Source organism: Aphidius gifuensis, linkage group LG5, assembly GCF_014905175.1.
Source record: "Aphidius gifuensis isolate YNYX2018 linkage group LG5, ASM1490517v1, whole genome shotgun sequence".
NCBI lineage: Eukaryota > Metazoa > Arthropoda > Insecta > Hymenoptera > Braconidae > Aphidius > Aphidius gifuensis.
Window position 1 is genome coordinate 9,471,541 of NC_057792.1, and position 144,179 is coordinate 9,615,719.

The 144,179-nt window shown below is 29.8% G+C and overlaps 7 protein-coding genes and 2 long non-coding RNA genes across 17 annotated transcripts; 3 read left to right on the plus strand and 6 right to left on the minus strand.

Annotated features, from left to right (window-relative positions):
• Window positions 1-12,176: 12,176 nt before the first annotated feature.
• Window positions 12,177-58,454, minus strand: LOC122857539 (poly(A)-specific ribonuclease PARN-like). Of its 2 annotated transcripts, none has more exons than XM_044159781.1 (10): window positions 58,283-58,454; window positions 57,969-58,182; window positions 57,622-57,897; window positions 57,250-57,532; window positions 56,789-57,161; window positions 56,652-56,718; window positions 56,522-56,577; window positions 56,128-56,425; window positions 38,190-38,263; window positions 12,177-12,580 (listed from the first exon to the last, which is right to left on the minus strand). In XM_044159781.1, exons 1-10 carry the CDS (start codon window positions 58,299-58,301, stop codon window positions 12,471-12,473), a joined length of 1,770 nt encoding a protein of 589 aa, XP_044015716.1. In that variant the 5' UTR covers window positions 58,302-58,454; the 3' UTR covers window positions 12,177-12,470. The 2 variants fall into 2 exon arrangements, with proteins under 2 accessions (XP_044015716.1, XP_044015718.1); XM_044159783.1 differs by lacking the exon at window positions 12,177-12,580 and adding an exon at window positions 21,813-21,927.
• Window positions 58,455-67,304: 8,850 nt separating this feature from the next.
• LOC122857534 (serine/threonine-protein kinase Tao) lies at window positions 67,305-72,864 on the plus strand. Of its 6 annotated transcripts, none has more exons than XM_044159748.1 (11): window positions 67,306-67,507; window positions 67,870-68,235; window positions 68,346-68,793; window positions 68,865-69,213; window positions 69,332-69,507; window positions 69,581-69,743; window positions 69,809-70,626; window positions 70,706-70,945; window positions 71,013-71,270; window positions 71,339-71,595; window positions 72,156-72,864. In XM_044159748.1, the coding sequence occupies exons 3-11, from the start codon at window positions 68,488-68,490 to the stop codon at window positions 72,274-72,276; spliced, it is 2,688 nt and encodes an 895-aa protein (XP_044015683.1). In that variant the 5' UTR covers window positions 67,306-67,507; window positions 67,870-68,235; window positions 68,346-68,487; the 3' UTR covers window positions 72,277-72,864. The 6 variants fall into 6 exon arrangements, with proteins under 6 accessions (XP_044015685.1, XP_044015683.1, XP_044015684.1 ...); XM_044159752.1 differs by having other exon boundaries at window positions 67,308-67,507; window positions 68,869-69,213; XM_044159750.1 differs by lacking the exon at window positions 67,870-68,235 and having other exon boundaries at window positions 67,305-67,507; window positions 72,142-72,234.
• LOC122857553 (protein NipSnap) lies at window positions 72,722-75,475 on the minus strand. The gene is made up of 5 exons (XM_044159803.1): window positions 75,205-75,475; window positions 74,857-75,039; window positions 74,600-74,768; window positions 74,258-74,525; window positions 72,722-74,183 (listed from the first exon to the last, which is right to left on the minus strand). The coding sequence occupies exons 1-5, from the start codon at window positions 75,285-75,287 to the stop codon at window positions 74,035-74,037; spliced, it is 852 nt and encodes a 283-aa protein (XP_044015738.1). The 5' UTR covers window positions 75,288-75,475; the 3' UTR covers window positions 72,722-74,034.
• Window positions 75,476-90,899: 15,424 nt separating this feature from the next.
• LOC122857537 (F-box/WD repeat-containing protein 7) lies at window positions 90,900-94,775 on the plus strand. Of its 2 annotated transcripts, XM_044159757.1 has the most exons (7): window positions 90,900-91,233; window positions 91,341-91,682; window positions 91,939-92,253; window positions 92,329-92,847; window positions 93,163-93,570; window positions 93,709-94,024; window positions 94,180-94,775. In XM_044159757.1, the coding sequence occupies exons 2-7, from the start codon at window positions 91,431-91,433 to the stop codon at window positions 94,341-94,343; spliced, it is 1,974 nt and encodes a 657-aa protein (XP_044015692.1). In that variant the 5' UTR covers window positions 90,900-91,233; window positions 91,341-91,430; the 3' UTR covers window positions 94,344-94,775. The 2 variants fall into 2 exon arrangements, with proteins under 2 accessions (XP_044015692.1, XP_044015693.1); XM_044159758.1 differs by having other exon boundaries at window positions 90,900-91,682.
• Window positions 94,776-95,763: 988 nt separating this feature from the next.
• Window positions 95,764-97,031, minus strand: LOC122857566. Its single transcript, XR_006374220.1, has 2 exons — window positions 96,883-97,031; window positions 95,764-96,742 (listed from the first exon to the last, which is right to left on the minus strand). It is a non-coding gene; the product is annotated as an uncharacterized LOC122857566 (long non-coding RNA).
• Window positions 97,032-99,430: 2,399 nt separating this feature from the next.
• Window positions 99,431-101,222, plus strand: LOC122857557 (trafficking protein particle complex subunit 6b). The gene is made up of 2 exons (XM_044159808.1): window positions 99,431-99,707; window positions 99,785-101,222. The coding sequence occupies exons 1-2, from the start codon at window positions 99,582-99,584 to the stop codon at window positions 100,178-100,180; spliced, it is 522 nt and encodes a 173-aa protein (XP_044015743.1). The 5' UTR covers window positions 99,431-99,581; the 3' UTR covers window positions 100,181-101,222.
• LOC122857541 (cystathionine beta-synthase) lies at window positions 100,223-102,835 on the minus strand. The gene is made up of 3 exons (XM_044159785.1): window positions 102,545-102,835; window positions 102,290-102,399; window positions 100,223-101,586 (listed from the first exon to the last, which is right to left on the minus strand). Exons 1-3 carry the CDS (start codon window positions 102,625-102,627, stop codon window positions 100,274-100,276), a joined length of 1,506 nt encoding a protein of 501 aa, XP_044015720.1. The 5' UTR covers window positions 102,628-102,835; the 3' UTR covers window positions 100,223-100,273.
• Window positions 102,836-107,376: 4,541 nt separating this feature from the next.
• LOC122857563 lies at window positions 107,377-108,093 on the minus strand. The gene is made up of 3 exons (XR_006374215.1): window positions 107,795-108,093; window positions 107,564-107,713; window positions 107,377-107,482 (listed from the first exon to the last, which is right to left on the minus strand). It is a non-coding gene; the product is annotated as an uncharacterized LOC122857563 (long non-coding RNA).
• A 20,560-nt stretch (window positions 108,094-128,653) lies between these two features.
• On the minus strand, window positions 128,654-130,845 carry LOC122857560 (14 kDa phosphohistidine phosphatase-like). 2 transcript variants are annotated; one of them, XM_044159813.1, is made up of 3 exons: window positions 130,640-130,845; window positions 129,262-129,392; window positions 128,654-129,185 (listed from the first exon to the last, which is right to left on the minus strand). In XM_044159813.1, exons 1-3 carry the CDS (start codon window positions 130,779-130,781, stop codon window positions 129,093-129,095), a joined length of 366 nt encoding a protein of 121 aa, XP_044015748.1. In that variant the 5' UTR covers window positions 130,782-130,845; the 3' UTR covers window positions 128,654-129,092. The 2 variants fall into 2 exon arrangements, with proteins under 2 accessions (XP_044015748.1, XP_044015749.1); XM_044159814.1 differs by lacking the exon at window positions 130,640-130,845 and adding an exon at window positions 130,327-130,589.
• Between the last annotated feature and the right edge of the window lie 13,334 nt (window positions 130,846-144,179).

The following is a 144,179-nucleotide window of genomic DNA, read 5'->3' on the forward strand; positions in this document are numbered from 1 at the left end:
GTCATCAGATGACGTCGTTTTCTGTCTTTTTTTATTTGACCCAGTTTTGTTAGTTAGAACAAACAGCTGTTTGATACAGTTTATTGCTTGACGCTCTACAGTGCTCTCCGCATCAAGTTTCGCTTGTGGAATGTTTCTTGACAAGGCATCCGCATTTGCGTTCATACGACCTTGTTTATATACAATGTCATATTCATAGTCTTGCATATTGAAACGCCACCGCACGCACCTTGAATGGGTAGACTTCATAGAATTTAACCATACCAACGGCCTATGATCTGTTACTAACGTAAACTTTTTGCCATACCCGAGGAACGAAATTTATATATAACTTTATATAATTATATAAAATTTTATAAAGTTGTATAAAGTTATATATGGTTTTATATTGCCACTTTATTTATAAAGCTATATATAACAGGTTGTATAAAACTTTATATAACTATATAAAACCTCATACAATTGTATAAAGTTTTATATAAGGATCAATAACTATTACGTTTATAAAATTTTATACAAGTGTATAAAGGTATATAAAATTGTATAAATGTATATGTAACTGTATTTTAAAATGGTCAAACGCAAAATTTAGACATAAAAAACTGTCCACGCTCAGGACTTGAACCCATACCTTTCGGTTACCAACCCTACGCAGTACCCGATGCGCCACGATAACGCATGTGAATACAAAAATTTATTTGCTTTACATCAACAAGCAAAAGTCACGCCTGCGCAGTCGACTAAAAAGTGGGGGCAGTTGACATTTCTGAGTCCGTCATCAATTTGCTATGCCCCATTGTAATTTTAAATATGTTATTAAGTTATTAAAATTACTATGCTACATTGTAAATTTTCAGAGGATCATTTTAATTTTGTCCACAACAGCAGAGTAAATTTTATAAATATACAAAGCAAAAAAAAAAAAAATATTTTTTGCTATGCTGCAATGTAATTTTTAGGCTGGATTATTTTAAATTTGGTTTCTGTAAAAATTTCTTTATGCGTTGTAATTTTTTCATCGGGAAATAGCAAAAAAAAACGTAAGAAAATTGCTATGGTACATTTTAATTTTTCAAGACTACAATTGTTTTTTTTCGTTAAAATGATAGTAAATTTTTTAATAGTCAAAAGATAGTTCTTTGGTAATGTGGCAGCATAGTAAAATTTGATGAAATTTTTTTTCCGTGTAAACTCTATTTACCTTATTATACCTTCTTTGCTTACATACTTATTATACTTATTGACCTTTTTTTCGATAGTAGCCTATCATTTTTCGTTCATGATGCTGTTGGAATCCGAATAGAACACATTATTCCAATTAAAGAAGCCAGCGAATATATGAACTCGCTCTATATTATTATTTGTAACTTTGGTTCACTAATTTATAAATATTATGTTCTATAAAGGTTAATATAATTATATAAAACTGTACATGTATAAAACTTATTTATACTGCTATATATAGCTATATATAACCTTATAAAGGTATATAAAGTTATATATAGTCATATACAATTGTATATATCTTCATACAATTGTATATAACTATATATAACTTTATATACCTTTATAACGATCGTTCCTTGGGTAAAAATATCTTCGTATATTCATATACAAGTTTATATACTTTTATAAAACTATATGAAACTTTATACAGCTACATATAGAAATATATAGCTTTATATAATTATATATACTTATACACAAATCGTTCACAACTTTGTACACATTTATATATAACTTTATAAACCTATATATAGCTGTATGTAACCTTATAAAGTTGTATATAATTATATATAGAGAGTTTAAAAATTCTTCAAATTTTTATATAATTATATAAAATTATATAAAATTTTATAAAATTTTATAAAGTTATATGTGAATATATAAAGGTATATAAAGATATATATAAATTTCGTTCCTCGGGTATAAATAAGGTCTAAACTGATTAACGGAATAAACAATAGCTAGCATTTCTTTTTCGATAGTACTATAATTTTTTTCGGCACTCTGCAAGACGCGGGATACATAAGCTATGGGCAAATCTTGACCAATTGGTCCTTGAGATAAGATTCCAGCAATCCCGACATCGCTTGCGTCGGTCGTTACTACACTGAGAAAAAAAAACCACAAAAATTGTTGTGAGAGCACAACAAACTAGAGGCGAAATCCTATCCTGTCGCTTTTTGTTGTGCTGCAACAAAAATTGTTCTATCGTTATACAAAATTTGTTGTGCTACAACAAATTTTATTGTATCGTTGAACAAATTTTATTTAGCTGCACAACAATTTTTACCATCCAATAATATTTGTTGTGTTGCTTAATAATATTTGTTCGGCTGCTCAATAAATATTGTCCAGTTTCAAGGCAAATATTACCGTGCTGCACAACAATTTGATTTTCGGGTGTTATCGGTAAGACTCGGTCTTGTTCGTGTGCCTCGGTATATCTACATGGCATTGTGTGGAATTTTCTAAGTCAGTCTAAGTTGAGATCAGCTTTGGTGTGACTGACGTTTTAAAAATAAATTAATTAATCCCAAGATGTCAAGTTTTAATAACATTTTAATCATTGAATTATAAACTAAAATATTTGTGAGCAACTAGATAAATAACCAAACTTGATATTTAACAAATCACATCAACAATAAAGTATGAAATTATATGAAAATGACAAACATAACCTACATCTGTCATTTTAATGCAGAGATTTTTTATTTTAATCTTTAATAATTATGAATATAAAAAATAAATCAAAGCATTAATTTGAATTAATTTGTTCCTTAATTGTTTTCCTTCTTCTTTTTAATTATCATAATGAAAATTTATTTCGTAATTTTGAAAAAAAAAAAATTTAATATGGTTTTAGAATTTTTGTTATGTGGAATAATAAAAATTATTAAACTAAATACAAAAATTGTTGTATGTTCAACAGTTTTTGTTTGGAGCATAACAAATTTTGTTGTATGTCTATTAATTTTTGTTTGGAGAATGACAAATTTTGTTAAACAGCACTGTAATTATTACTCTGCCAGATGAACAAAAACTGTACTACCGGCAGAACTAATATTATAGAGTTTCAACTTTGCCTCTACTTTGTTGTGCGGCACGACAATTTTTGTCCTGTTTTCTCAACAATATTTGTCGTTTTTTTTTCTCCGTGTATAAATTCACGAGTAAAATCTGGATACTGAAGTAACGGTGATTTTATTAAACATGATTTTAAATTAGTAAAAGCCTCTGTACACTCAGGTGTCCACTCAAATTTAGTATTTATCTCTAATAATTTTGTAAGAGGTTTTGATATTTTAGCATAGTCAAAAATGAATTTACAGTAATATCGGTTAAACCTAAAAATTGTCTAACCCCTTTAACGTTAGTGGGCCGCGGAAATTCTTTTACCGCGATCAATTTTTTTTTCGGATCAATTATTTCATCCCCAAGATATAAATTTGAAATTAATCCCTCTTTACCAGAATTTTTATTAGTATTTATCAATAAAGCAATTGAACTTTTAGCTGGTACTTCTTGAGGTTGGCCAAAGAAAAATTCTAAATGTTTATTATTTCCAAAACTTAAGATGTTATTATTGAAATTTAAATTTCTATTAAAAAAAGTGAAAAATGTTGACCCCAGAATTCCCATATAAAAAATTGGAAAGTTATTATCAACTACACTGAGAGAAATTTTAACTAAGAATTACAAAAGTAAAAGAAAAAATTACAAAATAAATAGTAAAAACTGCGTTCCCCCGTCATTTATAAGAATTATTCGTATATTGATAGATAATTTTTACAATAAAATTATGTAAAAAATCCGGCCATTGACTATATACAATACTAAGCCATAAAATTTACACAATTTTATTGTAATTTCTGTTTAAAAAAATGACTAAATTCACGACACTCACAAGTAAATTCTAGCAGACTGAGAATTTACCCACTACCGGTTTTAGAATTTACTAAATTTTATTATAAATTTTATTTAAAAGTTGGACATTTTTTGTGTTAAGTTTGGCAGTTTGTGCTAGATTCACGGAGAATAGAAATCAATTCCCGGCAACATTTTTTCTTTTCTGTTTACACGCTCAAAACTCAAAAACTAATTGTTAAATAGAAAAAAGTTATTCTTGATAAATTGTTTAGAAATAAATAACTAATAATAAACCTCGCTTAACCCCATACCTAGCTTCAACAGGTAAGGCTGTAGAAATGCTTGAAATTACATGACAATTCAATCATTTGTTCAATCAGTCCGCCATCTTTGTATTATTTCGCCCCACAACCAGAATTTTTACAAAGCAATATAGTAAAAAATATTTAAGTCTATGCTAACTTTTATATGTGTACACTGTACATGATAAATTTTATTATATATATTAGAATATTTATTAAATTGTTCAGTATTTTTTATTCGAACTTATAATATTTTTTATCGTTTTCACAAATCATGTATGTGCTTTATTTTAATTAACTCATAAGTCATTATTTAAGAGATTAATCAAAAAAAGTAATTCTTTATAAATTGTTTAGAATTGAATTTTCAATAATAAACTTCACTCAACCCCATGTCCATCTGCAATAGATAACGATGTATAGAGGCTTGAAGTAACCCTAGCGAAAATGCCGATAGTCGGATTGTGCACTGATCTCATACAAAAACGACACAAAACCGACACACGACTATAAGAATTTCTAAGTCACAAAAATAAATAGTAAAAAGCATTTAAAAAATAAAATCTTATGTCTAAAAATTTCTAAATAATATTCATATAATTTAAGACACATTAGAATTTTTTTTAAATAATTTTATTGAAAAAACTTAATTCTGTTTATGTATTAAAAATGAGGTTAGCTGCAGTTAGCTGTCAGAATCATCTGTACACGACTGTGAGATTTTGCAATTCTCACCAATTCTCACACAATTCCGACACACGACTGTGAGAATTGTAAATCCGACACAATTCCGACAGTATATTTTTATTTTGTATTTAATATAAAAAAAGAACATTTTATTAATAAAAATTTTTGTTCAATATTAAAGTTATAATATTTTAAGAATTTTAGGCATATTAGATTTTTTTTTTTTTAATAAATTTTGATAAAAAAAATAATTGGAATCGTCTGTGAGGATTTGCGATTTGCAAAAATTTTTGTTCAATAATAAAATTATAATCTTTTAAGGTTGCTTCCAAGTCCCATCGCCGTACCAATATTTATGCCACGAAGGGCCCGTATATTAATAACGCTATTTTTTATTCCCGTGTCCTGAAATTTTTGTGGCGCCGCTGATGAAAAAACCAAGTTCTTTAGTAGTATGTGTGTGTGCGGCAACACACTAGCAAACAAAGTTTACGTCGTACACCAAAACCATGCTTGTGTTCATGTCTGTGTGCCGCGCATCTAACAAAATTTAGAAGTTTAAAAGTTAAATATTTATTAAAAGAAAAAGAAGAAAAAATTGAAGTAATTATTAAAATTTTGTCTTGTCCAGGGCTACAATCTGATAGTAAATGTACAGTTTTGAATCAACACAAAAAAAAGTTATTTGTAAAAACATGAGGTAACGCGTATACCTTGTGTGTTAAAGTTGTCAACTTTAACAGTAAATATCTCGAAAAAAGGAAACAAGAAAAAATTCAAAAAAATTCACAATATAGATAATTATTTCATTTAGAAAATAAGCCAAAAAAATCGAAAGTCTATCAATAATTCAGATATTCGGAATCAACCTTAATAATTATAGGCATATTAGATTTTCTTAAAATTATTTTATTAGAAAATTATCATTTTTTGGTTTTTTTATGAGGTTAAGAAAGGTTTTTTTTTAAATACTTTTTTTTAAAACTAATACATTTAATCAGTTTCCCACGTATTGGGTATTTTTGAAACTCGAATGTAATTTGTAATGAAACCATGTATTTGGTTTCCCATGTTTCCAATTATTTTTTTTGTCAAAATTTATTCAAAGAAAAAAAAACTATGCCTAAAATATGCCTAATATTATTAAAATATTATAACTTTAATATTAAACAAAAATTTTTATTAATAAAATGCTTTTTTTCATATTAAATACAAAATATAAAAATATACTGTCGTACGTCGGTCGGAATTGTGTCGGAATTGTGTCGGATTTACAATTCTCACAGTCGTGTGTCGGAATCGTGTCGGAATTGTGTGAGAATTGCAAATTCTCACAGACGATTCCAATTATTTTTTTTATCAAAATTTATTCAAAAAAAAAAAATCTAATATGCCTAAAATTATTAAAATATTATAACTTTAATATTGAACAAAAATTTTTATTAATAAAATGCTCTTTTTTTATATTAAATACAAAATAAAAATATATTTTATATAGATTTACAATTCTCACAGTCGTCTGTCGGATTTGTGTCGGAATTGTGTCGGATTTACAATTCTCACAGTCGTGTGTCGGAATTGTGTCGGAATTGTGTGAGAATTGTAAAATCTCACAGTCGTGTACAGATGATTCTGACTGCTAACCTCACTTTTAATACATAAACAGAATTGAGATTTTTCAATAAAAAAATTTTTTTAAAAAAATTCTAATGTGTCTTAAATTATAAGAATATTGTTTAGAAATTTTTAGACATAATATTTTATTTTTTAAATGCTTTTTAATATTTATTTTTGTGACTTAGAAATTCTTATAGTCGTGTGTCGGTTTTGTGTCGTTTTTGTATGAGATCAGTGCACAAACCGACTGTCGGATTGGTGTCGGATCGGTGTCGCCATTTTCGCTAGGGAACCCAACAATTTTTTGACATTTCACACATTTTACATAATTTTATTGTAGGATTCCATCTGTCGCGGCCAGTCCCAGAAATAAAACAAAAATTACAAAGCAGTATAGTAATTTCTATTCAACCGTGATTTTAATTTTTAGTTAATATTTCTCTCAGTGTACGTGAAATTCAGTTAAACAACCCTCTATGGATAATGAAATTGTACCCAAACTGTGAATTATTCCGTCAGTTATTCCTTGCAATGCAATATTTTTATTTGAGTTTATTTGACCTATATTTTTAAGTGCTGATATTTTAATTATGTTAACTTCAGCTCCGGTGTCAAGCATTAAATTACAAATGCCTTTTAAATTTTTACTGAATAAAGATATAGATGGAATAATAGTTGAATTGGTTTAATTTATATTAGCAATTAATTTTAATTCTGTAATTGATTGTTCGATTGAGGTTGAGTTAGATTGGGTGTTGGCCGTGGCTGTGAAATCCCACCCTGATTCACTGGCTTCCCACCGTTTTTTGCTAAATCAGCTTCAACTCTAGCTCTAGTTTCTTTATAAAAGTCACATCTTACAATATCATGACCCCATCTTTTACAAATTTCACATTGGATAGTATAATTTCTATTAAACTGAGAATTGTTATTGTTATAATTACGATTGTTATTCATTGGTGGACGGTCATTTGAATTTCTTTGAAAATAACCAGGTGTTTGATTTTGATAATTATTACGCTGGTATTGATTATTATCGCGTTGGTTATTGTATAAATTTCGATTAGGATAATGTCTTTGTACCACTTCCCTGGTGAAAAAAATCTGGCAGATTCTGGTAGATTCTGCAAGATTCGACAAAAAATAAAAAAAATCTGGCAGATTCTGCCAGCCAAATATTCGGCTTTCAACAGTCTGCCAGATTCTGTCAGGTTTGCCAGTCAAATATTCGACTTTCAACAGTCTGCCAGATTCTGTCAGCCAAATACTCGATCTTAACAGTCTGGTAGATTCTGCCAGATTCTGTCAGCCACATATTCGACTTCCAACAGCATGCCAGATTCTGCCAGATTCTGTCATCCACATATTTGATTTCCAACAGTCTGCCAGATTCTGCCAGATTCTGCCAGTTCAATTGATAAATATTGTTTTTTTTTCAATAAATTGATTTTTTTGAATTAATACAACTGATTAGGAGACATCAAGTCGTCATCGAACTATTAGTATGTTATAATTTATTCTTTTATAGGTCATTTATCATTATTTTACGTTAGTTGTTATTCAACGATTCTCACATGTGCTCAGGTCAGAGTTAATTCACATATATACCCAGATAACCAATTACCAGTAATCTACTGGTAGCTACCGGTAATTTTCGTTGGAAGTCTACTAGTAAGACCTACCAGTAGTCTACTGGTAGATAACTGGTAGGAACTACCGGTAATTCCTACGAGTAACCTACCAGTAATCTACTGGTAGGTCTTACTAGTAGATTACTGGTAAGTCTTTCCGGTATGTTCTACCAGTAATCGACCAGTAGATTACTAGAAGGACATACCGGAAAGACTTACCAATAATCTACCGGTAGTTTACTGGTAGTTTTTGCCAGTCAATTAATTCACAGTTTGAAAAATAATAAGTTGCTATTAAATGTATCAATATATGTTATATTACTTTTATATTACCAGAACTAAATCCATTGAATTTTTTTTTAATTTCAAATTTCATACAAACGAAATTAATGCAATTTATTTTAAGAAAGAAAATCTGAAAAAAAAGCTGAGGAAAAAAAAGTAGCAACAGATCTGGCCAGAAAAATTATGTTTCAGGCAACATTAATTCCTTAGCCACATTCTTTCGTTAGCTACTACTTTTCCTCAGACATATTTATCTTTTGCAAATTGAATAACATGTATTTTATTTATTAAATAAATAAATATATATAGAACAAGCAGTAGCTGAGAAAAATGTAGCAAAGGAATTAAAGTTGCTTACAAAATAAGTTTTCTGGCCACATCAATTTCTTAGCTACATCTTTTCCTTAGCTACTGCTTTTCCTTGGGATTTTTATTTATTTTAATCATAAAATGTAAATAAATTTTAATGTAAATTTATTTTTTTAAAATACAAATGTCCAAAGAAAAACAGTAGCTAGGGACAAGATATAGCTAAGGAATTGAGATTGCCAAAAAATTATCTTCAAAGAAAGTAATGTTGCTTAGAATGTAATTCTTTGGCGACCTCAATTCCTTAGCTACATTTTTCCCTTAGCGACTGCTTTTCCTTCGACATTTATATTTTAAAAAAATAAATTTACATGTATTTTATTCATGAAATGGATAAAATGTCCAAGGAAAAGCAGTAGCTAAGGAATTGAGGTTGCCAAAAAATTATCTTTGAAGAAAGTAATGTTGCTTAATACGAATTCTTGGGCAACCTCAATTCCTTAGCTACACTATTCCCTTAGCGACTGCTTTTCCTTCGACATTTATATTTTAAAAAAATGAATTTACATGTAATTTATTCATAAATTAAATAAAAATGTCCAAGGAAAAGCACTAGCTAGGGAAAAGATGTAGCTAAGGAATTGAGGTTGCCAAAAAATTATCTTTGAAGAAAGTAATGTTGCTTAGAATGTAATCCTTGGGCAACCTCAAATCCTTAGCTACACAATTCCCTTAGCGACTGCTTTTCCTTGGACATTTATATTTAAAAAAAATAAATTTACCTGTATTTTATTCGTAAAATAAATAAAAATGTCCAAGGAAAAGCAGTAGTAGAAATGTACAACGATGGTTTTTGATTTGGTTTATCGCTCCCGTGTATTCTGCTTGTACGAGCAATGTACAAGCCATGTATACAATACTTGTACAAGACTCACACAAGACTTGTTGAAAGTTACAAGCATTGTACAACTCTCGCACAACGGTTGTAAGCAATGCTTGTACAATACTCGTACAATACCGGAATAAAAGCGGCTTCCAACGGTTCTCAACTTACTTACAATATTGCGTTTACTTATAAAAGACGGTTTTAAAAGCTTTTTACGATATTTACTATCATTTAAGCGTTAATATTTTTATATCAATAAATAAAAAAAAAATTGCTTTGATTGGGTATTTTATTTTTTTAATAAATAAAATACATGTAAATTTTTTTTTTAAAATACATGTAAATTTATTTTTTAAAAATACAAATGTCCAAGGAAAAGCAGTATCTAAGGAAAAGATGTACACGGAGAGAATTTTCCTTTTGATTTTCGATTAAAATACTTATATAATTCAGGGAGTATCACGAGTCCCCAGGACGTAAGACCATTCCTTTTATTTTTACGTGTAGAAACCAAAAGTTTACGGGAGTATCATGAAAAGTTATGAATGTCATCATAATAATTTATTTTTACGGGAGTTTCACGAAAAAATATTTGGAGCATTATATAAAATAGTGACAAATGCTCACCAAAAAATAATTTTAAGTTTTTTTCTAACAAATTGAAAAACCTTTAATTTTTACGGGAGTTTCACGTAAATTTCTAAGGGCTTAAGCTGAAAAATAAATAGATGTTAACGTGAAAATAAAAAATTTTTTTTTACAAAATTGAAAAACCTGCAATTTTTACAGGAGTTTCACGTAAATTTTCAAAGGCTGTAGCTAAAAAATAAAAAGACGTTCGCGTAAATATAAATTTTTTTTTTTCACAAAATTGAAATACCTGTAATTTTTACGGAAGTTTCACGTAAATTTCCAAAGACTTAAGCTGAAAAATAAATACATATTCACGTAAAAATAAAAAAATTTTTTTTTACAAAATCGAAAAACCTGCAATATTTACAGGAGTTCCACGTGAAATTTTGAGGACTTGCACTGAAAAAATAAATACATATTCACGTAAAAAAAATAATTTCCTTTAAAATTTAAAACTTTATTTAATAATTAATTATTAATTTTATTGATCAAAGAATTTTTAAATACATATAAAACATAAAGTAAATTTTTATGGCACGCTAACATATTTTTTTTTTTTTTTTAAATTTATTAACTATCACTTATTTAATTAACAGTTAAGTTACTAATAAATAGCTGTTCACATCAAAAATTAAATTTCAAAACTAATTTTTATAATAAATATTAGTTACGAAAGTTTTCTACAAAAAATACAATTAAATTATTGATCATGATATTTGAATTCATAGGTCAGTAACTCTTCAGTCTTAACAAACTCAAAATTCACTCTATTATTAATATTGATTATATATAAAATTAACAAACTTTTAAACTCATGTCCAAGTTTTCACAATATATGACGTACCAGTAAAACTACGAGAAATCTTAGTAATTACGCACCCTGACGTCAATTGTTTTTCTGAATTGAGTGGTGACAGGGAGTAATTTTAAAATAGGGGTTTGTTTTTGACGAACATAGTTTTGGCGCTGCCATAAAGTATAATGCTCGGGCCGAATAAACGTTTCTTGCTTACCAAATTGTTTGAAGCAAAGCCATTCAGATTGAATAGTTGAAAATTTAGCACGATATTTATCAAGAACATTGCTTATTTTTCCGGAACACACTTGGTTGCTGTTACTTAATGCAATCTCTTCCTGAATATCTTTTTCTATGTCATCAATAGTAGTTTTAAATCTTATCAACATCATGAATAATTTCTCCCACGCGAACTCGAGATACATCAGGAAAGCTATGTAATTGAGATGCAAATAGAATATGTTGATCGACTTTTTTACTAATCAAATTTTGAGGACAGCTATCTATCACTGGTGTTTGTAAACAATCTGAATTATCGATTTCTGAATTTTTAAGTTCATTATGCTCGGAAAATTCAACAGTTTTACATTCTAATTGGTTTTGACTGATTTGAGAATTTATATTTTGAATTGAATTTGAAGCGGACACATCAGCTGATAATTGACTACTTTGTGAATTTACATTTTGAATTAAATTTGAAGCAGAGACATCAGTTGATAAAATTACAGAACTTTCGCTAATAACAGGCATCGAAACATTTTCATTTGAAACATTTGTTAATTTACATCCATGCTGTTTATTTACGTGTCGGCGAAAAGTATCATAACAGGCATATGTTTTAGCACAAATCAAGTTCGTATCAAGAGATTTATAACCACATGAGAATGAATTTATATGTTTATGAAATGTAAGAGTATGCTTGATAAACTCTTTATTATTGTTACTAGTAAACTCACATTTAGAACATTGAAACATTTTTTATATTGGATAAAAACAATATTACATATAAAATATTTAAATTAAATAGTATTTAAAAGAGATTTTGAAAATGCCGTCAAATTTTTATGAAAAAAAAATTAATTTAAATATTTTAAATTACATATAAAATATTTAAATTAAATAGTATTTAAAAGAGATTTTGAAAATGCCGTCAAATTTTTATGAAAAAAAAAAATTAAAAAAAAAATATTAAAATTCATAGTGGTGGGTTGGCAATATTATTAGCAGCATTTATTTTTTCATTGATGTTGTGATTCAATGTAACGACTGCTTGAGTTAAACGATCTTTCGTGGTTATTTGGTATCCAGCAGTTTGTAAAAACGACCAAATTATGTTTGCACGTAATGGATACTTACAATCTAATACCCAGAAAATTTGAAAGCACAGATTAAGTGCTTCTAGTGGAGAACTTACAGGATATATGATTTCATTGACAAAAACATAAGACGATTCAACAGCATCCAAAGGGCCGACAAACGCGATTGTTGGTTGAAAGCTCAATCCTGAAGATTTTAATAATCTTTGATGTTCTTGAACGCATGAATTGAAATTTGTAGGGTCCTGAAAAAGATAAAAGCCACGATTCTTTGATTGATAACTCGAACTCTGTTACTCTTTTACTTGAGTATCGTAGCAATAGCTAAGGAAAAAATGTAGCTAAGGAATTAATGTAGCCGAAGAAATTATGTTTTAAACAACATTAATTCCTTAGCTACATCTTTTCCTTAGCTACTGCTTTTTCTTGGACATTTGTATTTTTAAAAAATAAATTTACATGTATTTTAAAAAAAAAATTTACATGTATTTTATTTATTAAAAAAATAAAATACCCAATCAAAGCAATTTTTTTTTTATTTATTAATATGAAAATATTAACGCTTAAATGATAGTAAATATCGTAAAAAGCTTTTAAAACCGTCTTTTATAAGTAAACGCAATATTGTAAGTAAGTTGAGAACCGTTGGAAGCCGCCTTTATTCCGGTATTGTACGAGTATTGTACAAGCATTGCTTACAACCGTTGTGCGAGAGTTGTACAATGCTTGTAACTTTCAACAAGTCTTGTGTGAGTCTTGTACAAGTATTGTATACATGGCTTGTACATTGCTCGTACAAGCAGAATACACGGGAGCGATAAACCAAATCAAAAACCATCGTTGTACATGGGGCATTCTGAGTCACTTCAGCTGGTCATCTGCCTGACCCTCACGGATTGAGTTGAAAGTTTTTTTATATGTTGTTTTTGGCTTTTTATGCAGCCTGAATTTTTTCGGAAATTTTATGACGTATTTTAGCCGGTAAAGTCGAGTGTTTTAATGTTAATTCTCTTCTTTCATAAAAAAAGCCCCAATTTAAATACATGAAATTTTTTCCATAAAATAAGATACTCAATCCACGTATATTTAATTAAAAATTAGAGTGGGCCGAGACGTTTATATGCTTTTTTTTTTTTAAAAAAAAATTTTTTTTTTCAAAATATTTTGAAAAAAAAAAAAAAAATTAAATTTTTAAATACAAAAAAATAAAACAAAATTAAAACATATCTTGGTAAAATTTCATTTTCGGCATATTTTGAAACTTAAAAGTGGAAAATTTCACGAACATTTCGTTAAAAATTGAAATTTTCCACTTTTAAGTTTTAAAATATGCCGAAAATGAAATTTTACCAAGATATGTTTTAATTTTGTTTTATTTTTTGCCCCACATACATTGTACAAGCCTTGTAACCACGCTCGTACAAGGCTTGAACGAGTATTGTAATCGATCTCAGTGATTCAGTCTGTTAACACAGCCTTGTACAAGACTTGTTCAAACCTTGTATACAAGTATCGTTCAAGCCACGTCTACAAGGCTTGAATAAGCCATGTATTTTTGGACAAAACAAGCCTTGAACAAGTCTGTTTCACATGGGACAATTCCGTCAGGGAATGGCGGAGTAATGGCGGAGAAATTTTCTACCAGGGTGGCTACTGCTTTTCTTTGGACATTTTTATTTTTTAAAAATTAAATCACATGTATTTTATTCAATAAATTAAAAAAAATTCTAAAGAAAAGCAGTAGCTAAGGAATTAATGTTTTAAGCAACATCAATTCCTTAGCCACATTCTTTTCCGAGCTACTACATTTCGTTAGACATTTTCATTTTTTAAAAATTCAATTACTTGTATTTTATTTATTAAATAAATGAATATATATATAGGACAAGCAGTAGCTAAGGAGAAAATGTAGCTCAAGAATCAATGTGGCTCAGCTTAGCTACATCTTTTTCTAGGACATTTTTGTTTTAAAAAATATAAATTTTCTCAGCTGCATATATACTTTAGCTGTATGCCGTAAAATATTAATTTATTCAATAATATAATTACAAGCAAGCGTGTTATTTATTACAGCAAATACTCTAATGCTGAGGCTTTCGGGTTTATCAAAATAATTTACCAGTAATCTACCAGTAGACTACTGGTAGTTCTTACCAGTAATTTTCTACTGGAATTCTACTGGTAGATTACTGGTAGTTCCTACGAGTAATTTGTAACTGAAATTTTACTAGTAGATTACTGGTAGTTCCTACCGGTAGTATTTACCAGTAGAATTCCAGTAATATACTGGTTTGAAATTATTGGTAGGAGCTACCAGTTACCTACCAGTAGTAGTTGCCGGTAAGCTACCAGTAGATTACCGGTAGCAAATCGTCCTACCAGTTGTGGTTATCTGGGTAGAAACTGAGATTATGATACTTATAAAAATTTATTAAAACATATTCAAGTTTAAAAAAAAAAATGCAACGCTTCGAGATTGAAGTTTCTTGATACCTTACCGTGATGTTTGTAATAACCACAATCTTTCGTCCAGAATTTTTTTTTTTTTTTTGGAATTTTTTCGTAAAAATAGTCTGGCAGATTCTTACAGATTCTTACAGATTATGGCAGATTATGACAGATTATGGCAGATTATGACAGACTCTGGCAGATTCTTACAGATTATGGCAGATTCTGGCAGATTTTTACAGATTTAGACCGGTTTTTGGAACAACTGCCAGATTCTGTCAGATTCTTGCAGATTCTGCCAGATTCTTACAGATTTAGAGCGGTTTTTGGAACAACTGCCAGATTCTGTCAGATTCTTACAGATTCTGCCAGATTCTGCCAGATTCTTACAGATTTAGACCGGTTTTTGGAACAACTGCCAGATTCTGCCAGATTCTGCCAGATTCTGCCAGTTTTTTTTCACCAGGGATTGAATTTTATTTTGTTCTTCATTAGAGGTATTTGGCTTATCATCCGATTGATTTGAATCATTATTATTATTGACAAATGGCTTATTTTGAATATTATTATTATATGGTTTATTTATTACTTAAAGCGTCTCTGATGTTTAAATTAGTATGACTCGAAATTTCGATTTCTGGTGATGGACTTCTATGTTCGCGGAACTGTGTGACTGTCTCATTTTATGGAGAAGAAAAAGGGTTTCTTACTAAATTGGTGTGTACATGATTTGAATTTTGAAAAATAGGTTTAGTGTCTACTTGTTGTGTAACACGATCGTTTAATTTGTCAGTAAGTGTTTCAATGCTTTTTGACATGTTTGAATAGTAGTTTGTTGTTCATTAATTTTGTCGAGTAAAGTCCTTTCTCTGTTAATTCTCTCTAAATTTTGATTGACTTCATAGACTGATTTTTCTCTAGTTATTTGTTCTTGTTAATTTTGAAAATTTTCATGCAACTTATCTATTTTTTCGAATAAATTGGTACCCTGTATTTCAAGCAAATTTCTAGCCTTTTCTTCTTCTTCAAACTTTTGTTCTAATTCCGCCTTTTCATTTTTTAACTGTTCAATGACTTTATCAATAGTTTTAGCACAAGTTTTTAAATTTTTTATATCGTCAGAGAATATTTCATATAAAGGTTTTGAATTACTTTCTCCTTTGTTCGCGTATTCTACTAAAGGAGTTTGATTTTCAAGTTTTATAGAATAGCCAATGGACTATTAATGAAGTTTGCTTCTAAAATTGTAATCTGTAATTGTAAATTTGCGTCATCAAATTGTCTTGTCATTGTTTGTGACGTTTGAAATGTCATTTCTTCGTAAACATGCGGACTTCCGGAGACCTCTTCGACGTCAATTAAAGACATTTTAAATAATTTTAATAAAATTTATTTGACTCACGAATAAAAGAAATAATGTAAATTCAGCAAAAAGAAAAAAAAATATTTTATTATAAAAACAAATTTAACTCACTCTTTGTATTTTCTTCACCGTGTATTAACTATAATATATTCTACACATTTTACTATATATCCCACTTCTGACACCAGTTTTGTTACGTGACAGGTTTATTTGAGTTTATTAAAATAATTTAATCGAACTTAAAAAAAAATTAACATTAAATTATTTAAAAACACGAATAAACAAGTCACTAAACAATTATTAATTTTACCTAATTTTGTTATTCCCTACAGGGTAACAGGATTTAGGAAAGGAAAATGTGTAAGAATTTTGTAAATACCTTGATGTTGTAAATGTGTACTTCCAGTATAAATGTTGAGAGTGTCATAATGGATGGTCGCCCAGATGTCGAATGAACTGTATAGCACACACTAGTATTTGATTTTACAACGATGTTTGAACTGATTTATGAGTGAATGAAATAATTAAATAAAAATGATTGAACTTTTAATTAAATGGTTTATTGAATAAAAATATAAGTTACAAGTTTGAAAGTGAAACGATGAGTGAGTCTGGACCTCAATGAGGGCGTGGGTTCGAATCCCACTTCTGACACCAGTTTTGTTACGTGACAGGTTTAATTTTATTTTTTTATAATAAAATAAACAAATCAGTAAACAATATTTTAAAGTCCTCTATTTAGTTATTCCCAACCGGGTAACAGGATTAGAGGTAAATGTGCGTAGTTTATTTTTAAAAATGTTAGAGGTGAATATCAAAAAGGTTTTTAAGGCGTTGTCAATCTGGATGTTCGACCTTGTAGATGGAAAATGTCTTGATGATAATCACTTGATAATAAAAATGGCGTAAATGTTAATTGATTTAACAACACAAATTAAAGTAAAACTATTTATTTATTGTATAAATTACATGATTCAAAATATATGCCGAAAGAAAGGTAGATGTTACCTTTATAATTAGTTATTCACGAGAGCAATTGTTTCCGAAAATACGTGAGCTTTTATAGACCTCAAAACAATAATATTTTATGGTAGGAATATCTTTTGACCAATAATTATAAACGGTTCTCATAATAATCAGCAATTAATTATTGCTGACTTTATTTAGCTTCGGTTCAACGGACTAAAAATATTGTATGTTTCAGCGAAATGAAAAGAAAAGAATTTATTAATTTACAATTTGACAAAATGCTGATAAATATTAATTTAAATTTAAAATATATCGAATCACATTGTGAAAATCGTAATTGCAAAAGCGAGTACGTCACATAATGTTGCTTAAAATATAATCCTTTGGCAACCTCAATTCCTTAGCTACATCTTTTCCTTAGTTACTGCTTTTCCTTGGACATTATTTTTCCTCACATAAATATATTACATGTAATTTACTTTAAAAAATAAAGTTGTCTAAAAAAAAAGCAGTAGCTGGAAAAAAGATGTAGCGGAAAAATAAATGTTGCTTACCGCATAATTTTTCTGGCTACATTAATTTTTTAGCTACATCTTTTCCTCAGCTACTGCTTTTCCTTGGACAATATTTTTTTTTAGTACTAATCTTAATACTTGACGTAAGCCATACGTATTGTTACTGTTAAAATATCATATTTTTAACTGTTACCTTATGCGCCATCACCCGTTTAAATATACCATATATTAACAGTTAACATAATATTATAACTGTTAACATATCCTTCTCTGAGTGCAGTGGGTATAGCAGCTGGATCGATTCTGAATACCTGGGGGATACTGAGATTCTGCCGAATTTTCGGGAGAGACAATCTGTCCTGAAGGTAACAGCCGGATGAATTCAGGGTATCTACTAGACGAATTTTGAATACTCAGTCTTCTTTTGGATACAAGCATATCCTGCGGATGAGTCTTCATCCAGAAGACCCATCAGGGGATGCTCCTTAAAGGCCAATACAAGCTGTCCTGTTTTACCGATAAAGTCTGTATGCTTTTCTTTACGAAAAAAATACTATTATTATTTCAATTTTTTTCTATATAAAACATATAGGTTTTACTGCAGTCCAATTCACAGGGCAAATTTTTTACAATTTAGGGCCTTTTTTTGCCGCTGATGGCGCTTGTAACATTTTTTTTATATAGATTTTATATGGATTTCACATACAAAAGCTCCTCAAGCGCCGCCACTGGAGGAAAAAAGCCCTAAATTGTAATGCCTTGTGAATTGGACTGCTGGTAAAACAGGACAACTTGTGTTGGCCCGTAGAAAAGAAAACAGTTGTCTTGTTTTACTGGTAAAGTCTGTATGCTTTTATAGGGTTCTGACCATATATGTAATACTACTATATTGCTAACATCCTATCTTCCCAATAAGTGGAGCTTCTCTGGAGGCAAGAGCGTCGACGATATGTCCTTCTCTTTTCAGAGCAGTAAAAAATGCGAAAGAGTAGGGAGCGTAGGGAGGGTTCGGATTAACTCGACAACTCACCAACTGACCAACACTATTTTTACTTTCTCACGTATATTAAATAAATAAAATAAAATATTTTAAAATAATTGAAATAACTAAATGAAAAAAAAAAAATGAATGAAAAAAATTATTTTACTTTATTCAATATTTATTATTAAAATAATATAATTATTCGTACATTTAAATATATATGTATATGTATACAATATACATATACATATGTATACATTGTGTTGGTGAGTAGTCGAGTTAATCCGAACCCTCCCTACGCTCCCTACTCTTTCTCATTTTTTACTGCTCTGAAAAAAGAAGGAAATATCATCGACGCTCTTGCCTTCAGAGACAAAAGCGGCCATATTAGCAATATAGTAGTATTACATATATGGGTTCTGACCTATTCACCATGGCATCTGGTGGCCCAATAGTAAACTATTTCCAAATGGTCGGAATCATAATAATAATATAATACATACAGGACATACCAACACATACAAATAGTGGAGTGGTGTGAGTCGTAGCCAAGTGTCAAAATACGTATACAGATTTAATATTATAATAATGATTATAAATAACAATAAATAAATTGATAATTAAAAAATGAATGTCGAGGCTGGTATTTTTCCAGAGCGTATAAAAGAAACTAAATATATATGTTTAGTAGAGAATTCTATCAATCTTACTGGAAAAAATTTTAATTTAATATTTCATATATTTTGTCTGTTATTGTAGAAAAATTTATCAAAAATGATCGATAATAATATGATAAAAATATAACACTCAAATAATACTGTCTTTATTATTCCAATAGAGCGCCAAAAACCATTTGGAATGCGCCATGTTGGCACACGGACACGGTGAGTGTGTGTAGGTGCTACTAAACCCCGCCCATAGGTCAGATCCCTATATACAAAAAAAATACTATTATTATTATTTTATTTTTTCCCTATATAAAACTATGGGCTTTACCGGTAAAACAGGACAACTTGTGTTCTTTCTTAATTTATTTCAATAAAATATATAGATAACAATTGTTTATTTGTTGTGTCTAATGAATATTGATAAATTTGTGTGGTTATATATTATGTTGACATATTAATTTTAGCAGCCTTAAGTCGCCAATTACGCAATGGCGATTGGTAATGTGGCGTCAGTTATAATTCGAAAAGTGTATGTAGAAGCACTTTGGGTGCGATCCGTGGCTACCCATTCCGTACGAATTTCAAAACGGCGACGAAAAAAATAAAAAATATAATAATATTAAAAGTTACTAAGATATTACACTATAGCTAAAGAGAAGGCCAGAGATTTATAAAAATTTAAAATATTAAGTATTACTTTTTTTTTCAGGTGTAAGTCGACAAAGGTTCTATTTAGTTATTTCCAATCGATCAAATAAATTGGCTATTAGCAAATTTCATCAGAATGTTTGTGAACAAAAAAAATTAGATCTACGACAACAAATGATCAAAAGATTTCCAAACTCCACCATTTTAAAGTTCGTACGGACTGGGTAGCCACGGAACGCACTCCATACCTACCCAACATTGCTAGTCGGTTTACCATCTGAAGTCCGTGGGCCGAGGCCAAAAAACTTGCACAAAACCGCATCGGCTAAATACCTGTTATATGGTAGCCCTATACACCTATAACACGTTGCATTTTCTTCCTACCGTTCTAATGGTCACCTGTCCACAGGTGAGCCAGGTAAAAAATCCGAATTATAAACAACGTTGAAAATAGTAGGCGAGCTAGATTATTTTTTTAAATGTATTTTAAATATGAGAAAAAAAATCCCTACCATTTTAAAAACTGTTAAAAGGGTTTAAAAAATTATTAATAATCAAATTGAATTGTAGAGTAAAGCACCACTCTGTAATCCCCACCCATACCGCATTACTCTACAATTCAATTTAATTTTTAATAATTTTTTTAACCCCTTTAACAATTTTTAAAATGGTAGGGATTTTTTTTCTCATATTTAAAATACATTTAAAAAAAAAATCTAGCTCGCCTACTATTTTTAACGTTGTTTTTTATTCGTGTTTTTTACCTGGATTACCTGTGGACAGGTGACCATTACAACGGTAGGGAGTAGGTGCAACGTGTATTAGGTGTATAAGGCTACCATATAACAAGTATTTAGCCGATGCGGTTCTGAGCAAGTTCTTTGGCCTCGGCCTACCGTCTACTGGGAGTCTGCAGTCCAATTCACAGAGCATTACAATTTAGGGCTTTTTTCCTCCACCGGCGGCGCTTGTAAAGCTTTTGTATGTAAAATTTATATAAAAAAAAATTTACAAGCGCCATCAGCGGCAAAAAAAAGCCCTAAATTGTAAAAAATTTGCCCTGTGAATCGGACTGCTGGGACATGTCAGCAAACACATACCAAATCGTTCACTTTCCTTAGGTGTGTTCGTTCACTTATCACACCGAGCGTATCCACGGAGCGTATGCAAGGAAGCGCTAGAGTCTTGCGGTCATTTAATGAAACTTTAATAACTAAAATTTACCAACGCAATCGTTATTTTCAGTCATTGTGTTTATTTTGTTAATTTATCAATTTTTTCTAAGACGCAAGAACAAAATCCCAATTTTTGATGATTAAAGACAGCGAAAAAGATAGAAAAAACAAATAACAATAAATAAATAGTAACTTTTAGTTACTTAAGTTTCTTAAAATGACCGCACGACTTTAGCGCTTCTTTGCGTACGCACCGTGCGTACGCTCGGTGTGAATAGTGAACGAACACCTCTTATCTGCATTCAGTAAGGCAAACAATGGCAAACCAAAAATTTTCCACTGTTGGTAAGTTTTTTATAGATTTTCAGCAACATTAAAACGATTTTCAAGAAAGACAGGTATATGTTCATTATTTAATTATAATCAAAAATACATAAAAAATTACTCAAAAAATATTTATCATGTACTTGAAAAATGTAATTAATCCTTCGATAATGTTTTTTTTTCTTTGAATTTGGTCATCCTGAATCTACCAAATTTGAATGGATGGGGCTAATATATAGACCATGCCTCTACGAAAAAAAACCGTGGAATAACCTTAAGTACACGTATACACTAATATGCAAAAAAATGTGTTTTTCTTTTGTTTTCAATTTTATAAACTATATTTCTTTTTTGTTCTTTCATGATTTACAAATATAATTCTCAATCGTTTGCCTGTTTTTTTTGCTTTTTAGTGTTGTTTTGCTAATATTGGAGTTTTTTTTTTCTTCCTCTTCAACTTTTCATTGTCTAATGGCACTTGCGTTTTCGTCTCCGGTTACCTAAAAGCAAACAAATGATGAACTATTAACGCACTTGTTTTCTATTGGGGGTAAAAACAGTATCAGAATTAATTAAAAAACAACGATAGTTATAAAGGGCGGACTGCACAAGTCATAGATTGTTTTACGTAAACATTAAATTCACTCAAATGCTTTTTTTAAAACTTGTAAAATGATTAAAAAAATGAATTAAAAAATGGTACTAATATATGAAACTTGAAATTATATATTTATAATATTAAAATAAATTAGGAACAATGTCTTGTAATGTCCTGCGGTAAGTGCTGAACTTTTTTAATTTTAAATATATTATACTTTATAAAATTATATATTCGGCTTGCGGCCCGGAGCGCTAGTTTCGGTTACACCGTTCAGGGTGAACATCCGAAAAATAAAGTCTCTTTAAGCTCATTTAGTCCGTAATAGGGATATTGAATGTTGGTAAATATACAGTTGGCACTATGTCCGACTTGAAAACTTTACATAAATCGACTTTTCCTAGTTACATATTAAACTATTTTGCTTTTATCCGATATAATGTTATGCCACAAGATGAATGATAAATAAGATATATTTATTATGTTTAAGAGTTATAATTTTCGATGATATATTATTTTTTATTTTCTCATATTTTGTAATAATAAATTTATGACACTATGTATTTCTATTAATTAGCATATTTTAATTTTTTAATTTTTTAAATTCATGTTATTACGATATTTATCATAATATATGAGTCACCTTTTAACGAAAAATAATGTTCAATAATTATACCGAATACGATAAAAATCACTAGTAAATTTTTACGAGTTTGTGTCTATGAGTTTGTGTCTATTCATTGTCTGAAAAATAATCCGTCTTATATTTATATGTAGAAATAGATTACAGACAACAAATAATCAACGGTAAAATCTATCGTAAAAAAATTGGTTCATCTATATACATAGAGTACTCTTATTATCAAATTCCGCTAGTACGAATGAGCCAAAAACGATTTTAATCAAATGTATATATAGCTAATTCTATTTTTCTATATTAAAATTATTGTCCGTTTAATTGATATAGCCGAATAATAATCTATGTATATTATTTTACAACCTCTTTCTGTTTTCAGATTCAATCAGCTAAGCCGATCAATAGCTGTCTGAAGTTGTATTTTTATTGTCTAATCATATATTCATTTGTTCTATATTTTTCGCAATGTATTTTCTCCGTTCGAATATATTAACCATTATAGAGTTTCTGAAATTTAATAAAACCCTAGTGATGATTCCATCATAATTATGTAACACTAGATTTTTACAATGCTCAGATTTGCATTTGTTATTAAAACGAAATACTAGAAATCCTGATTCATCCGCAAAATTAATCGATAAATAGGGCCCTGTTTTACTAACTCTTTTGGCACAAGATGGCGACACCATTCAAATTTATTTAAAATTTATAGACATAACCTCAAAATATGTTGTCAAAATACATACATCAATGTTGTTATTGTTGTTGTTGTTGTTTTTTTTTTTCATAGTTACATCATTTATAACATCAAAAATTTTTTATTTACAATTTAAGGCTATGTATAATAATAATAACAACAACAACAATAATAATAATAATAATAATCGTAGAAAAACTGTACGCCTAAAATTTCTGCCTTATCGACGGTATTTTTTGGGTGATAAATTATACGGCGGATGAATCAGGATTTTCACATTTTGGATTTTGTAGAGAACCGTTATTTACATAGTTGTATTAACGTTGCATGCACACAAGCGGTCAATAATCTGATTATATTATTTTCACTTTTGACTATTGTTTATTCTTAAGATTGAAAACTTTAACGACTCAGGGTGACAGATGATTTTCACTGTCGTATGACTATGAAATTGGTGTAACAATACAATAGGCCTAAGGTACAATTATACGATGCTTAAAAAGTTCCATAGCATTTTTATAGAATTGTTTATTCGGATTAACTTTTTTTGATTGTGCACAAAAATAACAGCTTCCTATTTTCGAAAATTGGTGTAGAAATAGAATATTAATTTTATTGAAACAATATTTGCGGACACATAACTATTTGGTTGTTAAGTGCAAATTCAGAATTCTATTTTATTATCGTTTATAAAGTGGCATTTAATTCTTTATCAATATTTATTAAAATGATAAAAAGTTGTAGAATAAAATTCGCTTTTATCACCAACTCGTATTAAGAGAATCAAAAGTTTAGTGTGATAATATCATATATTTTCCAAATATATGAACAAAAAAAAATTATACTTTTATCTAATAATATTTTTAGTAAATATTATCAACTCACATGAAACATAATTTTTTTTTAGTAGAATTCAGTAAACGGCAAAAAAATGTTTATCATTTTCAATATAATGCAAACAACAATATTCGAAATCTCTAAATTCGTCCTAATCTAATTTATGAATGATAATTATAAACGTTAATTAATAATTTCTATTTTTAAGAGTTCGGCCCAACTTAAGAAAAGTTCATTTACGAAGCATACACTTCAGAATTTGGAAAGATCCGCTAGTCGGCTAAAACATTACGGCGGCAACTTGTTCTAGCTCACAATAGATGGAATCGCAATACTATGTCAGAAAGACTTTCATTTACGGTGTTTTCTGATTCCCGAGGATTGAGACATGGCGCTGCAGGCCGCAAGCCATATATTCAGGGTCCAATTGGATACCCCTAGCTTCATCTTCTGCACTGAGAGAAATTTTAACTAAAAATTACAAACGTATAAGAAAAAATTACAAAGCGAATAGTAAAAACTGCGTTCCTCCGATTATTTGTAAGGATTATTCGTATATTGATAAATAATTTTTACAATAAAGTTATGTAAAAAATTTGGCCATTGACTATATACAACACTAAGCCATAAAAATTACATAATTTTATTGTAATTTCTCTTTAAAAAAAATGACTAAATTCACGATACTCACAAGTAAATTCTAGCAGACTGAGAATTTACCCACTACCGGTTTTAGAATTTACTATATTTTATTATAAATTTTATTTAAAAGTTGGACATTTTTTGTGCTAAGTTCGGCAGTTTGTGCTAGATTCACGGAGAACGGCAATCAATTCCCGGCAACATTTTTTCTTTTCTCTTTACACGGTCAAAACTCGAAAACTAATTGATAAATAGAAAAAATTCATTCTTGATAAATTGTTCAGAAATAAATTACCAACAATAAACCTCGCTTAACCCCATACCTAGCTTCAACAGATCAGGCTGTAGAAATGCTTGAAATTACATGACAATTCAATCATTTGTTCAATCAGTCGGCCATCTTTGTATTATTTCGCCTCACAACCAGAATTTTTACAAAGCGATATAGTAAAAAATATTTAAGTCTATGCTAACTTTTATATGTGTACATGATAAATTTTATTATATGTATTAGAATATTTATTAAATTGTTCAGTATTTTTTATTTGAACTTATAATATTTTTTATCGTTTCCTCAAAACATGTATGTGCTTTATTTTAATTAACTCATAACTCATTATCTAAGACATTAATCAAAAAAAGTAATTCTTTATAAATTGTTTAGAATTAAATTCTCAATAATTAACTCCACTCAACCCCATGTCTATCTGCAATATATAACGATGTACAGAGACTTGAAGTAACATAACAATTTTTTGACAGTGTGTGACATTTTACATAATTTTATTGTAGAATATCATCTCTCGCGGCCAATCCCAGAAATAAAACAAAAATTACAAAGCAGTATAGTAATTTCTATTCAACATGGGTTTTAATTTTTAGTTAAAATTTCTCTCAGTGTGCATTATAAGGGTAACAGTTAAGGGAGCAAACGCATTCCCGAGCACCCTCGAATATTCCCGACCTACCCTACGGTCAGCTTGTGCCACTGACCCAATATATCGATCAGTTCACTTGGATCTCTGATCCAGTAACTACTAGCTCTTCCAGCTTTAACTGCTTTAATATTTGTTTTAAAAAGTATTCAAAGCAAATTTCAAGAACCGCCTAATACTTTTCGAGACATCGAAGAAACAAGATATCAAATTTTTGTTTGTTTTGTTATTTTTGTTATAAAGAAATGGATAAGAAAAAATTGATTTATTAATTGATTTTTATAGTGATTTTTACGAGGAATATTATGGATTAAACAGCAATACCATATCTAGAATAATTTTTGAGATATTAAGCTTTGAAGGTAAATTATATCGAAATTTTTTGTTAATTTTTAATTATTTTGGGATTTTTCAATAATAATAAATTCAACAAAAAGAATATTGATATCAATTCCAGTAGTATTTGTTTTGTAGAAAACAATGGGCATAGTAAAAATCCGATATCTTCAATAGTTTTCTAGATATTAATAGTTGAAAATTAATGAAATCTGTTTTTTTCAAATTACAATCTGTAATCTTGTAAATATTTCGATATTTTTAATTTTCAACCCGTTATAAAGACACTTAACTACACACTCAATTCACATGACATTGATATTCACGTAGAAAGATATCTACTAGACATAACACTTTTTTTCTGTATAAACCTGTCAAAATTTTAATCGTTGTTACCGTGGCACACAAGATTAGAAATACAAAAAGACAAAATGTATTGGTATCACCGATCGAATAAAAGAAGAAAAAGATAAAAATAGAAGATAAATATAAGGCAAAACATGAATATTTGCAATATGTCTGATTTTTTCAAGTATATGAATCACCATTATAATTTTTTTTAATTTAGGTTGCAAACAAGATATATTTTTTTTATTTTGGATACTCATGCTTATGGTGCTCAAAAACCAGTGTTGTCGCAGACAAATTTGTGAATGTACCTCAAAACTGGAAAAACGTACCTCCTGACGAAAAAAATGTACTTTTTTTAAAAATAGCCGACAAGAGCTGGTTTATATGAAATTTTATCAAAGCAAAAACAATAAAAACAGCATTCAATTTTTTTTTAACATTATTGAAGAAATTTCTAATATTTTTTAAAATCAAGCAGCACGGTAGTGCCTCATGTCAAGCATGAGAAAAAAAATAGTAATACCAAAAAGGAACCAACGATATGGCACTGCGGTAACGGTTCGGGCTTTGTGACAAGGAGTTCACGGGTTCGATCCCGACCACCGACGCCATGTATCGAGTGGTAGGCGCAAGCCGGCTGTACTGCCCAGATTTGTCATGGTTTTCCTGGGCTATAATAGGAATCAGGTACAGTTTGAACGCATTACAAAGTCGACATCCATGTCTGTTGCAAAAATGAGTTGTAGGAGTTGACGGTTGGAAATGTGTAAAGAGGAGAGACACCTTGCAAGAAACTTTCTAATTAAGAAGTAGAGCACATTAAACAATTCATTTAGTAATACCGAAAAAAAAAAAAAAATGAAAACGCAAAAACACTACCGAGCCTCAATGTACATCAAATAGAGGTAACCTCATCTCGGCTAATATTTAAAAATTTATTTAAAATATGATGATGACGATAAAAATACATGATTTTTATAATTTAAAATTTTATTGCATCAAGCTTTGCTATAAAAAAAAAACCAAATTATTTAATAGTTTATTTAATTTTTAATAATTAAATAAATTTTACAACTATGCGTTTTTACGTTAAAAGACAGAAAAGTTTTCATCTCTCTCATACTTTCTTATTACTCGCTATATCTCTCTCTTTTCTTTTTAATATTTTACACTCAGAGAAGGATTTGTTTCTTTGTTCACAACTTTTATGAAGTTTACATTAAACATACAAAGTTTAATGTTAAGATATATATATTAACAAAAAACATAGATATCTTAACTGGTTAACATACGTATGTTTATAGTTAACATACGTATCAACATGTGATATCGCAACAAAAAAAAAAAAAAATATTAAGTTTTTTTTTACAAAAAAGAGTCAAGTATTCGAAATTGTCATTATAATTATAAGTACATTAAATTAGATATGACACTAAAAATTCGAGAAAGAAATATATATTTTTGACGCATGTAATTAAGTCTGAATTATTGAAAAAAAAAATTTTAAACTTGATCCCACCTGGTTTTTCTCAAATAAGATTTCAGTATTCAAGACATATATTTTACATTAGGTAGAGTCAAGTTTAAAATTTTTTTTCAATAATTCAGACTTAATTACATGCGTCAAAAATATATATTTCTTTCTTGAATTTTTAGTGTCATATCTCAATTAATGTACTTACAATTATAGTGACAAAAAAAAAAATAAAAGATGTCTTCGTAATTTTTTCGATTTTTTATTCTTAATCCTTACTACTCTAGCCAAAAAAAAAATTGTATTTCAATGGTTTAAACTGGAAAATCGAAAAAATTACAGACATCTTTTATCAAGAGACTCGGTAGAGTCTCGCCTCAATTTTTAAAAAGCGAGACTCTTTACCGGGTATAAGTATTTTAAGTCAGTGGTCCGTGACGTCGTCGTTTTTAATTTATCAAATGTCGTTCTAATTATTTGTTAAAAAAAAAAAATAAAAACAGTTTCATTATATATATCGATGCCTCTCTTTCCAATGAGCCTACTCTCGATTTTTTCCAACAAATAATAAAAAAGATATAAGAGTCAGTAAAAGCCAGGTATTAAATCTTACTAAAAAATAAATTTTCAAGCTGAAATGTCTAATTTCTTCGGATACGTTGCGCATACCCATATCCCTACTCCTGAATTTTTTTTTACATGCATATATGTGTGTGTATGCAGCCGCATGTATTAGTTATTTATCATTGATGGTATAGCAGAATTTGTTTCTTTTTCCTTTTATTTAAAGCGTACATATATAGTATACATACACGTTTAAATTTTTATATTCCAGAAAATTAGTATTCGATTATTATTTATTATTTATTATGGTATTCACGGTCAATTTAAAGTAGACGAATTACAAATATAATTTATTATTAATTTAAACAAAATAAGTGAAATAAAAACAAAACATAAATTTACAATTAATGTCGCCAAAAAGCCTCAATTTTTAAATACCTGTCTATTTATCATACCTTTAATAATCAAAAGACGTGAAATATCCAAAAAAATGTCAAAATTTTGAAGTATAAAGTTGAATAATTTGCTGGATAAAAAAAAACTAAAAAAAAAATTAGGCGCTTTTTCGATACATGGTATAATAATAATATAATAATAAAAACTGCAGCGCCTAATTTTTTTTTTAGTTTTTTTTTATCCAGCAAATTATTCAACTTTATACTTCAAAATTTTGACATTTTTTTGGATATTTCACGTCTTTTGATTATTAAAGGTATGATAAATAGACAGGTATTTAAAAATTGAGGCTTTTTGGCGACATTAATTGTAAATTTATGTTTTGTTTTTATTTTCATTTTTTAATTTAGAGAAATATAAAAATTTTCAAAAATTTCGAAATTTTCTAAATTCAAAAAACAAAAAAATACGGAATCGTGATCCCACTTTTATTTTACGAAAAATACGTTGGCTTTAATGTCAGAAATTTTTCAGAAGAAAAATTTTTCATTTCAAAAAGGTATGTTTTGAAATAGGTAGAATCCATCCGAAAAAGGGTGTCATCAGTACTAAGGAGTGGGGGGAAAATTTCGAAAAAAATTCTAACTGTATTTTTCGCCGAGTTACCTTGAAAAAAAAATATATCAAAAAAATCCGAAGGGTCAAGGCAAAATGCTCCAACAATTCACTTGGAATGCCTCATATATATGTATCGATCTCAACTCCAGCTCGACAGCGTGAAAATGAGCTCTCTCGTCATAGACTACATTTCATAACTGAAGATCCGAAAAAATGAGAGTTTCGGAACGAACCCCAGAGTTTAATAACTAGAAGATCACGAAGTATTTTATGCACATGTGCGAAGATTGACGCACTCAAAGACAAATTTGTATGTCCGTGTGAACAGTTTTTTTTATTTTGTTCACATTAGGTGCTTTCTTTCGGGTGTTTATTTGTTTTTCACTCCAATGCGCATGATCAGAGACATGCGCATCATGATTGATTCCTCAGTCATTTTACACAATAATTTCAATTTATCAGGGCAAAAATTGTTAAGAAATTAATGAAGATTATTCATTGATTTATTTGGCTACATCCTTTCCTCAGATACATTTGCCAATATAGCTTTATTATTAATTAATTACGGCAAATGTATCCAAGGAACGGATGAAACCAAATAACTTAATTTGTCATCTCTATTAATTCCTCAGCAATATTCACTATAAGAAATTAATATAATTACTACAAACGGCTGAGGAATTAATTTAGGATACAAATTGATTTATTTGACTATACATTCTTTTATTCAGATATATTTGCCAATAGTTCTTCAATTTATTAATTATAAAAAATTGACTAATAGAATAAAAAAAACCCCTTGTACATCTACCAATTAATTCATTTGCAGGCAAAATAATTTTAGCGAAAAAAAAAAAAAAAAAAGAAACTATTCAATAGTAATAATGACATTATTTAGATATCATCGCAATCATAATAGCAATAAATAAAGTGGAATTCATATATGCAATGTCAAGACAGTTATTAAAATAAAGAACAATAACATTAGCAGACGACAGTGATTATGAAGTAAAATAAAATTTAAATGAAAAAAAGTTTAATTAAACTAAATAAAGATAATAAATTTACCAAAGAAAATATATTTTAGATTGAACTAACTATATGGAATGAAAAGGCAGAAAATTTCTAGGGAAAAAAGGGTGATGTGATAGCGTTAAAGGAATTGAAAATAAATGAATATAAAAAAATTAAAAATATAATGACGACTTCAGCAACAATTAAAACGTTAAATCCTGATTCAACCGAGAGAAAAAAGTAAATAGAATAAATACAATCGAACTTGACAATTTTGTAATAAATATTTAACATTGACAGACTAAAATCATAGTACAACAAAATGAATATAAACAGAGAGTTTAAAAGGTTAGAAGAACGCGATTCTGGACATGTTCTATTCTTGAAAAAAATATATTATGATGTTCATCCTATTCTAAATCTACCTGTAAAAAAAAAAAAGTCGGGGGTACCTTCGGGGGTGAGAAAAAAAATAAAACTACCCTAAAATTGCCGATATTGAGATAATTATTAGTTTAATCAAAAAAAGTTTCAAGTAAAAGTTGTAGAAAAAAAAAAAATAAGGGGGGTAAGTCAAATGTTTTTTTTTTTTAATTGTAAAGGGTAAAAAGTTATGGGGGTTCAAAGTTTTGGGGATGACGCGAGATGAATTTTAATATGAATTTAGAGAACCACTGCGACCAAAAAATAGAGAGAACACGATACGCGCGCGCATATTCTGTCACTGTTTTATTTCATCTCATTCTCGCTTATACGTAGCACTCGGTTTGCTGTCTTTTTTTAGATACTCACACTCGGTTACGCTCGGCCACGCTCGTTCATTCGGTTCTTACTATATCTGTCTTCTTTAAATATATATCTTTTCTTTTTTCATTCAAATCAAACTCTGAGCCGATTTTCATTTTCGAAGCATCCGCGGCCGAAGAATAATAACAAAAGCAATTGTTTATTGTTAAATTAATATTAACAATTGGATACTAGCTTCAATAGTTGACCGATTTCAATAATTTTTTTTTTGTTTTAAAGGGCTTGAAACGTGCTATCATCTTATTGGATAAAAAAAAATTATCACTCAAAAAACAACAATAAAATAAATTGTTTTTTGTGAAATTATTATTTAAAATTAAGTTTCTATTTTGATAATTGATTGATTTTTTTTTTTTTTTTATTTGTTTTAAAGGGAACAAAACCAACTTTAATAATACTGTAAAAATAAAATTTTCATTCGAAAAACAAGAATAAAATTAATTGTTTATTGTAAAATTATTATTTAAAAATCGAATTTCTATTTTAATAATTGATTGCGATTTCTTTTTTTTTTTGTTTTTAAGGAGACAAGACAAACGTCAATATGACTGTGAAAAGAAAATTTATAAATCTGAAAAATAACAATTAAATTAATTGTTCATTGTAAAATTATTATTAAAACTTAAATTCCTATTTTAATAATTAATTGATTTAAAAATTTTGTTTTTTTGTTTTTTTAGAGGCTAAGACAAACTTCAATATTACTGTGAAAAAAAAATTTCACTCGAAAAGTAACGATAAAATTAATTATTTATTGTAAAATTACTATTTAAAAATTGACATTCTATTTTAATAATTGATTGCGATTTGTTTTTTTTTTTATTATTATTGAATTTTACAATGAACAAATTATTTTATTGTTGTTTTTCAAGTTCAGAAATTGTTTTTTATTTCTAATATTGAAGTTTGTCTTATCTATTTTTCAAAAAGAAAAAGAAAAGAAATCAATCAATCATATTAAAATGGAATCTCAATTTTAAATAATATTTTTACAATAAATAATATTAAATAATATTGTTCGAAATTAAATTTCTATTTTAACAATTGATGGTTTTTTTTATCTTTTTTTTGTTTTTCAAAAATAAGGAAAAGACAATTTTGTTGTGTTAAAATTTATTTATTTAATAATAATCTACATATTGTCTACTATATATTAATTTTTTTTTTATTGCAAATATCTCGTAATGAAATTGTTTAAACAATTTAACAACTATCAGAAAGTGTATAAATTTGATAATTTTGAGTTGTTAAATTGTTTAAACAATTTCATTACGAGATATTTGCAATAAAAAAAAAAATTATTATATAGTAGAAAATATGTAGATTATTATTCAATAAATAAATTTTTATGTGTTGCCTCATTAACAATAGATATTTACATTAACAAATGAAAGAAGAAAACTCGTTAATTCAAAGAATTTTATTTGTTTATAAAAATATTAATTATTTATTAGTGAAGACAAAAAAATTTATTTAATTTGTAATAATTAACATATTGTTCTACTATATATTACTATTTTTTTTATTGTAAATATCTCGAGATTAAATTGTTTGATCAATTTAACGACTTGAATTTATATAAAATTCATACACTTTTTTCGAGTTGTTGAATTGTTTAAACAATTTCATTACGAGATATTTGCAATAAAAAAAAATTGTAACATTTAGTAGACAATATGTAGATTATTCTAAAATGAATAAATTTTTATGTTTTGCCTCATTAACAAAAAATTTTGAAATTGATTAATATTTTAATTTTTAATAATAATTTTACAAAAAACAATTGCTTCTATTGTTGTTTTTTTTTTGTCATAATTTTTTTTTTTTTTTTCATTAACATTTAAGTTTAAAACTTTAATAATACTGTAAAAAAATTTCCTCAAAAGCGAAATTAATTGATTATTGTAAAATTACTATATTTAAAAATCGATTGCGATTTCTTTTTCTTTTTTTTTTTTTTTAAAGTAGGCAAGACAAACTTCAATTTTTTTGAAAAAAAAAAAATTTATAAATTTTAACACAACAAAATTGTCTTTTCCTTATTTTTGAAAAACAAAAAAAAGATAAAAAAAACCATCAATTGTTAAAATAGAAATTTAATTTCGAACAATATTATTTAATATTATTTATTGTAAAAATATTATTTAAAATTGAGATTCCATTTTAATATGATTGATTGATTTCTTTTCTTTTTCTTTTTGAAAAATAGATAAGACAAACTTCAATATTAGAAATAAAAAACAATTTCTGAACTTGAAAAACAACAATAAAATAATTTGTTCATTGTAAAATTCAATAATAATAAAAAAAAAAACAAATCGCAATCAATTATTAAAATAGAATGTCAATTTTTAAATAGTAATTTTACAATAAATAATTAATTTTATCGTTACTTTTCGAGTGAAATTTTTTTTTCACAGTAATATTGAAGTTTGTCTTAGCCTCTAAAAAAACAAAAAAACAAAATTTTTAAATCAATTAATTATTAAAATAGGAATTTAAGTTTTAATAATAATTTTACAATGAACAATTAATTTAATTGTTATTTTTCAGATTTATAAATTTTCTTTTCACAGTCATATTGACGTTTGTCTTGTCTCCTTAAAAACAAAAAAAAAAAGAAATCGCAATCAATTATTAAAATAGAAATTCGATTTTTAAATAATAATTTTACAATAAACAATTAATTTTATTCTTGTTTTTCGAATGAAAATTTTATTTTTACAGTATTATTAAAGTTGGTTTTGTTCCCTTTAAAACAAATAAAAAAAAAAAAAAAATCAATCAATTATCAAAATAGAAACTTAATTTTAAATAATAATTTCACAAAAAACAATTTATTTTATTGTTGTTTTTTGAGTGATAATTTTTTTTTATCCAATAAGATGATAGCACGTTTCAAGCCCTTTAAAACAAAAAAAAAATTATTGAAATCGGTCAACTATTGAAGCTAGTATCCAATTGTTAATATTAATTTAACAATAAACAATTGCTTTTGTTATTATTCTTCGGCCGCGGATGCTTCGAAAATGAAAATCGGCTCAGAGTTTGATTTGAATGAAAAAAGAAAAGATATATATTTAAAGAAGACAGATAGTAAGAACCGAATGAACGAGCGTGGCCGAGCGTAACCGAGTGTGAGTATCTAAAAAGACAGCAAACCGAGTGCTACGTATAAGCGAGAATGAGATGAAATAAAACAGTGACAGAATATGCGCGCGCCGTATCGACCGGTCGCAGTGGTTATAAATTCGCTCATTCATCCCCAAAACTTTGAACCCCATAACTTTTAACAATTAAAAACATTTGACTTACCCCTTATTTTTTTTTCTACAACTTTTACTTGATTAAACTAATAATTATCTCAATATCGGCAATTTTAGGGTAGTTTTATTTTTTCACCCCGAAGGTACCCCGACTTTTTTTACAGGTAGATTTAGAATAGGATGAACATCATAATATATTTTTTCAAGAATAGAACATGTCCAGAATCGCGTTCTTCTAACAAACTCTGTTTATATTCATTTTGTTGTACTATGATTTTAGTCTGTCAATGTTAAATATTTATTACAAAATTGTCAAGTTCGATTGTATTTATTCTATTTTTTTTCTCTCGGTTGAATCAGGATTTAACGTTTTAATTGTTAAGTCGTCATTATATTTTTAATTTTTATATTCATTTATTTTCAATTCCTTTAACGCTATCACATCACCCTTTTTCCCTAGAAATTTTCTGCCTTTTCATTCCATATAGTTAGTTCAATCTAAAAATATATTTTCCGGTAAATTTATTATCTTTATTTAGTTTAATTAAACTTTTTTCATTTAAATTTTATTTTACTTCATAATCACTGTTTGGCTAGCTTTAACTGTCTTGACATTGCATATATGAATTCCACTTTATTTATTGCTATTATGATTGCGATGATATCTAAATAATGTCATTATTACTATTGAATAGTTTCTTTTTTTTTTTTTTTTTCGCTAAAATTATTTTGCCTGCAAATGAATTAATTGGTAGATGTACAATTTCTTGTATTTTTTTAAACTCGAAATTAATGTTTGGTATATTTTCATTTTCCTCATCGTCATCGAATTTTATATTAACTTCTACTGGTATCATTATTTCTTTATTATTTATTGATGGGTATTGTTCATTAATTTTTCTCACTAATCCTCCAGTGATCGTATATATTTTGTTTAAATTGAATATTTAATAATTTATCATGTTAATAATTTTTTTTTTAATCTTATTGTTGAAAAATATGATTTTTCCATGATATTTTGCTATACTTTTCTTTTTTGTTTACTGATATTTTTTTAATATTTTTCTATAATTATCGTATTTTTATTTATACTCAGTGATTTTTCTATATTTTTGTTTATTCGTTTGTATATTCTTTATTTTCCTATATTTTTCTTCATTTGCCATATTCATCGTGTTTAGATTAATTAAGGGACTTAGAAAACTTTCGGGGGGGGGGGGGCATAATTGATATATTCCCTTATTTATCGTTTTTTTCTTTATATTCAGTCACTTTTCTATATTTTCCTTTATATTTAGCGATTTTTCTTTGATATTTTTCTATATTCTCCTTTATATTTACTGATATTTTCCCATATTTATCGTTTCTTTCTTCATATTCAGTCACTTTTCTATATTTTCCTTTATATTTAGCGATTTTTCTTTGATATTTTTCTATATTCTCCTTTATATTTACTGATATTTTCCCATATTTATCGTTTCTTTCTTTATATTCAGTCACTTTTCTATATTTTTCTTTATATTTTCCATATATATTGTATTCGTTAAGATTAAGGGACTTAGAAAATTTTTTGGGGGAGGGGGTGTCTACCATAGTTGAGATTAAAGGACTTAGAAAATTTTTTAGGGGGGGTGTCTACCATGGTTGAAGGGGGGGGGGGGGCCAGAAGAAAAGCGAAAACAATGGGAAATAAAAATTCCCTAAAAATAAAAAAAATGTACTATTATCATATTGTTACTATTAAAAATCATTCAATACGGCCCTAGGCAGAGTATTGAAAATTTTTAATTTTCAACGGTAATCATTCTGGTGTATCATTTTTTTCACCTATGTATTTATAAACAAAATATGTGAAATAAAAAATAATATTCATTTTGCATTTTCATTGTTTTTGGTTCTTTCTGGTTTTGCTATCAACTGTTTCGCCAGAGTTCTTGGGAAATAACTTTTTGGAAAAAGAAATTCTTTAATAAAACCAAAAGAGGATAACGCACTCGGATTTAGACTATAGGTATCAAAGGTTAAGGTAGAGTCACAGGTTCAAATCCCGGTCAGAACAGTCGTCAACAAAAAAAAAAAAAAAAATTAAAAACAAGTCTAATACCATTATTATTTTTTTTTTGTTTTTTTAGCATTTGTAAAAAAATTCAATTTTATTTTTACATGGTCACCCTTAAAAAAACTCATCAACATTTTAATCTTACATTGTTCCATGTGAAAAAGAAATTATTTCAAAAATATAACATCCGTTTTATTTTTACATTTTACACTGTAAAATTTCTAATATATACACAGAAATAAACAAGTTATTTCTTTTAAATTACATTGTTGGCGCTTCAATCCTAACTCTCGTGGCGACCATGTAAAAATAAATATTTGTGTTGGTAAATTTCACAAAAAAGTTCTTTTCGTGCAGGCTTGTGTACCCAGGCTTGCAAAAAAAGTTATAAAAAAAATAAAAATAAACTATTATTATTACTTTATTATTTTTGACAATTGTATTTTTCACGCGATATAATTTGAAGTAACGATAAAATTTGAACGAAAATAAACGGCGTAACAGGGGATCGATCCTAGGTCTCTCACGTGGAACTCCAATGCTCTATCTAGTCAACCACCGGGGTATTCATGAAAGAGTCAGTAAAAGTTTTGATATGAATGAATCTATTCGAGACTTAATGCACAGTCCTTGTAAAAGCCTGGCACATAGTCAAAACCTAATAATTGCTATTTAAAACTTCTATTTACAATTCATATTATTGTATTATTGTAATTTTTTTTTTTTAATTAAATATATGCACAAGTCAAGTCTCGTGTCAGGCTTGGTAAAACGAGCTTGACACAGGGCTCGTGTAAGGCCTGGGACAACAAAAAAAACAGGTTTGACACCGGTTTGAACTATTGAGGCCTGTGTGAGGCCGGATAAAAACAACGGGGGCAGTCTTGTGTCAAGCCTGTGTTAACGAAGCTCGTGTAAGGCCGGGGAAAACAAAAAAACAGGCTTGAGACCGGCTTGGACTATTGAGGCCTGTATGAGACGGGGAAAACATACAGGGACAGTCTTGTGTCAAGCCTGTGTTAACGAGGTTCGTGTGAGGCCGGGGAAAACAAAAAACACAGGCTTGACACAAGCCTGGATTGTTGAGGCCTGTGTGAGGCCGGTTAAAAACAACGGGGACAGTCATGTGTCAAGCCTGTGCTCCTCAGGCTTGATACACGAACCTCGCACAAGTCGGGCACAGTTGTTCAAGCCCGAGAACTCCTACCTGGGAAATAAGAAGTTAAAAATTAAAAAAGTCCCGGCATACTGCACCACTAAATTTTAATTGATTAATAATAAGTAAAAAACAATTTTAACTTCACTCCAATATTCTCCAAAAAAAACTCCAATAGAATGAGTATAATAGCTTATTCTAATTCCATCAACCCCAGGCTAATGAAATATAAAACTTGATTTTAAAATTTTTTTTTCCAGTGTAGCAATGAGTAAAGGTTATATGTATATAAATTGGGTAGAATAGCAGAATCCGAGGACTCAAGTGTCCACCGCAAGGTGGAAACACTGGTTTCGGATACTGCCATCATTATACCTGTCGCGAGTTCCCAGCCTTCCTCTCCTTCTTTTTCTTCGATCTTAGTTTCTTTTCGATCCTCCAAAGAATTTCTGAAAACCATCAAGTAAAAAATTAGTATTATTCATTCATGTAAAATTCTCTATACTAAATAAAAAATTAGTAAGAAAGCACCTTAGTCGTTATTAAGGTTTAGATTAGCCCGAGTGGAAATCTGGTCAGGCTCGACGGATTTGATATCCGATCCTGATCAAAAATTAATCAAGTTAACAGAAATAACTAGGTTTCATCGAGATATTACTAAAACGTTTAGAGATATCTGGTGACAAATATTCTTGCATGTGTACACATCCTTTAAGATTTTTTTTTAAGTTTATTTTCGGCTGGCAACATTTAAGATACATTCATAGCTACGTTCCAACAATCAGAATCTCTTAAAATTTATACAGTAGATAGTTGAAATATTAATGCATCGTTTTGTAAAATCAGTTTTTTTGTTATAAACTTTTTTTTTTTTAATAATTTTTAAAAGTTGACTACTTTTAGAGGGGTTATACATGGGCTCTTATAGGAGGCTATGTTTGAAATTTCTTTGAACATAACTAAATTACATTTCTAACAAACACTTTTTTTTCAAAAACTAATCAATAATAGTAAAAATAATAAAGAATTCTTTAATGTTCGGTTCACATGGGGTTTTAATACTGCTTTTTGAGTAATAATTAAAATTATCTATCAAAAACACGGATTTTACTGATTTTCTAATGAGGAGCCATGATAACTGGGCAATATTGGAATAGCGGGAAAATTTAAACTTGCACGAAAGAAACTCAATTACAAAATAATGGAGCATCATAAATGCAAGTGTTAATAAAAATATTATTCAAAATGTTGTTATTAACTATATAAAATTAAGATTAATAATGAATATTAATATTAATTAAATATAAATAGAAAACTTAATATCAGTGGAAATCAGTGATGCATACTAACAAAAAAAAAAAATTAGCGTGTTGCGAGTACGCGCGGGGGAAATGAAACTTCTTTCAGAGTTTCATGTCACGCTGAATATTAATAATAATAATAATAATAATAATAATAATAATATTAATACTGACAGTTATATTCAAATATAAATATTATTAGTTAATAATAATTATTAGTATTTATATTTCGAATATTATTGTTGGAAATATGATTTTATTTCTGTAGAATAAACAAGAAGTAATAATGAAACGAAATAAAGATTAAATTTATTTTGTTTATGAGAATGAGATTGTGTGTATGTATGTGAGTATGGTGTGATCGGATGATGTTGATGCATGGTGTAACCGAAATATTTTTCTGGGAATAAATGACGAATGCTGGAAGTGAGATTAAGACAAAGGAATAAAGAATTAATATTATGTCGATATATAATTTTGTGAGTCAGTCTAATTGGGACTCTTGTCTGGTACACATAAGCATTGACACGATCTCCCTATACGTAGCTTTTGATTAAAGAAAATAATTAATTAATTTAAAGTCTACCTCATTTTATATACCTTAAATAATTCCTCTTATATTGTTCTTTATTTGATAAATAATTATTTAGATAAATAATAAAATATAAGCTATAAATTCTAACAGGTTATGGGCTCAGGGCTACGTGCCTTGGTTTACACCACCGCGTGTTTTAAAAAAAAATAAAAATAAAATAAAATTTTTTGGTGAATAAATATTTTAGTGAATAGTTTATAATAATGAAACTATCAAGTGATTAATAACTTGAAAAATATAAGTGATGAGTGATACGACAAACTTTTAAAAATCAAACTCATTTTTTTTATATAAATATAATTTTTTTTGTTTGTGACAAAGACACATAATTAAATAATGGATAATTATTCTGGTAACGTTATAGATATATAAGACTATAATTTCAGTCGAGTCAGTGGACAGTTTTACAAATTTTATTTTTAATTATTTGTATTAAAATTTTTTTTTCTCTTGAAATTAAAAATTTAATAAATTCAAGTTTTAACAAATAGAGGGTTGATAAATTTAATTAATAAAAAGTTAAAAATAAAAATTTAAAAATGGATTCAATGAATAAAAATATTAAACCATTTAATGGAGAAAATTATCCAATATGGAAATTACGTATCCGAGATTTATTAGCTAAAGAAAAATTGTTAACAATAATTGATGATGAAATACCAGAGAATCCAGATAACAGATGGATTAGAGAAGATACAAAAGCAAAAATAATAATTCGTTCTTATTTAAATGATGCACATGCTTTATCAATTAAAGAAGATGATAGAAGTAAAAATATTTTTACAGAATTAGATAAAATGTTTGAAGGCAAAAGTCCATTAAGACAAATGTATTTGAGAGAAAAATTAATGTCATTAAAAATAAAAGCTAATACAAATCTCACAGAACATTTCATGTTATTTGATAGCATTGTAACTGAATTAGTTAATACAGGTGTAGTTATGGGTGACACAGAAAAAATGCTTTACTTATTCAAATCATTGCCAAGTATATATGAACCAATAAGACTTTCAATTGATAATTTAAAAGAAACAAAAACAACTCTATATTTGATTAAAACAAAATTATTAGAATATGAAATGAGATTAACCATTGAATCACGTGATACAAGTACTAAAGCACTTAATACTCAAACTGATAAAAATATTTCTGATAATCAAAATTTAAATAATAAAAGCAATTTTAAAAATAAATTCAATCCACGATTTAAGGGTAAATTTAATAATTCAAGTAGACCAAACTTTAAATATCAAAAGAAATGTTTTCATTGTGGTAAATTAAATCATATTAAAAAGGATTGTTTCATACTTAAAAATCAAATGAATAATAATAATAACTTCAATAAGAATCGTTATAATAATTTTAACAACAACCGTAATAATAATTTTAATAATTATCGCAATAATAATAATTTCAGTAATCAACGTCATAATAATTTTTCAAATGGAAATACTGATAATAATAATAATAATAAATTCAACAATTATAACAACAATAATAATAATGAAAAATATGCACATCATGCACAAGCAAATGATATGTCAACTTCATGTAATTTCTTTGAGAGAACAGCCTTAATGATTGGAGATAGAGAATTTACAAATAATGATGAAGATAAAATCACATTTATATTGGACTCTGGAGCTACAGATCATTTTATCAACAGAAAAGACATTGCAGAAAATTTTAAAGTACTTGAGACACCAGTAAAAATATTTACAGCTGGAAATCATATTGAGGCAACAAAGCAAGGAAATATATATGCAATAACAGACATGGATATACCATGTGTCCTTGAAAATGTTTACTATTGTCCAGAGTTGCATCATAATTTATTGTCTGTTCACAAATTAGTGAAAAAGGGTATGAAAGTAATTTTTAAAAATGATAACCTTGAAGTAATCAAGGGAGGTAAGGTGTACATGAAGGGTGAGTCAAAAGAAAATTTAACTAAAGCTGTTTTTAGAATTGAAAATGAAATAAATATTCAGGCGTATAATATTAGTAAAAATAATAATTATAATTTATGGCATAGACGTTTGGGTCATATAAGTAAAGCGAAATTTTCAGAGATAATTAATAATAAAATGATAGAAGATTTAGATCAACTTTCAAATGTAAAACCGGTCGATATTTTGTGTGAGGCATGTATTAACGGGAAGTAGGCTAGATTGCCTTTTAATAAAAGTAAAAATAAAGAGCATGTGAGGCGACCATTATTTATTGTTCATACAGATGTGGGAGGTGCAATTAATCCACCGACTATTGATGATAAAAATTTCTTTGTAATTTTTGTAGATGATTTTACACACTATTGCGTAACATATTTACTTAAAAATAAATCAGATGTATTTTCCGCGTTTAAAGATTTTGTTGCAAAGGGAGAAAGTCATTTTAATTTAAAAATGGTAAATTTATATTGTGATAATGGGCGCGAATATTTATCTAATGAAATGAAAGAATTTTGTGTAGAAAAGGGTATAACTTATCATAGAACAGTCGCGTATACACCGTCGTTGAATGGGTTATCTGAAAGAATGATACGTACGATTACCGAGAAAGCACGTGCGATGTTATCTGACGCGAAATTAGATTTGATGTTTTGGGGTGAAGCTGTATTAAGCGCGACTCAATTAATTAATATTATACCTACAAAAGCGCTAAAACAAAATAAAACTCCGTTTGAAATGTGGCATGGTAAAAAGCCGAATTATAAATTTTTAAAAGTATTTGGTTCGACAATGTACGTACATAATAAATTAAGAAAAAGAAAATTTGATGAAAAATCTATAAAAGGAATTATGGTTGGTTATGAACCTAATGGTTATAAAATTTTTTATGTTGATATTTGGAAATTCGATATCGTGAGAGATGTAATTGCAGATGAGACAAGTGTTAAAGAATTTAGGCCACTTACTGAAAATGAAAAATCAGTTAAAATAAATTATGATAATATTTTTGGGTCTCGTGAAATAAGCAATGGTACGCTTATGGATGCACCGACGGGTGGTCTGCAATTACATGAACCGTCACTGACGAGTGAGGTCAATATAAATAATAATAATAATGAAAATGAAAATATAAATAATAATGAAAATGATGGTATTAATATGAATGATGATAATACTGGTAAAAATATAAATAATAATAATAACGATGGTAAAAATTTAATTAATAAAAATATAAATATTGGTAATAAAATTGATAAAAATGGTATTGATAAAAATTTAAGCGAAACAAATAATGAGCCTGACAATGATAATATTGATAAAAATAATTTAAGAAAAAGTAAACGTATTAAAAATTTAAATAGAGTAAATTATAATGAGAGTGACATGCCAGAATATTTAATTTATGCGCAATCAGCTATGACTAAAATACCGGAAAATTATCAGGAAATTATAAATAGAAAAGATAGACAAAAATGGGAAGAAGCGATGTGTGAGGAAATAAATTCTTTGAGAATGAATGATACCTGGTCTTTAGTTGATAAGCCCAAAGATAAAAATATTGTTGATTGTAAGTGGGTATTTACTATTAAACATGACGAACTTGGAAATCCTTATAAATATAAAGCTCGGCTTGTTGCTAGGGGTTTTAGCCAAGAATATTTAGTAGATTATAATGAGACATATGCCCCCGTAGCTCGTATCACAAGTTTTAGACTTATTTTAGCTTTTGCAAATCAAAATAATTTATTGATACACCATATGGATGTAAAAACAGCATTTTTAAATGGGAAGTTAAAAGAGGATATTTATATGAGGGTACCGGAGGGTATTGAATCAAGTAATAATCAAGTATGTAAATTAAATAAAGCATTGTATGGGTTAAAACAAGCAGCTAGATGTTGGTATGAAATATTTGAGCGGACACTTAGAGAAAAGGGTTTTAAAAATTCCGAGGTTGATCCTTGTATTTATATTTTAGACAGGGGGAATATTATGGAAAATATTTATTAAGTTTTATATGTTGATGATTTGGTGATTTTAACTTCACGTGACGACACAATGGCTAGTTTAAAAAATTATTGAATGAATAAATTTCAAATGGTCGATATGAATGAAATAAAATTATTTATTGGGATTCGCATAATTAGAATTGAGAATAAAATAATACTAGATCAAAGCACATACATAAAATCAAATTTAAGTAAATTCAATATGACTGATAGTCACCCCGCAAGTACTCCACTTGAAACAAAAATAGACCAAGAAGCTTTAAATAAAGATGAGAGTTATGATGCACCGTGTAGAAATTTATTGGGATGTTTAATGTATTTAATGGTTTGTACAAGACCTGATCTGAGTATATCAGTGAATATTTTGAGTAGATATTTAAATAAAAATAATAAGACATTATGGGATTCTTTAAAACGTATTTTAAAATATTTAAAAGGTACAATAGATATAAAATTGACATACACTCGAAATGATAATTATAATAATATATTAATTGGCTATGCTGATGCAGATTGGGGTGGTGATTTACATGAAAGAAAAAGTACGACAGGTTATATTTTTAAAATGTATGAAGAATGTACTATATCGTGGAATTCTCATAAACAAATGACAATAGCGACGTCATCAACCGAGGCTGAATATATGGGTTTATTTGAAGCAACAAAAGGAGCGATATGGTTAAGATCTTTAGCGAAAACAATTAATATAATTATTGATAAATGTATTTTATATGAAGATAATACAGGATGTATAAGTATAGCATCTAACCCTGTCGGTCATAAGAGAACTAAGCATATAGATATTAAGTATCATTTTATAAGGCAGCAAGTAATGAATGACCTCTCGAACGTCAATTTATTATTAATAAATATATTGTTAATAACAAATAAATAATATTTTAAAATCACACAAAACCCTTACACTAACTATTCCTTACATAAAAGTAATACAAAAACAATAGTGAATAAGCTAAATAGCTTAAACAAAAACAGTACCTCGGAAAGTTGGGTTAAACCCAGCTTCTCCCAGGGGACAATGGCTCAACGTCAACAAATAACATCAACAAAACCAAAAAGAAAATCCTTTAACGAGGATTCCAATAATGATTTTCCTGACATAGGTAAAAAAAGAAATCGCTCAATCCAAAAAGACCCAATCCAGATTGAACATGATTACAATATGAGATTAAAAACATTGGGACCTGATGCAACAGCTGCCAGATTCCTCAATAGACGTATAACACAAAAACAACAACAACAACAAGTTGATGACAGCTCAAAAGAAAACTCAAGCAACACACTTAACGCAAACAACACGAATACTACACCACAACCAACTACTTCATCAGACAACTCTGAAAACAACAACTGGGAAATGCCCAAAAATCCAAGTAAGCAACCCAAACCAATAATACACAAATCTAATGAAAGTATTAACAAATTTTTAGAAATTGAAAACGAAAACACAACCGAAATGGTAATTGATGACTATGAATCATCAAAAGAAACTACAACAACACCAAAAACAAATGATAATAATAAACGTCAACCAAGACCACCACCAATCAATATACTTGATCAAAAAATTAAAACAATAAACGAATTATTAAAAAACAAATTCACTGAAGCTGATGCCTTTTCATCCAAACTGAGATTTGGCACAATAATAAAAATCCAAGCAAAAAATCAAATCATATACACTAAAATAAAAGCAACTCTAACCGAAGAAAAAATAAAATTCTTCACATTCACACCAAGAGAACTTAAACCAAGAACACTAATATTAAAAGGTATTCATGGTGACTACACAGACGATGAAATATTAAATGAATTAAAAGAAAAAGCAGAACCAGGTACAACGATAATTAAATTAACTAAAATACAATTTAAAAAAACAGATAAAAATGACAAAAATATAACAAGCATAATAACAAACCACATGGTACAACTATCATCAGATACAAACCCAAAAAATGTCACCAAAATAGAATATCTTGCTTACCAAAAAGTAAGATGGGAATTTATGAGAAAGAAAAAAATATTCCAATGCAAAAGATGCCAAAGACTTGGACATGCAAGTAGCAACTGTAACCTGGAATTCAGATGTGTTAAATGTGCACAATCACATGAACCAGGTAAATGCGAAATAGAAAAAGATTCAAAAGATAAAGATAAACTTAAATGTGCCAACTGTGGATTACAAGGACATCCAGCATCATATTATGGATGCCCATTTATCAAAGCCAACTTACAAGCACAAAAAGATGCAACAATCAAATCAAAAAATAACAAACAACAACCAAGAACATTTGATGGTCAAAAAGCACTAAGAAATAACACATCGTATGCTGATACAGCGAATAATAACACACACCAACTATATCAGCAGATGAATAAACCAAACAACATGCAAAATAACAACAATCAAGATTGGATTGAAAACTTAAAAAATGATTTATCGGCCACTATAATACAACAAATATCAAATAATATAACAAAAATATTCAGTAGTCAGCTGAATGAAATATACAAAAAAATACAAGACAACGAAGATGATATAAAACAATTAGTTATGAACACAGTGAACATTCAAAATGAGTAATACACCAAACTCAAACACCATAAATATAGCAGCAATAAATGTCAACTCAATTATTGCCCACAACAGAAGATTAGAGCTACTCAACTTCCAAAAAGAACATAAACACCACATAATACTTACCTCAAAAACAAAACTGAATAACAAACACAAAATACAATTTGAGAACTACAATACCATCAGAACTGACAGACCAAACGCAAAGATTGGTGGTGGAACAGCCACATTCATACAAAAAAATATTTGCTACAGTATCTCATCCAAGCTCGAAAACAAATGAAATACTAGAATACACAATAATAAAAATGATCACATCAGAACAAAACAACCTATATATAGTCAGCATATATGCAACAAATGACAACAGAGATTTATTCATCTCAGAACTCAATCAACTTTTCAACAAACTCAAACTAGATGATCCAAATAATTACTACATCATAGCTGGTGACTTTAATGCCAGACACAAAAACTTCGGTGACAGACAAAATAATTCAAGAGGCAGATACCTAGCAACTTGGATAGAAAATACAGCTCCATTATACAGAGCCAAGATCTACACAGCATCTGAACCTACATTTACACCAGCACTAACGTATCTAGACTTGTGCATAGCTGACTTAAGACTAAACATATCCACAGATCCAGCTAAACCTGGCAAATTAAAAACCATACCTTATGACAGTGATCATAATGCACTATCATTCACAATAAATTTAGCAGCCGAAGAAACCATAAATTTCCAACAACCACAAGCAGCTAAATATAAATATAAATCAACAAAATGGGGTAAATTCACAAAACAACTAGAAAAAAATTACAACATCAATCTACCTAGTGACAGAAATCTCTCAATAAAAGAGATTGACGAACACCTGGTAAAAATAGAAACAGCAATCAACAACACTATTGAAACAACAGTACCAAAAATAAAATCAAAAGCTGACATACACAAATATTTCAATTCAAAAATAAAAAAATTACAAAAAGAAAAAACCAAATTAATAACAAAATACAATAAACTACTGAAAACAGATCCAACAAAAAAGAAACTAGAAACAAAACAAGTCAAAGAACAAATAACACAAACTAGAGAAGCAATAAGAGTGGAACTAGAAAAAACAAATCTAGCCTACTGGGATGCACAAGTTACACAAATTGATCATAGAAATCACAATAAATTCTTCCCAATAATCAACAGATTATTCAGGAAAAAACAATCAATAGAACTTCAAGACCAACACATTGATACAAACAACAACAATGTATTAGACAGATGCAACTGTGATCTACCAAACACACCAATAGAAAATAACAAATACATATTCACAGACCCAATTGACAAACTAAATGTCATAGGGGCATTCTATGAAACAATAAATTCACCAAGAAGACTAAATGCAACAGCTATGAACACAAACATAATCAACAACACAGCAGAAAATTTAATAAAAAAATTAAATGAAGACAGAAAAAACAACATCACAATAACCACATTTGACAGAAAAAATCTAGCACACAACCCAACACAATATCTCACAAAAAACAACAATGAATTAAGAATGTGCTCAACTAACGATGTCATTAACATCCTTAAAAGACTACCAAATAAAACATCCAGTGGACTAGACAACATCCCACCTATAATACTAAAACATTTACCATATCCAATAATTTACAATACTATTCAACAATGGACTCAATCATAAATATTTTCCAATAGATTGGAAAACAGCAAAAATATTACCAATTCCAAAAAAAGGAAAGAATCCCAACGATCCAGCAAGCACCAGACCCATCAGTCTAACATATGCCATAAGTAAAGTATATGAATGTGTCATAAATAAACAAATCGTGACATTTTGTAACAACAACAAAATAATTCCTGATAACCAATTTGGATTCAGACACAAACACTCAATCACACATGCAATTAACGTTATGATGAACCATATCAACATACACCTACAAGACAACCATCTAGTAGCAGCTGCCCTCATAGATATTGAAAAAGCTTTTGACTCAACATGGATCAATGGACTAATATACAAACTAATCCAAAAAAAGTTTCCACAAAACCTTATATCTACAATTGCTGATATGATCATTGGCAAATCATTTGTTACATGGGACGGATCCAACACCAGCTCCAAAACATTCAACATAACTGAAGGCCTTCAACAAGGCACAGTTAACTCACCCATACTTTTCAATATCTTAACAAGTGATATACTAAACGCATTCAACCTCAATGACGGCAACAACACATACTCATTAGCTTTTGCTGATGACTTGGTAATATATGTAGCTGGAAACAAACTACCAACCATCAGAGAAACACTAGAAGACCTAGTAAACAAAGCAAACCAATATTACCTAGATTGGAACCTAAAAATAAACCCAACAAAATGTGAGACAATATTAGTACACAAACTAGCACAAAAATTATCAAAAATAAACAGAACAAACTATCAAAAATTCTCAATTGAAATCAACGACAAAATAAAAAATATATCCACACCAATACCACATAAAAAAACAGTAAAATATCTTGGCTATCACCTAGACCACTTGGCAAGAGGTGATAAACATGTTGACGAAGCCCTCAAAAAGGCTCAAGCAGCATTTAGAACGAATAGTAAATTATTCTACAATAAAAAACTATATCCAAGAGCAAAAGTTATATGCTATATGCTATTAATAAGACCAATAATAACATATGCGGCACCAATATGGTGGAACATTAGTGCCAATGAGATGGAAGCAATAAGAATGTTTGAAAGAAAATGCCTAAGATCCTGCTTGTCAACATACAGATCAGCACATACTGGATTCAAACATTACATCAGCAATAAAATAATATATGCAGATGCAAATATACCAAGAATAGACAACTTTATCATCAAGCTAACAAGAGACTACTATAGCAAAATCCAAGAATTAAACAACAAACTGTTCCAAACAATGCTGGTACCATCAGTTGCAATGCTAAACAAAATGAATATAACAACATATATCACACCACAAGCGTTTGTCACATTGGATCATTTGGGACTAATCCAAGACCAAAATAATATACCAATAATATATCACTGGGCAAGAAACAAAGGTGACAAAAAAATACTAATGAAAATAGATGACTTCCTTAAATTCAAATATAAATTTAAGTTCTCAACAGAAATACCTCCTGTTGACCAACAAGACAACCATCGTCTAAACCAAAAAAAATACTGGTGGCTTAATGAAAATGCCCAACATATAAAAGAACTTGAAACAAGACTGAATATCTTGAGAGAAATAAGATATAATAATAGAAATTAAACACCACAGTCCCAAGATACACAACAACAATCAAAATCTCAATCACTTTTTTTAATATATAGTAATACTAGACCATCTAGTATTACTTGACTTGCTGGTTTTGCCAAAGGCCTTTTCCAACAAAAACAACAACAATAAAGCATCAGTTCAACACTTCAAAAAATACAACTACCAGAATAAACAAATCAGTACACACAAGCTGATACATCAAGACTGGATTCGAGTTGCCTGCTTCCACCAGGCCATGTCTTCAACAAACCCCTCCCTTGTATATATTGTATAGACCCTTTTTTAAGTTTTTTCTACGTCTTAAATTAACACCAAATAAAATGTATTTTACTTTTATCAGAAATAAACTTTTTAAAAAAAAAAAAAAAAGTATACGAAAGCGTGTGACAGAGAGTATAAGAGAGCGTGTGACAGAGAGTATTCGAGAGCTAGCAGGGCCTCGAATTTTGTCGCTACCCTCCGTAAAGAAGTTTCACTTCAAAAATTTTTGTGTGCAATATTGAAATGAATAAATATCATAAGATAATTTTTTTTTATTAATATATAATTGATTTTTATTGAAATATATTGCATAAAATTGATAAATAATGAAAAAAATAAATGGTTTACGCAAAAAAAATAACCATGAAAAGTTTAAACTTTTGGTTTTTGTGGGGTTGGTATGACAAAATCTACAATGTAAAAAGCATAGGATTTTATTTAGGACACGCCCCCAAAATCAAGCTATGAAAGTGCCTTAAGAAAAAATTCAAATTTATTTTTCGTCGTTTTTTCGAAGCAATGTTTTAACATTTATTTATTAATTTTTTTTTTCTTATGGTGTCGTTGTTTATATATTAAAAAACTCTGTGAAACGTATATCTGTTATCGATCAGAAAACCCAATAAAGAGTTTTTAAATGAGTTTTGAAAGTTATTTGTCCATTTTTTAATTTATTAAAATTCAATGTCCTGCAGCAGTAGCCATTATAGAACGTAAAAATTTTAATAAATTTAATAGAAAAAAAAGTCGTAAACATAATTTTATTTACAAAATCACGTAACATGGCCATCATGGCCCTAGCTGGAGTATTGAAAATTTTCAATTTTGAAAAAAGATTTTCATTTTTGAAAAAAAAAAAACTAGAAACTTAGAAAAAATAACGAAGTTCCCCCGCCGGGAATCAAACCCGGGTCTTTTGCTTACCGGGCAAAGGCCTTGACCTCTAGACCACAGGGCTTCTTATTTTTTCTAAGTTTCATCAAGTTAACTCCGACGTCCTTCTATTCGTCAATTCATTTTCAATTTTCAATGAGTAACGCGGGCCACCAGCCCCAACACACGTTACCAGGTCTTTTTTTTTATTGATTTAAATATTTACTTATTATTACTGGGATAGAGTTAGACTTAGAGATATAGGTACTGAAATGAAAGACAAAGGATATAATTATACAATTATAAGTGCGCGCAACTAGACGGGATCAAACCTATACGAACAACGGATTACTATTCTAAACGCATGCTTTAGCCCGCTCAGCCACCGGTCGATCGATGAAATCGAAAGTTTTTTAATCCTCATATTTTACAATTAGTCTAGAGACAATAACAAGATTAATAATCGGAAAAAAAATAATTGAGCAATATAATAATTAATCCTGAATAATTATTTTTGACTATATATACTAATTGATAGAGTACGAAATAATTTTTTTGAATAATATTTGATTTAAAAAATATCTGGCCACTAGATTCGGCTGCTACATTCAGTGTCATTCCCTGACATGAAAAACCTTTGATTTTTTTTTGCCCACACGATCACAAAAAAAAACCAATAATGTCATGGAGGTCTACTCCATAATACTCCATGCATTAAGGTGTTACCCGAACATATCTAGAGGACTCTTGCGAATGGCGTTTAGAATAGTGGTCTTCGATATTCAACAGAAGTACTCGGTATAAAATGGATCAAATAGTTTTAAGGAAATACCGGGTACTCAATATATCGGCTCAAAAAACTACCGGTATATCGACTATCGAGTACTGAGTACTTTTTTTTTTTTTTCATTCAAAATTAACTAAATAAAATTTAACTAATATTTTTTGCTATATCAAACAAAATATTGTAAGATATTCTTTCATCGTTTAATGATTCATTAGTAAAAAAATTGCATGTAGTAATTAATTATAATTAACAATAATAATTATAATACATGAAATGAAAATAAAATTAATACATATATTTAAAGTCAAGTCAAACATAGATAATTTTAAATTTTTTGATAATTAAATTTTTTCATATTGAATAGATATTAAATATAGTAATATTATCTTAAAACTTGTTAAATAATAAAGCTTGTTTTATATGTGGCGACGTAAAATCTCTAAAAACGGCGCACGTAGTCTATTTGAAATGGCGTCATTATAAAAAAAAACCGAAAAAAAAAAATTATTTAAGTTCACTTTGAGGTCACCACCGGTCGAAGTACTCTTGTCCCAAGGTCCCTAGAATGATTCCCAATATACAGAGGCACGTTCCAAAACCTGGTTCGGTTCGGTATATCAAGATGGCAGCGATTCAAATCAAATGTATGAAAATTTTAAACAACCCTATAAACTTTTCTATATTAGTGTCAGTTGATGTATTTTTAGTAGAGGAAGGAGAATAATATTAGTTACTTATTTTTTATTCTCACCAATAATAAGTATAAGTGATTAACTTATTATTGCGATAAAAAAAATGGCAAAAAAAACACTGAAATCCGCCATCTTGATATACCGAACCGAACGAAGGTTTTGGAACGTGCCCCATGTCATCTGAAGTATTGGCCAAAGAAATACCGAGTACTGGTATATCGGGAGAAAAAAATACCGAATAGTTTGGTACTCGGTATACCCGTGTCTCCGGTATTTCGCTCAATATCGAAGACCACTAACGGCACTAACCACTAAGTTTAGAAACATAATATTTCTGAGGCGAGAGATAAAAAAAAAAAGAGAAAATATTGTTTCTCACTTCTACTCAAGCATTTAGACAAAGACAAAAATTGATTTTTATATTGTATTAACAAAATATTTTAGGTCTGACAATTATTTTTCAACTGAAAAATTCGTCTTTTTTTCCTCTACAGACTGATAGTTTTTGGGAATTCTCGAACTTTTAGTTTTATATGAAGTTTAAGTTGAACTCAAAAAAAAATAAAATCTTACTATTCCACAGTGTTTAACCCCGAAAAAAATAGCAACTTTAATAATTGATAATAAATAAACAAAGTTACCTAGGACCAAAAAAAAGTAATAAGACATTCGGTGTATGGTAATATCATATTTTTGTTGACAGAAGAAGAAAAATGATAAAACAGAAGTTACAAAACTGAATTGTATTCACAAAAAAACTATACCGAATAATAGAGCTGCATATTTTTTTTGCAATAACTACTATCTTGGAGTTAAAATATTGGGGCGGACTGCACAAGTCATAGACAGATAGATATCTGCTTTATTGACGTGCTTTATCTCACTCTGACACATTTCGATCGCATTGATTAAAGAGAGATAAAGCACGTCAATAAAGCAGATATCTATAAGCATTTTACCTACATCAATATCAGAAAAAGCAAAAACACGAAAGTGCTAGTTTCACAAAAGAGCTGTTCGAGAAAAAGAAAAAACTATAATAATAACATTCAACCATTTAGCATATATCATCATATATAACCTTTTAAAATACTCCATTATAAAATATTCCATTCAAATAAAAATGAGATTTAATTAACAAATTAAATCATTAACAATTTTTATTCAGATAATGACAGACGTTGTTCCTAATTTATTTTAATATCATAAAAATATAATTTCAAGTTTTATACATTAGTACCATTTTATAATTCATTTTTTAAATCATTTTACAAGTTTTAATAAAAACATTTGAGTGAATTTAATGTTTACGTAAAACGATCTATGACTTGTGCAGTCCGCCCAAATATTGATGTATTTTATTGTAAAATCAGTTTTTTTGTTATAAACTTTTTTTTTTTATATAATTTTTAAAGGTTTACTCCTTTTAGTGGGGTTATATATGAGCTCTTATGGGAAGGAATGTTGGAAATTGCTTTGAACTAGGGATGTGCGATACTTTTAAAAGTATTCAGTATTGATATATCGGATTTTTTTTTTTTCAAATATCGGTTATCCGATATATCGGGTTGAAAAGTACTCGGTATATCGAATATCGAGTACTTTTCAAATAAAAAAAAAAAACCAATGTTTAATGAGTTTTTTATTTTAATTATTTTATTTGAATATATCAGTATTAATATTATTTAATACTGGTCTGTTCTTTTATTTAAATTCAAATTGTTTTACATAAAATTTTTTTATTAATATATCAATCAATAATAATAAAGATTAATATAATAATAATAATATATATTAATACAATGCATGTATAAATATATATATGTATTTTTAATAAATACAAAACAATATTTAATATTGGATGAAATTATTAAATATATATTTCAAATTAAGGTTGAAAGTAAATCGCATCGGTGGATGAAGTTTGGGCCTGAGAGGGTGCGCATCTACATATGGTTATAAAAAATATTTTCAGTGCCCCTCTGTCCAAAATATATTCACTATACTGGCAGGTTCTTGGTAATATGTGTGTATGCAGTCTATCTGGATAGACACACACATACTACCATAGCCAAGAAACATGAGACAGCACGACGAATAAAAGAAAGAAAATGACCGCTAATGATAGAAAATTTTGATTCTGCAGTCCAATTCACAGGGCAAATTTTATACAATTTAGGGCTTTTTTTGGCCGCTGATGGCGCTTGTCAAATTTTTTTTATATAGATTTCACATACAAAAGCTCTACAAGCGCCGCCAGTAGAGGAAAAAAGCCCTAAATTGTAATGCCCTGTGAATTGGACTGCTGATAACTGAATATCTTTTAAAATCCACGGTGGAAAATTATCATTGAGGGCTTAAAAAATCCGTATTGTAAAGAAGTACAAACTGATAGTAAATTAAGCAAAATCGTATAGAAACTTTTTCAACTACAGAAGAAAATATGTGTTCAGTCCCTATACCTACGCGTTAAAGTTGTCAACTTTGACATTAATTATCTAAAAAAAACCACGGTACAAAATTCTGAAAAAAAATTAACAAAATAGATAATTATTCTGGCTTTTATATGGGACCAAAAATTCGAAAATCGTATAGTTGGAAATTCTATTTACTTTCAACCTTAATAACAATTTTTATCATTTTAATTTATATAATTGTTTATAAAATAATATTTTTTGGTATTTTTTTTGGTAATATATATTATAAAATTGCTGAAATCCCCAATCACTAGTCTCCGGTACTTTTTGACCGATATCTGGTAAAAAATATCGGTTACTCGGTATATGTATATCGGATCAAAAAGTATCGAGTAAAAGTATCCGATATATCGCCGAGTATCGCACATCCCTACTTTGAACCAAGAAGACTAGAGACCAGGAGAGTAAACTTCGGTAGTGGGGGTGGGACTAGTCTAGTCTTCTTGCTTTGAACATAACTAAGGGCCGGTTTTTTCGTCCAACATTACAGTTAACTAAGGTTTAAACTCTAGTTAACTAACTAAGGATTTGGTTACCGACTGCGTTTTTTACATGCTTTAAGTATTGAAAATATCAATCGATAAGTAGTTAATCCTTAGTTAGTTAAAGTTAGTTAATGCTCAGTTAACTGTAATGTTGGACGAAAAAACCGGCCCTTAATTACTTTTTTAACAGACACTTTTTTTTAAATGTCATTAATGATAATGAAAATAATAAGAAATTTTTGGATGTTTGCTTTATATGGGGTATTAACACTGCTTTCTGAATAATAATTAAAATTATCTGTCAAAAACACGGTTTTTATTGATTTTCTGATGAGGAGCCATGATAACTGAGCAATATTGAAAGAGCAGGAAAATTTAAACTTGCATACTTACAAGAAACTTGATTACAGAATAATAGAGCATCATAAATGCGAATCTTAATAAAAATATTATTAAAAATGTTTTTTATTGACTAAATAAAATTAAGATTAATAATGAATATGAACATTGATTGGATATCAATAGAAAACTTGATATGATGATAATCATCGATGCATAGTAACAAAAAAAATTTTTGTGCGCAATATTGAAATGAATAAATATCGTAAAATATTTTTTTCATTAATATGTAATAGATTTTAATTGGAATATATATAGCATAAAATTAATAAATAATGGAAAAATGAATGGTTAACGTAAAAAAAAATGATTGCGTAAAGTTCAAACTTTCTATTTTTTGGGGTTGGTATCACAAAATCTTCTATGTAAAAAGCATTATAGGATTTTATTTAGGACACGTCCACAAAATCTAGCTATGAATTTACCCTATTTAATGACAAGTAGAGTGTTAACAAGGAAATTCTCTTATTTTCATAGCAAATTCAAGCAAATATTGAGGGGAGATTATAATTATTATAAGAATATATTGAAGAAATTACAATATTTGACTTACTCTGTGGGTGGTTGTTTTCGTTTACGATCGGTATATTGGTTATTATTTTCTGTCGACACAAGAGACGCCTGATGATCCTTGTAGGATTGTATCCAGCAATTACCAATTTGATTATTTTTCTTCAACTGTGTTTTTAGTACAGAGATTTGTTCCCGACGATTTAAACTCACATATGCCGTTGTGTCGCTAATCCATGATATATAAGCTCCACCATATTGATGAAATAGTTGAGAAATGTTGCTAGTCTTTTGGTTTTGAGGCAACGTTATGTGAAAGACGTGGTCTCTGTTTGGACTGGCTAAAAAAATTAAAAATTTAAATTCAAAAAATTAATTCTTGAAAAATAAACAAAAGCAATGAAACTTGGGTTATAAGAAAATATGGAAGTACTTACGATCGTTCCCACTCAGATTTATGTATTGAGGATCTTTGAATCTTACAATGAGTAACCTGAATGAAATATAAATTAGAGGAATATTAAAAGCTTATAATTTTCTGGGAAAATATCATCGGTATTTTCTTACTTGTTTAAAAATGGGCTGAGAACAGATGAGACTGGCAAGATTGTTTCAATATCGAACTGTGACGAGCCTAAAATAATGCCAGATATTTTTTATCATCGAATTAAAGTATAAAAGATAATAAAAAAAATATGTAGTACCTGTATGTTGTTCTTTCATTTGGTTTTTACTAAGAAAATTAGTCATAGCAATAAATGACATTCCAGTGACGAATGCATCATAACCAGCTTCATGATACGCCGCGCTATCGTAACTGCGGTTTTTGATGGGGATAACATCAGGCATTGTAAAGGGTTTTTTGCTTAAGGTTTCAAAGACATGACTGAGTACGGATGATGGTATATAATCTTTCAGCATAGACGACTGTGCAATAATTTTAGTATCGATGAGTTTGGGGAATAAATTATGAATAAGAGCTTTAAATTCTGAATAGTTTTCAGGAAGTGGTCCAAAAAACTGTCGAACTATATGGCAAAGATCCAGTAACATATTATGACCTACAATGAGTTTTTGCTGCAAATATTAATAAAATAGATATTTAATTTAACATAAAAGAAACTGAAATTTGATAGTAATTATTAAGACCAGTAGAATTATTTACCGAGTCTGCAATTTTTCTTAATAAAGCAGTTAAACCTACTGCTTCTTTGATTGCTATGTTTTCTTTTTCTCTTCTGTATGTTTCTTTTTTATCCTCTTCGTCTTTACTTCCTAACTTATATGCGACAAGCCCTTGTAATACTCCGTCGATTTTACTTTCCAATTTTACTTTATCAGGCCACCTGATTCGAACCTCTTGAAACATTAATCGTCTGATATAAGCATTACATCGGTCAATTAATAGCTCGTCAGCTTCTGATCTTAGAAATTCATTAATTTTGGAACTAAAAAATTTACAATCAAATCATAAGATATATTCAGTAATATATAGGTATACATAGAAATTTTATTGTACTAAAAGTTATTGAATTACCAGATTTCATCTATTTGAGGTTTATCATCATCGGAAACTGGAATAATTTCTAACCCATCATCTCTTATGCGTCGCTTGTCGTCTAAACGTTTGATCATTTTTTCTTCGTCACTCGAAGTTAAATAAGGTATACCTGAACTGAACAACTTATTGAAATCGAAACCTTGATTTGATAAAAACATGATTGATGATGTTTGACACATGAAACGACAGTCTGGAGCAGATCGGTTGTTTCCACGAGGGAATACATAAAAATTGTAACTCTGGTGTTTGTACCTATATACCAAATAGAAAGTTAAATTCATGTTTCAAATTTCTTGATTGAAAGAACAAAAGAAATGATTTACTTCTTCATTTTTTCATCGTATGTAAAAACCGATAGACCAAATTGAATAAGGAGGAAATCCATGGATCCTGAGCTAAGTTTTTCATAATACTGAGAGGGTGTGTCAAAAGGTTTTGCATCCAGGCCTGAAGTGAGTCCAGTAAACTCTCCATCAATCGCTAAAAATGTTGCGTTGCTTAACACCTCATCTAATTCGGTCAAAACGGTTTGAAAATCTGAAAAAAAAAACAAAAATTTTTGTATCGAATGTGATAAGCGTACTGACAGGTATAATCAAAACTTCAGAGTACACATAAACTAATGTCAGAAACTAACTTGAACGTATTACTTCCATTGGAAGAAACAGTTAGGTATTATTAATTGATTGAAACAAAAAATTTTAGAAATTTTTATTGTCAAGTGGATAAATATACATTGATCAGATGATAAATGAAATCGAAGTCTGTCGAAGTGAATTCATGATCGAAGCAAGAAGAAGACTCGGTAGTGTCCGATTCACAGGGCAAATTTTTTACAATTTAGGGCTATTTTTTGCCGCTGATGGCGCTTGTAAAATTTTTTTCATATAGATTTTACATACAAAAGCTTCACAAGCGCCGCCAGTGGAGGAAAAAAGCCCTAAACTGTAATGCCCTGTGAATTGGACTGCTGCTCGGCACCCGTATTCTCAGGGCAAATTTTATACAATTTAGGGCTTCTTTTTGCCACTGATGGCGCTTATAAAATTTTTTTTATATAGATTTTACATATAAAAGCTCCACAAGCGCCACCGGTGGATGAAAAAAGCCCTAAATTGTAATGCCCTGTGAATACGGCACCCGTATTCTCAGGGCAAATTTTATACAATTTAGGGCTTCTTTTTGCCACTGATGGCGCTTATAAAATTTTTTTTATATAGATTTTACATATAAAAGCTCCACAAGCGCCACCGGTGGATGAAAAAAGCCCTAAATTGTAATGCCCTGTGAATACGGGTGCGGTACCCTGGTTATTACCGTAACCATCTTATTCTTACCAGTCTTACCACTATGTAAAAATTTTTTGAAAAACCACTAGACTGAGCCACTTATCCACTAAATTTAGGTATGTTTCCGGTATATAAGTGGTAGAAAAGTTGTATTATACAACCGGCATAAACAGGTATTATACCGGTATACTGTACTGTCACAGCGTACCAGTAAAATACTGGTAAAATCTCAGACTTTTTATGACAAGCCGTCTACGGAATGTTTACTGGTATGATGCCGGTATTTTACTAATATATATAGAGTAAAAATAATACTAGCAATATACCTACTGGTGTTTTACCGGTACTTTGTTAACGATATATTCTTAATTTATAATAAATAATTTGTGATTTATCAAAAAGGAATTCTATCCATGGTAGAAATACTACAGGTATGGCAGTGCGCAGCCTGGTTTGGCCGCTGTGAATCGACCAATCAAAAGGTCGCCTTCTCGCCACAAAAATGAAAGACTTTATGCGTGCGCGATACAAATTTGTTAAGAAAATTTTCAAGTTTTTTTTAAATTTTTCAAAAGTTATCATATTTATTCAACTAGATTTGGTATATTTTATAATGATTCACATACATCAATAATAAAAATTAATTATTTATATTAAATAAATGAATCCAAGTATAATAAATACAACACAATCTTTATTGTTTGTGGCATCAAAAAAAACAACAACAATGAAAATATTATAATTTATTTGTTAAACTGTCTTGGTTTTTTTATTTTTTTGATTTTTTATAAACATGCTCCACATATATTTATTAGTATTTACAACAATATAAAAAATAGTTGTCAAAACAGTATGTTAGAGAGAGAGGATCTTATAATAGAGATTGCGTGTTAGAAAGAAAAGCAAAACAGCTCGATGGCGCGTTCTTGATTGGTTGAAAAAATAAGGCTGCGCAGAACGCGACGAAAAAAGCATGGACTACTGCCAGTCTGCCATACCTGGATAGCTATTCTCGACATAATTATCCCCTCAGTTATTCCCGGCGACAGGGATAACTATTTTGTGGAAATTTACCTTAATTTATGGCTTTATTTGTATCTCCTTCAATGGTTTCCATCAAACGACTATATCGCTTTCGAGCGTTTTCATGTTATCCCCGGTACAGGGGATAATTATGTCGAGAATAGCTATCCTGTAGTACTTCTACCATGAATTCTATCAATTAAATCAATAAAAAAAGTCCAAGGGAAAGCAGTAGCTAAGGAAAGGTGTAGCTAAGGAATTACAGTTGTAGGTGTAGGTGTAGGTCGTAGGGTGCGTTCCGTAGGGGGACCGCGGTCCTTTTTGGCCATAATCAGAGTGAATCCATAAAAATTAAAAATCTCCCTAGGAATCCCTAAAAAATAACCAGTCTCATGTATACTTTTTTTTACACCTTTCTATGTATGTATTGTTAATGTTGTGGATGTGGTGCTTACTGAATTTTGTACTGAATAAAATTATTAAAACAATAAATTTGTTAATAACAGTTAACAAAATGAAAAGAAAAATTCCACTTCAAACACATTATCTATTGACTGATGTAGGTAGTAATTGTTGTTTTTGTTAAAAATGAACAGCAACATCAGCCAGTTTGAGATCTTGAAAAATAACAAAAATATAAGTGCTGTCCTAACCTTACATTTGAGTTATGATAGGTTTTGAAGCATTAACTTTGAAAAGAAATACAATTTACAGGCTAAATAATTGAGATAACAACAATATACACCTACTATTATAATTGACAATTTTTTTTTTGATGCCAAATTATTTTTTTCTCTATAATACGTTAATCATATTTTTCGGTGTTTACGTTTGCTTATGTTTGTTTACGTTTTCCAATACATAGCAGTGCTGACACTACAACGAAATTAAATTCACCATGATAAACCACGCCTATTTTTGGTAGACCGCGGTCCTCTACGGAACGCACCCTAGGTGTAGCTAACGAAAAGATGTAGCTAAAGAATGACAGTTGCCAAAAAAATTATGTTATAAGCAACATTAATTTCTTAGCTGCATCTTTTCCTTAGCTACTGCTTGTCTTTGGTATTTTTTATTTATTCAATTAATAAAATACATGTAGTTTCAATTTAAGTGAATGAAAATCCCCGAAAAAGAGCAGTAGCTAAGGAGAAGATGCAGCTAAGGAATTAATGTTGCTTAAAACATAAGTTTTCTGGCCACCGTAATTCCTTAGCTAAATTTGTTCCTCAGCTACTGCTTTTCTTTAGACATTATTATTTTTTTTGAATACAATGACATGTATTTTATTTATTAAATAAATAAAAAATACCGAAAATACAATATGACGCTGAAGCTGGCGTCCGAATCAGGGGCGTAGAAGAACCGGTGCCCCGAACTGAAACTTTTTTTGTTTTTTTTCTAGACTTTGTTAGGGTTTCACGTAACTATGCAAAATCGATTTCCCTTAAAGTACCCTAATGAGTTTAGCCACTGTAAACCATATTCTGAGTAGTGAAAATGAGAAAAAGGATATCTTAGTAAAAATAAAGAAAAATTAATTTTAATTTTTTTATCGTAATTTTACCGATGTAGAGGGATGAAATTTTGGTAGGGGGTTAAAATTACAGCGATAACAATTACGGTAAAAAAATTTCGAGGTAGCTACGAGTAGTTTCGGAGAAATAAATTTTTTTTTATTTTTATTAAAACGTGTACCTTAATTTCACCACCCAGAACACGACGTAGATCCTAACCCCCTACAAGGATTTCATTTCTCTACGTCGTGTTCTAGGGGGTGAAATTAAGGTACACACTATATTGATACAAGAAAAATTAATTTCACCGAAACTACGCGTAGCTAACTTGAAATTCTTTTTCCGTAATTATTATCGATGTAATTTTAACCTCCTACAAAAATTTTATCCCTCTACGTCGTGTTCTGCGGGTTGAAATTAAGGTACACGTTCTGATATGAATAAAAAAAAAAAAAAAATTCTCCGAAACTACTCGTAGGTACCTCAAAATTTTTTTACCGTAATTGTTATCGACGTAATTCTAACCCCCTATGAAACTTTCATTATATTATTATAGTGAATTATATTATTATTTTTCTTGTTTAACGTTCTTTCTTTTTTTTTTGTTATTTCCTGAATAATACAAATTAATTAGCCTGGTACGAAACAGTATACACTATATTTATACAAAAAAACTTATTTTCTCCGAAACTACTCGAAGCTACCTCGAAATTTTTCGACCGTTAATAATATTGATGTAATTTCAACCCCCTACAGAAATTTTATCCCGTATATTTATCTCTTTTTATAGTTTCGGGGAAATTAATTTTTTTTGTATAAATATAGTGTGTACCTTAATTTCAAACCCTCGAACACGACGTAGAGCGATGAAATTTTTGTAGGAGGTTAGAATTACATCGACAACAATTACGGAAATGGATATTCAAGGTGGCTACGAGTAGTTTCGGAGAAATTTTTTTTTTTCTATTAATATCAGAACTTGTATCTTAATTACACCCCGCAGAACACGACGTAGAGGGATGAAATTTTTGTAGGAGTTTAAAATTACATCGATAATAATTACGGAAAACAAATTTCGAGGTAGCGACGAGTAGTTTCGGAGAAATTAATTTTTTCGTATGAATTAAGTGTGTATCTTAATTTCACCCCCTAGAACACGACGTAGTGGGATAAAATTTCCGTAGGGGGTTAGGATCACATCCATAACAATTACGGTAAAAAAATTTCGAGGTAGCTACGAGTAGTTTGGGAGGAATTAATTTTTTTTGTATAAATATAGTGTGTACCTCAATTTCACCCCCTAGAACACTACGTAGAGGGATGAAATTTTTGTAGGAGACGATAATTACTTCGATAATAATTACGGAAAACTAATTTCGAGGTAGCTACGAGTAGTTTCGGAGAAATTAATTTTTATATAAATATAGTGTGTACCACAATTTCACCCCCTAGATCATGACGTAGTGGGATAAAATTTCCGTAGGGGGTTAGAATTACATCGATAATGATTACGGAAACGAATATTCGAGGTAGCTACCAGTAGTTCCGGAGAAATTAATTTTGTTTTGTATAAATATAGTGTGTACCTGAATTTCACCCTTCTAGAACACGACGTAGAGGGATGAAAGTTTCATAGGGGGTTAGAATTACGTCGATAACAATTACGGTAAAAAAATTTTGAGGTACCTACGAGTAGTTTCGGAGAAATTTTTTTTTTTTTTATTCATATCAGAACGTGTACCTTAATTTCACCCCGCAGAACACGACGTAGAGGGATAAAATTTTCGTAAGGGGTTAGAATTACATCGATATTAATTACGGGAAAAAAATTTCGAGGTAGCTACCGGTAGTTTCGGAGAGTCTAATTTTTTTGTATAAATATAGTGTGTACCTTAATTTCACCCCCTAGAACACGACGTAAAGGGATGAAATTTTTGTAGGAGGTTAAAATTAGATTGATATTAATTACGGAAAACAAATTCCGAGGTAGGTAATATGTACTGGTATTTTACCGGCAATATAGCTTCACTAGTTCCTAGTATATTATACCAGTATTGTACTAGTATTATACTAGTAGTAAAATCCACTGTCATTTTTGTATTACATGTAGTTTGCTAGTTCTCTTTACTATATATGCGAGTTGTTTGAAGAATAAAGGGCACAAAATCTCAATACAGGTGCTTATCTATATCATCACTGTATTAATGCCCCAATAAATATTGTTTATTTACAGTGATGATATAGATAGGCACCTGTATTGAGATTTTGTGCCTTTGTAGTTCTTCAAACAACCGTACGTCGCTAGCGCCATAAGTGAGCCGTAAGTGAGACGGAACTGAGCCGAGACGACCATCGAACACAGCTATTCTGTACCAGCCAGCAGTCCAATTCACAGGGCATTACAATTTAGGGCTTTTTTTCACCACTCACGGCGCTTGTGAAGCTTTTGTATGTAAATCCTATATAAAAAAAATTTTTACAAGCGTCATCAGCGGCGAAAAAAAGCCCTAAATTGTAAAAAATTTGCCCTGTGAATTGGACTGCAGATACCGGTATATAGCTGATACAAATTCCTAGTGGTACGCAGTGGTTATCAGCAGTCCAATTCACAGGGCATTACAATTTAGGGCTTTTTTTCTCCACTAGCGGCGCTTGTAAAGCTTTTGTATATGAAATCTATATAAAAAAAATTTTACTAGCGCCATCAACGGCAAAAAAAAGCCCTAAATTGTAAAAAATTTGCCCTGTGAATTGGTCTGCTGGGAAGTTTAGTGACTAAACCATGGAGTTTTAAAGCGGTGTCTCCACTCTCCAAGTCTCCACCAGTGTTGGGTAGGCAAGAAGACTAGAAATCAAGAAGAGTAGAAATACAGGAGGACTTACTCCCTATCTCGCCTGCATATAAAAACCGTATCGCTATGTGGTCGCCGCATAATTGAGGGACGCTAGTAGTACCCCGGTAACGTGCGCGACTTGTTTCGCTTTTTTTTTACAATGCGCACAATACAAACATACTTCAGCTGACATAGCTCGCCAGCTTCAATTATTCGGCTCGAGGCTTTTGGCGCTAGCGACGCACGGTTGTTTAAGTCTACAGGCACAAAATGTTCAATGGTGGTGCTTTATCATATCATCACTGTAAATAAACAATATTTATTGAAGCATTGATACAGTGATGATATAGATAAGCACCTGTATTGAGATTTTGTGCCTTTGTAGTTCTTCAAACAACCGTACGTCGCTAGCGCCATAAGTGAGCCGTAAGTGAGATGGAACTGAGCCGAGACGACCATCGAACACAGCTAATAGGTGCTTTCTTTTGGGTGTTTATTGATGTGTAAACATCTTTAGGCGCGGGTTGGGTTAGAGTCAAAGGAAAAAACATAGAGTTTAGACGTCAGATCCGGTAACGGATCTGCGCAGGAATCCATTTTCTGTCAGTCTACATTGCGCCTTGCAGCGCCATGGTAATCGGTCGGTAACCGTTACCATCAGCCGTTCTGTAGTATAAATGAATTTAAATGCGCGTATTTATATATTTAATTTATTTATTATTATATATATATATGCGCCGTTGTATATATTAATATACAAGTATTTTATTTGTATTTATTAGTTATACTTGCATTTGTTAGGCGAAGTAAAGTTCATATTGTACATATATATACATGCATATGCAAGTATTTTTCATTTACAAGATTAATATACCTATTATTATTGTTTATATAAAATAATATTTCCTAAATACAAAACATAATATTGAATTATTATACAATAATAATTTATTTATAATATTGACTAATTTTATGTTTTAAAAAAAGAGAAATAGACATTGATGACTGATGTGTTAGTTTGAAAGAGAAAATTATTATTGTAATTGTACAGAAGAATTTCAGAAGATATTATCATAACCGAGACAACATGTTTTTTTATTCGCTTTTTATAGAAAATTTTCTCACGATTACGGAAAAAATTCCTACGAATGCGCAGTGGTTAAAAATGGAGTTGAAATATGGAAAAAACGGCTATTTATCGGTCATATATTGTGTAGTTATAGAAATAACGATTAATTCTCAAATTTAATAATGGCCATCAATGAATCTCGTCAAGTAAAAAAAAAAGTCAACATAAAAAAATTCGATATCGCGAATAGTTTTCGAGTTATAATAACTTATATATTTCGATATATTAAGTTTTTTTTTTTAATATTAATAAAGGCAATCGATAAAACTCGCCAAGCTAAAAAAAAAGCCCAATAAAAATTTTTATATCTGGAATAGTTATCAAGTTATCGATATTTTTTTTAAAATGTATACAATTTTTTTTTTTCAAAAAAAAAAGTCGAAATTTTTGTTTTTTTTTTCAAAAAAACTGCTAATTATTGATTGTCGCGTATTGTTAAGCACGAATATATATTTTTTTTTTCGAAAATAATGAATATATCCAAGTTTTTTTTACTTGGTCGCTAGGTTTTTTACTTAGCTATATTTTTTACTTAGCTATATTTATAGCCAAACACACAATATCTACATAATTTTACTTAGCTATATTTTTTACTTAGCTATATTTTTTACTTAGCTATATATTTTTTACTTAGCTATATTTTTAACTTGGCAATATTTTTTACTTAGCTATATTTATAGCCAAACACACAATACCTACATAATTTTACCAGCTATATCTTTTACTTAGCTATATTTTTTACTTAGCTATTTTTTTTACTTAACTATATATTTATAGCCAAACACACAATATCTACATAATTTTACCAGCTATATTTTTAACTTAGCTATATTTTTAGGAACAGCGTAGCACATGAGGGGCCGGATCAGTTATATGTTAATTCTTATTTTTAAAGAACTATTCGTTCTACGCCACCGCTCTTTCCTCATGTTTGCATAATATGCGCATGTGCATTGAAGTGAAAAAAAATAAATACACTAAAGAAAGCACCTACTAATACAGCATTATACACATGATGTTTGTCAGAGTATGTTTGTATTGTGCGCATTGTAAAAAAAAGCGATACAAGTCGCGCACGTTACCGAGCCGCTACTAGCGCCTCTCAATTATGCGGCGACCACATAGCGATACGGTTTTCATATACAGGCGAGATAGGGAGTAAGTCCTCCTGTATTTTCATTTTGGTAAATTCTTGGTCCGTATTGCGGATATTAGGGTTCCGCATACGATTCGCCGACAAGAATGTTTGCCGCAATAGAATATAGCGCTTGTTGTTGCTTTCATGTAAATTCTACTTTATTTTGCATTTGCATACGACTATGGCAGCTTTACATGAAAGCGCCTTCATATTTTTCTATTGCGACAACATTTTGTTTGCAGAATCGTTATTGTGATCTGCAAACTCCCGCAATATGTAAAGACCAAGATGTATTCTAGGGATAAATTTATTTTTTCTGCGGCGCTTGTGAACTTTTTTATATAGATTTTACATAGAAAAGCTTCACAAGCGCCACCATCGGAAAAAAAAAGCCCCACGAGTATTCAGCATTCCGTATTAGAGGATGTTTCATTAGACTTTTTTCGATGGCGCTTGAAGCTTTTCTATGTAAAATCTATATAAAAAGTTCACAAGCGCCGCCATCGGAAAAAAAAAGCCCTAATGAGAACATCCTCTGAATACGGGTGCAGGGCAAATTCTTTACAATTTAGGGCTTTTCTTTGCCGCTGATAGCGCTTGTAAAAATTTTTTTTATATAGATTTTACATACAAAAGCTTCACAAGCGCTGTGAGTGGTGGAAAAAAGCCCTAAATTGTAATGCCCTGTGAATTGGACTGCTGAATACGGGTGCTGCTAGTCCTCTTTGAAAAAGTGAAAAATTTGCACCAATTCGGACCAAGAATACCACACATACAAAAAAAATCTACCAAAGTCGGCCATCTTCAAGATCCGAATGAACGATAATTTTGCGAACGCTCCCAAGCACATAAACATACAATAAATAATAAATTCTTCTACAGTGTTCTACAGTTATAAGTGATAATACATGCAAGTAGCGGCATAAAGAAAGGTACACATTAATCATCGAATTCAACTAAATTTACCCACGAAAGAATAATAGAATAATAATGTTTCATACGACAATAGTTGAACTTTTGCATAATTTCCAAGTTAAACTCTTGATTAAACAACGATTATTGAGACCATTACTATTATTTGCTAATTATTATTATCATTGTTTGCTGTTTAGTATTGTCGTTGTTGTTGTTTTTGTTTCTATTCATATTGTTATTATAATATTTCTTTGTTTTTGACGTTATAATACGTATAGTACGTACAGCCCGATATCTTACATTAATATTAAATTTACTTTTTCATTTTTTTTTAATTCCAATATTTATGTTTCTACCAACTAAAATGACGTACATGAAGCTATAACGTGTGCCAATTGACTGAATCTAATTTTGTTTATGGTTATGTTTTCCCAAAAAGTGACATACGATCAATTTCAATAACGCAGTATATAATATACGCTTAAGAAATTGAAATGAGGTTCGTTTTCCAATTATAAGTGAATATCAAGAAGACTGGAAATAAGTATTTCAAATCTACTTCGTGAATATTGAAAAACTGATTAAAACTCTTGAAATTGATGTACTGTGGATATTTTCAGTCTCAATGGTTTTATTACTTCCCTAAACTTGCAATGATTTGGCATTTCTCTGACTGTCGAGATGAGTATCATTATACTTTAATTTATGAATAAAAATAAATTGTTTCATCAGAAAGCCAAACTTGGTGATTATGCGACATTTTAGATGTCCTATTGCTACAGCAATTATTCTACTAATGCTTATTCAACAGAACTATATAAGATGTAATTTAAATTTTTTTTTTTTTCATTATAGGTGATAAATGTTCACAGAACCTAATCTATCAATGGACGTAACAACAATAAGCTGATATGTATTTTAGATTTAAAAGATCGAATTAAATTGAACAAACGCAATAAATTTTTAGCTGAGCTAACACAAATCTTACAAAAGCACTATGCCGCCTATTCCAAGACCTGGTAGTCTTAAAGATCCTGAGATTGCCGAATTATTTGAGAAGAATGATCCTGAAAAAATATTTGAAGATCTTAGAGAAATTGGTCATGGAAGTTTTGGTGCAGTTTATTATGCACGTTGTCTTCTCACCAAGGAAATTGTAGCCATAAAAAAAATGTCTTATCTTGGTAAACAAACAGTTGAAAAATGGCAGGATATTCTTAAAGAAATTCGCTTTCTTAGGCAGTTGAATCATCCAAATACAATTGAATACAAAGGATGCTATCTCCGAGATCATACTGCTTGGGTTAGTTACATCAGAGAATTTAAAAACTCTACTTATAGTGCACATCAGTATTTATTAATTTTTATCTCTAGTTAGTGATGGAGTATTGCCTTGGTTCAGCTTCTGACATAATCGAAGTGCATAAACGACCGTTAAAAGAAGACGAAATTGCTGCAATTTGTGACGGTGTATTACGTGGCTTGCACTATCTCCACTCACTAGGTCGAATACATCGCGATGTCAAAGCTGGCAATATACTATTAACAGAAAATGGTACAGTCAAATTGGCTGATTTCGGTTCTGCTAGCATCAAATGCCCAGCAAATAGTTTCGTTGGTACTCCTTATTGGATGGCACCCGAAGTTATTTTGGCTATGGACGAAGGACAATATGATGGCAAAGTTGATGTATGGTCTCTAGGAATAACATGTATCGAATTGGGTAAGGTTCGTCCGGATAAACATTGTATTTACTTCTGGTGTATGCTTTGTTTATCATCATATATGTTAGCATATATTCCACCTTTATGTTTCAATTGTGAAAAAATTTTGTTCTTTAGCTGAAAGAAAACCTCCGTATTTTAATATGAATGCAATGAGTGCACTGTATCATATTGCACAAAATGATACACCGACATTAAATTCACCGGACTGGTCGGATGTTTTTGGGCACTTTGTAGAAGTTTGTTTAACGAAAAGTCCGAATGAACGACCATCATCCGGCAAGTTGTTATCGGTGAGCCTAGTGTTTTTATTTAACTATTCAAGCATTATTAATAATGTTGATTCATTTGTTTATTTACTTTCAGCATGAATTTGTAACGCGGACAAGATCCCCACAAGTTCTTATTGATCTTATACAAAGAACAAAAGCAGCTGTTCGTGAACTTGATAATTTAAATTATCGTAAAATGAAGAAAATTCTTATGATTGATGCATGCGAAAGTGAGAGCACTGTTGGCGATGTGGATGGTTTGTAAATTTTTTAATTATTATTGCAAAAAAAATATAAAAATTATAATATATAATATTTTCAGATACTCCTGACGAGCAAATAGGTGGAGACAGTAGTAAAAGTAATTCTATAACATCTGAGCATTCAATACATTCGATTGGGGTTTCAGCAAGTTCTCAAAGTTCATCAACCAATAGTTTACCGTTACCGCATGTGGATGCAAATGATTTATCTGGATCAATGAAAAATCGTCATAAAATGTCAGCTGGTGTTACTGCCAATCTACTTGAGCATGGAGCTAATAATTTTGCAACCATACGAACAACATCAATTGTTACAAAACAGCAAAAAGAACACATGCAGGAGGAAATGCATGAGCAAATGAGTGGCTACAAGAGAATGAGAAGAGAGCATCAAGGGGCTCTTGTGAAACTCGAAGAACGTTGTAAAATGGAAGTTGAATCACACAAACAATTATTAGATAAAGAATATGAAAGTCTTTTACAACAATTTAGCAAGGAACTTGAAAAATTACAATTTAGACATACGCAAGAATTAGAGCGTAAAGTAAAACAAAACCAAAATGCTGAAAAAAAACTTCAAAAAGAAATAATAACTCGACAAGAGGCAGATCGTAAAGCTCTTGAAGCACAACAGAAACGTGAATACAAAGCATACAAAGAAAGATGGAAAAAAGAATTATCTCAAGATGAAGTCACTCCAAAGCGTCAACGTGATGCAACACTTCAAAGTCAAAAAGATAATCTTCGTCAAATGGAAGCTCACGAAGAACAGCGACTTGCTCGTGGACAACGTGAATATCTTGATCTCGAGATACGAAAGTTTCGTAGAAAAAAATTACTTATTTTTCATAGTCTTGAGCAAGAATTATTACGTGAAGTAAGTTTTTCAATACATTTTAAACCTACTTATAATTTTTTTTTATTTTAATATTATATTGATACATGTTGATATTTAGGAACTAAACAAACGACAGCAACAATTAGAACAAGCACATGCAATGTTGCTAAGACATCATGAAAAAACTCAAGAATTGGAGTACCGACAACAAAGAGCAGTTCACTCATTGCGAGAAGAACAAGTGCAACGACAGCATGCTACAGAATTATGTAATCAACAAGATTATATGCAGCGTGCAGAACGAGATTTGCGAAAAAAACATGCACTCGAGCTCAAACAACAACCCAAAAGCTTAAAAGTAATGTATTAATATAATAAAAGTTTTGTTTTAAATAAAATATTTATAACTTTTGAATAATTTTTAGCAAAAAGAAATGCAAATAAGAAAGCAATTTCGAGAAACATGCAAAATACAAACACGGCAATATAAAGCATTGAAAGCTCAAATATTACAAACAACTCCGAAAGATGAACAAAAAGCTGTTATTAAAAAATTAAAAGAAGAACAAAGACGAAAACTAGCATTACTTGGGGATCAGTATGAGCAAAGTATTGCTGAAATGTTACAGAAACAAAGTATACGGTTAGATGAGTCTCAAGAAGTTGAATGTCATCATCTGAAGGTTTCATGTTTATTTTTATTTATTTTTAACAATAGACCAAAATTATAAAACTTTTTTCATAATTACAGGAAAGACTTAATTATGAATTGGAAATTTTAATGGCTTATCAATCAAAGAATAAAATGCAAGCTGAAGCTCAAAGAAATCGTGAACGTCGAGAATTGGAAGATCGTGTTTCTGTTCGACGAGCCCTTCTTGAGCAAAAAATGGAACTTGAAACTCAAGAGTTTCTTCAAGGACGTAGCGACAGAATACGTTTGCTGCATGAAAAACAAGAACGAGAATTACAACAGTTTGACGAAGAAAGTGCTAGAATTGGCTTCAGGTATGTTCTAACTATTATTTATACTGTCGCCATAGTATTACAAGGATGTGAGTATCATTTTCCGATAAAAAAAATTTGTTAATTTATTATCATCTCTTATACCCTTTACTGCAAAAACTGTGCCACTGCTCCGACTGAACAACAGTCCTAGACAGTTGTATTACAGAAACTGGCGAATAACTGGTAAGTGTTCAGCTGCAGCAATGAAACAGTTCCCCCGTATTAGCGGCCAGTTCCGTTGTATCAATGGAACGTATACCTCTATTCCAGCTGAACGCTTCACTTATACTGAAACAATAGTCAGTGGCTTCAGCGGCACAGTTTTTGCAGCGTTGTGTTTTAAATGTTTACTGTTATTTAGTTATGGAAATGGTATTTATGTCCCATTTATAATTTTTTTATACGTTTCATGAAATAATAAATAAATTAGTATACCTAATCAAAAAAACGAACAGTAAAATAGAGTCCTTATACTATGGTGACAATATTATAAGCAATTAAATAAATTAGTGACAAATTTCATAAATATTTTTTTGTGTTAATAAGTATATATTTTATAGTGCTTTAGCAATAGCAGAAGCATCAAAGGAATCATATCCAGATGACGAAAGTCTTAGTGGCTCTGTGCTCAGCCTGGCCCACAGCAATAGCTCCACCTCTTTTCCCCCAAATAGCCTCTAATTTTTTTGTATCAATAAGTAATTCACCAATGTAACATTACGAAAAATTCCATCGGAACTGCGTCATTATTTAATACAATTCAATATAATATATAATACATATTATAGTACTGTATAAATATTTATATTGTTCTTTTATAAAATTTTATTAATTTGAATAACTTGTCTGAAGTTTACTATCTGTTGAAAAATCTTGCTTAATGCACAAAAGTAAACTTTTTACAATATTATTATTGGAGTAGCACTTTTATTCAAAAAATAAAATGTTATTAAAAGTACTTTCTTTTTCTTTTTTTAACATAGTGTAGCCAATTATAATTACACAAAGTTTAGATGATGATAACGCTTTGTTTTTTTTCCTGTTAAATTCAAATTTTTTCAAATATGTTTTCTAATGAATGGTGGAATCCAACGCAAATGTTTATAAATTTAATTGATATAACAACGGCGCAAGAAGAACAAATGGTTTTTTTTTTTTTTCTGTTTATTTATTTTGAGTCCAATCCAATAAAGGTACGGTTTGTCCATCTCAGTTTAGCTCGAACGATATGAACAATAATTCAGCAAGTAACGATAACTAACAGTGGAGGAACAACTGTTTTCTATGAATTTAAGTTGAATGACTAATTAATAAAACTCGAAAATTCAATATTAGTCAATAATTAAAAAGTTGATTATACTAAGTCTGTGATGCTATTCAGCAAAATTTTTAAACAATCATCTGAATCTCAAATATTGTCGTAAAAGTTTAATAAACTTACATAAATAAAAATTGTATTTGGAAAAAAGAATTATAAGTTTAATACATATTATAATATATAAAAAAGCAAAAAAACAATTTTGAAAGGTAAAAAAAAACCATTACCGTTCGTCCACCTCTACTACAATTTGTTCATTTTTACTTATAAATAACATATAATTACACAAATATTAATGAAAACATATTAATAAAATTAAAACACAAAAATTAAATGAAGAAAATAATTATGTTAACAATGATTTTAAAAAAAGTTAGCCACACGAAAAAAACAACAATATAACGGTGATCCAATTATTTCATGAAAAAGATGAATAATAAATAATGAATATCAATAACAATAAATATTGCAATTAACTATTTATCCCGTAAGACGATGGAATAAATAATTCCTATTACTTACTAAAAAATATAAACATTTTTTATTTCTATGGGTCGATATACTGCCTTTCACATAGCTTTTTATCAATGATGGTAAAATTTAGTCATTAATTAAAATATCTTGATAGTAGATTTCTTTTATATGTAAGTAATAGATAAAATCAATAAGTATGTATTGATATAAAAGTTACATTAGTTGAAAACAAAAACTCTCTTGCTTCATCTGACGTACCAAAATACATCAACATACAATTGTGTAAAAAGGAAAATGTCTTATAATCAATTAATCTGACGTGTATTACATTTCATAAATTGAATAACCAATATATTAAAATGTAAGTGATCGTTTTGTAGCTGTGAAACAAAAATAAATAAATAATAACAAAAAAAGGCATTGAAAGGTAGTTACTTTGTCGAATAAATATAATAATTAAGTATGGACACATCTCCCCATTTATTTTTTTTTATTTCTATTAACAGTAATACATAATTTTTTTCTATCTCACCAATTACGTTATTACATTACTGTACAAACAAAGAGTGTACAAATGATATAGATAATAGTGACAATATAATATTCTTATCTTGATTATAATATGAGTAGATTATATAATAATATAATTATTTGGTTGGTGAAAAGCTTGTTGGAGTCAATATGCGACAATGCATTTCACGTATAAGAGGCACTGTGTAAGCAACACACTCATCCCATCCAGGAGAACGCCAAGCACTTTCACGAGTTTCTTTCCTTGATTGTAAATCTTTGTAGCCTGTCGATAATTGATACATTATTATTAATGAATGAAGTCGAATAGAAGATTGGTTAAAATAGTGAGTTTCTTACACCAAATATGATGAACATTGTATAATCTTCCAATTTGCGAAAAATACGCTGCAAATGGCTCGTCGTTTTTTCTTCTATGGTTTATTGCTCTTGCCCAATTATTTCCCCACTCGATCATAGTTCCTGGTCGTAATCTATAACTCCGTATTTCATAAATATTCTTTTCTTCCCTTTTGACAACTGGTGGCCAATAACTAAATGCTAATAGATATTGCAAGTGACGAGAGCGCAAATGGTTACCACGTTCTTTGAGTAATTTTTGATAAGACTAAGAAAAAAAAAAAAAATGCCTTTTTTTTTAGAAAACAGAAAGATAGATTTGAATAACCATATAAATAATACCTCATCTTGTGATAAAACAGTTTGAGCCTGATCAATGCGTTCAAAACCTCCAGTGTATTGCCAAAGATGTAATGCTTGATCAAGATCACCGACATCAACAGTCCACGATGCGACCAATTCACAATTTAATTCAGTTCTTTTGGAATGGATAAGATTAACATTTTCTTCGCTAAAATATAGATTGCATAATAGAAAATTAATAATATTTGATGAAATTATGAAGCAATTATATCATACGATTTTTAAAATATATTTACTAATTTTTCAGATATTTATCGAATGAATCAGGTCGAATGTTGTGAGTATGTAATGCGTAAATGACCTCCTTGTCCGAAAGCATCCGGGAGTGAGATTCCTTGGTTGGTTCAAGTTTTTGAACACCAAGTTTGCTTAGCCACCCTTCACCGCTGTTTGGAGATACCAATGACCTTGTGAGAAATCTGAATCGACAAAATTGAAAATCATAACAAACAATAATTTTTCTAGGTACGTTTTAATCGAATAAAATGACTCAAGTAATTGAAAAGTATGTACATTTTTCATGTAAATTTCGCAATAATTTGGGATAGATCAAAGTTGTTTTCATGTTTGACATCGAAGCTTACCGAGCATTTGTTAAAGTTGATATATTTGTTATTCTAATCACCGGTATAGTAAATCTGGATGCACTGCAAACATTGACAGCCATTCTTATCAAAACAGTAAAGATAAATGATTAATTATTTATAGACACTACGCTTTATTCTACTTTTCTTTCCATTCAAAAATTAACTAATACAAACTAATATAACTGAATAAAATCAAAGCCCAAATACACATGTAACCCAAATATAGGTGTGTTCGACTTCGACCAGGGTTGCCACAAGAGATTTTAGAAAAGTACCTCGCGGAGTGAGAGGAACGTACCTTTTAGAAAAAAAAAGTACCTTCACTTAATTTTTAATTTCCTAAACAGATGGCTCTGTTTTCGGCCTCCATTTTTTCCTTAAATTTCAACTTAACAAAATTAAACATGATAATACAGATAATACAAAAGACCAGTGTTTTTATTTATTATTGCAATTAAACAAATATGTAGTACATTTTCATATAATACCGTCAAGTAATAAAATTATTCTTTTTTTTTTTTTTTTTTAAACATAACGTTCATACAAAATATATTTGTATGTGTATATATTTGTTAAACATATTTATTTTATTCTTTTATAATATTATAGTATAATATAAAATATATATTTGTTAAATATATTTCATATATTTTTATATTAAATATATATTTGTTAGACTTTTGACTTGTAAAGTTGTGATTGTTTATTGTTATTTGTTGTTAACAGAGGAAGATGTATGGGAAAAAAAAATAAAAAAGGGGTTTTCATAAAGACGACCAAAAGGTACCTCCAGACCAAAAGTAGTACCTTTGTACCTAGGGGAACAAAAAAATACCTCAAAAGGTACGAAAGTACCTCTTGTGGCAACCCTGACTTCGACGTTCATTCGCTAGGTGCTTTCTTTTGTGTGCTTTTGTGTATTTATTTTTTTTCACTTCAATGCGCATGATCATGCACATGCTCATATTATGCAAATTTGAGGAGAGAACAGTGGCGTCGAACAAATAATTCTTAAAAAATAAGAATTAAAATCACTGAAATATCATGGTAGAAGTACTACAGGTGTGGCAGTAGTCCATGCTTTTTTCGTCGCGTTCTGCGCAGCCTTATTTTTTCAACCAATCAACAACGCGCCATCGAGCTGTTTTGCTTTTCTTTCTAACACGCAATCTCTATTATAAGAGCCTCTCTCTCTAACATACTGTTTTGACAACTATTTTTTATATTGATGTAAATACTAATAAATATATGTGGAGCATGTTTATAAAAAATCAAAAAAATAAAGAAACCAAGACAGTTTAACAAATAAATTATAATATTTTCATTATTGTTGTTTTTTTTATGCCACAAACAATAGAGGTTGTGTTGTATTTATTATACTTGGATTTATTTATTTAATATAAATAATTAATTTTTATCATTGATGTATGTGAACCATTATAAAATATACCAAATCTAGTTGAATAAATATGATAACTTTTGAAAAATTTAAAAAAAACTTGAAAATTTTCTTAACAAATTTGTATCGCGCGCGCATAAAGTCTTCCATTTTTGTGGCGAGAAGGCGACTTTTTGATTGGTCGATTCACAGCGGCCAAACCAGGCTGCGCACTGCCATACCTGTAGTATTTCTACCATGCTGAAATATAATAAAACTGGAAGGTGAACTCCTATGCTTAGCCAATGCACGGAGTGTCGCCAGAGATAGCTATATATTGGTTGGCTTTCTCTCTCACTCACGCATGCGCACATTAAATCTTGTACAGTCAACGTCAAAACAAACAAGTTCTACACGGTATAAAAGTTACATTATATTTCAGTAGTCTCAACCAATTATAGTTGACGTGACTGTACCGACAAGGACAACAGGCCAACCATTGAGTTTCTCTCTCGGCGACACGAAGTTCGGCTTCCAGCAGTCCAATTCACAGGGCTTTACAATTTATGGCTTTTTTCCTCTACTGGCGGCGCTTGTAGAGCTTTTGTATGTGAAATCTATATAAAAAAAATTTGACAAGCGCCATCACCGGCAAAAAAAAGCCCTGAATTGTAAAAAATTTGCCCTGTGAATTGGACTGCAGTTTTATTATATTTCAGTGAATCAAAATATGCCTATTCCAGCCCTTCATGTCCTACGCTGTTGCAAAGTGACTTTTTGCGGACTGCGCTTTCAACTGCGCATGCGCGAAAATAAATAAGAAAAAAATAAATACACAAAAGAAAGCACCTTATATTTTTTTTCCTGCAGTCCAATTCACAGGGCAAATTTTTTACAATTTAGGGCTTTTTTTTACCGCTGATGGCGCTTGTAAAAATTTTTTTTATATAGATTTTACATACAAAAGCTTCACAAGCGCCGTGAGTGGTGAAAAAAAGCCCTAAATTGTAATGCCCTGTGAATTGGACTGCTGTTTATTTTCACGCATGCGCAGTTAAATGCGCAGTCGGCAAAAAGTCAGATTGCAACAGCGTAGGACATAAGGAGCTGGATCAGCCATGTTTTAATTCTTATTTTTTAAGAATTATTTGTTTCGACGCCACTGCTCTCTTCTCAATTTTGCATGACATACGCATGTGCATGATCAACGGCATTGAAGTGAAAAAAAATAAACACCCAAAAGAAAGCACCTAGTGTTCTGGGGGACGTTCCAAAAATCACTCGGAAACCCGGAAGTTCAAGATTGTGATAATATAAAATTTTTGATACTTTGTTGTGGTAGACATGATTGTTTGTTCATGTATTTTTATAGGCACAAAACAATAAATTATTATTGTTTCATTATTAATAATAATTATAAAAATACTTTTCACAACTGTAGTGAGTAACGAAAGTAAATGGCATATGCAATATGGCTGTTTTTGTTGTTTACAATATCTACAGTAACCTCTAGTTGCTTCTAAGGGATTTGGACGATTTTTTTCGGAATATGAGAAAGAAATGAAATTTATACAGTAGATTTTTCAAATACTAATACATTTTATGTGATTTTTTGGTAATTGTTTGGAAGCTCGTTTTTTTTTTATTAATTTTTAAAGTTGACAACTTTTAACATTGGCTCTTATGGAGAATGCGATTTTCGTCAAAAAAAAATCCATTAAAATACCAATATCTCCAATCGACAATATGACATCGTGAAAAAAAACTATCGGGTTATGAAATGAGACAAAAGAAAACGTATAGAAAAAAAATAAAAGAGGTTTAGAGCATAGTTTTTTTACAATTAATAATTAAAGTATGAAAAAATGGAATTTTATGAGGAATTATTGAAAAATCACTAGAGACCTCTTGCGGATGACTTCTAGAAACACAATATTTCTATGAGCGCGAAAAAGACAAAAAACAGAGAAAAAATGTTGTCTCTCTCTTCGTTTTAAAAAATCGTCCAAATCCCTTAAGGTGTTACCCGCGCATATCTAGAGACCTCTTGCGGATGGCATTTAGAAACATAATATTTCTATGAGTGCGAACGAGATAAAAAAAAAGGAGAAAATCTTGTTTCTTACTTCCACTTAAGTATTTAGACAAAGACAAAAATTTATTTTTATTTATTGTAAAATAAAAAGGTCTCAAAGCCCTATTAACTTTTATATCAAAAGTTTCTTTATTGTTTCCTCTATCTATATTTAGTTTTCGATAAAGCTAGCCGTATTTTTCGTGAAATGGCTAACCAGGTTTCTGAAAACTCAACCGGACTCTCCATAAGAATCTATGTATAACGTTCAAAAAAGTAGCCTACTTTATTATATAATTACTAAGTAATTAGCTACAAGAAAATTATCATAAAATTTGAGCGTGTGTATTACTATTTCATTAAGCTACTTAAAAAATTTGAAGACTCTATCCGTATTTTTGATTTGTGCTAGATATCCCTTAAGTTTATTATAGGTGTGTTCGTTCACTATTCACACCGAGCGTATGCACGGAGCGTATGCAAGGAAGCGCTAGAGTTTTGCGGTCATTTGAAGAAACTTTAGTAACTAAAATTTACTAAAACATTCGTTATTTTCCATTATTTTCAGTCATCGTGTTTATTTTGTTAATTTAATAATTTTTTCTCAGACGCAAGAACAAATTACCAATTAATAATAATGAAAGAGAGCGAAAGAACTGGAAAAAACGAATAGCAATAAATAAATAGTAAATTTTAGTTGCTAAATTTTCATCAAATGACCGCAAAACGCTAGCGCTTCCTTGCATACGCTCCGTGCATACGCTCGGTGTGAAAAGTGAACGAACACACTTTTTATCACTATATTTTTTCGTCTACTGCGCCGCTTCCGGGTTTCCGAGTGATTTTTGGAACGTCCCCCAGCACCCGTATTCAGAGGATGTTCTCATTAGGGCGTTTTTTTCCGATGGTGGCGCTTGTGAAGCTTTTCTATGTAAAATCTATATAAAAAGTTCACAAGCGCCGCCATCGGAAAAAAAAGCCCTAATGAGAACATCCTCTGAATACGGGTGCTGAATACGGGTGCAGAGAGACTTGATTATTGTAAAAAGGAAAAGTGAGGTTAAACCCAGGGTTGACAGTCTACATTTTTGTTGTTGATATGTCATATACATAGAGGTGAATAAGGAGTGTAAGCTTTGCTTTTTTACTGAAGCCGACATTTCGGAGTAAATGAGGGCGCTGGGATCGGACTCGAACGACAGTATCACGTGTCATCTTTTATCTTTAAACATAGTTGTACAGGCTAGAGTGAATAAGAATATTTTGTTCTGTCTTTTTTTTGGTCAAGGGCTGATGTCAGCGCTGCAGCTGGTAGTTTTTCGAACTGACTTACTCCGAAATTTAGGCTTCAGTGACAGCCTATGCTTTAACACAGTAAAAAAGCAAAGCTTACACTCCTTATTCACCTCCATGGTCATATATGTAAGTAAAAAAAAAATTTTGTGAGCCATCTAGACTCGCGGGTTTATTATGAGTGAACATTTTCAGCGTGTTGTTGGAATTGAACAAAATAATAATAAGTACACATTTAAACAAATTTTTTTCATACATTTATGAAAATATTGTTTGTTATTATTTTATTTTTTTCTATTTTCATACAATTATTGTTGTTCATTAATTTTCAATAATCAATGATTTTAAAAATTTCGATATATCGATTTTTTTTCCTAATTTTATATTAACGATTGATAAAACTCATCAAGTAGAAAAAAAAAGTTCAAAAAAAAATTTTTTATAATATATCGAATATTTTCCGAGCTATCGATATTTTTCTGGTATTGGTGGTAATTTGTTTCGTAATTGATAATATAGTAGAGCTAAGGAAAAGATGTAGCTTAGGGGAAAATTAAGCTGGTAAAATTATGTAGATATTGTGTGTTTAGCTATAATTGAGTAAAAGATTAAGCGGCTAAGTAAAAAATGTAGCGAAAAAATTAAAAAATACATATTTTCCTTCAAATAATTTTTTTTTATATTATAATTATATAATCAGTTAACGCGTTAATAAATAAAAACGAAAATTTTTTTTTTGAAAAAAATACTTTTTTTGGAGTATATAACTTGTAATAACTTTCTTAAAAATAAATAAATCAACTTGAAAATTTGACTGTAGCTTTATAATAATCTAGCGATACCAACAGCATTATTGAAAAAATTATTTATTCACATTGTTTAATTTTTTTTATGTATTGTTTCATGGCGACGGAAAAATTCAATTTGTCTAACTTCAAACGAAAAAAGAGTCGGAGAAATTCGAAAATTGAGTAACTTGTCAGTGACAATATTGTGTAGCAGTATATCAAGAAGTTTTATACAAATTTTTAGCAGTCCAATTCACAGGGCAAATTTTTTACAATTTAGGCCTTTTTTTTGCCGCTGATCGCGCTTGTAAAAATTTTTTTTATATAGATTTTTCATATACAAAAGCTTCACAAGCGCCGTGAGTGGTGAAAAAAAAACCCTAAATAGTAATGCCCTGTGAATTGGACTGCCGCGCCTAAAGATGTTTACACATCAAAAATTAATTAAATTTAGTTTAAAAAGATTCAATAACATTCCATACATTTTATAGATACCAATTTTGACAATGGATCGTCCTGAATCTGAAGTTTAGAAACATTTTGATGTTGTTGCAAATCCTGAATGCAAATAGACGACAGGAAGTTGTAAATATTGTGGAAAAAAATATGTTTCAAATGCTAGTAGAATGATAGAGATGTTGAACCTGCTCAATTAACAATATCACCAGTAAGAAAAAAATCACAAGCAACAAAAAATGATACGAGTTTTGAAGAATTTCTTGGAGAAATCTCTGATTGGGAAGATAAAGGTAAGGACGATTGTTCTCTTTATGATGATAAAAGTGAAAATGAAATTTAATTGTTGACCAAAAAAATTAATTAGTTTTTTAAAGTGAAGAGCTCAAATTATCATTATTGTTCTTAAAAAAAGGTTACAAGTTTTAACTTTTAAAGTTCAAAGTACACCAAAAATTGATCATATAAAATTTAAAAACATATCTAGTTTTTAGTTGGATTTGTCATTTTTTTTTTCTTTGAGAAAATTGCTTTTTTTTTTGTTTTTTGTTTTTCATTTCTACTTTGATCTTTATATTTCTTTATAAGGACAAATTGCAAGTGCAAAATATTGACAAACTAATGTCAAAATAAAAATGAACAGCTTTATTAGTTCATGATATAAAAAAATATAAAAAACGTTAAAATATGGTATATTTCAAAATTTCTATTATTTCAAGTGAAAATATCATTAGTCGTAATTTTTCTTCCATTCATTGTTACTAATCAATATAATATGGAATCTACAGGTCTTGTTGATATTACTATGACCAATCATTATTATTTTAATATTTATTTTTATTTTCAATATGTATTATTAAATTTTTTTTTCAACTCGAGTTTTATATGGGTTACTCAAATATTATTTTTTTTTTGTTATAACAATTTATTTATTTATATTAATTTATTGCTTATATTATTAATAATTAATTATATTAAACATTGAAATAAGTCTCTGATTTTGGACCTACCATACAGCTTTAAATTTTGCGCATGCGCGTCGATGCCCTGCCTCCGTTTGGTTTTAAACCGGTACCTAACCGTTAATAACAGTTATTAACCGTCAAAAAAATTAATAACCGGCTAATTAACAGCTCTACATTACAATCATTAAACGAAAATTTAATTTAGCGGGTAAAGAAGAAACGCTACAGATAACGTAGAAATAAACCGATTTATCATCTAAATACAATATGGCGGGCGATACCTATACTCACTAGACTCAGTCTAGGGTCCCTTGTGGAAAATAAGCCCACGTAAAAATACACGCAGTGCTCTACCTCTGTCGATATTGAAGATATCATTGTCATAAAATCCGCATTTTCCCGTCCTTTCACCCAAACTCAAAAAGCGGTCTCTGCGCATGAAAAAAATCTTCAGCTAGGGAAAAAAATAAGCCCACATAAAAATACACGTAGTGCTATACCCCTGGTTTTTAGATAGAGTGAATGCGAATCAGTGATTTATATTTTTCTTTGGTGGCAACTCTGACATTGCGTGACATAAAAAAGTCAACAAATAAGACGCTTTCTTTTGAGTGTTTATTTTTTTCCTATTTATTTTTGCGCATGCGCTGGAGAATGCGCAGCCGGCAAAAAGTCAGTTTGCAACAGCGTAGGGGTGCGTTCCGTAGAGGACCGCGGTCTACCAAAAATAGGCGTGGTTTATCATGGTGAATTTAATTTCGTTGTAGTGTCAGCACTGCTATGTATTAGAAAACGTAAACAAACATAAGCAAACGTAAACACCGAAAAATATGATTAACGAATTATAAAGAAAAAAAGATCTGGTAACGTTTGTTGGGGCATGTGGCCCGCGTTACCCGTTGAAAATTAAAAATTTTCAATACTCCGGCTAGGGCCATGGGTGTCTTAATTCCTCAGATATAATGAAATTATGGTTTTTTACAAAATTTTAAGGTTTATTAATAATAACATTATTCAAAAGAAAATTTTCATGTTTATTGTTTTTTTTTCTCAAAAAATATTGGAGATAGCAAAAAACCGATCATGTATGATAGAGTTTTTTGCGACGCAAAATAAGATCCCGTTACGAATTCTTGGTTACATGTCAAAAAAAATTTTCCAAAAAAAACAAAAAAAACCACGACAAGAAAAATCATGACAAAAAAAATTTTAAAAAAAAATTACGTCATAATAAATTTTTTTTTTTCTAAATAATAAATTTAATATTTCATATAAATTATTTTTCTCATATGTGTAGCCGTTAGATTTTTTACTCAGCTAGTAGATTTTTACTTAACCTTAATAATAGCCAAACAATCAATATCATACATCATTTTACTTAGCTAGATTTTGCACTTAGCTATATTTTTATAAAGCTAGATTTTCAACTTAGCTGTGATTGTAGCCAAACAATCAATATCTCCATTATTTTTCTTAGCTAGATTTTTTACTCAGCTGTAATTGTAGCCAAACAATTACTATCAATTTTATTCAACCATTCAAATCTTTGACTCAGTCACTAGATATTTTTTGTGTAAATTTTTTTTGTTTTACTTTTTGTTGTGATTTTTTTTATCGTGATTTTTTTTGTCGAAATTTGTTTTGTCGTGATTTTTTTTTTTTAAATTTTTTTTGTCGGGAAATCTAATTCTCTATTTCAATTTTACGTTGAGTTATTCATTGCCTAATTTTTCTGAATTGTTAAAAAATTGATTAAAAATAATATAACTCTCAGGATACTGAAGATAGAAACATTGTATTAGGCTCAATTGAAAGTTTTTAAAAAGCTCTGTTGTAGGAAATGTGGGTTATTTTTTGGCCTGAAATGGTTTTTGAGAAAAGAAATAAAATATTTGATTGAGTTTTTTGAGACGCAAAAAATAAGCCTAATACGAAGTCTTTATTTTCTTTTTTGGTCAAGTTATTCGATTTCTAATTTGTTCAAGATTGTTTAAAACCGTTATAACTTTCAGGATAATGAAGATAGAGACATCAAACGAGGCTTAAATGAAAGGCCTCATAAAGCTCCATTATGAGATATTTGGTTTTTTTTTTCGGCCTTGAATAGTTTCTGAGAAAAAAAATTAAATATGTGATTATTTTTTTTTTTATTTCATAGTTTTTTTTTTTTGTTCAAAAACTATCGAAGATACAGGAAAAAACCGATAATGCGGGCGATAGAGTTTTTTGAGACGCAAAAAATAAGCCTAATACGAAGTTTTTATTTTTATTTTTGGTCAAGTTATTCGATTTCTAATTTTTTTAAATTTGTTTCAAACCGTTATAACTTTCAGGATAATGAAGATAGAGACATCAAACTAAGCTCAAATGAAAGGCCTCATGAAGCTTTATTATGGCATATTCAGCTTTTTTTCAGGCCTTGAATAGTTTCTGAGAAATAAAATTAAATATGTGATTATTTTTTTTTTTATTTCATAGTTTTTTTTTTTTCGTTCAAAAACTATTGAAGATAGAGGAAAAAACCGATTATGCGGGCGATAGAGTTTTTTGAGACGCAAAAAATAAGCCTAATACGAAGTCTTTATTTTCTTTTTTGGTCAAGTTATTCGATTTCTAATTTTTTTAAATTTGTTTAAAACCGTTATAACTTTCGGGATAATGAAGATAGAGCATTAACAAACTAGTTAAAATGTTGGCCCCTATAAAGCTCCATTATGAGATATTTGGTTTTTTTTTCGGCCTTGAATAGTTTCTGAGAAAAAAAATCAAAAATGTGATTATTTTTTTTTTATTTCATAGTTTTTTTTTTTTGCTCAAAAACTATCGAAGATACAGGAAAAAACCGACAATGCGGGCGATAGAGTTTTTTGAGAAGCGCCATCAGTAGCAAAAAAAAAAACCTAAATCGTATAGAATTTGCCCTGTGAATACGGCAGTCCAATTCACAAGGCAAATTTTTTATAACTTGGAGTCTTTTTTTCCGGTGATCCCAGCACCCGTATTCACGGGGCAAAATTGTTCTCATTAGGGCTTTTTTTTTCCGCTGATGGCGCTTGACAAAATTTTTTTTATATAGATTTCATATAGAAAAGCTTAACAAACGCCACCATCGGAAAAAAACGCCCTAATGAGAACATCCTCTGAATATGGGTGCAGCACCCGTATTCACAGGGCAAGTTTTATACAATTTAGGGCTTTTTTCATCCACCGGTGGCACTGGTAAGCTTTTATATGTAAAATCTATATAAAAAAAAATTTATAAGCGCCATCAGCACCCGTTTTCAGAGGATGTTCTCATTAGGGCGTTTTTTTTCCGATGGTGGCGCTTGTGAAGCTTTTCTATGTAAAATCTATATAAAAAGTTCACAAGCGCCGCCATCGGAAAAAAAAAGCCCTAATGAGAACATCCTCTGAATACGGGTGCAGTGGTATACGGGTGCTTATTCACAGGGCAAATTTTATACTATTTAGGGCTTTTTTTATTATTATAATTATTAGTTAAACAACGCATTCTCAAATTATAAGAATCATTTCCAAAACGTTCCCAATTCATTACCAAACGATTCTATGATTTAGTTCTTTATTTTTCATAATTCTGTTCAATTCACAGCGCGAATTTTTTACAATTTAGGGCTTTTTTTGCCGGTGATGGCGCTTGTAAAATTTTTTTTGTATAGATTTTACCAGTGATGGCCCTGGTCTTTGGCCGATTTTTGAGTTTAATACATTACATGTAAATTACTGTAATTTTCGTAATTTATTTAATTTACATAGAACGCTATTTTGGGAGCTTCTTTTTTACTGACTGACAATGAAAAGCAAGCTGTCACTTTGTGTTTACTGTTTACATAGTGTTCACTGCTATTTACTATTAATATTTTTCTATCAATAAATAATAATTATTAATTAATAAATGTTCAAGTTAATATATACAATCAAAATGTACACCGTTATTTTAACTTTATTGTACACAAAGTTGTACAATTCACACATTGTACAATATGCACGAGATATTTTGTCTTCTTTATCAAAAATTTGTTTAAAAGTTCCATCTTTCCAACCTGGATGTGGAGGTCTTCCACCACGACCCATATTATGATATACTTCAGATTATTTCTGACGAAGTATAAATATGGAACAGTATAAAATGTATTAATCAATAGAACAACTATCAGACAGACAGATATTTATTACATCTTAATATTACTTGAAAATTTACCTGAATTAAACATAACTTCAATTGTATTAAATTTATTTGTAATATTTTTATATTTATTAAATAAATATAATATGTATTATTCAATTAATAAAATTTGCTCCTCGTTATTATGAATAATGAACATTGATAAACATTAACCTATAAAAATATTTTATTAAAACGTTTATCCTTGTTTTTTGTGTGAGATAAAAAAATGTCGAATTACCAACCGTGAAATCAAGGTTTTACGCTTGCTGTAAGATGGCGCAGTGAACTTTATGTAAATTACCTCATGTAAAATACAAAGCCATGTAAATTATTGTAATTTACACGGTATTTTACACGTGTAATTTACACTGCAAATTACAAACCCATCACTGGATTTCACATACAAAAGCTCCACAAGCGTCGCCAGTAGAGGAAAAAAGCCCTAAATTGCAATGCCCCGCACCCGTATTCAGCACCCGTATTCAGAGGATGTTCTCATTAGGGCGTTTTTTTTCCGATGGCGGCGCTTCAAAAACTTTTTGTCAGAGTTCTGTATGAAACGTATTCTATGACAAGAGAGCTCATTTTTATGCTGTCGAGCTGGGGTTCACATGGCATATAAACGAATTCGGATCATTTTATCGTGTACAATTTTATCATGTTTACAACTTTTTGATATTATTCAAACGAATTCTATTTTTTTAGCAATTGCTTAAGATTTTACAATAATAAACCTTGTTTATATTATTGAAAAAAATAAGACACCGATTCGGATTAGTTTATATACCAAGGTTAAGTGCGAACACTAACTCCATCCATTACGAACGGACGGGGTTATAGTTCGGTGTTAACTTATCCCTACTAACCCTGCTGCACCCGTATTCACGGGGCAAAATTGTTCTCATTAGGGCTTTTTTTTCCGCTGATGGCGCTTGATAGAATTTTTTTTATATAGATTTCACATAGAAAAGCTCCACAAACGCCACCATCGGAAAAAAAACGCCCTAATGAGAACAGAATACGGGTGCCGAATTACCATTACGGACGGACTCCTGTGAATACGGGTGCTGGGGTGCGTTCCGTAGAGGACCGCGGTCTACCAAAAATAGGCGTGGTTTATCATGGTGAATTTAATTTCGTTGTAGTGTCAGCACTGCTATGTATTAGAAAACGTAAACAAACATAAGCAAACGTAAACATCGAAAAATATGATTAACATATTATAAAGAAAAAAATAATTTGGCATCAAAAAAAAAATTGTCAACTAAAATAGTAGGTGTATATTGTTGTTATCTCAATTATTTAGCCTGTAAATTGTATTTCTTTTCAAAGTTAATGCTTCAAAACCTATCATAACTCAAATGTAAGGTTAGGACAGCACTCATATTTTTGTTATCTTTCAAGATCTTAAACTGGCTGATGTTGCTGTTCATTTTCAACAAGAACATTACATCAGTCAATAGATAATGTGTTTGAAGTGGAATTTTTAATTTTAACAAATTTATTGTTTTAATAATTTTATTCAGTACAAAATTCAGTAAGCGCCACATCCACAACATTAACTATACATGTATAGAAAGGTGTAAAAAAGAGTATACATGAGACTGGTTGTTTTTTAGGGATTCCTAGGGAGATTTTTAATTTTTATGGATCCACTTTGATTATGGCCAAAAAGGACCGCGGTCCCCCTACGGAACGCACCCCTGGTAATTCGACGATTTTCGGGATATCATACAATCATACGTATGATACTCCACAAAGTGTATGATAGTTGAAAGTGCCCTGTTTTTTCATAAAATGAACTAAATGATTTATTAAACTCTCACTCACACCACTGTATACAGCTGTCAAACTGTTTTTTTTTCAATACACGATACATAATGAATAAATTCATCAACGTGTATAAAAAATTTATTAGAATTAAAACATTATACGAGAAAATAATCTAACAATTAATATTATGACTCCTTTAAAAATTGGCTCATGAGTTCGCCTGGAATATATTAAAGTATGCCAATATGATGAAAGAGGTCAACTTGGCAAATAGGTCTCCCAGCAGTCCAATTCACAGGGCAAATTTTTTACAATTTAGGGCTTTTTTTTGCCGGTGATGGCGCTTGTCAAGATTTTTTTATATAGATTTCACATACAAAAGCTCTACAAGCGCCGCCAGTAGAGGAAAAAAGCCCTAAATTGTAATGCCCTGTGAATTGGACTAGCTTATACCCACTCTAATGATAATGGAGATGTATCATACTGTATGATACAGTGTATGATCAAGAAAACTAGAAATACAGGAGGACTTGCTCCCTATCTCGCCTGTATATGAAAACCATATCGCTATGTGGTCGCCGCATAATTGAGAGGCGCTAGTAGTACCCCGGTAACGTGCGCGACTTGTATCTCTTTTTTTTACAATGCGCACAATACAAACATATTCTGCACCCGTATTCACGGGGCAAAATTGTTCTCATTAGGGCTTTTTTTTCCGCTGATGGCGCTTGACAAAATTTTTTTTATATAGATTTCACATAGAAAAGCTCCACAAACGCCACCATCGGAAAAAACCGCTCTAATGAGAACATCCTCTGAATACGGGTGCTGACAAACAATAGGTGCTTTCTTTTGGGTGTTTATTTTTTTCCTGTTTATTTTCACGCATGCGCAGTTAAATGCGCAGTCGGCAAAAAGTCAGATTGCAACAGCGTAAGACATAAGGAGCTAGATCAGCCATGTTTTAATTCTTATTTTTTAAGAATTATTTGTTTCGACGCCACTGCGCTCTTCTCAATTTTGCATGACATACGCATGTGCATGATCATGCGCATTGAAGTGAAACAAAATATGGGACGTTCCAAAAATCACTCGGAAACCCAGACCGGCGCAGTAAATGAAAAAATATAGTGATAAAATAAACTTAAAAGTAACTAGAGGTTACTATGTAGATATTGTAAGCAACAAAAACAGCCATATTGCATATGCCATTTACTTTTGTTACTTATTACAATTGTGAAAAGTATTTTTATAATTATTATTAATAATTAAACAATAATAATTTATTGTTTTGTGCCTATAAAAATACATGAACAAACAATCATGTCTACCACAACAAAGTATCAAAAATTTTCTATGATCACAATCTTGAACTTCCGGATTTCCGAATGCTTTTTGGAACGTCCCCCTGAACACCCAAAAGAAAGCACCTAATGCTGTATTAGTGTTTGTCAGGGTATGTTTGTATTGTGCGCATTGTAAAAAAAAGCGATACAGGTCGCGCACGTTACCGGGGTACTACTAGCGCCCCTCAATTATGCGGCGACCACATAGCGATACGGTTTTTTGAGGCAAGTTCGTCGTCCAGCACCCGCAGTCCAATTCACAGGGCATTACAATTTAGGGCTTCTTTTCACCACGCACGGCGCTTGTGAAGCTTTTGTATGTAAAATCTATATAAAAAAAATTTTTACAATCGCCATCAGCGGCAAAGAAAAGCCCTAAATTGTAAAAAATTTGCCCTGTGAATTGGACTGCAGCACCCGTATTCAGACGATGTTCTCATTAGGGCGTTTTTTTTCCGATGGTGGCGTTTGTGAAGCTTTTCTATATGGAATCTATATAAAAAAAATTTTGTCAAGCGCCATCAGCGGAAAAAAAAAGCCCTAATGAGAACAATTTTGCCCCGTGAATACGGGTGCAGAGGATGTTCTCATTAAGGCTTTTTTCCGATGGCGGCGCTTGTGAAGCTTTTCTATGCAAAATCTATATAAAAAAAATTTTGTCAAGCGCCATCAGCGGAAAAAAAAGCCCTAATAAGAACAATTTTGCCCGTGAATACGGGTGCGGGTGCGGTGGCCACATGCCTTAAAAGCACTTGATACTTCCCGATTCAAAATCGGCTTTCCGATACATCGGCAAAAATCGAAGACCACTACAGTTGACCATGATAGAAATACTACAGGTATGGCAGTGCGCAGCCTGGTTTGGCCGCTGTGAATCGACCAATCAAAAGGTCACCTTGTCGCCACAAAAATGGAAGACTTTATGCGCGCGCGATACAAATTTGTTAAGAAAATTTTCAAGTTTTTTTTAAATTTTTCAAAAGTTATCATATTTATTCAACTAGATTTGGTATATTTTATAATGATTCACATACATCAAAAATAAAAATTAATTATTTATATTAAATAAATAAATCCAAGTATAATAAATACAACACAACCTCTATTGTTTGTGGCATAAAAAAAACAACAATAATGAAAATATTATAATTTATTTGTTAAACTGTCTTGGTTTTTTTATTTTTTTGATTTTTTATAAACATGCTCCACATATATTTATTAGTATTTACAACAATATAAAAAATAGTTGTCAAAACAGTATGTTAGAGAGAGAGGCTCTTATAATAGAGATTGCGTGTTAGAAAGAAAAGCAAAAATAAGAAAAGCAAACTGCTCGATGGCGCGTTGTTGATTGGTTGAAAAAATAAGGCTGCGCAGAACGCGACGAAAAAAGCATGGACTACTGCCATACCTGTAGTACTTCTACCATGCAGTTGACTGCAGAGTGCAGTTTGCTGCAGTTGACCACTATTCTACACGTCGTACGTCGGCTGATATCGCACATCCCTACATGCACCTACATGTATCTGGGTGCTTCCTATTTAGTGCTTATTGCTTGAAGCCAAGAAGCCCAAGAAGACTAGAGACCTAATAGTCTTCTTGCTATTTGCTAATAGCCTACAGCCAAACACAGGCAAACATGTATATTTGAGCTTGAAGCCATGCAGTCCTGATATTAGCTTTATTATTGGATTCTGTGTGGAATCCAAAATAGTGTAGATATTCGAACAAAAAGATCAATACGGAATATCCAAGAATCGTAATTAAGTATGTTGTATTTTTTTCTCTGTTTCAATAGAACGACTTGTTTTTTTTTTTGTTTCGTTGATTCTTCCATGTAATCACGGAAAAGTTATTATCATATTTTCTCTTAGCTGAATTTGACAGAAGCACATCTTAGAAGTTAGGTTAGCTGATACAAAACAATCTTTAAACCCAGTAAGGCATTCTGTCTTGAGTCAGTGATGTCCTTACCTTCTTCTTCCTGCTCATCTACGTCACTTTCAACCTCCTTATCTGCATCATCGCATTCAGTCTCCAGTTCCAAAGGTATCGACAATGACAAGCCTGGTGAAAGCAGTCCCAGCCCTGTAGGCTTTGAAAACGTACCGGGACCAAGCAATGAAGATAATGGCTGCCAAGTTACAAAAAAAGAACTTGAGCAATTTTCTCAAAAGATTGAAGGTGAAGATGAAACTAGTGCAGAAGAAAGTGAGGTACTGATTTATCAATTAACCAATCGTTCAGTGAAAAAAAGCATCAAATATAATAAATAAGAACTTTATATTATATACTAAATTATTTTTTTACGTTGTAACGAGTTTTTCATTTTCCTACATTCACACGGAATGTTGCATAAAATGCATGTGTTTATAAAATTCATAACTGTACACTGAATTTACATTTTTTGTTTATTTTTCATCGAATTCGCAACTTTTCAATCAATAAAAATATGTATTTTACGTTCTTTAGGCCAGTGAAAATGGACTTTTCTGTGATGCCGAATGTGATGATCAGATTTTAGATGATTCGTCGTCGAATTCTGGTATTCAAGGGCCAATATTACATACTTGTGTACCTTTGAACGTTATTCAGCCCTTGAGAAAACGAAAAAGTGAGACAGAATTCATAAGTTTACCATGTAAGAAGTTGAACCCTGAAGATAAGGCAAATTCTAGCAGTGCTTTATCTAAGAAGTTTGATGAAAAAAGCAAACACGTGAGATTTGTCATACCAACGAGAGATAATCCTCCACCAGAAATGAATAATTGGCTTATTCAGTTTCAGGTAAATAAACATTCATTATATTGATAAGTAGTTGTGTAATTTCAAAATTAAATGTAAGTGTATTAAAATTTCCAGAGATGGTCTAATGCCGAAAGAATGCTCGCAATTGATGAACTGATTGAAAGATGTGAACCAACGCAAGTTCGACACATGATGCAAGTCATTGAGCCACAATTTCAGCGAGACTTCATTTCTCTATTGCCCAAAGAACTGGCCTTATCGGTATTGGCATTTTTAGATCCTCGTGATCTTCTTCGTGCAGCCCAGACATGTAGAAATTGGCGATTTCTTGCTGATGATAACCTTCTGTGGAAAGATAAATGCCGATCAGCTGGGATCGACAATCTCAGAGATTTTCCAGCTACGAGACGTAAAGGTTGCCGGGGTTTTGGGAACTGTGGCTCTCCGTGGAAACAGGCATATATGAGACAGCACAATATCAAGATGAATTGGCGTACCAAGCCAATTAGACCACCAAAAGTGCTCAAAGGTCATGATGATCATGTGATCACGTGTTTACAATTCTCGGGTAATAGAATAGTCAGTGGATCTGATGATAATACTCTGAAAGTCTGGTCAGCAATGACAGGGAAGGTAACATTCATTAATAATAATGAAATTTGAAAAATTCATATTTTTCCTACCGTAGTTTTGACAAATATTTTGTTTATTTATTAATTTTGACTTACCTTTGAAACTCCTCTTGGCACGAAAGTGGTGCGATTCTATATAATGAAATCCGAGACGTGCCCAGATGATGTCGTTATATAGAGCTTCTCCTGTGCTCATAGTTCAATACTGGTCTTGCATTCTACGTTTTGAATACGTCAATTTTATATGCAATAAAATGTTTCAATCTTAATACATTAAAACATCTTAATACTTAAAACTACTAATTTATTGTTTTAGTGCTTAAAAACGTTGACTGGCCACACTGGAGGCGTTTGGTCATCTCAAATGGCTGGTACGACTATTATAAGTGGTAGTACTGACAGAACATTAAAAGTGTGGAACGCTGATTCAGGAAATTGCATCCACACACTTTATGGTCATACATCGACAGTCCGGTGCATGCATCTCCATGGTAACAAAGTTGTGAGTGGTAGCAGAGATGCCACACTTAGAGTATGGCAAGTTGACACGGGCGAGTGTTTGCATGTTCTCGTAGGACACTTGGCTGCTGTTAGATGCGTGCAATATGACGGAAAATTAGTCGTCAGTGGTGCCTATGATTACATGGTCAAGGTTTGGAATCCTGAACGAGAGGAATGTCTACATACACTTCAGGGACACACCAATCGTGTTTATTCACTTCAAGTAATAATAATTTTCTTCGTCACGTTTTTTTATTACTACAAGCCCGATTCTCACGTACCAAGCTCGAGAATCAAGCCCCTGTATATTTTCAAAAATAAAAATCAAGTAGGATTTTTAATATGCAAATTTTTTTTGTAGTTTGATGGAATCCATGTTGTAAGCGGTTCGCTAGATACTAGTATAAGAGTCTGGGAAGTTGAAACTGGAGCTTGTCGTCATACTTTGATGGGCCATCAGTCTTTGACCTCTGGAATGGAGTTACGAAATAATATTTTAGTATCTGGTAATGCAGACTCGACCGTTAAAGTCTGGGACATTGTGAGTGGACATTGTCTTCAAACACTTTCAGGTCAAAATAAACACCAATCCGCCGTTACTTGCCTACAATTCAATAGTCACTTCGTCATTACATCGTCAGACGATGGTACTGTTAAGCTGTGGGATGTTAAGACTGGTATATTGTCATTTTTATTTATTTTCCCTGTTTTTTTTTATCAGTATAAATAAATTTCTATCGGTCGTTGTATTTATTATCGTCAGCTATTTGAATAATCAAATAATTTATTTGTATTTACTAGATATCTCATTTTTCATTTTTTATATTTACAGGAGACTTTATCAGAAACCTCGTTGCTCTTGAAAGTGGGGGGAGTGGTGGTGTCGTCTGGAGAATTCGAGCAAGTGATACGAAACTCGTTTGTGCAGTTGGTAGCCGCAATGGCACGGAGGAAACGAAATTACTCGTTCTTGACTTTGATGTTGAGTTTAAGTGAATAGAATCTTTTGTTAAAATTAGATAAAGAAATATGAAAACTATATGAAAAGAAATTCTATAAACCAATGCTATGGTGGAGTCTCCGATTCTCTTACCTACGTAAAAAGATTAAAATAAATGACTTAATTCAAGACCACTCAGAGCTTAATCGCGGTACGGTCATAAATAACTTTTAAATATGTAAATAACAATCTAGGTAGCGTATAAAAAAATAACATTTTACTTGTACATGTTTCATCAATGATTAAGGTCTAATTTGTGATAGATTTTTTTTTTCTTCGACTCACCGATGTTAACTTAAAGTATCTATAAGTAAACAAGTGAAAATTGTTTATTATTATTATTATTATTATTATTATTGAAATTTGGCGATAATATTGTTTGGCTAAAAGAAACATAAATAACAAAGACTGGAATAAAATACCGAAAAGAAAAAAAAAAAAAAAAAAATTGAGCCTTTATAAGTAAAAACAAGAGACTCTAAAGCTACCGAGATGCCGAAAATTTCCACTGCGTTCATTAATAATGTGCTATTCGTCCGTAACTTTCAACACTCCCTTTGAGACATTCAGCAAAAAAATTTAGATGATAACAGTTGTTATGTAGAATCATTTGTGTCTTTTGGTCGATAAAAATTACTCCTACAGATATATTTAAGTATGGTATTTTTGTAACAATTTTTTTGTAGACATGGCCATTGCGCAATATTATAAAAATGAAAAAAAAAACGCCAATAATTTACTTTGTATTATAGTAATCAAGGAATGAGTTTTCTTTACGAATTAGTAAAGAAAATGAAATTTTAATGCAGTGTTTAAAAAACCGTAATTTATTGACAAATCAATATAATAGTACTGTGAGCATTCAGTGATAAGAAATAATGATTAGGCTTGTCAATCAAAGAAAGACAAAATTCGACAATTTCTAACATATGTGGATAAATGATCCAGAGGTCACTGTAACACTACAATTAGAGCAAAAAAAAGTTCAAAATTCGTATCTGGTTGTCTAAAGAGTAATTGAACCGAAATTATGAGTTCTACATGGGTCTGTATTTCTTGATTAACTATTGGGGCTTTACAAGTAAAATCACGGAGCGATTCTCCTCAATCATTGTTGTTAGGACAAGTAATAAGATCCCCCTCTCTGCCGGAGTTTAGCATGCCATTTTTCGTGAAGGTTTGATGTAAGACCAAGCCAAAATTTTTTTTGTTTTTAAATTCTAAATCTAAAATTTGTGATACCAAAATACAACTTTTTGTTATAAAGTGACAAAAAAGGGCATGCTTAACCCACTCAACAAAGGAGTGAAAAAGAGGAACAAAAAAAAATCAATTACAAAAATCGGTATATGAATATTTAAAATCATAATTGAGAATCTAAATCACAATGATCGGTATAAATACAATATACGATAGAATCAAAAAACTGCCCCTTGAGTGCTCTTATAGTAGGCACATTGACCGAAGGTTTTGCTGCTTTATCGAGTTTACGAATTGAGAGAAAAGCCATGCAAGAAAAAAGTTTCATAATTAAACGAAATCTAAATTATAATTGACATTCTATTTGTATTACATATTGCTCAATAATTTATATTACTATAATAGTTTTTTATTTAAAAAAAAAAAAAAAAATATTGTGACACTTGTAATACGCCAATACAAATTAATTCTGTTTTTCTATGGAGTTGTGAACTGATTACAGTTACTTGTTTTTTAACCAATTTCGAAGCTTGTTTATTGCTTAATAGAGATATTAATATCGAAAAATTACAATACTTTTTTAAATAACGAATATTTAATAAACGAAATATTTTAATTTTCCAGTTTACATTTAAAAAATTCTTTATATTCTTTAATTAGTGAAAAGTTTATCTGATTGTGGTGAGAAAATTGTGAGTTAAGGACATTCAACGAGTAAAAAGACTACGTCTAATTCTTCTCCACGGCAATAAAAAATGTGCACGCTTGGCACCCAATGTAAAGTACCTTTTCCTCATTTAGATCATTTGCATTTACTAAATAATTGCTTCCACAACGACATGGGAAACTCATCAATTCATTTTCATTCATTTTCATATTATTCAGTTTGATGCGTTCTGAAATAAGGATAGTTTCAGATTCTAAATCAGTTTGCCTGCATTCTGCATCATATTTTCGTTTCGTCTTGGAATCTCCCAAAATTCTCCAAGCTTCTTCAATTTTTAAAAACTCATCCGTCAATGTACCATGTATATTTTTATCAGGATGATACAGCAGCGCTTTTTGTTTATATGCTCGTTTTATTTCAGAGTAAGAAGAGTCTCTAGAACATCCTAGTACATCGTATAATTGGTATTCGTTCATATTTAAGTCATTATGAGCTAGTTTTTGGTTATGCTATAAGCTGGGAATTAATCTGTAAAATAAGAGAGGATATATTGTATATATGTACCTATATGATATATAATTTATAAAAAATAGATGATGAGTAAATTAAACAGAGCATTGGAGATTAAAAAATTTGAAATAGACTTACCTTTTCAGTTTAAATATTACCTTATTAATTATTTCAACAAGACGAATTTCGGGTCGAAAGCCTGTCGATTCAGTGACAAAATATCTCGGTAATAATAACCGAATCAATTACCGATGAATGGTCTGAGGCTAGAGATCTGAGCCGATACGGTCCCGTATTTAATACGGTAATAAATATCGTATTAATACCGAGCGCCAAATACGATACAGATACCGAAATACCGATGTTCCCATGTAAAAATACGGTATCTGTCATTTGATACTAAAATACATCTCTCTAGATGTAAAAATACGGTATCAATACGGTATCAAAAATTTGTACATCTTGGCGCTAGTGGGCAGTAGCGCATGGCATCAGCTAGAGTGGGTATAAGCACTTATACCCACTCTAGCATCAGCCACTTTGGAAACAATTATTATTATTTATTTTTTTTTTGTTGATGAAAAAAAACCCAAAGAAATAGGATAAATGATACAATATAGGTAATAACTTAATTAAATAATTTATAAATATAATTGTTTATAAATTACACTAGTAATTTTTATTATAAAATTTATTCGTATATTTGATTAATTTTAGGACACTGAATTATTTAATTTCCAATAATTAAATCTAAATTAAAAATATACTGTGGCATAAGCAAACGAGGTTAGTTTATTTTTTTTTTGTCTGTTTATTGTCTGTAAATAATTATGTTATTAATTTTAATAATTAATTATTTAGACTTGATAATTAAATAATTAATTCGCTTCATTTATTTTGATACTAAAAATGTTTGAAGTTCGGTACACAAAAGATGGCGGACAACAACTTTTGATACCGTATTTTTTACATCTATAGGGGTGTATTTGGTATTAATACGGTATCGTATTAAAAATTCAGTTTGATACCGTATTTTAACATACAGAACACCCATTTGGTATTAAATACGGTGATACCGTATCAATACCGTATTAAATACCGTATTAATACCGAAAAAAAAAATACCGGTATTTTTACATCTCTATCTGAGGCTTGACAGCGTTTTGACTCCAGCACCCGTATTCAGAGGATGTTCTCATTAGGGCGTTTTTTTTCCGATGGTGGCGTTTGTGAAGCTTTTCTATGTGAAAATAAGTGAAATCTATATAAAAAAAATTTTGTCAAGCGCCATCAGCGGAAAAAAAAAGCCCTAATGAGAACAATTTTGCCCCGTGAATACGGGTGCAGTAGAAATTCGAATCATGTCAACCTAACCTTTCTACCCTGTATAATTTAAACTTTTATTTAATATTAAATAAATATACTAGTCAAGGTTTTTTTCAGTTCAAGTTGTTGTCATTATAATCTTATATTTATTTTATATTTTTCCAATTTATTTTGATTATCCGGCGCTTGTGAATTACGTTTTATATATGCTGTCGAATGGCTGTCAAATCGCTGTCAACTGAGTGAAAGGGTGCATTCCTTCAATAAAAAATTTCTTTTCGCTCTGCAATTTCGCCTGTAATACCGACTAAAAACTAGAAACAGAAACAACGACAAAAGTGATAGAATCCTCTATGTAATTGTCCAGACTTTGAACATTTACGGTAATATCCTGTACAACCTATGTGACAATAACAAGCAATTACAACAAGTAAATTCTTTTTTTATTTCAGTTTGACATAAATATTGAACAGTCATTCAGGGGGACGTTCCAAAAAATCATTCGGAAACCCGCAGTCCAATTCACAGGGCAAATTTTTTACAATTTAGGGCTTTTTTTTGCCGGTGATGGCGCTTGTCAAATTTTTTTTATATAGATTTCACATACAAAAGCTCTACAAGCGCTGCCAGTAGAGAAAAAAAGCCCTAAATTGTAATGCCCTGTGAAATGTGAATTGGACTGCCGGAAGGTCAAGATTGTGATCATAGAAAATTTTTGATATTTTGTTGTGGTAGACATGATTTTTTGTTCATGTATTTTTATAGGCACAAAACAATAAATTATTATTATTTAATTATTAATAATAATTATAAAAATACTTTTCACAACTGTAATAAGTAACAAAAGTAAATGGCATATGCAATATGGCTGTTTTTGTTGCTTACAATATCTACAGTAACCTCTAGTTACTTTTAAGTTTATTTTATCACTCTATTTTTTCATCTACTGCGCCGGTCCGGGTTTCCGAGTGATTTTTGGAACGTCCCCTGGATAATTTTTCCAATAATTGAAAGCCAAAAAAAATAATGTCATGCGCTAGTACTGCCACTACAAAAAACAGCTTTTTCTTATAAAATTTTGGTCGGTATTACAGGGCGAAATTGTAGAGCGAAAAAAAAAATTTTATTAAAGGAATGTACCCATAATATTAATTTCTCGTATGATGTTTTAATTCTAATAAAACTTTTTATACACGTTGATGAATTTTTTTTTCCGTGTAATGAAAAAAAACAGTTTGACAGCTGTGTACAGTGGTGCGAGTTTAATATGGTTTCATAAATCATTTAGTTCACCTTATGAAAAAAGAGGGCACTTTCAACTATCATACACTTTATGTAGTATCATACGTATGATTGTATGATACTCCGAAAATCGTTGAATTACCCATCACTGTTACCTGCTCAACACTTTTTTTGCAGTGGACACTTTTTTTGACCGACGAAAATAAAATACACATTCGCTTTGTAAATTGAAGTGAAAGTGATAACTAAAATTAACGGTATCCAATCATATTTTTAAAAAGCATTCAAAATGAAACAACAATCAAACGAAACAAAGTTTTTTTTTGGTAGTTTTGGTGAGGCTGATGAATGTCTGTTCGACTATTTACATGCAGAGGTGGTTAACTACGTTATTGGCCAAAACTCCATCGTTAAAGTAACCCGAAGCTAAACTAACTAAATGAAAAATAAAATATTCAAATAAAATAAAAGATTTTTATGATAACATTCTAGGATGGTGATGAAGATATATCAAAACTTGAATGGATGGGATTCGCAGTTGGTTACCGTGTGATCGAACGTCTCACTAGAGAATGGGTTCGTTTTAAAGACGAACTTGATATGATTAAATTCATCTGCACTGATTTTTGGTCAAGTTTGTACCAAAAACAAATTGACAATTTAAAAACTAACCACCACGGTACATACGTTCTCCAGGACAATGCATTTAGGTTGCTCTCAAATATCAGTGGAAATGAGCAATATCTCAAAGAAAGCCCACGGTTACTTGCATTTACCTGTGGATTATTACGCGGTAGTTTAGCTAATCTTGGCATTGTTAGTGTTGTAAAAGCTGAAATATCATGTCTCCCAAGTTGTAAATTTCACGTTGAAGTCCAGAGAGTATGAAGCTTATAGTATAATTAATTAATATCAATAATAAATGAAAAGGATAGTGAATTGATTTTATTTTATTCAAAATTTCAATCAAAATATTTGTTATCAGATTCCGTTGAATTTATTTTTGTCATTCCTAATAAAATTGAACACGTCTTTTTGATCGATAATTCCTACAAATTTGTCATCCTTATTCTCATCGACAACGACAACAAAAGATTCTTTTTCAAGAATCCTTGATACTCTGCCGATTGTGACAGTAAAATTAACTTTGCTAAATGATTTAACAGCAAGTTTATCAGCTGGGCATGAGTTGGTAGCATCCCCATTAATAAGACCAGTCATGAGTGACTTAACAGAAATATATCCAGTGAATTTATCACCAATCAAAACTGGAATTATCTGATATTTTTCATTATTGAACATTTCCAAGGCGTATTGGCACGTTGCACCTTGAGAAAGTGGCTTTTGTTTGACAAAGTTGATGCTAGATACTGGAAGATTCCACCACCATTTGTTGGCTTCTTTCGGTGCTGGTGGTTCCATAAACCCACGTGCTTCCATCCAATGATCTGATACAAACTTCGTCATGTAGTTACGAATTCCATCGGGAAGAAGAACAACTATTCTTTTATTAGCTGGTAAATCTTTCGCAAATTTAAGGGCAGAGATAACAGCAGCTCCACTACTTCCACCACAGAGTAAGCCTTCTTCTTTAATTAGTAGTCTTGCCATTTTAAAAGCCTCGCAATCGTCATTTTTAACCCAAGTGTCAATAACCCTGTGATCCAAGACAGTTGGAATAAAATCATATCCAACACCTTCAACATCATAGTAGGTTGTTTTTGTTTTGTTCAATTCCTCTGGACGAGCAAGAATACTTCCGAATGGATCAACAGCAACGACTTGGGTCCTTGGTGATAATTCTTTAAGTTTTCTGCCAATGCCACTTATGGTTCCACCAGTTCCAGCACCAGCTACAAAGTAATCAAGTTTACCATCAGTTTGCTGCCAAATTTCAATTGCAGTTTGATCATAATGAGCTAGAGGATTGCCCGGATTGATATATTGATTGAGAATCACGCTGTCTGGTATTTCTTCTAATAAACGATTTGCTACACCGAGATGAGAATCTGGACTATCCCATGCTGCTTCAGTTGGTGTTCTAATTATTTCAGCTCCCAGAACTTTGAGTGTGTAGAGTTTTTCGTCGGACATTTTTTGAGGCATCACTATGATGCACTTATAGCCACGGACAGCAGCTGCCATTGCTAATCCAATTCCTGTATTACCAGATGTTGGCTCAATTATCGTAGAGCCTGGTTTCAGAATTCCAGCTGATTCAGCATCTTGAACCATCCGGTAACCGATCCGATCCTTAACAGATCCACCGGGATTTAAAAATTCACATTTTACAACTGAAAAGTAGAGTTAATGAAATTTTAAGAAAAAAATTACTGTCGATTTCTATTCAACCATAAATAATAATCATTCTTGAATATTATGTTAATACTAGTGTGTAAATTGATTTATTAAACAGAGTAATTTGTAAAAAAGTTAATCTTTTTTTTGTTTTTTTACACAATCGAAATTATTTCATATAGGTAATTGTCTAATCACATAAGAGGATTTCGAACATACTCAAACTTTCTATGTTTTTTGTTAATTTTTAGAGTAGTTTTATGAAATGGTTGTCAATGTTATGTGAAAAATATTTCGCATAGCGTCAAAAAAGATATTCATGTTTAAAGTAAATAAGAACACCAATGGCATTTAGAAAAGATTAATTAGTATGCGATTGAATTTTTTTTTGATTAATAGTTCAAGTGGGCCTATTTTAGACAAGTTATACATGGAAGCTTTTAAGCACTCTCATACCACGCAAAATGAAATTGAGATAGCGATTCAAGCTCCGTTAAAAAATTAAAATTTTAAAAATACGAGATAACATTTTATGGTCGGATGATTTTCATAACTTTTTTGGATAGTCGTACATGGGAACACTGTTATCACCGGCTTTATATTTTTTTTTTATTTTTTAACATTGATCCCTAACTTTTGGTAGCGTTTCATTGTTTCGATGTAAACATATATCAAAGTTATTTTCAGTTCAGAACTTACAAATTTCACATTTGACTCCATAAAATTTTGGTATTCTGTTCAGCCGTATTAAAGGCGTTTGTCCAATCGCTTCAAGAATATCTGGCAAAACTTTCTTTCTATCGTTCAAGCTATATAAATAAAATAAATAAAATAATTTAAATTCTTTTACATAAAAAACATCTAAATTGATAGCAGACAAGATGAAAAGATACTGTGTAACAGTAACTTCATCACTATTGTTACAAATGCATTTATATTGGACTATTGACTTACACGTCACGCTTGAAATGTGGAGAATCATTAGATTTTGTTTGCCACGTGCAGCGACTTGCTGAATTCGGTGGACGGATTTCCATTTAGTTTTTGAAAATAGATATTCGAAAAATGATAAAGATTACGAAAAATTGGTGCAATATACTGCTTAACCATAGACTGTAATGAGTCAACTTAATGAGTTGATACGAATTTTTGAATCACTGGAGACCGTTCAGAAAACTCTAATCCGTTAAAGAATATAGAGGTGTGTGTCCATTTGCAGGGTTTTCCATGAGCTGATAATTAACCGTTATTTAATATCTTTTTTTTCAGGGGTTATTAACCGTCGATAGAGTTGCTTACACGGCGCCAGTCTTGGGTAGGTATGATACCGGTGTATCATACACTGTATCATACAGTATAATACATCTCCATTATCATACGCCATGTATCATTATAGAGTGGGTATCAGCAGAGTGAAGCCACCGAGGTTTTATTAGTCCGACATTTTGTGCTCGCCGTATGGAGTGGGTATAAGAGGTTTCCGTCACTTCCGAGCTCGCCGTATGGAGTGGATATAAGAGATTTCCGTCACTTCCGAGGTAAAAATCATCGAGGGCTTCATCGCTTTATGTACCTCACTTTATAGCCATGGTGCCAGCATGAGTAGCAGGCCAAAATTTAATACAAGCTTATCTATATCATCACTGTGAATAAACAATATTTATTGGGGCATTAATACAGTGATGATATAGATAAGCACCTGTATTGAGATTTTGTGCCTTTGTAGTTCTTCAAACAACCGTACGTCGCTAGCGCCATAAGTGAGCCGTAAGTGAGACGGAACTGAGCCGAGACGACCATCGAACACAGCTTATGTATCATTAGAGTGGGTATAAGCATGGTAGAAATACTACAGCAGTCCAATTCACAGGGCAAATTTTTTACAATTTAGGGCTTTTTTTTGCCGGTAATGGCGCTTGTCAAATTTTTTTTATATAGATTTCACATACAAAAGCTCTACAAGCGCCACCAGTAGAGGAAAAAAGCTCTAAATTGTAATGCCCTGTGAATTGGACTGCAGGTATGGCAGTGCGCAGCCTGGTTTGGCCGCTGTGAATCGACCAATCAAAAGGTCGCCTTCTCGCCACAAAAATGGAAGACTTTATGCGCGCGCGATACAAATTTTTTAAGAAAATTTTCAAGTTTTTTTTAAATTTTTCAAAAGTTATCATATTTATTCAACTAGATTTGGTATATTTTATAATGATTCACATACATCAAAAATAAAAATTAATTATTTATATTAAATAAATAAATCCAAGTATAATAAATACAACACAACCTCTATTGTTTGTGGCATAAAAAAAACAACAATAATTAAAATATTATAATTTATTTGTTAAACTGTCTTGGTTTTTTTATTTTTTTGATTTTTTATAAACATGCTCCACATATATTTATTAGTATTTACAACAATATAAAAAATAGTTGTCAAAACAGTATGTTAGAGAGAGAGGCTCTTATAATAGAGATTGCATGTTAGAAAAAAAGGAAAAATAAGAAAAGCAAACTGCTCGATGGCGCGTTGTTGATTGGTTGAAAAAATAAGGCTGCGCAGAACGCGACGAAAAAAGCATGGACTACTGCCATACCTGTAGTACTTCTACCATGGGTATAAGCAAGGTCAGCACCCATATTCAGCACCCGTATTCAGAGGATGTACTTTTCATTAGTGGCGCTTTTTCCGATGAAAAGCTCTATAGTTAAAAGTTTAATGAGAACATCCTCTGAATACGGGTGCAGAGGATGTTCTCATTAGGGCTTTTTTTTCCGATGGCGGCGCTTGTGAACTTTTTATATAGATTTTACCAAGAAGACTAGAAAGAAGGAGAGTCAACTCCCTGTAGTGGGGGATAGGCCAAATGGGACAAAATATGTCCTGTACCTAGAGCTTCTCAAATTTGCCAATTTGGCGCTGATTGTTCTCAGCCGTACTTATGCGCTAACTATTTTAATTATTGTTATAGCGCAGGTTTATTATTCGATCATCTTAGAAATGTCGGAATATATCAGGTTTATCAATTTGTTGATCCATATTAAACAGACAAAAATTCACTGGGTGATGATGATCGATAAGTAACGTTTTAAAAATTTAACAAGTAACATAAAGTACTACAATAAAATCATATCAACTTGTTCACTTGACAATAAATTTTGTTTGTCAACATTACAAAAATTTGGGATGCTAGAAAAGATTGAATGTAACAAAGCTCAAATTATAAATAGTGAACTCAACTCTTTATTAAGTTACCTAGCTGACGTTGTAAATTATATCCAGTAATATTGTGTACATTTTTATCGAAGCAATTGTATAAAAAAAATAATGATTTTGATGGTAGAAATATTTTTGAAAGTGCTCAATTTTTCGTAGCAAGACTCAATCTTGTTATTCAATAACAATATTTTTAATTATAACTATCAATTTCGTATTCCTAAAAATCAACAATATATTATTTGGACTTTTTTATTATGACTATTTAATAAATTTAATTTTTAATTTAATTTAATTTTTATCAATTATTTGTATACGATCAGCCAGCATAATTTTAATTTCAATCTTATTTTCATCTGCAGCATCACGCGATTTTTGAGTTGCTGACTTAGATAATACAGCACATGGATCATCAAAACTATGATTATGTTTGTCTTGCTGCACCCGTATTCTCAGGGCAAATTTTATACAATTTAGGGCTTCTTTTTGCCACTGATGGCGCTTATAAAATTTTTTTTATATAGATTTTACATATAAAAGCTCCACAAGCGCCACCGGTGGATGAAACAAGCCCTAAATTGTAATGCCCTGTGAATACGGGTGCTGCACATCTACGTTTTTGTCTCACTATTGACATTATCAACAATGTTTGGGATTTATTGTATGAAATAATCAAATTATATCTTCTTCTTGAAAATATAGTTCACAAAAATTGTTAACAACTATCACATTAAGCCATGTTACACGAGCATCCTGCAGAAAATAAGAAACATGAAAATAGTAAACAAAATTTAAATTCAATGATTATCAGTAGAAAAGTTAATAAATAGGGTTTTAACAAAAACAAATACATCAATGATTTTATAAGCATGTAAGAAGTATGATTTTTTAAACATCAATTAATGATAAACTGTTAACATAAACAAAAACAATTAAATTCTGGCAAGAATTCTTTTTTATCAAAGTGTTGGTCTAACGATGTTGAACTAACTTACTTTTGGTATCTGAAAAAGCCGTCAAATCACTCTTGTTTTTGGTTTTCCAAGCACTTTTTGTGCAACAAACTCGTGGAATATTTACGTATAATTTTGATATAAAACATGTATATAAATTACATGACAGAAAAAAAAAAAAATAAAAAACGCTATCCCAAACGAATCTGCGCTATAACAATATTTATTAGGAAATATGTAGTTAGCGCATAAGTACGGCTGAGAACAATCAGCGCCAAATTGGCGAATTTGAGAAGCTTGAGGTACAGGACATATTTTGTCCCATTTCTAATGTACGGAGTTGACTCTCCTTCTTTCTAGTCTTCTTGGATTTTACATAGAAAAGCTTCACAAGCGCCACCATCGGAAAAAAAAAGCCCTCATGAGAACATCCTCTGAATACGGGTGCAGCAGTCCAATTCACAGGGCATTACAATTTAGGGCTTTTTACCTCCACTGGCAGCGTTTGTGGAGCTTTTGTATGTGAAATCTATATAAAAAAAATTTTACAAGCGACATCACCGGCAAAAAAAAGCCCTAAATTGTAAAAAATTTGCCCTGTGAATTGGACTGCTGTAGATTAATAGACGGCCGGGATCAGGTCGTCGCATGACTCAGTGCGCATGCGCGGTCAGCCATGTTCGGTGCTGTTCCCGACTACTAATGTTTACCAAGGTCTGTAGATTAATAGACGGCTGGGATAAGGTCGTCGCACAAGCGTCAAACATGGCCGACTTTTAGGCGCGCATTATTTAAACCATCTTTATAGCTTACATCTGGTCTATTACAGAAACAGTATACAACAAGAAGTTAACACTTAATTTTTTTCAATTAATAATTAATTAAATATTCTGAAAAATTGACAAAGTTATCAGACAGTTTAATATAAATAGTTGTAAGTAGTGAAACAAAAATTTACTCGAATAATACAATTTTTCTTTTCAATATAAAAATAAAATAGTCGAATAATATTTTTTATCTGACAACAAAATATATTTTTCTGGCTTTAGTAGGCTTTTGCCTGTCGCATACTAAGTATAAGTGAATAGTAAATAACTCAATTAAAAGGTTTTTTAAAATGGACAATTTTCCGAATACATTAAGAAGCTTGTTAAACTTGTTTGGCTTTTTTAATTTTTCTCGTTGTCTTTCTGACAGTATCCATTCTTATTCAACTTCGTAATTCGCAGTGAAACTATTATTTGCTTTCTACTTCCTAGTTTAAACTCGAAATTTCGTGGTGATAAAGACAATGTTGATTTTGAAGCATGAAATTAAATTTGATAACTCCTTCATTATATTTTTTTATTATTTCTGCTTGTAATTCATCAGCAAGAATTAATTCTAATTAATAATTAGAATTAATATAATTCTAATTAATAATTAGAATTAATATAATTCTAATTAATAATTAATTAATATATTAATTAATAATAATTAATAATATAGTATCAATTGATACTATATGATCCTTATCCAAGTTTACTAGTGGCAATTCAATCTGCTGCTCATCACTTGGTAAACATTTATTGGTATTATTAGACTTTGGTAACTTGAATAAACTCTTTTTGTTGTCAGTGGTATATTTATCTATGATTACATCAAGCAATGGTCTGGAAAAAGATTCACCTAAGTTTGTTGTTGACAACTGCTTTAGTGATTCACATGAACTCTAATTAACATCATGTTCTAAAAAAAAAATAACTATTAATATTTTTTTATCAAGACAACTTTAATATAAGTTAAAATTCAATGTTTATTCTTACTCACGTCACTTGTATTTTGGTGAATTTTACTTAAAAAAACTATCAAAACATCACCAAACAAAGTTGGTACTGCATTTGGTTTTAATTTTTTTTGAGCCATCCTGACGATGTTGTTCATATTGAGATTCATTATGTTGGATCTTTATAAATATATCTGTAAATATCAATATTTTTAAACTAGTAAACTAATAATTTTGATCAGGAAAAAGAAAATCATGTGAAGAAATAATCTTACCTCACATAACGTTGAGCTTGGTTTTATTTGGCTCACACCAGCACCAGTAGATCATTTTCGACGATGATCTGAATCTCTGGGGGAAGCAACCGATCGCACAACGTTGACGTACAATATTTATTCAATAAATAAATGATTAAATTTTGATGTTGAAATTTTTTTGACATGCCATACACTGTTTGTTTACATTGTGTGGTGAACATTAGGAGTGGGGAATAGCATCAAACATGGCTGACCGCGCATGCGCACTGAGTCATGCGACGACCTTATCCCAGCCGTCTATTAATCTACAGACCTTGATGTTTACCACATGTAAACAAACAGTGTATAGCATGTCAAAAATATTTCCAATTGAAAATTTAATCATTTATTTATTGAATAAATATTGTACCCCTAGCGAAAATGCCGATAGTCGGATTGTGCACTGATCTCATACAAAAACGACACAAAACCGACACACGACTATAAGAATTTCTAAGTCACAAAAATAAATAGTAAGAAGCATTTAAAAAATAAAATGTTATGTCTAAAAATTTCTAAATAATATTTTTATAATTTAAGACACATTAGAATTTTTTTTAAATAATTTTTTTATTTAAAAAACTCAATTCTGTTTATGTGTTAAAAGTGAGGTTAGCTGTCAGAATCATCTGTACACGACTGTGAGATTTTACAATTCTCACACAATTCCGACACACGACTGTGAGAATTGTAAATCCGACACAAATCCGACAGTATATTTTTATTTTGTATTTAATATAAAAAAAAGCATTTTATTAATAAAAATTTTTGTTCAATATTAAAGTTATAATATTTTAATAATTTTAGGCATATTAGATTTTTTTTTTTTGAATGAATTTTGACAAAAAAAATAATGATATTTAAAAAATTCTAATGTGTCTTAAATTATAAGATTATTATTTAGAAATTTTTAGACATAATATTTTATTTTTTAAATGCTTCTTACTATGTATTTTTGTGACTTAGAAATTCTTATAGTCGTGTGTCGGTTTTGTGGACGTAGGTAAATTCAGATTGAACCTCCTGGGGACCTCCCCGTGGCGAGAGTCACGGTTTATGCCATTCTACGGCTCTTCGGTAGATTCAGTTTTAGCTCTCTCGTTTTGGCTAGTTTTGCCGAGTCAAATAAAAGTAAAATAAGGGACTTAGAATTTTTTTAAAATTTTTTTTCTAATTTTTCTTTAAGTTTGATTCTTATATTTTCTTATAATTAATTTTAGATATTTTTCTTATTCACAATTTACCCAAGAATTTGGATAGTAAAATGAGCTAGAAATTGATTGTTTGGCTACAATTACAGCTATAAGTAAAAAATCTAGCTAAGTAGAAAATTAAGCTGGTAAAATTATGTAGATATTGTTGGTTTGGCTCTAATTAAAGCTAAGTAAAAGATGTAGCTAAGTAAAAAATCTAGTTAAGAAAAAGATGTGGCTAAAGAAAAAATTAAGCTGGTAAAATTATGTAGATATTGTGTGTTTGGCTATAATTAAAGCTAAGTAAAAGATGTAGCTAAGTAAAAAATCTAGCTAAGTAAAAAATCTAGCTGAGAAAAAGATGTAGCTGAAAGAAAAATTAAGCTGGTGAAATTATGTAGATATTGTGTGTTTGGCTATAATTAAAGCTAGGTAAAAGATGTAGCTAAGTAAAAAATCTAGCTAAGGAAAAGATGCAACTAAAGGAAAAATTGAGCTAGTGAATTTATGTAGATATTGTGAGTTTAACTCTAATTAAAGCTAAGTAAAAGATGTAGCTAAGTAAAAAATCTAGCTAAGAAAAAGATGTAGCTAAAGAAAAAATTAAGCTGGTAAAATTATGTAGATATTGTGTGTTTGGCTATAATTGAAGCTAAGTAAAAAATCTAGCTAAGGAAAAAATCTAGCGTATTATTAATTAAAAAGTAAAAATTATTCCCTTTATTTACTTTTATTTGACTTGGCAAAACTAGCCAAAACGAGAGAGCTAAAACTGAATCTACCGAAGAGCAGTAGAATGGCATAATCCAAGATAGGGCATGACCCTCACCGCTGGGTACCAAGAATCTGAATTTACCGATTTTATCAAAGAAAATCCGATGAAAATGAATAGCTAAGAGAAAGAAGTAGCTAAGAAATTGATGTAGCCAGAAAAATTATGTTTTAAGCAACATTAAATCTTTAGCCACATTCTTTCCTTAGCTACTGCTTTTCCTTAGACATTTTTGTCGTTTGAAAAATTTAATAACATGTATTTTATTTATAAAATAAAGAGATATATATAAGACAAGCAGTAGCTAAGAAAAAAATGTAGCTAAGAAATAAATGTGGGCAGAAAAATTATGTTTTGAGCAACATCAATTCCTTAGCGACTGCTTTTCTTAGGACGTTTTTATTTTTCAAAAATAAAATAACATGTATTTTATTCATTAAATGAATTAAGGACAAGCAGTAGCTAAGGGATTGAAGTTGCTTACAAAATAATTCTTCTGGCCACATTAATTTCTTAGCTACATCGTTTCCTTAGCTACTGGTTGTCCTTGAAATTTTTATTTATTTAATGAATAAAAAATAACCAAAAACAAGCAGTAGCTAAGGAAAAGATGTAGCTAAGGAATTGATATTGCTCAAAACATAATTTCTTTGGCAACTTTAATTCCTTAGCTACATCTTTTTCTTAGCTACCATTTTTTCTTGGAATTTTTATTTATTTAATAAATGATATACATGTAATTTTTTATTTTTTAACAAAAAAAATTTGCAAGGAAAAGCAGTAGCTAAGGAAAAGATGTAGCTAAGGAATTAATGTTGCTCAACCCTGGTGGAAATGATTCTCCGGAATTGCTCCGGATTACTCCGGATTATTCCGGAATCGCTCCGGAATATCTCCACATTATTCCGGATTTGCTCCGGATTATTCCGAGTTGCTCCGGATTATTCCGAATTGCTCCGGATTACTCCGGAATTGGCTCACTTGGAAAGTGCGGAAAAATACGAGAAATCCGTATCAATTCCAAAATACTCGAATTCCTGTTTAAAATGAAGGAAAATGAATGACCAAAAAATTTTAATGGGCCAATTCCGGAGTGATACGGAGTTTTCCGGAATTTTACGGAGTATTTCTCAAGTTGCTCAAAACATAATTCCTTTGGCAACTTTAATTCCTTAGCTACATCGTTTTCTCAGCTACCAATTATTCTCGGAATTTTTATTTATTTAATAAATAATATACATGTAATTTTTTATTTTTTAACAATAAAAATGTCCAAGAAAAAGCAGTAGCTAAAGGAAAAGATGTAGCTAATAAATTAATTTGGCCAGAAAAATTATTTTGTATGCAACTTCAATTCCTTAGCTACATTCTTTCCTTAGCTACTGTTTGTCCTTGACTTATTTACTAAATAAAATACATATCATTTTATTTCAAAAAAAAAAAATGTCCATGGAAAAGCAGTAGCCAAGGAATTAATGTTGCTCAAAATATAATTTTTCTGGTCACATTAATTCCTTAGCTACATTTTTTCGCTAGCTATCTTTTGTCCTATATATATTTATTTATTTAATAAATAAAATGACATATTTTTTATTCTTTAAATAAATAAAAATTTCAAGGACAAGCAGTAGCTAAGAAATTAATGTTGCCAAACAATTATGTTTCAAGGAATTAATGTTTCTTAAAAGATTTTTGGCAACATTAATTTCTTAGCTACTTCTGTTCCTTAGCTGCTTCTTTTTCTCGGCCGTTTTTTTTTTTCTACAAGGAACTTACATGAATTTTTTTTATTAAATAAATAAAAACCTCAAGGACAAGCATTAGCTAAAGAAAAGATGTGGCGAAGGACTTTCAGCAACAATAATTTCTTTGCCACATCCTTTTCTTGCCCTGGTGGAAACATTACTCCGGAATTTCTCTGTTTCTGAATTATTTTCGGAAAAATTAACCCTAGCGGAAGAGTCATTAATGAAATGGGCGCTTACTCAATAGCAGATTAATAGCAAGTCAATAGCAAAAAGAATTATGAATTACAAAGGCTCTGCATTTTACTAAACATATTGAATTGATCTACATAAATTAAGGAAAAAATTAACAATGTTTCTATCACATTATTATAGCGTGATTAGTGGTCTTCGATTTTTGCCGATGTATCGACAAGCTGATTTTAAATCAGAAAGTATCGAGTAAAAATACTTTTTTTGGGCCGATGTATCGATTCTCGATACTTTTTGTCAAGAATCGGAAAAAAAATCGGGTGTACTGAGCCAAGAAAAAATATGAAATCACTTGGTTAATTTTTTTTCATTTTGGGTTTTTTTTTCTATTTTTATTTGTTTGCAAACCATGGTTCTATTATATTAGAAAAAAAAAATAGTGTTTTTACCACGTTTCACTAAAGTGATGATTTCTTTACCTACCGAGTAACGTATGGCCTACCGTAGGGTGGAATTTTTTTAATTGAATAAACAAATCAATTAATAATAGTTTTTTTTTTTTAAATATTCCTGATTTTCCGATAAATATATAGTTAAAAAAAAATAAAAATATTATAATCGAATAATTCATTTGAAAAAAAAAAAAAAAAAAAAAGTACTCGATACTTCAGTATTGTATATTGTTTTGTATATTTATTATATTGTTTTTGAAGTGAAACTTCTTTAGAATGGGCAGTAAAAAAAAAAAACAAAAGATGGATGCAACGAAAGTAACGGTATGAAGGTAAGTAATTTTAAATTATTTTTTATCTTGTTTTATTTATTTATTCCCTTGACAACGATACGAAAAAATTTGTTTAAAATTTGTTTCAAAATTTTAGTTCCATGAAAGATTCAAGAGACAAAGGTGAATATTAAGGTTAAAACTTTTATTATATACAATATATAATTTATTATGTAATTTTTGATCAAATAATGAGTATTTAAAATTAATCTGTTAAATAAACAAATAATACACAAGATAATAGTTATTCAAGTGCTTGACATAATACGACAGCAACATCATAATCACAATACCAAACAACAATAAATAATATGTGGATGAAATGTGGTACCACGTGAACGTAAAGATAGTTGAAATGGTATTTTAGATTGTATAGGATTTCAAGAAACAATTAATGACATTGAAATATTAGCAGAAAAATGTGACAAATTCACTGGTAATCCTAAATCAGTAAAAATTGAAATACGACGAGGTGCTATACCAATGTCTGATAATTTTGATGAGACTTGTAATGGTGGTTATAATAATATTTTTAAACAAATAATGAGTATCTAAAATAAATCTGTTAAATAAACAATTAATGCACAAGATAGTGGTTATTTAAGTGCTTGACATAATACGACAGCAACATCATAATCACAATACCAAACAACAATAAATAATATGTGGATAAAATGTGGTACCACGTGAACGTAAAGATAGCAAAGATGGTAATTTAGATTGTATAGGATTTCAAGAGACAATTAATGACACTGAAATATTATCAAAAACATCTGATAAATGTACTGGTAATCCTAAATCAGTAAAATTTAAAATACGACGAGATCCTATACCAATGTCTGGTAATTTTCATGAGACTTGTACTGGTAGTTGTAATAATATTTTAAATCAAATAATGAGTATTTGAAATGAATTTGTCAAATAAACAAATAAAACCCAAGATAGTGGTTATTCAAGTGCTTGTGCTTGTTATGATCGTGCTTGCCATGATCGAAATAAATTCAAGATCTTGAATGAATTTGTTAAGGACAAAAAAATGGAACAGATGATTAAATATTGAATCATTCAATGAAACAACAACAACAGGAGTAAATAATAATTTAGTAAATGATGTACCGAGTAGAAATCAAAATAACAACAACAATATTGATCATATATAAACAACAGCAATCATAATAGAACAAATACATGGTGGTGGTGGTGGTGGCGGCGATGATGCACCATCATGTATTTGTGGTTAATTCGCTCATAAAAACGATGTTGAAAAAATAGATCAATATTTGACATTAAATTTATTTAACATCAAATAGTTCGTTTTGTTTTTTTTTTTTTTTTTACGGAGGCTGGGAGCCATAGGCTCAGCCACAGTCTTGAATTCATCGGCAAAAAAAAAAAAACGCTCATAACTTACGAACTAAGTAACCGAGAGACTTTGTACCAGGCTCGAAAGAAGCGCATTGAAAAACTCTATCGCCCGCGTAATAGGTTTTTTGCTCTATTGATAATAGTTTTTAATCAAAAAACTAAAATGTAAATTTTGAAAAAATTTTTTTTCTTACTTAAAAATTTGTGGTGTCTAAACTTTCCATCAGAGAGTATTTATCACCGAAGGTTTTTTGTTCGTGAATCTTTTCTGTTTTATATTTCATCAATTATTATTTATGTAACTTAAAATAGTACATACGTTTTCATGTGAAAATTTTACAAGTTATAAAAACGGCGCAATAAATAACTCGACGCAAAACTCATAGTCGAGACTTCGTATTAGGCTCAATTTATGTGTCTCAAAAAACTCTATCGCCCGCTTTGCAAAATTCCTTTCCATTTATAATAGTTTTTGAGAAAAAAAGAAAAAAACTATAAAATTAAAAAAAAAAATTCTGATATTTAATTTTTTTTCTCGAAAACCGTTATTGAGAGAAAAAAACCCCTAATGCCGTCACTAGATTTTTTTTAAGGCACATAATATGAGCCTAACACGAACTCCCTATCTTGATTATAACAAAAGTTATGACTCGCCGAAAAAAAACTTAAAAACGGCGCAATGAATAACTCAACGCGAAATCAAAAGAGAGACTTCGTATAAGGCTTTTATTATGCGTCTCAAAAAACTCTATCGCCCGCATAATGGGTTTTTTCCCCTATCTATAATAGTTTTTGAGAAAAAAAAAAAAACCTTCAAAATTTGAAAAAAAATTCGGATATTTAATTTTCTTGCTCGAAAACTGTTATTGAGAGAAAAAAAAATCCGTAATGCCGTCACTAGATTTTTTTTAGGTGCATAATTTGAGCCTAATACGAACTCCCTATTTTGATTATAACAAAAGTTATGGCCATAGCCGGCTCGCCGAAAAAAAAATAAAAAAAACGGACCAAAAAATGTCATCATAGAGTTGAAATAAAATGTTTATAAGGCTCCAAAAAAAGCTTTGAAAAACTCTATTGCCTTTCTTTTAAATATGAATAATGTTTTCGTTAATTAACGGTTAAAATATGTCTAAGCAATAAAAATAACAATGACCCTAGCCGGAGTATTGAAAATTTTGAATTTTCAACGGGTAACGCTGGCCACATGCCCCAACAAATGTTACCAGGTCTTTTTTTTTATTCAAATATTGAAGAGATAGCTACTAAATTACAATCAAATTTATTTCCATTATAATTTGTATTAATTTTATCTATATTTTTCAGGCTGTACACGGAGAGAAATCCGCAGCAAATATTACTGTAGTGGTATCGTAAAAATCATAGCTGACGTCATTAAAGCGACTAATTCCCACTTATTATAATGATTATTATTATATTTAGTCTAGATTTTTTACTGTAGTATACCGGAATTTTTGGAGTTCTCGAGTTAATGGTATACTTTATGCCAGAAATTACTGTAGTGTACAGCAGGTTTTTCCGCCAGATGACACGAATATTTATTGGAAATCAAGTGTGTTCCTAACCTCTTCTAAAAAAGTTTATTGTTTTTATTTTATTCATGAATTTAAATAAAAATACGGTGAAACACATGAAAATTATAAAATGGTTTATTTTTTTAAAATTAATAATGTGAGTTGCGGTTTTATTACTATTTGGATTTTTATTTTATATCCAAATTTTACCACAAATTACTTTAATTTAATATTACAAGATTTTAGTTACATATTTTAAATAAAATCAAACACAATTTTTTTAATTTAATATTATTTTAACTCTGTATTTTAATATGCAATTTATATGATATACTGGTACAATATGCTTTTATGTATGGGTGATGTGGTAAAGCCACGTCACCAAAAATATTTATAATTTTTATTTTGCGGACGCACTCGATGGTGGCCGGACTGGAAGTGCCGTTTCTATTTTTCTCTCCCTATCGAGACACACATACAAACATTTTTACACCTAAACTCTCTCCGTCTAGTGTCACGGACACTCATACAGACATCTTATACATATATATATTTGTACACGCTACAACTACCCCCCTTTTTCATTATACATGATTTATCATATTAATGAAAATTATAGTAGCGTTTACATACAAGTATTATACAAAATATTTATAATAAACAATTTAAAATTCTTAATCATCATAGATTTTAAAATCACTATTATTTTACATTTAAAATTAATTTTAACTGTACCTAAATAAAATTTTACAATAATCCTTATTTACAACCACAAATATTTCTTTTAAAATCAAATTAATCTTTGACCTTGAAATTTAACATACAAAATTATAGTTATCAAATATTAAAACTTTACATTATTTTTTTTAAAAAGGATATAATATACATTTACATTGATTAGTAAAATTCAGATGAATTTCTGCCACATCTTACATATTCCCAGCATATTGTAATCGTGGCATCCATCATTGAGTTATTGAATTTAACTTCTAGAATATTATATACGATATATAACATTGAAGTTATTTGAATTAGGATCATCAACAATATGCCACCTGGTCCTTGGCATGAGGCAAATGACATTAACCAGAGTAATTCAGCATTCACTCTTCTCAATTGAATAGTCAAATCAAAGTCAACAAACATATCCAAATGACCCAAATATCTTTTACATCCAAATTTGCCATCAAATTTGTACTTTCTGCCATTCATATTATTATTATTAATTAAATGTTTGTATTTTATCTTGCATTTAATTTTATTTTTAATTTTATTATTGACACTATTGTTTGATTGTGTTGATCACACATTGTTTTATCATTGTGATTAATATCTTTTGAGATATCACCCCCCTGCTGATCATTTATTTTATTTTCATTTTTAAACACATTATCATCAACATTTAATTCATTTTGTTGACAATTATTTATTTCTTCAATATGTTTAAATTTTTCCTCAAGCTGTGCTCGGGCTTTATCTGCTCGTGCACGCATAACACTTTCAACTGCACGCGTTCACTTTCAGCTCGCGCACGTTCACGCTCGGCTTTTAGTTGTGCCTGTCTCGACTCTTCTATCTCAAATTTTAATATTAATATTTCTGCCTCTTTGGCTGCCATCTTGCACAACAATGTGTTATTTTTATTTTTATTATTTTTATTATTTTTACTTTTATCAGCACTTGTTGTATTTATTTTATTTTTATTTTTACTTTTGTGGCAATCTCCTGAGGTGTTACCCCCCTGTTGCTCACTCAATATTTTCATGTTTTCTATAATATTTAATTTTTCATTTTTATGTTGTGACTTCATATCACCAAAATACTCAACAATATTATATTTGTTTATGCTGATAGATTTATCACCATAATTTATTGACACTTCATTTTTAATCATCCATTGATAGCCCAGTATCATATCATACTCAAGATCATATTCCACAACTGCTTTATCATAAAATTTGACCCCGTTTATTATATATGTAAAATAAACTGTTTTATTGGCTGGATTATTTTGGTCATCATCTATTTCTAAAACTTCTAGATGTGATTGTTTAAAAACATTGTAAGACATCATATTATGTGCACCACCTGTCCTTATCAATGCCTTGTATTTATTCTTGCCCATTGTAATTATTACATTTGGACATTTTATGTGCTGATTATTACTTAGACTCAATATAGTATTTGGTTCTTCCATTTTATCCTTATTCGAATACCGACAATTATTTCAATATTTTGAATATTCTATTATCAATTATTTTATGTTGAATATATTTTTAATGAAAATGTTGTGTTTAATTTTCACGTATTCTTTTCATACAATTAATTTTATTGAAAATATTATTATTATTATATATGTACTTTATTATTTTTATTTTAATTTTATGATGAAATATTCAATACTATGACGTGTCCAACTTCTAGTTGCCACGTGTAATTTTATTTTATTTTTATTATTTTTAATTTTCTTGACAAAATTTTACACATCAAGCGTGTCCAACATTAGTTGCCACGTGTAATCAGATTTTATTATTATTATTATTATTATTTAATTTTTCTGATGGAATTTTCACAAATATGGCGTGTTCAACACTTCGTTGCCACGTGTATACAAATTATTATTATTGTTATTTTGCTCACAAAATTTGTTGATTTTCGTTTAATTTATATGCGAAAATTCTTTCTCAACAATTTTTTATATTTTAATTTAATGATATATTTTATACATTTATCAATTTTATATACAATATTACTCTTCTCACTCTCGTGATTGAGATTATAATTTTGAGACAATTATATGTACTCACGACTGAATTTTCACAATTTTATTGATTTCTTTCTTTTATCAAATATTTATATATATATATTTTTTTTTTTTTTTCTCACCTCTTGGTTTGAGCTGCTAATTGGAAGCCAATTGTGAATTTTGATCACAACTACAATTTATAATTATTAATTTATATAAATTATTACTCTTTTTTTTTTCACCGCGTGGTTTGTGCCACTAGTTGGGAGCCATTTGTGAGTTGCGGTTTTATTACTATTTGGATTTTTATTTTATATCCAAATTTTATTTTTTAAATTGTTGTTGTTTAATTGTTTATTATATTGTTTTTTTCAAAGTTTTTGACAACAATACATAAAATTTTATAATAGCTAGTTAATAGCAAAAAAAAAAGTCAAAAATACGTTATTTATCATGGTTATTGTGTATTGTTGTTGTTTAATTGTTTATTATATTGTTTTTTTCAAAGTTTTTGACAACAATACATAAAATTTTATTAATATAATAAACAATTAAACAACAACAATACACAATAACCATGATGACTTTTTGACTTTTTTTAATAACTAATATTCTTATTAGGTGCATTCCTTTAATAAAAAATTTTTTTTCGTTTTGCAATTTCGCCCTGTAATACCGGCCAAAATTTTATAGGAAAAAGCTGTTTCTTGTAGTGGCAGCAGTGTTGGGTAGGTAAGATACCTTGGTATCTTACATGTGTAAAATACCATGTAAGATACCGTATCTTACATCATTGGTTTCATACATCGAGGTATCTTACATTGCGTTTCCAGCGCCTCCTACGAATAAAAGTGGAATCTTCGTACTACAATTTTTTTTTATTCAATAAATACATGTAATTCATTTATAAAATAAATAAAAATTCCAAAAACAAGCAGTAGCTAAGGAATTAATGTTGCTCAAAAAAGAATTTCTTTGGCAACTGTAATTCCTTAGCTCCATCTTTTCCATAGCTAATATTTTTAAAATTAAAGCAACATTAATTCCTTAAAACATAATTTTTTGGCAACATTAATTTCTTAGCTACATCTTTTTCTTAGCTACTGCTTTTCCTTAGACATTTTAATTTATTTAATAAATAAAATTACATGCATTTTATTTTTTAAATAAATAAAAATCCCAAAGAAAAATAGTAGCTAAGGAGTTTACACGCTCAAAACTCGAAAACTAATTGTTAAATAGAAAAAAGTTATTCTTGATAAATTGTTTAGAAATAAATAACCAACAATAAACCTCGCTTAACCCCATACCTAACTTCAACAGATAAGGCTGTAGAAATGCTTGAAATTACATGACAGTTCAATCATTTGTTCAATCGGTCGGCCATCTTTGTGTTATTTCGCCCCAGACAGAATTTTTACAAAGCTATATAGTAAAAAATATTTAAGTCTATGCTAACTTTTATATGTCTACATGATAATTTTTATTATATATATAAGAATATTTATTAAATTGTGCAGTATTTTTTATTCAACCATATAATAATTTTTATTGTTTTCACAAAACATGTATGTCTTTATTTTAATTAACTCATAACTCATTATCTAAGACATTAATCAAAAAAAGTAATTCTTTATAAATTGTTTAGAATTGAATTTTCAATAATAAACTTCACTCAACCCCATGTCCATCTGCAATAGATAATGATGTATAGAGGCTTGAAGTAACCCAACAATTTTTTGACATTTTGCACATTTTACATAATTTTATTGTAGAATTCCGACTCTCGCGGCCAGTCCCAGAATTAAAACAAAAATTACAAAGTACTATAGTAATTTCTATTCAACCATGATTTTAATTTTTAGTTAAAATTTCTCTCAGTGTACTTTTTATTTTATGTATATATATTCATGAAATACTGAGTTTTTTCAGCTGTTCTTTTATCTTCAGGATTTTTGTTGGGATAATATCTTTTAATATTTTCCCGATATATCAACTTTAGATGACTTAAGCTTTCAATATTATTGAATATTGAACTAATTCCAGCCTCGTAATCTGACATGTTACATGGAGAGAAATCCGCAGCAAATGATGCTGTAGAGTATCAAACAAATTTTACTGTAGTCCTACTGGAAATTGAGAAGTTGCGTGGGGAGGCCACCAGGATCGACTAGAATTTCCTACTACACTACAGTAATTTTAATCAAAACAAAACAAAAAAACAACACAAAAAATTAAATAAAACCTTATTGTTTAAACATCAGAATAAAAATGTAATGTGTTTATTAATTTTAAAAAAATAAACCATTTTATAATTTTCATGTGTTTCACCGTATTTTTATTTAAATTCATGAATAAAATAAAAACAATAAACTTTTTTAGAAGAGGTTAGGAACACACTTGATTTCCAATAAATATTCGTGTCATCTGGCGGGAAAACCTGCTGTACACTACAGTAATTTCTGGCATAAAGTATACCATTAACTCGAGAACTCCAAAAATTCCGGTAGACTACAGTAAAAAATTTAGATGAAATATAATAATAATCATTATAATAAGTGGGAATTAGTCGCTTTAATGACGTCAGCTATGATTTTTACGATACCACTACAGTAATATTTGCTGAGGATTTCTCTCCGTGTACAGCCTGAAAAATATAGATAAAATTGATACAAATTATAATGGAAATAAATTTGATTGTAATTTAGTAGCTATCTCTTCAATATTTGAATAAAAAAAAAGACCTGGTAACATTTGTTGGGGCATGTGGCCAGCGTTACCCGTTGAAAATTCAAAATTTTCAATACTCCGGCTAGGGTCATTGTTATTTTTATTGCTTAGACATATTTTAACCGTTAATTAACGAAAACATTATTCATATTTAAAAGAAAGGCAATAGAGTTTTTCAAAGCTTTTTTTGGAGCCTTATAAACATTTTATTTCAACTCTATGATGACATTTTTTGGTCCGTTTTTTTTATTTTTTTTTCGGCGAGCCGGCTATGGCCATAACTTTTGTTATAATCAAAATAGGGAGTTCGTATTAGGCTCAAATTATGCACCTAAAAAAAATCTAGTGACGGCATTACGGATTTTTTTTTCTCTCAATAACAGTTTTCGAGCAAGAAAATTAAATATCCGAATTTTTTTTCAAATTTTGAAGGTTTTTTTTTTTTTCTCAAAAACTATTATAGATAGGGGAAAAACCCATTATGCGGGCGATAGAGTTTTTTGAGACGCATAATAAAAGCCTTATACGAAGTCTCTCTTTTGATTTCGCGTTGAGTTATTCATTGCGCCGTTTTTAAGTTTTTTTTCGGCGAGTCATAACTTTTGTTATAATCAAGATAGGGAGTTCGTGTTAGGCTCATATTATGTGCCTTAAAAAAAATCTAGTGACGGCATTAGGGGTTTTTTTCTCAGTTTTCGAGAAAAAAAATTAAATATCAGAATTTTTTTTTTTAATTTTATAGTTTTTTTCTTTTTTTCTCAAAAACTATTATAAATGGAAAGGAATTTTGCAAAGCGGGCGATAGAGTTTTTTGAGACACATAAATTGAGCCTAATACGAAGTCTCGACGCGCGCCTGTTTTTCTCATAAAAATGAGAAGATAGTTTTTTAAAAAATATTATCACAATCATACTTTCTCTTGATGTCATTATTCATTGAGCTATTTTGTAAAAATAGTAATTCACATTTATGTTTCAATTATTTTCATTGTTATTTAGTAATAATTTAAAAAAAAAAACAACACTCTGTTCACACGAATAAAAGACAATTTTTAAAAAAGATAGAGTTTAAACAAATTCGTACAGCCACTGTTGAAGCAAAATTCATTTCTTTATGACATTTTTGTGGATGTTTAGTTCGAATATTTTTTATTTCACTATTCAGTTTTTCATGGCTGAGTATTTTTGATAACTTAATCATTCAGTTACAAAAAGAGCAAACTATAATTATGTTTTCTCATGTCTTTTAAAAAACCCTTCTCATAATTTACCCATAATACTTTATTCATCAAAGTCTCGATCACTTTATTTTCGATTCTTTCATTTCTGTGATGCATTTCCCAATTAATTAATCAAACATTCATTTCAAAATTACTCATGTTCATAATAAAATATTTCTAAATAGAATTTTCCCGAAATCATGATTCCTATATTCAGAAAACACCTCATGAACAAAACTACAGGAAAAAAAAAATGTAAATTTTATAAATTAATATGGTTAAGCTTGTGTTTTATTTTTTTAAATTGTAAAATTCATATTAAAAAAATATAAAAACACGTCTCCGTTTTTTCATTTTATTAATAGGTAATTTTCATTCGATTTTGTCCTTAGATTCTTCTTTTCCTCCGTAAAATATTAATTATACAATTTTTTTATGATAAATTTTACTTTTCATTTTTGTCCATGCAGTACTTCTATCCTAAAAAATTTTAAAATCAATTTTGACTCTTTTTTATATTTGCTATAACTTGTACACGAAATACGACGTTTCCTGCTTCAAGTCATGTACATAAAACATATATTTCTAAATAGAATTTTTGTGAAACTATGAATCTGAGACTTCAAACTCACCCTCAATAAAAATCTCCAAACAATTTCATGAAATGATTATAACTCTTTATTTTATGCAGTTTTATATTTACCACGACTTGTAGATAAAATAAATTCAAAAAGTGGCTAATATTTCGTTTTTCTTGAGCCATTCGTCAAATCATAAACTAAAGATCTGAAAAATCATGCGCCTATTCTAAAATCTTCTTTTTCGATTATTTTTCATTTATGTTGATTATTAGTTTTCAAAAAAATTTCGACATTATATTTTCACGAATAACATATAATTTATAAAACAATGAAATTTCCGGCAACCTTTGTCGAAAAAAAATCCATTTCTTTATAACATTTTTGTGCTTACTTCAAACATTTTCCATTTTACTATTCCGTTTTCAGGGGTATGTATATTTTTGATTAATTAATCATTCATTCACACAGAGCGAATTATTATGTTCTTAAGTATTTTAAAAAAAAAAATTCTTCTTTATAAATATGATCCCGAGTGGAAATCTGGTCAGGCTAGCCCGATTTGACTTCAAGTCTTGATTGAGACTTGATCAATGTTCCCTTAACACTGGAAGCCTGATCGAAATTTGATCAATATTTGATCAAGATGCTTGATTAAGGATAACTCGATCAAGATTGGATCAAGGAACCCTTAACTCATCCTTAATAAGGCCAGCCTGATCAAGAATTGATCGAGAAAACCTTAACTTATCCTTAATAAGGCCAGCCTGATCAAGAATTGATGAAGAAAACCTTAACTTCTCTTTATTAAGGCCAGACTGATCAAAGAACTTCTTCAAAAAAATTGCCTAGCTTAGATACATGTAAGACTAATAAATATTTTCCAATGAAATTTTAGTGAGATCATGACTAATATCAAGACAACACCAACATATTATTACCTTTAAAGTTTCGAATCCTCATTTTATTTGTTTCAATTTCTTTTCATTACATAATTCACCACAACTTCTAAACAAAGTGTGACATTACTCATTTTCGTGAATTATTTATAAGATGTGAAAGAAGAAATTATAAAAATAAACACCTATGCCATTAATCATATCAACATGACCAGTTCCATCAATAAATTATAACAGTCATATATTTATCAATAGTTATACAAAAACATAGCTCTCACTTACTCACTCTGGTGGGCTCTTATGGAAAGAAATGTGGAAGGGGTATATTCCCCATCATAAACACTTGCCAGTTCGCCAAGTACTGAAATAATCAGTTTTTTTACTTAAGGGATATCCAGCACAAATCAAAAATACGGATAGAGTCTTGAAATTTTTCAAGTAGCTTAATGAAATAGTAATACACACGCTCAAATTTTATGATAATTTTCTTGTAGCTAATTACTTAGTAATTAATTAATAAAGTAGGCTACTTTTTTGGAGGTTATACATAGGTTCTTATGGAGAGCCCAGTTGAGTTTTTAGAAACCTGGTTAGCCATTTCACGAAAAATACAGCTAGCTTTATCAAAAACTAAGTATAGATAAAGGAAACAATAAGGAAACTTTTGATATAAAAATTAATAGGGCTTTGAGACCTTTTTATTTTACATAATAAATAAAAATAAATTTTTGTCTTTTCTAAATACTTAAGTGGAAGTGAGAAACAAGATTTTCTCCTTTTTTTTTTATCTCGTTCGCACTCATAGAAATATTATGTTTCTAAATGCCATCCGCAAGAGGTCTCTAGATATGCGCGGGTAACACCTTAAAGAGACATGTATATATGTATATATATTAGACCTGTCCAAAAAAAAGAATTTTTTTTTTTGTACCCTCCTGAGGTCTAAATTTGTTCTTTTTGATGACACAAAAAAAAAAATGAAAAAATTTTTTTTTTAGGATTTTTTTTGAGCCTGCTCATCGGGTTTTTGTATTTCCCATTTGATTAACACGCGCGCGTATGGCTGTATATCTTTGACTTTGCATAACTCAGTCAGTTTTAATCCTAGAGAGTTGATATTAGTCTCGTTTTTTAGCTCATGAAAATACCTTTAAATTGTCACTGTACATTTTTTTTGTACTGTTTTTTTTTTTTCGTCTCAAAAAAAGCTTGAAAATCATGATTTGCAATTTAACTGCTAAACATATTTTATTTAACATAAAAATTTTTTTTCTTTATCAAGCTCACTAATTTTATACTTTCGAATAATAATACTTACCCTACTAATAATAATAATAAAATACGTTTACAAGTTAAATTGCATATACCTATAAAGTCATGATTTTTGAGGTTTTCTTGAAACAAAACTATTAACAGTACAATAAAATGTACAGTGACAATTTAAAGGTATTTTCATGAGCTAAAAAACGAGACTAATATCAACTCTCTAGGATTAAAACTGACTGAGTTATGCAAAGTCAAAGATATACAGCCATACGCGCGCGTGTTAATCAAATGGGAAATACAAAAACCCGATGAGCAGGCTCAAAAAAAATCATCAGTGTCATCAAAAAGAACAAATTTAGACCTCAGGAGGGTACAAAAAAAAAAATTCTTTTTTTTTGGACAGGTCTAATATATATTCTACTTTTTTGTCAAAATAGAATGATTACATTCTCAATTGTCAATAAAATTGTGAATAAAATGATTCCCTTTTTTTTTTTTTTTTTTGTTTCTAAATAGAATGTATGTGGATATTATATAGATACATACTTTTATTTTCTTGTACATAAGCCTATTGATTTTTCCATCATCATATTAATAAAGTTATATATATATCAGTTCATTTATTATCAATAAAAACAGTTATTATAATTTAAAGACTATTTTTTGTTCAAGCGATCTGTCAAATCTTGATTTCAAAATATATAAACAAATAAATTTATTGATTACCTTAACGACAGGAAAAAAAAAAAAAATGTGAGTGACTGAGAAAGAAAATTTGTTTATTTATTTCATTAACAACCGACAAAGACAGAATGACAAATGACATGAGAATGACAAAGAGAACCAAATAACCAATCAAATCTTAGGAAGATCGATGACAACTGTCCTTTTTATATAAGGAATAAATAGAAAATGTCCGAGGAAAAGCAGTAGCTAAGGAAAAGATGGAGCAAAGGAATTAATATTGCCAAAAAATTATGTTTCAAGCAACATTAATTCCTTAAAATTGGTTTTCCTTGATATTATATATATCTATATAACAAATAAATTACATGTTCCAATATATATCGAGCAATAAGAACTAATTGTCGAGTCGAAAGTCAATAAGAATGTTCAAAATGGCGTCAGAGGTATCTTACAGTTTCTTACAGTATCTTACAGTATCTTACTGTAAGTGTATGAAACCTCAAAAATCGACCATTTACCCATCACTGAGTGGCAGTACTGACACATGACATTATTTTTTTTGGATAGATTATTATTAGATTATTAGATGGATTATTAGATGGATAACTGTTCAATGTTTATATCAAACTGAAATAAATAGAAAATTGACTTGTTGTGATTGTCTGTTATAGCTCGTACCACACATTATCGTAAACTGTAAAGTCTGGAATATGGCATAGAGAATTTTATCACTTTTGTCGTTGTTTCTGTTTCTAGTTTTTAGTCGGTACTACAGCCCGAGGAACGAAATTTATATATAGCTTTATATACCTTTATATATTCACATATAACTTTATAAAATTTTATATAATTTTATATAATTATATAAAAATTTGAAGAATTTTTAAACTCTCTATATATAATTATATACAACTTTATAAGGTTACATACAGCTATATATAATTTTATAAAGTTATATATAAATGTGTACAAAGTTGTGAACGATTTGTGTATAAGTATATATAATTATATAAAGCTATATATTTCTATATGTAGCTGTATAAAGTTTCATATAGTTTTATAAAAGTATATAAACTTGTATATGAATATACGAAGATATTTTTACCCAAGGAACGATCGTTATAAAGGTATATAAAGTTATATATAGTTATATACAATTGTATGAAGATATATACAATTGTATATGACTATATATAACTTTATATACCTTTATAAGGTTATATATAGCTATATATAGCAGTATAAATAAGTTTTATACATGTACAGTTTTATATAATTATATTAACCTTTATAGAACATAATATTCATGAATTAGTGATCCAAAGTTACAAATAATAATATAGAGCGAGTTCATATATTCGCTGGCTTCTTTAATTGGAATAATGTGTTCTATTCGGATTCCAACAGCATCATGAACGAAAAATGATAGGCTACTATCGAAAAAAAGGTCAATAAGTATAATAAGTATGTAAGCAAAGAAGGTATAATAAGCTAAATAGAGTTTACACGGAAAAAAAATTTCATCAAATTTTACTATGCTGCCACATTACCAAGAACTATCTTTTGACTATTAAAAAATTTACTATCATTTTAACGAAAAAAACCAATTGTAGTCTTAAAAAATTAAAATGTACCATAGCAATTTTCTTACGTTTTTTTTTGCTATTTCCCGATGAAAAAATTACAACGCATAAAAAAATTTTTACAGAAACCAAATTTAAAATAATCCAGCCAAAAAATTACATTGCAGCATAGCAAAAAATATTTTTTTTTTTTTGCTTTGTATATTTATAAAATTTACTCTGCTGTTGTGGACAAAATTAAAATGATCCTCTGGAAATTTACAATGTAGCATAGTAATTTTAATAACTTAATAACATATTTAAAATTACAATGGGGCATAGCGAATTGATGACGGACTCAGAAATGTCAACTGCCCCCACTTTTTAGTCGACTGCGCAGGCGTGACTTTTGCTTGTTGATGTAAAGCAAATAAATTTTTGTATTCACATGCGTTATCGTGGCGCATCGGGTGCTGCGTAGGGTTGGTAACCGAAAGGTATGGGTTCAAGTCCTGAGCGTGGACAGTTTTTTATGTCTAAATTTTGCGTTTGACCATTTTAAAATACAGTTACATATACATTTATACAATTTTATATACCTTTATACACTTGTATAAAATTTTATAAACGTAATAGTTATTGATCTTTATATAAAACTTTATACAATTGTATGAAGTTTTATATAGTTATATAAAGTTTTATACAAACTGTTATATATAGCTTTATAAATGAAGTGGCAATATAAAACCATATATAACTTTATACAACTTTATAAAATTTTATATAATTATACAAATTTATATATAAATTTCGTTCCTCGAGAGGGCGAAATTGCAAAACGAAAAAAAATTTTTTATTAAAAGAATACACCCCCAGATTCATTAGGTATTACAATTTAGGTTTTTCAACTGGCGGTGCTTGTGAGCTCTTGTATGTGAAATCTATATAAAAATTTTACGTGCCATCACCGGCAAAAAGCCCTAAATTGTAAAAATTTTGGTTCTGTGACTGATTATTGTAGTCCACTCATTATAATTTAGCTTCCCTCCACTGGTGGTGCTTGGGAAGCTTTTGTATGTGAATTCCATATAAGAAAAATTTTACAAGCGCCAGCGGCAAAAAAAGCAAATTGTAAAAAATTTGCCTTGTTAATTGGACTGCTGGATAGCTATTCTCGACATAATTATCCCCTGTACCGGGGATAACATGAAAACGCTCGAAAGCGATATAGTCGTTTGATGGAAACCATTGAAAAGATACAAATAAAGCCATAAATTAAGGTGAATTTCCACAAAATAGTTATCCCTGTCGCCGGGGATAACTGAGGGGATAACATGAAAATGCTCGAAAGCGATATAGTCGTTTGATGGAAACCATTGAAGAAGATACAAATAAAGTCATAAATTAAGGTAAATTTCCACAAAATAGTTATCCCTGTCGCCGGGGATAACTGAGGGGATAATTATGTCGAGAATAGCTATCCTGATGTTTCCCTCGAATGCATTCGGATATAATAACGAAATAAAAAAATACAAAATAAACAGAAAACGACATCAAGTGTGACATTCGCTACTCGCAATTATCGTTCATTTAATCTAATTATTGCTGAATATAAATTAAACATTTAAACGATAATTATTTGAAAAAATGGCCTTTCGTTCTTCTTAAATCGTCACTGAGGTCTTTGGCTCGTTATACTATAAATTTATATTTTGCTATACAAAATTTTTGTTGCCGTGATAAATTACACAGATTTTACCAAAGGTTTCAGCATAAATGCTGACTGTAAGATAGGAAAATTTATTGAGATATATATGAAAATCAGTCCCAGAAATGACTTCATAATCTATGACTCATGCACAGAATTTTTCTCCGTGTACCTGACAGTAACGTAAGAATATATTGAGTACGGCAAATAACGTCTCCAAAAAAATTTGACACATGTGAGTTGTTGCTTTTATCGCTTTTTACAACGAAAAAATATAAATGTAGATTTATTAATTATTAGTAACCATCATCTGACCACGTGATAACGTAATTTGGATATTTCTGCTTCAGAAGGCCAACTGAAACCTGATGATCAGCTTTACCGAACCCCTGAAATTGAAGTCGTGAAATAAACAAAAAGTAATAAGCACAAAAATAATAATAGAAAAATGCTTATCTATAATACTTGAGAATATCCGTAAACTTTAATCGCCTGTTTAGCTGAATTGTGATTGATTCTTCCTCCGCCAACACACTCAGTATCTAATCCTGGGCCATACTTTTTTAGTTCCTTGTTTATCTCTTCGTAGATATCAGCTAAAAATATAAATAAGAAATGCATATACATATTTTGACTATTATACTACTTATAACCAGGTGTTGAACTCTCAAGGTGATAGAGTTTTTTTATTTATTGTATATTCGAATAAAACATAATATATTTGAAAAAAACAGAAACTTGGAAAAAATAAAGTTCCCTCGCCAGGATTCGAACCCGGGTCTTTTGCATACCGGAAAAAAGCCTTAACCTCTAGACCACAGGGCTTCCGAATTTTTTCCAAGTTTCAACCTGTTAACACCGACGTCCATCTATTCGTCGTTGATTTTTTTGAAATATTGTATTTAAACGAGATATGTATGCATGTATGTATGTATCATTTTTTTATCTTACACTCTTTTTGTTTTTTTCGCTTAAAAAATGAAACATCCGTCATTTTCCCTCCCTCAGCTCTTCAAATAATTGGTAAACACTCGCGAATCAACCCCATTGTACATGTTACAAAATAATATATAGTTTTCTGATATTTATTCATCGGAAAATCCAGGGCTTCAATTCGCCCCTGGTTGTTGAGCATATTTCTAGAGTTTTCTGCTAACTTTAGCTCCATGTAGCTATTATCAGTTGTTAATTTTTCGACGTGATAATGCCTTTTTGTTTATTAAAATTTTATTTCAAAAAATTTTTTTTTGTTATTCTAGTTTAGTATTAATAAATTCAATTAATTTTTTGACCTTGAAATATATTCTGCTATATTCAGAGATCAAAAAATCTTGCTACAAAAAATCAAAAAACGGATTGCTACAGATCTTTAAAGATCTTTGAAGACCTTTGAAGACCATCAAAGATCACCCGAGACATGGACAAGAGTTTTCTTACACGATCGTCAACGACCGTCTAAATTTTTCCCCGGGTATCCTTATTCCGAAAACTAAAAAAATTTCAATAATATAAAAAATGATATTTTCTTACCAGCACCGATAACACTTTGATACATAATACTGCATAATAATATTTCTAGTCTACTTGCGATTGCAGAAATAATCATTTGACGAGCATTCATATTGTTTAGAAATTTCAAAAAATATCATGGAGTTTTATTCTTATCCTGTTTTAGATGTATAAAAATCACAGGAAGCATAAAAACATGCTTCCTCAGAAAAAATTGCTTTTTGTCGATGACAAATAAATAAAAGCTTTACAAAATAAGAACAGCTCATTGGAAAGTCTTAGAATCGAAAATTGATTGTAACAGAATTTCGTTTGGATATAAAAACATAAATACCATGCCAAATCGACCTCGCATATCCGCGAACAATTGGTTTGCTCTGCTTCTTATTATCATCGTGTACTTGGACCAAGATATACTTAAATACACCATCTTGATCGATTTCAACGTCTGGAATTTCATCAAGAGTCTCTGCCATGGTTGTCAGTCGTACGAAATTATTGAACAAATTTGACAAATATGAGATGTGTTCGTTCACTTTTCACCAGTGATGGGTAAATGGTCGATTTTCGAGGTTTCATACACTTACAGTAAGATACTGTAAGGTACTGTAAGAAACTGTAAGATACCTCTGACGCCATTTTGAACATTCTTATTGACTGTCGACTCGACAATTAGTTCTTATTGCTCGATATATATTGGTACATGTAAATTATTTGTTATATAAATATATATAATATCAAGGAAAACCAGTTTTAAGGAATTAATGTTGCTTGAAACATAATTTTTTGCTGCTTTTCCTCGGACATTTTCTATTTATTAAATAATTAATATACATGTCATTTTATTTTTAAAAGATGGAAATGTCCAAGAAAAAGCAGTAGCTAAAGGAAAGATGTAGCTAAGGAATTAATGTCGCTTAAAGAAGAATTTCTTTGGCAACTGTAATTCCTTAGCTCCATCTTTTCCTTGGCTACTATTTTTCCTTGGGATTTTTATTTATTTAAAAAATAAAATGCATGTAATTACATAATTTATTTATTAAATAAATTAAAATGTCCAAGGAAAAGCAGTAGCTAAGAAAAAGATGTAGCTAAGAAATTAATGTTGCCAAAAAATTATGATTTAAGGAATTAATGTTGCTTTAATTTTAAATAACTAATTTTTTAAATGAATAAAAATCCCAAGGAAAAATAGTAGCTAAGGAAAAGATGGAGCTAAGGAATTACAGTTGCCAAAGAAATTCTTTTTTAAGCAACATTAATTCCTTAGCTACTGCTTAGTTTTGGAATTTTTATTTATTTAATAAATGAATTACATGTATTTATCGAATAAAAAAAAATTGTAGCACGAAGGTACCACTTTTATTCGTAGAAGGCGCTGGGAACGCAATGTAAGATACCTCGATGTATGAAACCGATGATGTAAGATACAGTATCTTACATGGTATCTTACCTACCCAACACTGCTTTTCACACCGAGCGTACGCACGGAGCGTTATGCAAGGAAGCGCTAGAGTCGTGCGGTCATTTAATGAATCTTTAGCAACTAAAATTTACCGACGCATTCGTTATTTTCAGTCATTGTGTTTATTTTGTTAATTTAATAATTTTTTCTAAGACGCAAGAACAAATTACCAATTATTGATAAATAAAGAGAACGAAAGAGCTAGAAAAAAAAAATAACAATAAATAAATAGTAAATTTTAGTTACTAAAGTTTTTTCAAATGACCGCACGACTTTAGCGCTTCCTTGCATACGCTCCGTGCGTACGCTCGATGTGAATAGTGAACGAACACATCTATGAATGATGAACTTAACCGACAAAACGAAAGTGAAAAGATATTGTTCTTGAGTTTCGTACAGAGACCGGCAGTCCAATTCACAGAACATTACAATTTAGGGCTTTTTTCTTCTACTGGCGGTGCTTGTGAAGCTTTTTTATGTGAAATCTATATAAAAAAAATTTTACTAGTGCTATCACCGGCCAAAAAAAGCCCTAAATTGTAAAAAATTTGCCCTGTGAATTGGACTGCAGCATCCGTATTTACGGGGTGCATTCCTTTAATAAAAATTTTTTTTTCGTTTTGCAATTTCGCCCTGTAATACCGGCCAAAATTTTATAGGAAAAAGCTGTTTCTTGTAGTGGCAGTACTGGCACATGACATTATTTTTTTTGGTTTCCAATTATTAGATGAATAACTGTTCAATGTTCCTATCAATGCATATCAAACTGAAATAAATAGAAAATTGACTTGTTGTGATTGTTTGTTATTGTCACATAGCTCGTACCACACATTATCGTAAACTGTAAAGCCTGGAATATTGCATAGAGAAATTTATCACTTTTGTCGTTGTTTCTGTTTCTAGTTTTTAGTCGGTAATACAGGGCGAAATTGCAAAACGAAAAATAATTTTTTATTAAAGGAATGCACCCCATGTCATTTATTTATTAAATAAATAAAAATCCCAAGAACAAGCAGTAGCTAAGGAAAAGATGTAGCTAAGGAATTGAGGTTGCCAAAGAATTATGTTTCAAGGAAATAATGTTGCTTAAAATATAATTCTTTGGCAACCTTAATTCCTTAGCTACATCTTTTTCTTAGCTACTGATTTTCCTTGGACATTTTTATTTATTTTATGAATAAAATACATGTAAATTTATTTTTTAAAAATACTAAAAATTCTGTTTCAAGCAACATTACTTTCTTAAAACATAATTGTTTGGCAACATTAATTTCCGAGCTACATCTTTTCTTAGCCACTGCTTCTCTTTGATATCTTATATATTTGATATTTATTTAATAAAATACATGTATCAACATATATCGAGCAATGACAGCTAATTATCGAGTCGACAGTCAGTAAGAATGTTCAAAAATGGCGTCTCAGGTATCTTACAGTTTCTTACAGTATCTTACAGTATCTTACTGTAAGTGTAAGAAACCTCAAAAATCGACCATTTACCCATCACTCCATGGTCATATTGTATGGAGGTGAATAAGGAGTGTGGTCAGGGATGGGCATATTGTGAGTTTTTGAGTTGTTTACAATTATCCATGGATAAAACGTTTAAAACAGGATAAAACGGATAAAACCCACGTGATCTCTCAGTAACTCAAATTTTAACCATATAATTTTTTTTAGCTACATCTTTTCCTTAGCTACTGCTTGTTCTTAGTCATTTATTTATTTAACAAATAAAATACATGTTATTCGTTTTAAAAAAATAAAAATGTCCAAGGAAAAGCAGTAGCTAAGGAAAAGATGTAGCTAAGGAATTAATGTGGCCAGAAAAATTATGGTTTGAGCAACATTAATTCCTTAGCCATATCCTTTCCTTAGCTACTGCTTTTCCTTGGACATTTTTATTTTTTGAAAATAAAATAACATGTATTTTTTTTAATGAATAAATAAAAAATCCTAAGGACAAGCAGTAGCTAAGGAAAAGATGTAGCTAAGGAATTACGGTTGCCGAAAAAATTATGTTTTAAGCAACATTAATTCCTCAGCTACATCCTTTCTTTAGCTACTGCTTTTCCTTAGACATTTTTATTTTTTAAAATCAAAATAACATGTATTTAATTTATTGAATAAATAAATGACTAAGGACAAGCAATAGCTAAGAAAAAGATGGAGCTTAGAGGTGCATTCCTTTATTAAAAATTTTTTTTTCGTTTTGCAATTTCGCCCTGTAGTACCGACTAAAAACTAGAAACAGAAACAACGACAAAGGTGATAAATTTCTCTATGCAATACTCCAGGCTTTACAGTTTACGATAATGTGTGGTATGAGCTATGTGACAATAACAAACAATCACAACCAGTCAATTACTATTCTATAGGAAAAATTTTATAAAACATTCCGTTTCGGATATTTTATAAAAATCATTCGAAATTCTATAGAAAAATATTTCTATAGAACATCGTAGTATTATGATTATGATATATAAAAATCATTTTATTTAAAAAATAATCCTATATACCAAATCCTTTAAAAATTTAATAAAATCATTCTATAAAAATCAACCACAAATTTTATAGAATTTATTCTATAAAAAAAACATCAAATTTATATAAGAATTTGTATAAAAATTTTAATAAAAACGTTTTATAGAAATGTTTATAAAACTTTTTCTACGTGAGTCCCAGAGTGGGGATGATATATGATTGCTTGACAGAGAACGAATTTTAGCAGTCGGTAATATTGATTTTCGCTGATAAACAATAAAACTATCCATATATGCATACCCACCAAAATAAATTCGATACTTTTCACACTTTTGCATTTTCGTACATTTAAACAAAGTTTTTTGGAATAAAATGTAATCAAGCTCTTATATATTCTATTTATAAATTTATCGACATAAAAATCAGTCTTGCAAGTTGGTATTTCATTATTTTTATATATTAAATAAAGTTTCATTAACGAATAAGACTATGTACTTAAGGTACATTCATAGCTAGATTTTGAGGGTGTGTCCTAAATAAAATCCTATGCTTTTTACATTGTAGATCTTGTCATACCAACCCCAAAAAACCAAAAGTTTGAACTTTTTGTGATTATTTTTTTTGCGTAAACCATTTATTTTTTTCATTATTTATCAATTTTATGCAATATATTTCAATAAAATCCAATTATATATTAATAAAAAAAATTATCTTCTGATATTTATTCATTTCAATATTGCACACAAAAATTTTTTTTTTGTAAGTATGCATCACTGATTTGCACTGATATTAAGTTTCCTATTTATATCCAATTAATATCGATATTCATTATCAATCTTAATTTTATGTCGTTAATAAAAACATTTTTAATAATATTTTCATTAACACTTGCATTTATGATGCTCCATTATTTTGTAATTATGTTTCTTTTGTGCAAGTTTAAATTTTCCCGCTATTTTAATATTGCCCAATTATCATGGCTCCTCATTAAAAAATCAGTAAAATCCGTGTTTTTTGACAGATAATTTCAATTATCACTCAAAAAGCAGCATTAAAACTTCATGTGAACCAAACATTAAAAAATTCCTTATTATTTTTACTATTATTGATTGGTTTTTGAAAAAAAAGTGATTGGTAGAAATGTAATTTAGTTATGTTCATATAATGTAGAGCCTTTGTAATCCATAATTCTTTTTGCTATTGACTTGCTATTAATCTGCTATTGAGTAAGCGCCCATTTCATTAATGACTCTTCCGCTAGGGTGTGGCCACTAGCATAGTTTTTCTCGACCAAGTTCTATGCCATAGCACTTGTGTCACTATATCTCACTAAAAATTTACTAGAAAACGGCTGCTGAGGACTATGTTGAAAAAATGCTGCACGCAGCATTTTCAGCATAGAACCGCTAACTTTACACTAGTTTTTTTGGATACGGCCAACATTAAAAAAATACAACAACAATGGTTAGCGTTATTGATAAATTTGTTCGTTTATATTTACACATGTATAGTACATATGTATAATGATTGACTGTCGTAATATCAAATTGTCAACAAATAAGAAAGGTTATTTTTTTATTTATTTTTTATGTGTTTCTAAGCAAGTTGGTACAGCTGAAACAATTTCAAAAAACGATTAAAACGCCGCCCTATAGCCGTTATATATGAACTTTTTCTTCCATAGTGCTATGTTATAGAACTTGATCAAAAAACTATGCTAGTGTAAACTAGTTTAGAGTTGTCTAAACTTTTCGTATATTTCATTTAAATCGCCGCCATCTTGATATACCGAACAGAAGGAAGGTTTTGGACACTAAAATATAATAAAAACTGGAAGGTGAACTCCTATGCTTAGCCAATGCACTGCAATGCACGGAGTGTCGCTAGAGATAGCAATACATTGGTTGGCATTCCTTCTCACCCACGCATGCGCACATTAAAACTTGTACAGTCAACGTCAAAACAAACTAGTACTAAACGGTATAAAAGTTACATTATATTACAGTAGTCTCAACCAATTATAGTTGATGTGACTGTACCGACAAGGACAACATCCCAACCATTGAGTTTCTCTCTCGGCGACACGAAGTTCGGCTTCCAGTTTTATTATATTTCAGTGGTTTTGGAACGTACCCCAGGGCATTACAATTTGAGGATTTTTCCGCCACTGGCGGCGCTTGCGGAGCTTTTGTATGTAAAATTATTATGAAATTTTTATATAGATTTCACATACAAGAGCTTTACAAGCGCTGCCAGTGGAGGAAAAAAGCCCTAAATTGTAATGCCCTGTGAATTGGACTGCAGGGCAAATTTTTCACAATTTAGGGCTTTTTTTTGCTGCTGATGGCGCTTGCAAAAATTTTTTTTATATAGATTTTACATATAAAAGCTCCACAAGCGCCACCGGTGGATGAAAAAAGCCCTAAATTGTAATGCTCTGTGAATACGGGTGCGGGGCCTCGATCTTGCTCCTTAGTCCTTACTCCTTAGTAAGGAGACATGAGCTGTGTTCGATGGTCGTCTCGGCTCAGTTCCGTCTCACTTACGGCTCACTTATGGCGCTAGCGACGTACGGTTGTTTGAAGAACTACAAAGGCACAAAATCTCAATACAGGTGCTTATCTATATCATCACTGTATCAATGCTTCAATAAATATTGTTTATTTACTTTATGCAAACAGTGTCATCATAATAATCTATTACAATGAGTTGATAAATATATAATCAAAATGAATATAGAAAATATATTTCAGGTGAGAGCAAATAGTGAATGAAAGAAATAAAAATGAAAATACAAATTTTGGAGATGGAATTATTATCTGTGCTATTGAACAATAATTTTTTATCTTTCATACATAGGAAATAGATAAAAACAATCAAAATAATATTATGAACTCATTTTGTTATTACAAAATTAAAGTTTTAATAAATAACAATAAATTTTGAAACGACAACGAACAACAACAACAATCGTCATTTCGTCAATCAACAATATTTATTGGGGCATTGATACAGTGATGATATAGATAGGCACCTGTATTGAGATTTTGTGCCTTTGTAGTTCTTCAAACAACCGTACGTCGCTAGCGCCATAAGTGAGCAGCAGTCCAATTCACGGGGCAAATTTTTTACAATTTAGGGCTTTTTTTTGCTGCTGATGGCGCTTGTAAAAATTTTTTTTATATAGATTTTACATCCAAAAGCTTCACAAGTGCTGTGAGTGGTGAAAAAAAGCCCTAAATTGTAATGCCCTGTGAATTGGACTGCCGTAAGTGAGACGGGCTCCATATACTTGGTTGGCAGGATTATGAAAAATAAAAAACTGAGATATAGAATCGTTTGGGAATGATTTGGGAACGTTTGGGAAATGATTCTCATAATTTAGGAATGCTTAGTTTAATTAATAATTAATAATTAAAGAATGGGCTAAAATTCACTAGATGTATGCGCACAAGCATATTGCGCATGAAGCATGCATTTACACTGCAATCATTGCTATTCACTGAAATATAGTAAAACTGCAGTCCAATTACAGGCATTACAATTTAGGACTTTTTCCTCCACTGGCGGCGCTTGTAGAGCTTTTGTATGTGAAATCTATATAAAAAAAATTTTACAAGCGCCATCACCGGCAAAAAAAGCCCTAAATTGTAAAAAATTTGCCCTGTGAATTGGACTGCTGGAAGCCGAACTTAGCGTCGCCGAGAGAGAGATTCAATGGATGGGCTTTTGTCCTTGTCGGTACAGTCACGTCAACTAAAGTTGGTTAAGACTGTACTGAAATATAATGTAACTTTTATATCGTGTAGTACTAGTTTGTTTTGACGTTGACTGTACAAGATTTAATGTGCGCATGCGTGAGTGAGAGGGAAAGCCATTCAATATATTGCTATCTCTAGCGACACTCCGTGCATTGGCCAGCAGTCCAATTCACAGGGCAAATTTTTTACAATTTAGGGCTTTTTTTTGCCGGTGATGGCGCTTGTCAAATTTTTTTTATATAGATTTCACATACAAAAGCTCTACAAGCGCCGCCAGTAGAGGAAAAAAGCCCTAAATTGTAATGCCCTGTGAATTGGACTGCAGTTTTATTATATTTCAGTGTTGCTATTCCCCAGATAACCAATTTCCGGTAGATTACTGGAAATTACTGGTAGCTAAATACGAAAATTACTGGTAACTAAATACGAAAATTTCCAGAAATTTACTGGTAATTCTTGTGGCAACTGCTACCAGTAATCGACTAATAATTTCCGGTAATCATTATAGTAGTCTCTACCAATAATCTACCAGTGATTTTCCAATAATATTTGTGGTAAATGTTTACCAGTAATCTACCAGTAATTTTCTGATAATCTTTGTAGTAAACGTTTACCAGTAATCTACCAGTAATTTTCTGATAATCTTTGTGGTAAATGTTTACCAGTAATGTACCAGTAATTCACCAATAATATTTGTGGCAAGGAATTAAGGTTGACAAAGAATTATATTTTCAGCAACATTATTTTCTTGAAACATATTTCTTTGGTCACATTAATTCCTTAGCTACATCTTTTTCTTAGCTACTGCTTTTCCTTGGACAATAGTAATTAAAAAAAATAAATTTACATGTATTTTATTTATAAAATAAATAAAAATGTCCAAGGAAAAGCAGTAGCTAAGAAAAAGATGTAGCTAAGGAATTCATGTGACCAAAGAATTATATTTTAAGTAAATATTATTTTTTGAAACATATTTTTTACAGACATATTCTAGTTGATCCTTAGCTACTGCTTTTCCTTGGACAATAGAATTTTTTAAAAATAATTTATATACATGTATTTTATTTATAAAATAAATGTAAAAATGTCTCAAGGAAAAGCAGTAGCTAAGAAAGATGTAGCTATGTCTTAATGACCAAAGAATTATATTTTAAGCAACATTATTTTCTTGAAAATATATTTTAATTGTTAATTTCTATTGTTATTTTTTCCTTAGCTAATGCTTTTCCTTGGACATTAGTATTTAAAAAATAAATTGACATGTATTTTATTTATAAAATAAATAAAAATGTCCAAGGAAAAGCAGTAGCTGAAAGATGTAGCTATGGGAATTAATGTGACCAAAAGAATTATATTTGCCAACATTATTTTCTTTGAAACATATGTTGTTTTTCCATATTAATTCCTTATCTAGTTCATTTTCCTACTAATGCTTTCTTCTTGGACATTAGTATTTAAAAAAATAAATTTACATGTATTTTATTTATAAAAATAAATAAAAATGTCCAGGAAAAGCAGTAGCTAAGAAAAGATGTACTAAGGAATTAATGTGACTATGAATTATTTCCTTGAAACATACTTTGTTATCCTTGACTTAGCTACTGCTTTTCCTTGGACAATAGAATTTTTAAAAATAAATTTACATGTATTTTATTTATAAAATAAATAAAAATGTCCAGGAAAGCAGTAGCTAAGAAAAAGATGTAACTAAGGACTATCAAATGTGACTTCAAAGAATTATATTTTAAGCAACATTATTTTCTTTAAAACATACTTCTTTGGTCACATTAATTCATTTTTTATCTAAATTTCTATACGCTTCTTTCGCTTTTGGACATTAGTATATATTTAAAAAAATAAATTTACATGTATTTTATTTATAAAATAAATAAAAATGTCCAAGGAAAGCAGTAGCTAAGAAAAAGATGCAGCTATGAATTAATGTGACTAAGAAATTATTTCTTGAAACATAATTCTTATAGTTTTAATTTTAGTTACATCTTTTTCTATTACTGCTTTTTCTTGATATTGTATTTTGAAAATAAATTTTACATGTATTTTATTTATAAAATGAATAAAAATGTCCAAGGAAAGCAGTAGCTATGAAAGATGTAGCTAAGGAATTAATGTGACCAAAGAATTATGGTTTTAAGCAACATTATTTTCTTTTGAAATTATACTTTTTTTTGTACAATATTTTATTATTACATATATTTTTTTAGCTACTGCTTTTCCTTGGACAATAGTATTTTTAATAACAAATTCTCCTACACATGTATTTTATCGATAAAAATAAAATAAAAATGTCCAAGGAAAAGCAGAAAAGCTATGATGTAACTAAGGAATTATGGTGGCCAAAGAATTATATTTTCAGCAACATTATTTTCTTCAAACATAATTTTTAGTAAACCTTAATTCCTTAGTTGTTGTTTAGTTACTGCTTTTCCTTGGACATTTGTATTTTTAAAAAATAAATTTACATATATTTTATTTATAAAATAAAAAAAAAATGTCCAAGGAAAAGCAGTAGCTAACGAAAAGATATAGCTAAGGAATTAATGTAACTAAGGAATTATTTCCTTGAAACATAATTCTTTGGCAGCCTTAATTCCTTAGCTTATTAGCTACTGCTTTTCCTTGGACATTTGTATTTTTTGAAAAATAAATTTACATGTATTTTATTTATAAAATAAATAAAAATGTCCAAGGAAAAGCAGTAGTTAGAAGATGTAGTTAGCGAATTAATGTGACCAAAGAATTATATTTTAAGCAACATTATTTTTGAAACATATTTCTTTGGTCACATTAATTCCTTAGCTTATTATTTTAGCTACTGCTTTTCCTTTTGGACAATAGTATTTTAATAACAAATTTTACATGTATTTTATCGATAAATAAAATGTCCAAGGAAAAGCAGTAGTTGAAAAGTGAGAAGATGTAGTTATGAATACAGGTTGCCAAAAGACTATATTTTTCAGCAACATTATTTTCTTCAAACATACTTTTGCAATCTTAATTTCTTAGTTATTTTATTACTGCTTTTCCTTGGACATTTGTATTTTTAAAATAAATTTACATATATTTTATTTATAAAATAAAAAAAAATGTTCAGGAAAAGCAGTAGCTAACGAAAAGATATAGCTAAGGAATTAATGTAACTAAGTAATTTTGAACATGGGGATTTCCAGTTTCAATCTTCCAGTTACATCTATTATTGCTTTTCCTTGACATTTGTATTTTAAAAAATAAATTTTTTAAGCATGTATTTTATTTATAAAATGAATAAAAAATGTCCAAGGAAAGCAGTAGCTAAGGAGAAGATGTAGCTATGAATTAAGTTATTTTCTTGAAACATATTTCTTTGGTCACATTAATTCTTAGCTACATTTTTCCTTAGCTACTGCTTTTCCTTGACAATAGTATTTTAATAACAAATTTTACATGTATTTTATCGATAAAATAATTGTCCAGGAAAAGCAGTATGTATAGAAGATGGAATTAAGGTTGCCAAAGAATTATATTTTCAAAGCAACATTACTTCAAACATAATTTGGCAACCTTAATTCCTTAGCTACATTTTTCTTAGCTACTGTTTTCCTTGACATTTGTATTTTTAAAAATAAATTTACATATATTTTATTTATAAAATAAAAAACCATGAGCAGTAGTTAATTAAAAGATATAGCTAAGGATTAATGTAACTAAGGAATTATTTCCTTGAAACATAATTCTTTGGCAGCCTCAATTCCTTAGCTACATCTTTTTCTTAGCTACTGCTTTTCCTTGGACATTTGTATTTTTGAAAAATAAATTTACATGTATTTTATTTATAAAATGAATAAAAAATGTCCAAGGAAAAGCAGTAGCTAAGGAGAAGATGTAGCTAAGGAATTAAGGTTGCCAAAGAATTATATTTTCAGCAACATTATTTTCTTCAAACATAATTTTTTGGCAACCTTAATTCCTTAGCTACATTTTTTTCTTAGCTACTGCTTTTCCTTGGACATTTGTATTTTTAAAAAATAAATTTACATATATTTTATTTATAAATGTTCAGGAAAAGGCAGAGGTAGCTATGTGAATTAATGTGACTAAGAAATTATTTCTTGAAACATAATTCTTGGCAGCCTTAATTCCTTAGCTACATCTTTTCCTTGGCTACTGCTTTTCCTTGACATTTGTATTTTGAAAATAATTTATATGTATTTTATTATAAAATAAATAAATATGTCCGAGGAAGATATAGTTAGGATTAATGTGACCAAAGAATTATATTTTAAGCAACATTATTTTCTTGAAACATATTTCTTGGTCACATTAATTCCTTAGTTACATTTTTCCTTAGCTACTGCTTTTCCTGGACAATAGTATTTTTAATAACAAATTTACATGTATTTTATCGATAAAATAAATAAAATGTCCAAGAAGCAGTAGCTAAGAGATTATAGTATTATGGTGGCCAAAGAATTATATTTTCAGCAACATTATTTTTTCAAAACATAATTTTACAATAATTCCTTAGCTACATTTTTTCTTAGCTACTGCTTTTCCTTGGATTAATGTATTTTTAAAAAATAAATTTACATATATTTTATTTATTAAAATGTCCAGAAAGCAGTAGTTAACGAAAAGATATAGCTAAGGAATTAATGCAACTATGAATTATTTCCTTGAAACATAATTCTTGGCAGCCTCAATTTTAGCTACATCTTTTTTCTTAGCTACTGCTTTTCCTTGACATTTGTATTTTGAAAATAAATTTACATGTATTTTTATTTATAAAATGAAAATGTCCAGGAAAGCAGTAGTTGTGAGAAGAGCGTACTAGAATTAATGTGACCAAAGGATTATATTTTAAGCAACATTATTTTCTTGAAACATATTTCTTTGGTCACATTAATTCCTTAGCTACATCTTTTCCTTAGCTACTGCTTTTCCTTGGACAATAGTATTTTTAATTACAAATTTTACATGTATTTTATCGATAAAATAAATAAAACTGTCCAAGGAAAAGCAGTAGCTAAGGAGAAGATAAAGCAGGAATATTGCCAAAGAATTATATTTTCAGCAACATTATTTTCTTCAAACATAATTTTTTGGCAACCTTAATTCCTTAGCTACATTTTTTTCTTAGCTACTGCTTTTCCTTGGACATTTGTATTTTTAAAAAATAAATTTACATATATTTTATTTATAAAATAAAAAAAAATGTCCAAGGAAAAGCAGTAGCTAACGAAAAGATATAGCTAAGGAATTAATGTAACTAAGGAATTATTTCCTTGAAACATAATTCTTTGGCAGCCTCAATTCCTTAGCTACATCTTTTCTTTAGCCACTGCTTTTCCTTGACAATAGAATTTTTAAAAATAAATTTACATGTATTTTATTTATAAATAAAAATGTCAAAGGAAAAGCAGTAGCTAAGAAAAGATAGTTAAGGAACATGTGACCAAAGAATTATATTTTAAGCAACATTATTTTCTTAAAACATATTTTTTGGTCACATTAATTCTATATTCAAATTTTCCTAGCTAATGCTTTTCCTTGGACATTAGTATTTAAAAAAAATTTACATGTATTTTATTTATAAAATAAATAAAAATGTCCAAGGAAAAGCAGTAGCTAAGAAAAAGATGTAGCTAAGGAATTAATGTGACTAAGAAATTATTTCCTTGAAACATACTTTGGCAGCCCAATTCCTAGCTACATCTTTCTTAGCTACTGCTCTTCCTTGGACATTTGTATTTTTGAAAAATAAATTTACATGTAATTAATTTATAAAATAAATGAAAATGTCGAAAAAGCAGTAGTAAGGAAAAATATAGTAAGGAATTAATGTGACCGAAGAATTATATTTTAAGCAACATTATTTTCTTGAAACATATTGGTCACATTAATTTTTAGCTACATTTTTTCCTTAGCTACTGCTTTTCCTTGACAATAGTATTTTTTAATAACAAATTTACATGTATTTTATCGATAATAAATAAAACAAGGAAAAGCAGTAGTTAGAGAAGATAGTATGATTAAGGTTGCCAAAGAATTATATTTTCAGCAACATTATTTCCTTCAAACATATTTTTGGCAACTTAATTCCTTAGCTACATTTTTTTCTTAGCTACTGCTTTTCCTTGGACATTTGTATTTTTAAAAAATAAATTTAC

Excerpts from the sequence above, each read along its gene's own strand:
- LOC122857560 (XM_044159813.1), bottom strand. The coding sequence starts at position 130,781 with ATGGCAGAGACTCTTGATGAAATTCCAGACGTTGAAATCGATCAAGAT. Across the intron at positions 129,393-130,639 it reads TGCGAGGTCGATTTGGCATG|CTGATATCTACGAAGAGATA; the intron begins GTATTTATGTTT and ends TTATATTTTTAG. Across the intron at positions 129,186-129,261 it reads AAGTTTACGGATATTCTCAA|GGGTTCGGTAAAGCTGATCA; the intron begins GTATTATAGATA and ends CTTCAATTTCAG.
- LOC122857557 (XM_044159808.1), top strand. The coding sequence starts at position 99,582 with ATGAAACAACAATCAAACGAAACAAAGTTTTTTTTTGGTAGTTTTGGT. Across the intron at positions 99,708-99,784 it reads GCCAAAACTCCATCGTTAAA|GATGGTGATGAAGATATATC; the intron begins GTAACCCGAAGC and ends ATAACATTCTAG.
- LOC122857537 (XM_044159758.1), top strand. The coding sequence starts at position 91,431 with ATGTCCTTACCTTCTTCTTCCTGCTCATCTACGTCACTTTCAACCTCC. Across the intron at positions 92,848-93,162 it reads GGTCAGCAATGACAGGGAAG|TGCTTAAAAACGTTGACTGG; the intron begins GTAACATTCATT and ends TTATTGTTTTAG. Across the intron at positions 93,571-93,708 it reads ATCGTGTTTATTCACTTCAA|TTTGATGGAATCCATGTTGT; the intron begins GTAATAATAATT and ends TTTTTTTTGTAG.
- LOC122857539 (XM_044159781.1), bottom strand. Across the intron at positions 57,162-57,249 it reads TAAGAAAAATTGCAGACTCG|CAAAAACTCATTGTAGGTCA; the intron begins GTAAATAATTCT and ends TAATATTTGCAG. Across the intron at positions 56,426-56,521 it reads AAATCTGAGTGGGAACGATC|CCAGTCCAAACAGAGACCAC; the intron begins GTAAGTACTTCC and ends TAATTTTTTTAG.
- LOC122857541 (XM_044159785.1), bottom strand. The coding sequence starts at position 102,627 with ATGGAAATCCGTCCACCGAATTCAGCAAGTCGCTGCACGTGGCAAACA. Across the intron at positions 102,400-102,544 it reads CCACATTTCAAGCGTGACGT|CTTGAACGATAGAAAGAAAG; the intron begins GTAAGTCAATAG and ends TTATTTATATAG. Across the intron at positions 101,587-102,289 it reads TGGAGTCAAATGTGAAATTT|TTGTAAAATGTGAATTTTTA; the intron begins GTAAGTTCTGAA and ends TCTACTTTTCAG.
- LOC122857534 (XM_044159748.1), top strand. The coding sequence starts at position 68,488 with ATGCCGCCTATTCCAAGACCTGGTAGTCTTAAAGATCCTGAGATTGCC. Across the intron at positions 68,794-68,864 it reads TCCGAGATCATACTGCTTGG|TTAGTGATGGAGTATTGCCT; the intron begins GTTAGTTACATC and ends TTTTATCTCTAG. Across the intron at positions 71,271-71,338 it reads TTGAATGTCATCATCTGAAG|GAAAGACTTAATTATGAATT; the intron begins GTTTCATGTTTA and ends TCATAATTACAG.
- LOC122857553 (XM_044159803.1), bottom strand. The coding sequence starts at position 75,287 with ATGGCTGTCAATGTTTGCAGTGCATCCAGATTTACTATACCGGTGATT. Across the intron at positions 75,040-75,204 it reads TCAACTTTAACAAATGCTCG|ATTTCTCACAAGGTCATTGG; the intron begins GTAAGCTTCGAT and ends TTGTCGATTCAG. Across the intron at positions 74,184-74,257 it reads CAATGTTCATCATATTTGGT|GCTACAAAGATTTACAATCA; the intron begins GTAAGAAACTCA and ends AATTATCGACAG.